General features: G+C 38.2%; 1 protein-coding gene across 2 annotated transcripts; it reads right to left on the reverse strand.

The window, feature by feature from the left end:
• Positions 1–3,778: 3,778 nt before the first annotated feature.
• On the reverse strand, positions 3,779–79,322 carry LZTS1 (leucine zipper tumor suppressor 1). Of its 2 annotated transcripts, none has more exons than XM_051975657.1 (4): positions 79,089–79,322; positions 15,793–16,244; positions 13,130–13,933; positions 3,779–8,378 (listed from the first exon to the last, which is right to left on the reverse strand). In XM_051975657.1, the coding sequence occupies exons 2-4, from the start codon at positions 16,129–16,131 to the stop codon at positions 7,698–7,700; spliced, it is 1,824 nt and encodes a 607-aa protein (XP_051831617.1). In that variant the 5' UTR covers positions 16,132–16,244; positions 79,089–79,322; the 3' UTR covers positions 3,779–7,697. The 2 variants fall into 2 exon arrangements, with proteins under 2 accessions (XP_051831617.1, XP_051831618.1); XM_051975658.1 differs by lacking the exon at positions 79,089–79,322 and adding an exon at positions 77,860–78,015.
• Between the last annotated feature and the right edge of the window lie 64,857 nt (positions 79,323–144,179).

Here is a 144,179-nt window from a genome sequence, read left to right on the forward strand (position 1 = left end):
CCAATAGTTTTCTATCTAGTATCAAATATAAAATTCCCTCTTTAGTGTTCAAAGTATTTCACAAACTGCCCCTCCTCCCATCTTTCTAATCTGGTTATCCACTATACTATACTATGTATTATGCATTCCAATGACATTGACTTCCTTGCTGTTTCTCAAACAAGACATTCCATATTCGGTCTTTGGATAATTTTGCTAACTATTCCCCATGCCTTGAATCTTCTTCTCATTTCTGCCTCCTGGCTTTTCTGGTTTCCTTCAAGTCACAACTAAGATCCCACCTTCTTCAGGAAGCCTTCCCAATCTTTTCTTAATTCTATCTTCTTCTGGTTGATTATCATTAAATTATCTTTTATGTAGCTTGTTTATACAACATTGTTTGCACATTGTCTTTTCCATTAGACTTTAAGTTCCTTAAGAGCAGGGACTAACTTTTGCCTTTCTTTGTATCCTCGGTGCTTAGCAGTATCTAGAATACAGTAAATGTTTAATAAATACTTATTGACTGACGCTATTCTCATTTCTTTTTCTTTTTTCTTGAAATCCATAATTTCTTCAATGTGGGAAATTTCACATATATATATATATATATGTATATATATATATATATTCCTTGCTGTTTCTCAAACAAGACATTCCATATTCGGTCTTTGGATAATTTTGCTAACTATTTTGACAAACACATGCACTGCATACATATGCACACACATACACGAGTGTGTGTGTGTGTGTGTGTGTATACTATCTGCCTGTGGGCAAGTCCAGTAGTAATATTTCCAAGATTATTGTTGACAAAGTACATCTTTATGCACACTGAGATCTTTCTACCACCAAGGTCAGTCCATCCAACATTGTCATGCTGCTTCTATACTCACTATTATCTCTAGGAAAGGTTTCCCATAATACGTCACCCAGGAGCAGCTTGCTCTTGGAGATCTGCGTGGGAGGGAGCAAAAGAAAGAAGCAAGGAATGAAGGAGAGGGGAAAGCTTCCTGTTCCTTAAAGAATAAATTCCACACTCCTCATCTAGATCTTCAAAGAACTTCAAGGAACTCCAGTCCAGTCCCAACCACCCCTGCATCGGTTAAGAGAATGAAGGTTCATGCAATGAACCTTCACAGACTTAGAGTTCTAAGGGGCATCAGGGGCCATCCAGGCCAACCTGTCACTGAACAAGAATCCTATTTACATCACACTTGACAAATGGTCAGACAACCTCTCCTAGAAACCCTCCCTAATCCACGTGAGGCAGTTTTTCCTTATATGGAGCTGAAATCTGTCTCTGGGCAGACTCGCCCCATTACTCCTAGGTTCTGCCTTCTGGGGCCAAAGGGAATAAATCTAATCCTTCTCTCACACAAGAGAACTCCTTTAATTCTTGAACACATCTATCATGTACTCAACTGTAAAGCAAAGGGGTTGGATCTAATTTTATGATCCTCCTGCAGACTAAACCATTGCCAGATCCTTGAAATGATGTTTTTATAGCATGGTTTTCAATCCCCTCAATATCTTGATCATTCTCTTCTCTAAACATGCTCCAGCCCACCAATGCCCTTTCTAAACAAGGTGCCAAGAAGGAAATATAGTTCTCCAGACCTAGTCAACCCTGGGCAGAAATAACAGGACTATGATAGTCTGGGGTCTAGCCATGTCTTCCCTTTGCTGTATTTGTGAAATGTGTTGTGAACCCAAGTACAGAACTTTTCTCTACAAAGATGAAAGAAAATAAGCATTTATTCAATATGTACTGAATCCCAAGAATTATGCTAAGGGCTTTATAATGGTATCTCATTGGATCCTCACAACAACCCCAAAAGTAGGTACTATTAGTATTATTTTTTGGAGGCAATGGGGTTGTTACTTACCCAGAGTACAGCTAGTAAATGTCTAAAGCTGACTTTGAACTCAGGTCTTCTTAACTCCCATTCCATTGCTCTATTCATTGCTCCATCTAGCAGCCTGCATCCAGGTAAACTAGTCTTTTCACTACCCTTAAAATCATCAAGGACAGCATGATAAAACAGAAAGAGAGCAGGACTTGGTCCAGGAGTTCTGGGTTCAACTGCTCACACTCCCACTTAACTCAATGCATGATATTGAACTGTCTGCCTCCATCTTGGAAGCTCACTTGTGGAAGTATACCACAAAGAAGTTGGAATTGTATCTTTCAGGTTCTATCCAGCACTGGCAATATATAATTCTTGCCATGAGTTGTTCTCAAAGCTTCTAATTTCCCTTTGCCTATGGAAATCTTTATTTTCTCAGGCCTAGGTCAAGTACCACTTTTTATATAGAAATAATAAAAATTGGTATTTATCCAACAATTCAAGTGTTGCAATCAGAGTGGGACAGTGGGAAGAATTTGGGGTTGAATGCTGGCTTTGCCAATTAACATTTCTGGGACCACGTCTAAGTCATAAGCTTTATTTTGTTGTTGCTGAGTTGTTTTAGTCATGTCTGGATCGCCAGGACCCCTTTTGGGGGTTTTCTTGGCAAAGACACTAGAGTGGTTTGCCATTTTTCTTCTCCAGCTCAATTTTACAGATGAGTGAATTAAGGCAAACAAGGTTACTTGCCCAGTGTCTGAAGCTGGATTTGAACTAAGATATTTCTGACTTCAGGGCTATCCTGGGCTTCGATTCCTCATCTGTTAAATAAGGAGACTGGACTAAGATGCCTTCTAGATCTAAATCAGTGATTTCATTTGATCCTCACTACTACTCTATGTAGTATGTTTATTACCATTGCCATCTTACAGGTGAAGAAACAGAGTCAGCATTAAATCAGGACTTCTTGCTTATTAGGCCTGTGCTCTATCTGCAAGGTCAAATTGCCTCTTGCTAGAGAATGGGACAATCCTTTCTCTAATATACTCTCAGCCTATGACTTGTTTATGGCACCTGCCACCTTGTCACTTAGTTCACTTTTTATGCCTATGCTCTTTTTTCCACTAGATTCTGAGCTCCTTAAAGTCGGGGCTTATATCCTGGATCCCTCTGTACCCCACACAGCTGAGCCTGGGTCCTGGTGCAGAAGCAGGTGCCCAGGAGATGCTGAAGAGTCGGCCAGGCAGCTCAGTTAGGCAGGCAGGACAGATGGCTGCTGCAGTTACCTCCTTCTCTCCCTCCCCCAGACACCTCCATTCCCTTCTAGGACAAAGGGGTTTTGGCCAAGAGGGGACCAGAAGCCCCCAACAAAGCCTCTGGCCAAAGGAGAGTGTGTGTGTTTTCTCATGCAAATAGCCTAACAAATTGGCCAAGAAGGTGACAAATCAGTTTGTTTGGAGTGTTGGGTTGGGTTTAGAGAGGAAGGAGGATGGGATCTTCTAAAATCACTTTGCACACCCCTTGTTTTATTTCCTCTTAGCTTCTGTTTAAAACAACACAAAACAAAAAAGGTTAACCCTTTGAGTGCTAATATCAAAGGAGTTATCCCAAGCTCTTTCCAAACCACTAGGAAAGAATGTCTCTCTTCCACAACCTATTTTTATTTCCCTCACTCAAAGATTGAAAATATCATATTATTTTCATAAGATGTAGATTCTAAAAACAGGTTTCCCCAGAGAAAAAGGAAAGGGAGAATTTTTATGCCCCAGTTATCACAGCAAGGCACTTAGGGTAGCCATGCCCTAACTGAAGGGGGATGGGGTGGAGAACAGGGTCTTTCTTCATATATACCAGAACTTTCCTTACTTCTCCAGGACAGGCAACTCAGGAACAACTTCACTAAGGCACATCAGGGATGGAACTAGGAAGGGTGAGAAAAAGAAACATCCTTGAGGGAGAAATGGCATTCTTTATTTATAAATTAAAACATAAAATTACAAGGAACCATTTACATGACTGGAAAACAACATGAAAAATTGAATAAAAGAGTTGCCAAAAATCAAAAATGACAAAGGGAACAAAGTCTATTTACACGTCCAACAAAACACGGGCCTCCAAAAGCTGGAGGTGGGGATGTGGGGAGAGGGAATGTCCTCCTGAGGCAGTTCCCTGCACAGTCTGCAGTGACAGCAGCAGGCATGAGCCAGTACTGCCAGGACAGACGCAAAGGCTTCAGGGTACCCCACAGCCACTGCCCATACAGCTCTGGGGCATTGGCTCAGATTACAGCTGTTGGGCAGGCAGGAGATTTTGCACCCAGGTGCCTCTTCTAGGGACAGTTCCAATTCTTCCTTCTTGTCTCACCAGGCTCCTGGAGAGAACTTTAAGGAGGGAATGATCCTGGCTTACTGGGCATTTATCTTAGACATTCACTTAGATACTTCCCCCTCTGCAGCTGGGGCCTTCTAGTCCCTAAACCCCTCAATCTCAGAGCAGAGGCAGCCTCCTGAAATAGCACATTTCCAGTTTAAGCTATATGATTGAGGCCTATTGGAGCCAAGTGCCCATCGCTGCAGGTCACAAGGGAGAGGGCAAGACATTCAGGAAAGACATCCAGTCATTGCAGTGAAGACAGAGGTCAGCTTCCAAAGCATACAGGCAGGATACCCTTCTTGGTGAGAGGATGGCTTTCTGGGCTATGGTTCTGCAGATAAGCATTTACTCTCTGACCACCCATCCTCATTCCTTCGGGTACATAGAGAAAATTTTGGCAAAAACAAGCAAGCAGTGGGGGAGTATTTAATGTTGCCAAAGGGAAGGACCATGGGGTGGACATTTCACACTGTAAAAGGAACCAGAACAGAACCAGAACCAGAACCCACCTATTCTCAACTTCCCAAAGGACAGGACGCTTGCCTACCTTTATCTGTTCTCCCTATTTTAGAGGTGTCCAGGTTGACACAGTTTAAGGACTACAAGGACTTCCCATCCAGTGTCAAGAAAAGGGAAACAAGTCCATCTGACCTAGCTATGTTATAGAAAGCAGCAGCACCCATGTCATGACAAAAGGTCCAGACCTAAGCACTGGGCTGTGCCCTCAGGGAAAGGCATCTTTGTACCTAGAAATGTTACAGCTAAAGGCTTCAAAGGCCCTCCAGTTAGGGACTCCTTCCAATCAAAGGCCCAAATCCCTGATATGGCCTGGAATATGGCTGTTGGGAGATTGGGAGAACTCCCTTATTTGTTGAGGGTTTGTTAACATCTTGGTCTTTGGGTTAGAGAAACATTTCCCAAAGCTGGAGCATCCCTCTCTTCTTAGTATTTGTACCCTCAGGACCTGGGATAGTGCCTGGTACACAGTAGTTGCTAATAAATACTCACTGATTGGATGCGGTCTTGCGCAAAGAACCCTTGTTTTGGGGGGCTATTTTTGGGTAGGCCTCGATCTGAGAAGGAAATAATTGGCTCTCTTTACCCAATTTTTTGTTTGTTTTTGCTATACGATTGAAGGGGGAAGATTTGGAATCATACAAGGCACAGTCTGGCTTGAAAGGGTTTGGGGTTGGGAAGGTGAGGTCTTTTACTTGCTGGTTAGGACTTGGCTACCCCTCAGGGTGCTGCCCTCATGGCAAAGGAAGGACATTTGGTCTAGGAATTTCAGGTACAAATTGAGTTTCAAACCAGCCATGACTGTAAAAGCTCAGCAAGAACTGAGCTCCTGAGCAAATTCTTCTATATCAAGGGACCATATTATGTATGGGCTTGGGGAAGTGATTCTTTCCTCTCCTAACAGATTACTCATTCATAGCCCTACTTTATGATATCCTACAATAGGGACTCAAAGGAATGTTGGGGACTCCATGGACAGACCATGTCCCCATGGAGTAGGATTCTAATCTTTCATCCTGAATCTTGGACTGAGGGAGTCCCTAAAAGCAAGGAGAAAATTTAAATATCACTAAGGAAAAGGGAAGTGGCATTTCTATGAAAGAAATGGGTCAATGCTGAAGAGACGAGGGGAGGGCTGCCTCACCTCAACATTCCCAGAACCTCAATTGCTACCTCCCTACTGCTTCCCTAGGAAACCGCTCCCTGGGAAGTGCTGGGTAGATAGTTCTGAGATTTGGAGAAAGAAGACTGTTACAAGTACAGCATCTGCAGCTAGAGGCAAAAATAGACTGGGGAACAGCCGGCTGCCTGCTAGGTCTGCTGTTTGCTTCTGAGAGGGGGAAAATATCCTTTAACAACTTCCAAACCAAGCAATTCAATGTCCTAGAAACTGAAGGGGTGGCAATGGGGGAGAACCAGCTCACAGATTTTTAAAGCTGGAAAGGAACTTCACAATCACCTATTCCACTCCTTTCATTTTATGGAAGAGGAAATTGAAGTTCATTTTGAGAAGGGGAATAATTTCTCCAGTCACTTTGTTAGTTTGTGGTGCTGGGACCAGAGCCTACTTCTGATTTCTAGGTCTCTTGGATTCTGGCTGCTGGCCTGGCTTTTTGGTCTTCATGTTTCTGTGAGGTGGATGGAGAAGGAAGGGAATGTTGGTGAGATTATCTGATGGATTCGGGGATGGTGGGTGTGAGCTTGTCTTCTGCCTTCAGCTCCAGCATCACTGGCCCAATGGCACTTTGGGCATAGTACTGAAACTTGTTAAGGAATTGGCACTGATGATATACTACCCAACAATTAGCCCCGATTGGGTGTGGGAAAATGAATAAGGCCAGGGGACAAGGAGCCAAGGAGAGAACCCTAGCAATTACGTTGTGTCCATTGATGATTCTGGACACTAAGGGAATACCTCCAATTTAGGCTAGAAGATTAGTCAAAGGCAGCAGATTTTCAGCTTGGAACCAGCAGGGGAATCCACTCCCCTGGTCTACCTGGAAAAAATAAAAATTGACAGCTCTCCTTGGGATGGTAGAAAAGAAGTATAAATTGCTGCTTCAGAATACCTGGGAATCGCTAAAACCTGGAATTTGTTTTTTCTCTCTGAAGTTCAGTCCTTGATTTTCATAGCTTTGGGGAGACTGGTCACTAAAGTCAAAATTTAGCAGCCATCTTAGGAGAGAGACCAACCATCTCTGGCCAGGTAGCATCCTGGGAATTTGAGCTAGAGTTGGCATAAGTGAGCCCCTAGCTTTAGTGTTGACATTTATTGGTCATTCCTATCACTGCAATCAATGCTTGATTCACCTTCCTCTTTTATTTCATCTTAGGTTTCCCTAAACTCTCAGACTTCTTTCCTAACTTTATCTCTGGTTTCCTTGGAGCCATTCTTTCTATTGAGTCTTCTTTTGGGGGGGAGTGGGAGGAAAGGGCAAAGGAGTGTCTGCTGGACTTTGATGACTTCTGGAACTACCGAGGAAACTTCTTATTCTTGATACATGAGAAATAATTTAGGATATCCTCAAGAACTTCTCCCTAGCAAGGGTCTGGTTCCAAAGCTCTTGGTCAGTAATGGCTTTTCTCCATCCCAAGGCAAATCAGTGTCTTCATGAGAAAGGAAAAAAATCTTCTCAGGGCAAGAGGAGAATCCTGGGTATCAGAAAAGATAGAGTTGAGAGGTTGAGATGACTGTAATACCCTGGGGAGGGCATTCGAGGGTAAGATGGCCGGCTGAAAGGCTACTCCCTTGATGCAGACACCTGAGTGAGGGTTGGCTGCAGCATCAAGTCACATGTCTCTTCCCTTTTGGAGGAGTGGGCAAATTACATTTGCCTCTGATGACTGGGGGAGAGGGATGGGGAGATGGCAGTTACTTGGCCAACAGTGAAGAAGAGAGGGCTTCTCCCAAGTATAGCACAGTTGAGCAATGGCAAGGGATGTGTTATGGGTCCAGCTCTTCTGCCTCTCCCAGGGCCCTCAGATCTCAGTGGCAATGATATCCTCATAAGGGACATCAGCCCCCTGGATATCAATCTCCAAGGGCTCGGCACCTCCCTCCCCCCTGGACAACTGCTGCAGGGCCTTCTCCAGCCTCTGGTTGCGTTGGTACATGGCCAGGTAGCTCTGCTGCAGCTGCTTCTGATAATGGATCACCTTCTCTTTCTCTTCCCGCCACACCAGCCGCTCGTGCTGGAAGCCGGAGGACATCTGGTCGTGGCCCTGTCGTTGCTCCTTCAGTTCAGCCCGAAGCCTCTCCAGCTCCCTCTGCAAGGCAGGGATGTCCTCGGAACCAGGGACCCCCGGCGAGGCGCCGTCCCACTCCGCGTCTGCCCTGCGGCCGCGCTCCTGGCGGAGGAGACCGGCCTCTGTCCGCAGCTCCAGGAGCTCCTGCTCCAGCAGGTTAACCTTCTCCCGCAGCAGTTCCGCCTCGTTCTTTTTGCGCTGCAGTTCATTCTCACACACCTCCAGCTCCAGGCTCTTGGTCCGTAAGGCGCTTTCCAGGTCTTGGGTCTTCAGCTCCATCCCTTCAAGCTTTCCCCGAGTGTCCTTCAGTTGAGCCTTAAGGCTGAGGATCTCACTGGCCTTGGCATTGACCTCTGTCTGGGACTCCTTCAGCTGCTGCTTCAGGAGGGAGATCTCACCCGACTTCTGGCACACCTGCCAAGAGAGAGGAAGACCAGGGAATCTCATGAGAGGAACTTCACCAGGGGAGAAAAGGAAGAGCCTTGAGTCGGCAAAGTTCCCGATTTCTGAAAAGTAGCACCCTTATCCAAAAGGAAACAGATAAACAATAAAGGACCTATTATGTACCAGACACTGTTCAATATTCTCTCACAGAAATTCTGGGAGGTAAGTGCAACTATTATTCCCCTTTTTACAATTAGGGAAACTGAGTCGAGGTCAAGTGACTTGCCCAAGATCACGCTAGTAAGTACCTGAGGCTGGATTTGAACTTGGGTCTATCCTGCCTTCTGGCTCAGGACTCTAGTATGACAGCTAACTAGGTAATTTCAGGGGATTGGGTTGATATTTCCTAGCTTTTTTGCAGTCTGTGAGACAAACTGGGTAGTTCCCCAGCTCTCAGACTCAGGCACTAGTGTATCCAGATGCCTATTTCATCCCTAATAACCAAGTGTATTTCTAAAAGTGAAAGATTTCTTGTTCTTTTGAGGCAATTAATGTTAAGTTTCTTGCTTATGATCAAGAAGATTCTAAGTGTCTGAGGATGGTTTTAAATTCAGTTCTTATTGACTCCAGGGCCTGGGCTCTATCCACTCTATCATCTAGCTGTCCTAAATGGTTTCTAAGGATATTTGTGTGGCATAATAGAGAGATTAGAAATTAGAATCAGAAAGACCAGAGAACAAATCCAATTTGTTACTTAAAAATTAAGTGTGCTCAGTGGCAAGTCAAGTAATCTCTTGTCATGTATTATTAGTTTCGTCATCTGTAAAATGGAGGTCATACTAACTATAGTGTCTACCTTGTAGGGTCATTGTGAGGATCAAATAAGATTTTAAAAAAGCATATAAAGTGCCTTCTGTGCAATTTCAGTTATCTTCGTTAAGATCATCACTTCTATCTATATGTATAGCTAGGAAAAATATGAGGATTTGGGACTAGTTAACTTGGTTTAAATCTCTGTACTAACACTTACTAGCTATTGAGCTATACTTCGAAGGTTGAACTTGCTAGTCTTGAAGTTTCCTTGCAGCTCTGACATATTTCTATATTTCATAATCTAATAATAATAGCTCATATAGTGCTTTAAGGTAAGGATGGTGATGTAGCCAGATCCAGTTGTTAAATTTTCAGTGTGAGTGTTTTATACCTTGAAAATTGGCATACTCTGCAAATTAAGACTTGATTTATTGTTTTGTTGATTGTCTAGAATTACAAAAGTCATGGGGGAAAGTGCTAATAATTAAGATTCAACTTAGAAGAGTGTCATGCAGCTGTTTCTTAAACATCGACTAGCAATACCCCAGCTTTAAGATTTACTAACTTCTATATGTATGTTATTGAATCACATCAATCATGTGAGTGCATGCTATTATCATCCCCATTTTAGAGATAAAGAAACTGAGGCTGAGAGATGAAGTGATTTACTCAGGGTTACATGTAGCTAGCAAGTATCTTGGGCAAGTATGAATAACAGTTTTCTTTATGAGAATTTCATTGTTCTAGCCATGGTCTTACTTGTCTCCTATGTGTCTTTAGATATGCTTAAATGTTTATCATCTATACCCAGATCTGTAGAATTATGCCAGTATCTAAATGCAGTTCTATGTCCATGTATTATCTATTATCTATCATTACTTATTTATTATATGTTAAAGATATCATTTAAGGTCATAGGATTTAGAGGTAAAAGGGAGCTTTGAGAATATCTGGACAAAAGAGTCCACAAACTGTTAGCAGATTTTTAAGAAGTCCATTTACTTAGATGGAAGTTTATTTCAATATAATTTTTCCTTTGAAATCCTACTTATTTTTTTTATGTTATTTTTATTTATTTATTTTTTCCCTGGGGCAATTGGGGTTAAGTGACTTGCCCAGGGTCACACAGCTAGGAGATATTAAGTGTCTGAGGGCACATTTGAACTCAGGTCCTCCTGACTTCAGGGCTGGTGCTCTATCCACTGCACCACATAGCTACTCTGAATTCCTACTTATTTTAAGCAATTACATTACTCTGAAAAGGAGGCTTAATTAATCAGATTTTGGCAGTCAGAGTCTGCCAAATAGGTTTATGACACACAAGAATGAGTGTAAGAACCCCTGACTTATTCCAACGTCATTTGTAAAATAAGAAAATTGAGGCCAAAGTAGGAGATAATATTATTATTTCATTTCACTTTAAGGATCTCTAATTTTTGTTACTATTGCAGCTGTGGTTGCTGCTATTACTGCCCCCCCCCTCTCTCGCTTCTCTTTCCCCATCATTCTGCAGCTAACCTGGTGATGAGCCTCTCAAAATTTAGCTAGTCTGGTCTTCAGGTCACAAGTGCAGAAGCCTTCTAAATACCAAAATACTCAAAATGCTTTTCAACCCAATAAGGACTGCCACAGTCAAGTCCAATGAGTCTTTAAGATGCCACTTACCAGAGTTCTTCCTACTTACTCTATAATGAAGCAGCTGGGTAAAATTTTGTGGATGCTTATCTATATTTTTTACTACAATATCACCTATACCTTATTCACATACCCACACCTATTGGCCATCTTCTCTCCTATCATTAAACTCTCTCTCTTGATCCTATCATGCCCTGTTCTAAAATTGGCATAGGGTTTCTATTTATCTCTTGACAGAGAGATAGTGGACCTAAGATGAAGAATGGACATAGCTAATGTGGGAATTTAACTATATTTTTTTTCCATTTTACCCAAAGAAGTGAGGAATGAGAAGGCAATGGAAGAGAAAGATAGGGTAGAGTGAAAAACAAAAACAAAAGAAAAACAAAATAAAAGGGTCATTCAGGCATCTTTCTTTAAAATAGAGACATAAGAAGAAAGGGGAGAAAGAAAACCTTTAACTTTAAAAGCTACAAGTTCAACTTATTTTATACTTCAAAAGAAAAGAAAACTGTACATACTACAGACCTGCAGTTGAAACTGCACATACAATCATTTTCTTCATCTCTTCTTTTGTCTCTCTCTTCCTCATATGTGTGTGTGTGCTACGTATGTGACCCTGATTCAGTTTCCTCATTGAAGGGGTTGGACTTGATGTTTTCAAGGATCCCTTGGAGTTCTAAGTTTATGATGTATGACACTATGATTGGATAATTTCTAGTAGGGCTTGGTAAAGTATAGAGAGTGCTAGGCCTGCAGTCAGGAAGATCTGTCCTCAGATACTTACTAGCTGTGTGACCCTATTTGCCTCAATTCCTTAGTCTGTAAATTGAACTGGAGAAGAAAATGGCAAACAATTCCAGTATCTTTGCTAAGAAAACTCCAAATTGAGCCATGAAGAATGAGATAAAACTGAAAAACAAGTGAGCACTAACAATAGTGGGGGAAGGGAACCAGCACTTTTCAAATGTTTATTTTATGTCTGGCATTACAATAAGGGCTTTTCAAATATCACGGGGCATCAATGTGTAAAAATGTTTGTAGCAGCTCTTTTAGTGGTAGCAAAGAATCGGAAAAGGAGTAGATGCCTGTCAATTGGAAAATGGCTGAATAAGTTGTATATGAAGGTAATGGAATATTATTGTTCTATAAAAATGATAAACAAGCTGCTTTTAGAAAAGCCTGGAAAGATTTACAGAACTGATGATGAGTGAAACAAGCAGAAACAGGAATATATTGTATACAATTACAGCAAGAATGTGTGATCACCTATGAAAGACTTGGTTCTTCTCAATGGTTCAGTGATCCAAAGCAATTCCAATAGACTTTGGACAGAAAATGCCATTGGCATCCAGAAAACAAAAAACAAAAAACAAAAAAAAAAAAACTAAGGAGACTGAATGTAAATCAACACATGCCATGTTCATTTTCTTTTCTGTTTTTTTTTTAAATCTCTTTTCCCTTTGCTCTGATTTCTCTCTCCCAACATGATTTATAAAGTAATGTGTTTTAAAAATAAATTAATTTAATAGAGAAAAATGTATCTTGGGGCATCTAGATGGTACAATGAATAGAGTGCTAGAATCAAGGAAGACTGAATTCAAATCTGGCTCAGAAACTTACTCACTGTGTGACCCTAGGTAATTAACTTAATTTCTGCTTGCCCCCTCAGCTGTAATATAAGCTTTAATGTAACATATTATATATAAAAACACATACATTTCAGGGGTTTTGTGAGGACCAAATGAGTTCATACTTAAGCACTTAGCATCATATCTAATATATAGTAAGTGCTATGTAAATATTAGTTATTAGTAGTAGTAGTAAAATGGGACAGCAATAGAACTTGCCTCCCAGGACTGTTGTGTGGACCAAACGAGAGTTATAAAGCACTTAGCATCGTGTCATAGTAAATGTTATATAAATATTAGCTATTATTAAAATGGGGGCAGTAATAGAACTTAACTCTCAGGACTGTTGTGGGGACCAAATGAGAATTATAAAGCATCATATCTGGCACAATTATTATTACTAAAATGGACATAAAAATAAAGAAGTGAGTCTCCCAGGGGAAGGTCAAATAAGATAATTGTAAAGCCCTGGCACAAAGAAAGTGCTAATATTATTATGACTAGTTACTGTTGTGATGAATCTCCAAGGATCTTCGCGGAAGGCCTCCTGGAGGCAGGGGGACCTGAGCTGGGTTGCATGGGCCCTCCGTGTCCTTCTGGCTCTAAACATAGCATCCTCTAATTTCCGGACAGGCGTCCCCTTCCTCTCCTCTCCCCTCCCCCCTCCCACTCAGCTCAAGCTGGCGCGGGGAGCCGGCTCACCTCCCACTGGGTCTCCTCCAGGGCAGGCGCGAAGTTGGTCTTCTCCTTCTCATAGGACCTCAGCTTGGTCTCCAGCAAGTCTTGCTCCTTCATGAGATTTTCCAGCTCTCCGCGCAGCTGCTTCTTCTCCTGCTGCAGCTGGAGCACTTGGAGCTGCAGAGCCTGCTGCGTGCGCTGGCTCTTCTGGGAGGCCTGCCTCAGCTTGCTGCTGCACTTCTGCTTCAGTCCGTCCAGCTCCTCCTGGCAGCGCCGCTGCTTCTCCTCGTAGGCCTGGCTGGAGGCCAGCTCCTTCTCCTCCAAGCTGCACTGCAGCTTCTGCAGCTCCCCCTCTCTCTCCAGCAGCTTCTGCTCCAGCTCCTGGATGGTACACTCATCCGTGGAGAGGGGCGAGCGGATGCAGGCCGCCTTGTCCGCCTTGCTCGGGTTGCCAATCTTGTTGCCCCCATCAGAAAAGGACAGAGCTTTCAGGCTCATCATGTTGCTGTCCTGAAGCGTGGCCCCCTGGGTGATGTTGTGGGCGGAGCCCCCGAAGCGATTGATGGGCCCCACGGGGGTCACCAAGGGATCCAGCTGGTAGCTGCTGCTGGTGCTGTGAGTGGGGAGGCTGGACATAGAGTTCCTGCCCGAGTCGGACAGAGCCCCTGAGCACAGGGCCGGTTTCAGCTCCTGCTCCTTGCCTTTGTCCACAGGAGTCGGGTGAAGTTGGCGGCTGGCGTTTTCTGGGGGAGAGGAGTGGAGAATGGCCCCTGACCGGGGCAACACGGGCTTGAACGCTGTTGGTCTTGCAATGTTCTTTTCCGAGCCCTAGGGAAGAGAAAGGACCAGATTCCTTAAGTATCCCACCTCAGTATTTATTTCTTTCCTCCCCCTCTGGCTAGAAATAATAAGGATGATGGAATCGAGGAGTTTGTGATGACAATGAGAAACATCATGGCACGGGGGTAGAGGGTTGTCCTTGGAGGATGAAAGTCATCCTGTCCGACCCTACGAGATCCCACGGACATCGTCCATGGGTTTTCTTGACAAAGGCACCGGAGTGGTTTGCCATTTCCTTCTCCAATGTGTCCCCGTCTTACGGATGAGGCCCTAAGGCAAATAAACCTTAAGTGACTTGCCCACGCAGCTAATAAGTATCTGAGGTAAAAGCCGATCTCAGATCCTTCCGACTCTAGGTCAGACGTTTTTCCCATTACCTCACCCGTTGCTGCTCCTCCTTCTTTCTCAGAGAGCATTAATGACATCGCAAGGGCGACGCTGACTAGTATGTGACATGGATTTAAGCGAGGAAGGACTGCTCAGAGAAATCTGCCTGGCTTACCGTCACCCAAATATCAGTCTGGGATGGGAAGAGCCTCAAACTTTCTGGGTTGGCTTCTTGGAGAAAAAGGGTGATCCCGGAGCTAGAAGGATAATGGGGCCATAGACGAGAGCTAGAACGGACCTCAGAGACCATTTAGTCTAACTCTCATTTTATAGATGGGGAAACTGAGGCTCATGGAGTTAAGGGACCAAGATTATGAGGGCACTGAGTGTCGCTGATGGCAGTTAAAGCCAGGTCTTTCAACTCCAGGGCAAGTTCTTTCTTTGGTTCCATAATAACTCTTAGGTGAAGGTTTTACAGCAAGCGCCGTCCCTTTCTATATTAAGATTATTTCTCTACAGATAATTTTGTAGATGAACTATGTTCTAATACTATCTCAAGAGGGAAAATGCCTTGTGAACAGAATGATTTGATGACATCCATCCTGTGAGATGTCCACCTATCATTTGCCTTCCAGATGGGGAGTCAAAGGATTAGAACATCTAAAACCCTGACCTTGTCTTCTTCTGTGACCTTAGGCAACTTCATCTTTTTGCACTTCAATTTCCTCATCTGTAAAGTGTGTGGGTAGGTGTAACTCATTAGTATCCTTTCCAGTTCTAAATCTTATAGTCCCACAGACTCTATCATTAAAATCTTGAAATGAAAGATGTTCCTTTCCTTTTCCTTAAAAATCTTTTAAGGCTACCATATTGTGGTTAATTTTTTTCTCTAAAATGTCTTCTCCATCTCTCACTGAGGATCACATAAGAAATTTTCAGGAGGTATTCTCTTATTGGTAGGATGGAGACCAGTTTTCTCAACACTTATTCCTTAGTAGCTAGAAGGTGAACATTCCCACTTATTACCCAGGAAATCCAGATTCAGATCTCAAGATCATTTTAAGAATATTATTTTTCTTTCCAATGGAAATGGAGTTTCCTACATTTCTAGATGGGATATGCCTCTAACTTGCCCTTCTATAGCCTATCAGAGACAGAAAAGTCTTGGGTTGGGTAGACTATGAATCTTATTCATGGGGCATTTCTGATATTCCAAGAAACAGACGCTCTATATGGGCTGGAGGTAATGACGTTTGTGGTTCTATCTACCAAGAATTATGGATCTGGAGAAAACCATACCATTTTGGGATGCTGGAGATCTAGAACAGTCATAGGTAACACAATTGTTCATGCTTGTGATAGATGATCAAGATTTTAGTTTATTCAAGTGAAAATTTGATCAGATTGTGATTTGTGGAGTGTGACATGATACCACCACTAAATACCTTCCTCAGTGCCCTAGAAGCAAGTCCTCCCAATCACTCATCCTCACCCTCTCACCCCTGCAGACCCCTACTCACCAGTTCCAGCTGATTGGAGAAAGGCATAAGCTTCGGGGGCGTGCCAAAGTCCATCCCAGCTTGGCCTCCCATCTCCCCGCTGTTCAACGAAGTGTAGTCTGTTCGGTGGGAGCCCCGGGCCTTCTGACTGACCTTGATGTAGAAGAAATCCTCACTCTTGCCTAACTTAGAACTTGATTTGCCATGCCCGGAGTCCTGGGAGAAGCCAAATCTCAGCAGTCCATCTGAATACCTGTTGAGTTTCTTCAGATGGGAGGACTTACGAAGCTTGTACTGAGAGGCCCGGCAGTGTTTGCCCTGGAAGCTGTGGCCCGAGATGAGGCTGCTGACGCTGCCCATGGTCGCTTGAGGCCAAAGGCCGAGAGGGCAGGAAGGGAGCCTGATGTTGATTTGGCAGCAGGGGCACGTCCTGGCTTTGTGGGAAGGCCTCGGTCATAGCAAAAGCCTCAGGCCTGCAGGGGAACATAGGGAGAGACAAGGATTTGAATTGGTGCAGTTGTAGGTGATGTTTTATCTTCTTTAAATGAGTTTTTTCATCTATAAAATGGGTGTAACTTTGTTTGCACTGCCCATCTCATAGATCTATTGCAAGGGTAGTACTTGATTAGTAGCAATGGAATAGAGATTGAGATTAGTGCCGAACCTATGCACTGATATCATGAGCTCGACATGGAATCAAGAAGATCTGAGCTTTAATTTTTCCCTCATCCCTTACTAGTTGTAAGCCTGAACAAGTTATTTAGGCTCCCCCCAGCTTCAGTTACCCCTCCATAAAATGGGAAAATAATAACATAGGGTAGTTATAAGAACAAACTGAGATAATGTGCGAAAATAATTTTGTAAACTTTGGCTTTCAACTAATTGTTATTAGTATAGGGAACTCCTGGATGAGATTATTTCCTTTACCAATGCAGGTTTTAACACCTTCCCCACAACATAACAAGATTAGAGTTATCTAAAATCCTCAGAGGTTATACCCCATATATGCTCAGAGGCATATCCCATTTAGAAATGTGGGAAACCCCATTTCCATTGAAAAGAAAAAAAATATCCTTAAAATGATCTTGAGATCTGAATTCTAAGTTCACACAGTCCATTTGTTTCAAGACTTGAATCAAAGTCTTTCTGGCTCTGAGACCCGGTCTCTTTTCATTACCCTGCACAGCCTTTTAATGCCATGCTGGCTCTCAGTTGCAAATAGCAAACTGTCACACAAATGTGAGCTATTCTAATGAGTATTTATTTCAAGTGATGGTCTGCCTAAAGGCAGAACAGTGACCTAAATGTACTTCCATCTGCGTTTGGTGGACATCTCTTCCCCCTTCAACACAGGACCTTCCCCTCCTTCTGCCTGCCCTTCCCCAACCCCCAAGCTCAGTTGCCTTTGGTTGTTCACAGCCTATATTCCAGACCTAGCTGTTAACCCTAAATCTTTGTTTTTCATCTTGGTCCACCTGTTGGCCTTATGCTCTATTCCAAAAGTGATCTCTAATGACTGAATGTACAATGCACTTTTCAGAAAATAAAGCATGATTCTACCTCAGGGCTTCAATGCTTTAACCAAAAGATGATTAAAAGTGAATCTGAGGATCAGTGGCAAGATGATGAGGGAGAGATCTCTGGCAGACTAGTCTACCAGGATCACCTCATTCACTAAGGGCCTACCCCGTATAAGATTTTGGGAAGAGGAAAAGGAGAGGCAGACGGTGTTTCCCTGCAGAGATCTCCTGAACCACAGAGCACTAATCTCCTGTGCCTATGGGGGTGGTCAAAATGCCATTAGAGCACAATTCAGCAATGTGGCAGCTCACAGGGGAGTGGTCAAGGAAGGCTTCTTGGAGGAGGTGAGATTGGAATGGGGTCTTGAAAAATATCCCCATACCAAGGAGGGACATTCTCAAAAGTTAGCCAGTACAAAGAAAAACAACAGAAAACCAATGGATACAACCTGATTCTTCCACTGTGCTTATTCATTCTGGAGGTTCAGACAATGTTTGTTGCTCCCCTCCCCCAACCTCCTCCAAGGATCACAGCCAGTGATAACAGCAAAATGCTCTATGGGCTGTGCACCAGGAAACTGGAACATCCAAGCTGGCTGACTTACTCCCACACTGGCAAACTGTTCCAAGAAAAGCTGAGAGGTGGCTGTGTTCGGAGCCTTCTCCCTCGGCCTCACAGTGTCAGGAGCAGGTGGAAAGAAAGGGAAGTCTCTTCCTTTCCTCAGCGACTTGCAGGAGGCCATGTGGTGAGTCAGAGGAGGGGTTTAGGTTAGAATCCAAGATCCAAGATCTAGTCTTTACTATCCACTTCATCTCCCAAAGCCTTGGGGATAGGGGCGGCTCCAATCACAGAACCATAATTCATTCTTATCATGCCGAACATGGATGACATCATTTAAACCTCATATTAATCCTGTGAGATATGTTCCATAAAGTCTCCATTTTACATATGAGGAAACTGAGGCACATAGATATTAAGTGACTTGCCCACAATTACACAGCTAGTGATTTTCAGAATTAAAATTTGGAATCAAATCATCCAGATTTCAAATCTAGCTTTCTATTCATTACTCTTGCTTAATCTTGAGAATAGGATTATAGATTCAGAGGTGAATGGGAATTTAGCGATCATCTGGTCCAATCCCTTCATTTTGTAGATAAGAAAACTGAGGGCCAAGGAAGTTTTATTTTATCACTCGGGTAGGAAGTGACAGAGCTAAGTTAGAAGTACAAACTTAATCAAAACCCAGTGAAAAAAAGTGCTGGAATTATGCCAAAATTTGCCTCTGATATTTGCTAACTTTGTGACCTTAAGAAAGTGACTTAACATCTTTGTTTCAGATTGCTCATCTTCATTAGACCTTGATGATCTCCAAGTTCCCTTTCATATCTAAATTTATTGTCTAATGATTCTGTATTTAATACCAAATCTACCATTCTTATACCACAGGGGGAAAATAATAGGAGAAAGGATATGAAATTTTTGAAAAATATTACCTCTGACTTCCAGAGAAAAGAGATGTTCCTAAACCCTGGGAAAATTCTTCCTTGTTCCCTGGAGCTCAGCTACCTCTGATGACACAGAGAAAAACTTTGAAGATAAGCCTTATTTTGCAATCCATTGGAAGCTGGCTGGCTCCAAGAGTCTCCAAACTAACTTCCTCCCCTATCTGCTGAGAGATATAGCTCACTGAACCAGATGTGTAATGTGATAGCAAATACTGATGTTTCATGACCCGTGTGTTCTCCCACTGACCCCAAAACCCCTTCTCTCTGGCAGTTAGAAAGGAGTTATGCAATATCTGAAGGCTAAGGATGAAATGAGGGGGAAAAAAACCAATGTAAGGGGAAGAAGAAAAAGGATTCATAAAATGGTAGAATTTAAGAATGCTATAGCTGGAGGGCATCTTAGAAGAGCTCTAATCCATATTGTTGTTGTTCTTGAGGCAATTGGGGTTAAGTGAGTTGTCCAGGGTCACACAGCTAGGTCTGATTTGAATTTAGATCCTCCTAATTCCAAGGGTGGTGCTCTATCCACTGAGCCATTTAGCTGCCTTCTAATCCACTTTCTGTGGAGTTATTGTGGTATAGCAGAAAAGGTGTGGGATTTGTCATCCGAAGGCCTTGATTCAAAACCTAGACTATCGATTTGTACCCATGTGACTTTGGACAAGTCGTTCTGGATCTCAGTTTCCTCATCTGTAAAATATGAAGATTAGACTAAATGACTTCTCTAATCTTATCTTAATCTAAATTTTATGATTTTTATAAAGCTTCATTTTAACAGATAGGAACATTGAGATTCAGAGAGGAGAAAGTGACTTAGAAACATAGATTGTTTAGAATGGACAAACAAGGGGAAGTCAATTGGGCTCTAAAGTTAATGGGCTTTCTTCCTTCTGCTGTGGGAAGGAATTGACGGAAAGAGTCTAGGGATCATTTGGTTCAACTCCCATTTTACAGCTGGGGAATCTAAAACCTAGAGAGATGCAATTGTTTGCCTAAGGTCACAGTAACTTACTGGTGGAGTCAGAACTAGAACTGAGGTTTCTCATTTCCCCTGAGCAGGAGCGGGGACGGAGGCGGGGACAGAAAGAGAAAGAGACAGAGATACCGAGACAGACAGACACACAGACACATAGAAATAGAGAAGAGACAGAGATACACACACAGACAGAGAACAGACAGATGGAGACACAGCTACAGAGGCAGAGGCAGAAATGAGACAGAGAGACAGAGACCGAGAAACAGAGGAGAAACAGAGAGACACAGAGGGAGAAAGAGAGAGAGAGACAGACAGACAGACTCATCTTCTTGGAGATTAAATCTAGCTTCAGATACTTATTAGCTATGTGACTCTGGGCAAATCGATTTATGCTATTTGCCTCGGTTTCCTCATCTGTAAAATGAGCTGGGTAAGGAAATGCAAACCACCCCATTATCTTTGCCAAGAAAACCCCAAATGGGCTCATGAAGAATGAAATACACTGAAAATGATTGCCACATAATAAAGGGTGGACACTTCAAAAAACACATCCATGGAGCCTCTTCTTGATCTCTCCATCCTCACTGTCTATTTTTCTGTGAAGGCAGTTGAGGAGCAGGGACAATGGCTGAGCCTAATTCCATTGAGTCCCAGGTCATGGAAGACAATAGAGCTCTTTCCTTCTCTCTGGGTTCTTTCTGGTCTCCTGTGCACCCGATTTACTGATCTAACTCATGGGAACTGATCTAAGACCATCAGATTCATCCCACACTTTCTCAATCCCCTCCAGATTACTTCTTTGCCTCTATTTCTTTCTGCTTCCTCTTCTCCCTTCTTCCTCTTCTTACTTCCTCCCTCTCTTCAGATCTGCAGAAGTGGGGAGATAGCACAGCTAGGCACAGATCATACCTAGGAGAGCACATAAGCTTTGTCTGCTTCCCATCCTGGCGCTAGCGTTTGCTTGGCACCTGTCACTACCTCTCTATTGCCTTTGTTATTCTTGCCAGCCCTGCTGTTGCTGCTGCCGCCACTGCCACATGGCAGAGCAGGAGCCAACAAAAATGCTGAATTACAACACTGACAACCAGAGATCTGAGAGAAGAAAATAGCATAAGGGATGCCAGTCTCCCCTCCCCACATACACTTGCATCAGTTTCATGCTGTTTGTCTTTGTGCTCTCTCTGTCTCTCTGTCTCTTTCTCTGTCTCTCTCTGTCTCTGTCTCTCTGATTCTGTCTGTCTCTCTGTCTCTCTGTCTCTGTCTCTCTCTGTTTCTCTCTCTCTCTCTCTTCTCTCTATCTCTCCATCTCTCTCTCTCTCCGTCTCTTTGTCTCTCTCTCTCTGTGTCTCTGTCTCTCCTCTTTCTCTCTCTGTTTCCCTGTCTCTGCTCTCTCTGTCTCTCTCTGTCTCTCCCTCTCTCTCTCCATCTCTCTCTCTCTGTCTCTCTCTGTTTCTCTCTCTCTCTCTCTCTCTCTCTTCTTTCTCTCTCTCCATCTCTCTCTCTCTCCGTCTCTTTGTTTCTTTCTCTCTCTGTGTCTCTGTCTCTCTCTCTGTCTCTGTCTCTCCGTCTCTCTCTCTCCCTGTCTCTGCTCTCTCTGTCTCTCTGTCTTTCTCTGTCTCTCTGTCTGTCTCTCTATCTCTATTTCTCTCTTCACTCTCTTTTTTCTCTCTGTGTCTCTGTCTCTCTTTCTCCATCTCCCTGTCTCTGTTAGTTTGTCTGTCTTTCTCTCTCATACAGACACTCTATCCATCAGACTTCTGCTTGATAATTGTCACGCAAAGTAGTCTGTAGGGAAATCCATACTTCCTGGACTTCCTTCCATTACTTTGTTTCTATGATGATATCTCCAAATCTGGTTAATTGGTAGAGGAACCGAGAGTCTTGGGAATTCAGGAACCGAGAGTCTTGGGAATTCTAATCCCATTTCTATCACTCACCTCTTGTACAGCAATGAGCAAATTGGTTAAATTCTGTGTTTCTCATCTGTTAAAAAGGGGATAATAGTATTTGACCTGCCTTTTCACAGAGTTCTATGAGGTTAAAAGAAATATTTATGTGAAAATACTTTGAAAAGTTTCAAGTATCATATAACAATAAATTATTATTAATGCTATTTTTTTCATGCTTTTAAAGTGGATTTATCCAAGAAGTTCAAATGGTATCAATAGAGTTGATTTCTTTTATATGCATCTGGGGCTACATTTGGGAAGGAAAAGTATTGGCTTGGCAATAAAAACTCCCTGGGGTTGATCACAATTACTTCTCTGAAATCATGATTCCTGGGATTTGATCCTAATGGTGGGGAGGGTTGACTTTGGACATGTTTTCTCCTGAACTCTAATTTTTCCATGTGTAAAATAGGAGGGGGTAAGGTAGGACTCAATTGAGATTTCTTAATCTGAGATTAAGCTTGGATGAGTTTAGATGGGGAAAAAAAACTAATTATATATATTTATTTTGACAAACATCTAACTGAAATTTAACATTTCTTCAATTATGAAGTTTAAATTCATTCTATAAATGCTTCTTCAGGTTTCAATAGGCAGCCATAGGGGTCCATGACATAAAAAAAAAAGGGCAAGAATCTCTGGATGAGATGACCTTTAAATCATCCATCTGGGATCTGGGAACTTTAAAGTTTCTTCTAGTTTTGAAAGTCTATCATTTGATGCTACCTCTTAACCTGTTTAATCAATCCATGAACTCTGTGGCTTCCTGGAAAGGTACAAATAATCTGGATTTAGGCTATTGATTTAACCATTGACTTAACCCTAATGACTCCCAGGTCCTTTCTAGAGATGAAGGGAGGAAGTTGAGGGAGGGGAGAAGAGTCATGGTCACAGGGGAGAGGTTCTTAAATGATACCTCTGATTTCACCTTATGGATACAGCTTCTCAAGATTATTTTATTTTACTGCCTCAACTGCCCCATCCTGCCATATTGGGGTCCTATGGACCTGAACCGATTTTCAGATCCCTAGGAAGTAGCAGAATGCTTCAGGCAATAGACTAAAGCAGAGGTGTCAAATCATGTGGCTTGAACAGGATTAAAATGGGATCGGGAAATACTTAATAAAGTAAATAAAAATACTATTGATATATGATTAATGATATTAATGTATGATTTTTCTAAGTCGAGGTGTATTGGCAGGGAGCTAACTCTAGCACTCTTTCCACTGCACTGAAATTGAGTCATAGGACCTAGATTTGAATCTAGTTTCTGTAATCTTCAACCTGTGTAATTTGAGAAAAGCCATTTAACTTCTCTACACCTGTTCCTTCATCTAAAAATGAGGGGACTCAACTAGACTATTATTATAGTCAAATGAAAATGGGGGCCACGGTACCATAATAAGGACCACAAAATTCATCCTTGCTTCTGACTAAGGTGAGATAGTAACATATAGGCCCTTCCCAGAAGCTTTATTGTGAGGAAAAAAAACAAAAACAGAAGACTATAATGTAGTTATGATAGTTATTTGTATAGTTATTATGAAGCATTAATTTAGACCTACAAGCAGTGGTATGCTGGAACTAGTTTAGGAGTTGATTATTACATTTTTAGTGTGAACTTTTTACACAGAAATTAGCAAAAGCTAGAGTTCCACTTGATTTTTTTGTTATTATTGTTTATCATTTATTTGATTATGTGTTGATTGATTTAAGAAAGTGATGGAAAAATTTTGATAACACAGATTAAACTTTAAAAGTCTGTCATGGGTACATTTCCCGCCCCCCCTCCCTTCTACTCCCCCCCTCCTCCTCCCACTCTCCCAGCAGAACTTGTTAAAGATTTACAAGTACATCTCTGGCTAGAAGAGACTGAATTTATCTAGATAAATTCATTTTACAAGTGAGGAAACTGAAGCCCCCTTACCCCCACCCCCGAGGAGAAATGATTGATCCATTGTCATTAGAGAGTCAACAGTAGGTTTAGAAGTAGAATACAGGTCTTTTGATGCCAGACTAGCTCTCTCTCTCTCTCTCTCTCTCTTTTTAGATCTAGGAAACAAAACAGCATTTCCCTAACATAGTAGAATAAATAAAAGATGATTGCACATGGAATTACAAATCTGTTATATACAATTTGCCATTCCTTTTAAATATATGATAAAATTATCATGTAAATTTCTTTTTTTCTTCCCTCCTTCTCCAGCTCCCACCCCTGTCTTAGAGATGGTTGCCAGTAGACACAAATACATATAAATATAAGTTCATATCGAAGTGTATGATACTTCTATTTATCAATTTTTTTTTTTTTGGTTGCAGAGAGCATTTTCCTTCATATGTCTTTTGTGGATAATCTGGGTAAACTAGTATTCTTTCTACTATACACATCCCTAATAATTTTATTAAGTCCCTTCCCTATTTAATATCCTTCGAAAAAGCATTAAATCTGTTTTAATATTGACTCTGTTCCTATTTGTAAGACCATAGACAGAATATTTTATCTCTCAGACCTCAATTTCCTCATCAGTAAGATACAGTTTAAGTAGGCAAACTGAAGAATCCTCTAGCCTCTAGCTAGGATCCATTATTAACTATTACCTTAGGAGTAATTTGCTTCTTTGGGGGGGATGGGGGTGGGTGGGGTGGAGGAATGTTATCTCAAGAGGAAAGATAGGAGAGGATCAAAGGGAAAGGAAGAGGAGGTTCTAAAGAAAATCCACCAAATTCACCATTTTATCTTTGATCATTCCTGGATGAGATAAAAAGGGAAAAAGAAGGGGAGCCTGATAGAACTGATAGATTTGGCCTATAGGCCCTTTGCAGGGTGAGATCCAGGAGCTTTGGAATAAGACATAGGGTCAGTTTAGAAAAGAGCAGACTCAGGAGAAATATGGCGGCAGTGAAGGTGTAAGATAGAGAAGAATGATAAGAAGTCTTCTTTTTGTCCCTAAAGTCAAAACATTTCCCAGAACCAGGAGCAATGATGAAAATTTATAAAGAAAAAAAAAGTTTGATAATCAGGAAAACCAAATAAAATTCCTTAATAATTCAAGTTGCCTAAAGAAGTAGATGTATTTGGGTGCAGTGAGGGCAGGGAGAGAAGTTGTGGTAGGATTCCTCTTATTGCAGGTTTAAAGTAAAGTCTGTAGAGCAACTCTGTAGTAATGTTGGATTGGATCTCTCATAGAGTTTTTATTTGAGATTATAAATTTGTGTGTGTGTGTGTGTGTGTGTGTGTGTGTGTGTGTGTATGAGAGGGGGGGAGAGGGAGAGAAAAAGGGAAGGAGGGAGGGAGAGAAAGAGGAAGAGAGGAAGGGAGACAGAGAGAGTCAGAGAGAAACAGACAAAAACAGATTGAGAGGCAGAGAGATATAGACAGAGGGGGGAGAGAGAGAGAGAGAGAAGAGAGAGAGAGAGAGAGAGAAGAGAGAGAGAGAGAGAGAGAATGAAGGAGAGATAAGAAAGGAGACAGAGACACACACACAGAGAAGGAAAGAGAGAGGGAGAGACAGAGACACAGAGAGAAAATAGAGACAGAGACAGAGACAAAGGCAGATTGAGACAGAGATACAGACAAAGAGAGGCAGAGATAGTCAGAGACACAGAGAGAGACAGACTGTGTGGGGTATTTGAAGAAAAAGCAAATTTGAGTCCCCAGTATAGAAATAAGGCCAGGAGAATTACAAGCAGTTCCACAAATACTACTAGCAAGGGGACAGATGACTTCCCTTCTCTGCAGAAACCATGATGGCACAGGGAATAGAGTGCTTGGGCTGAATCAGGAAGACCTGAGTTTAAATTATATAATTGTGTGTGTTTCAGACCTTTTCTAGCTGTGTGACCCTGGCAAAGTCACTTAAAAATTTGTTTTGCCTCAATTTCCTCACCTGTAAAATGAGGATAAGACCCCCACTTACCTTGCAGGGTGGTTATGGATCTAATGAGATAATATTTGTAAAGCATTTAGCACAATGCCTGGCACACAGTAAGCACTATGTAAAGGCTTATTCCCTTCCCCTCCTTCTTACTGAATTGCAGAAAACCACTCTCCTAAAAACAGCTAGCCGGGCAACACAGCAAATTGAGCCTTGGACTGAAAGTCCTGAACACAGGAGTTCAAAGCTTTCCTCAGACAGGCCCTGACCCTGGCAAGACTTCACTTCTAGCTCTTGTTTCCTCACCAAAGGAGGAGATAATTGCACTTATCTCATAGTTTTATTATTTGGATCAAATGAGATAATGTGTATAAGGTGTTTTGTATACTTGAAAGTGCTATTTAAATGCTAGAGTATGGGGGATCAGAATCGGGAGGGAGGGGATCCATGGTGTTAGAGTTCAGCTGCCTTATACGTGGGAAATGGGTGCCAGGGACAGTGTGCATGTGTGTGTGTGTATGTGTGTATGTGGGTGTGTGTGTGTGTGCAGGAGTGCCAGACACTTACCCTGCAAGACTCGCTGTACCTGAATTCTCGGTGTGCTTCTAGGCTGCTGTTCGGAGGTCCTACATGAATTCTTTGGCCCCAGCAGGAAAATGGCATCTGGCTTTGTGAAAATGGGAGGCAGTAGACAGGGGATCATCCACCCTCCGGACCTTCTCTAGAGAGATTAAGATGTCCCCAGAACAAGTTAGCTGGGACTCTTCCCCTGAGGCATGGAAATAGAATCCCCAGCCTGGAGTCAGGGAGACTCATCTTCCTGGATTCAAATATGGTCTCAGATACTTTCTAGCCATGTGACCTTGGCCAAGTTACTTAACTCTCTTTGCCTCAGTTTCCTCATCTGTAAAATCAGTTGGAGAAGGAAATGGCAAATCACTCCATTATCTTTGCCAAGAAAACTTCAAACGGGCTCAGGAAGAATTGTACACAACTGAGCAACAACAATCCTAACAAACTCCTAATATTATCAATAGCCTTCACAATTATTTCCATGGGACCTTAAGGTTTACAAAAGCATTGCTTTTATTTATTTATTTATTTATTTATCTATCTATCTATCTATCTATCTATCTATTCATTCATTCATTTATTTTTTTTTTTTTTACAGCAGCTCTGGGAAGTCATTGAGAGGTAGTTTGGCAAGCTGGAGAATGTGCTGGACTTGGAGTCGGAAGGTTGATGAGCTGTGTGATTATGGGCAAGTGAAATTAACTTTCAGAGACTCGGTTTCCCCAAAGGGAAAAGGCCTTAATAATATCTAAACCTTTTTTTGTGCTTTCTAAGCCATAAAGTACTATGGAAATGTGATTATTATTACTGTTGTTTGTGTTCACATCACACCTTTCTTCTGCAGTCCTTAGGGACATCAGGTACACATTTCATTACTTTTCCCCCTCAACCCCATTCATATCCTACCTATTCTTAAAGGGTTAGCTCCCAACTTCCCTTCCTCCAGAGAGCCTTCCCAGGCTTACCCGGGTTATAAAGATTTATCCCTTTTCTGAATTCTTTCTCACTGCCTGAATTACTCATTAATCAGTTAGATAACAATACCAGCCACATAATTAAGTCAACCATGATTTAACTTTTCAAATGTGTAATATGTTAATTCAGAATCAAGTTCTAAAGTTTTTTAAGGCTTGGAACTGTGCTTTCATCATACCCTCCCATAGCACCTAGCTCAGGATGGGGTCTGAGTAATTAATTACTTATTGAATGAATCCTCTCATAGGGATGGCACATATTCATTCATTCTTTCATTCTTAAGTACTCCATTTTGTGCAGAGATTTTGTAAAACATAAGGAGAGAATACAAAGTTAAAATAATAGATCCTTGCTCTCAAGGAATTTACATTCTAGTTGGAAATTACTATTTTATGGAAGGAGAAAAATTTGGTAGAAGATGCTAGATTTGTTCAAAATCATGCAGTAAGGATGGGCTCAGACTGCACTAGAATCCAAGCCTCCTAATTCTTAGTCCAAGACTCTAGCCTTTAGACTGGATTTGGACCAGTTGTGCCTATGGGTCTTCAGGCTGACTTTGTCCCCAACCTTGCCCTGGGGATATAGAGACAGATCCTGGCCTTGAAAGAGCTTGCAAGATTGCATCAATCAATCAGGATTTATAGAATTTATCATGTCACAAGCAGATGAGAAAAGGAAAAGACCCTGCCCTCAAGGATCTTATGTTCTAAGGGCATATAACAGTCAGCACATAAGGGTACATATGACACATGCAAAGTGAATGCAAAATAGTTATGGTAAAATAAGGAAAGCCTTATGGAATTTAGGGATTCCAAGGCAAAGAGGGGAAGAAGGAGCGCATTCCAGGGATGGGGGGTTTGCAATGGCTTTTTGTCATTCATCCATTTCAGTTCTGTCTGATTCTTTGTGACCCCATTTGGGTCTTTCTTGGCAGAGATATTAGAGTGGTTTGCCATTTCTTTCTCCAGCTTGTTTTACAGATCAGGAAACTGAGGCAAATGGGGTTAAATGACTTATCTAGTCACATAGTTAGCAAACATCTGAGGTTACATTTGAACTCAGGTCTTCCTGACTCCAGACTCCATCCACTGAGCCACTCAGCTGTGCCATCTCAATGGCATAAAGATAGAAAATGGCATAAAGTATCTCCATCAAAAGTAAATGGAAGGGTAGAGTGTATTAAAAGGCTATAAAGAGGACCAGATTGTGAAACTATTCAAACACAAAATAGATTTATATTTGATTTCAAGAAATTGTAAAGAAACAATGGAGTTAATTGGATGGGGAATAAAGGGTGTGAGTAGACATGATGAGACTTAAGCTACTTTGGTTGTTGTGTGGATAAATTGAGGGGAAGTATAACTTGATTCAAGGAGAACAATTAGTAAGCTATTGCCATAATCTTGATGATGAGGGCTTGAGCTATCATGATGTCTAAGGCGGGGGGTGGGGGGGGGGCTTAGAGAGAGAGAGAGAGAGAGAGAGAGAGAGAGAGAGAGATTATAGACAGAAAAATAAGATAAAGCAAAAGATGGTGATATCCTTGATAGTAATAGGAAACATTGAATGAAAGATGGGTTTGGGGAAAAGTTCTATTTTGGATATATTTTGAGATGTCTAAATATCTATGTATGGGTGTATATCTCTATATCTCTCTCTCTATAGCTATAGATACCTCTACATACAAATAGCTATCTACCTATGTGTGTACAAAGATACTAGTGACTCATAGTTAGAGGGAATTATATGGATGATGAATCAGCAAAGTAGACTGGAGAGTAGGTGAGAGATTGTGAGCAAGATTTTTACTTTTTATTTGTTTCAAGGCATCAGAATTGTTTTGACTGGTAGGTTTTTCTGGAGTTGTTTCTCCTTCATTTCCTCTATATCCCTAGGATATCATGCTGTAGCTGGAAGAGCCTTTACTGGGTGCTAGAAGTTCTGGGTTCTGGGCTTCGCTTGGCCACCCATTTTAAAAAATATATAATAGCTTTTTATTTTGTGTTCCAAATTTTTCTCCCTCCCTTTTCCCCTCTCCCCTCCCCTAGACATCAAGTAATCCAATATAGGTTAAACATGTGCAATTCTTATAAACATATTTCTACAATTATCATGCTGCACAGGTTAAATCAGATTTAAAAAATGGGGAAAATGAGGGGAAAAAAAAGCAAGCAAACAACAAAGGTGAAAATACTATGTTGTGATCTCCATATTCAGTCTCCATAGTTTTCTCTCTGGATGCAGATGTCTCTTTCCACCACAAGTCTATTGGAATTAGCCTGAATCATCTCATTATTAAAAAGAGGCAAGTCCATTACAATTGATCATCACATAATCTTGTTGTTGCCATGTATCTCCTGGTCTTGCTCATTTCACTCAGCATCAGTTCATGTAAGTCTCTCCAGGCTTTTCTGAAATCATCCTGCTGGTTGTTTCTTACAGAACAATAATACTTCATGCCATTCATATATCATAACTTATTCAGTCATTCCCTAATTGATGGGCATCCACTTGTTTCCAGTTCCTTACCACTACAAAAAGGGCTGCCCCAAACACTTTCGCTCATGGGCCCCCACTTTTGAAAAGGTGGGAAAGATACTCAGAAGTTATAGGACCTTAGATTGAAAACTAGATAGGATGAGAAAACTTGAGGTCCAGAGAGATTGAATAACATGCCTAAAATCACCAAAGCAATAAGTGTGAAACAATAAGATTTGCTACATCTCTTGCTTTGAAAATGATTGATATATTTGGGAATGATTTTTTTTAAAGCACAATTCAAATTTTGAGCTTGCTCATAATTGGTGAGGATGGAGAAAGCTATACCATTTAACAATAACTCACAAGTTTCCACCCTTCTGACTCCTATTTCCCAAAGCAAACTTTAGTCTTTTTTTCAGGGTAAATTTCCATATTTATTGTATATCTTTTGGTGTAATAGGAACTGTGGGTAGAAGAGAGCTGATCTGTATATTCCTATTCTCTTGCCCCTTTCTTTCTCTTGAAACTGACCAAGCATTCTGGCTTTTACTTTTCTAGTAATTCTCTCCCAGCACCTTCTGTTGTTTATATTTCTCATACTTGACTTTACTATTATCCCACTTAAGTTGAGATAGAATATTTTTAGAGAAAATTTTAGAGATTTTTTTTTAAAGGATGTGGCAAGGCTTGAGGAATAACTGGTTCAAGAGCCTAAAAGCTCCTTTGGGACATTGGGAAGTAGGCTCCCAATGTCTGGAGTGAGCCACCTGTGGAAAGCTCACTAACATGGGTGAGTCACACAGAATAAGCCGACACAACTGGATTGTGAGCTTCATCATGAGAAGAAATATCCAAACAAATGAGCTCCCAGCTCCCTATGAAGATTTACAAGAATCATATGACTTTAAAACTGAAATGTCCCATAGAAACCATCTAGTCCAATCTATTTATTTCAATAAGGGAAAAAGAAGATCTGAAAAGGCAAACTGATTTTCCCAAAGTTACACCATCAGGAAGGAGCATCCTAAGTCATTTGACTCCAAATTCAACTTTCTTTTCATCATACCACAGTGTAAACTTGGTGACAGTCTGAGTGCTAGTATGTATCTGTATATATGTATCACATATAATATATGTGTAATATTATCATATATACTATATACATATTATATACAATATATACATATATACATACATACATACATATATACAATATATATAATATAATACAAATGACACATTCCCCCCACACACAGATATACAGGCCTTCCTTTTCCCCCATCCCCTTGATGATTCTAGGACAAAAGCAAAATGACTGGCTGGAATCAGATGAAATGGTTTACTAGGTGGGGCCAGGGAGGAGGGGAGCAAGAAAAGATAAAATTAAAGGAGGAATAAAGCCAGGAATGAATACAGACTGAGAACTTAGAGAACTTAGTCACAGTCAAGGCAGAAAGGAAAGGGAAAAAGGTCCATAGCTGAATCACTCCATGTCCATTGGACAGTTTGAAGCCCCTTTGCTCCTACTATTTCAGAGAAAACCGAACTCAGATTTTGCTAGACCATTTCTGGGTGTGAGCCGGTATTTGTCAACTTGCATGCTGTGGCTGGCTCTGGACTCCAGGTACTTCATTTCCCATCCTTCCAGCATCTGTGGCCTCTTCCAGCTTTCTCTGTACTGACTGACACCGGCCCAGGAATATGTTTTATTAACCCACCTCAACCTTTCCCCCACTCTTTCCAAAAATAAAGTTGCAATTGCATATAAAGCTCATGCAGATTCAAACCTTGCTGCGCCTTCTCCCTGTACACTCCTCTGTACCCCCATCACCTGTCAAGAAGACCAGAAAGCAACTGCTTCTTTAGGCCCAAGGCAAGTGCTGGCCTAGCCCTTGCTGCACAGCATCAGGCAGCTTAATTAAAAGGCAGAGCACTCCTTTCTGTCCAACTAAGCAACTAATTATAGACCAAGGATTCAGACCATCAGATCCCTTCAGAATAGGGATCCCCCTATTCCAAACCCTTCATTTTAACAACGGAGAGAGGATGAGCATCTCAAACACAGCCTGACCAAGATGGAGCTCCTCATCTTTTCCGCCAAATCATCCTCTCTTGCCAACTTTTCTGTTTCTGTTGGAGGCATTCTCCCAATAGTTATGCAGGTACATAAGCTCAGTATTATCATCCACTCTCCCTTTACACTCACCCCACATACACCATCTGTTGCCAAATCCTTTTATTCTACCTTTGTTGTCCCTCACACAGATGCTACCCTAATGCAGGCCCTCATCACCTCCTACTTGGACTATTGCAGTAACCTATTATTTCCCCACTCACGTCACTACTCAATAAATTCCACTGGTGTTCTATGACCTCGAGGATCCAAGAGAAAGTTTTGGGCATTTAAAACCCCATAAACCTGGCTACTTCCTACCTGTCTAGTCTTTTTACTTTCATTCCCACCAGGACTTTATAATTCAGTTACACTGAAGAGCCTGCTGGCCTTTCTACTGTTCTGCTCCCATACCTGGGATGTTTTTTCCTCCTCACCTATGCCTGAGTTCCCCTGGCTTCCAGTAAGGCTCAGCCCCAAATCCATCTTTCTGTAGGAGACCTTAAGGTTACCCTCCAGTTAACTCTGCAAATACCTCTTAAAATACTTACTTTAAAAAATGTTGTATCTCCCATTGAGCCAACAAAAGTATGAGACCATACTTTTTGATCTCAGGATCCCTTTTGTTGTTGTTCAATCATTTTAGTCATGTCTGGCTCTTTGTGACCCCATTTGGGGTTTTCTTGACAAAGATACTGGAGTAGTTTGTCATTTCTTTGTCCAGATCATTTTCAGATGACTTGCCCAGAATTATACAGCTAGTAAGCATCTGGAGCTGGGTTTCAACCCAGGACTTCCTAACTCCAGGTCTCATGCTCTATCCATGGTACCATCTAGCTGTCCTCTAAGATAAAATAGTAACTTCTCAGTTTGGCAGTATCAGATTTGATTTTTTTCTATATGTTTTTTGACTCTGGGTTTTGTCCAAGGGAAATATCCCCCAGGCCTTCTGAATTAATATGTTTGGGGTTCTACCAATATATTACAAACCTCAAAATATTATATAACCTAATTAATTTTTTAAAAGGCCATACGAACCTACGAGGTTGGGGGCTGGGGAGTGTATTTATAAGTAGGAGGTGGAGTGTTATGTGTAAGGAATTATTAAAAGACCAGCTTGCCTGGACCAGAGAATTACTATATAACTATATCAGAATGAAAGATTGGAGCCAAATTGTAAAAGGCCTTAAGTGCCAGAGGAGTTGATATTCTATCTTAGAATTAATAGGGAGCCACTGAGGTTTAATGAACAGGGGAATAACATGGTCATATATATGCTTTAAGAATATTGCTTTTGAAGCTACATACAGGATTGAGAGAAGAGAAGGGAGAATTTAAGAAGAGAGAGGATTGTGATAACTAGAAAGCTGGTCATAGGGTACTGGGCCTGGAATTAGGAAGAGATGAGTTCAAATCCAGTTTCATACTTACTACTTGTGATCCTGAGCAAGTTAATTAATTTTGTCTATCTTAGTTCCTTATCTATAAAATGGGGGTAAGAATAGCATATACTGTATAGGATCAAATGAGATAATATTTGTAGAATATTTAGCATAGTGCATGGCACACAGTAGGCACCTAATAAATGCTAATTTCCTTCCTTCTTTATTGCAGTAGTTCAGACTTAAGGTTATATATGAGGTCTGAACTAGGGCGGTGAAAGTGTTAATTAAGAAAAGGAGGTGGCACATAAGAGATAGAATCTGCAAGACAATAATTAATGTTATGAATATCTTGGTATATTGGGGATCTTTCTTTATGTTTTTGACCTCATTGCGGGACATGTCCAGCAAAAACATTTGGACATTTAATTATACTTTTAACTTAATTCCAAATTGCTTTTTTAGAATAATTGGATCTTACATGAATTGATGCTAAGTGAAATGAGCAGAACCAGGAAATCATTGTATATGGCAACACCAATATTATAGAATGATCAATTCTAATGGACATGGCTCTTCTCAACAATGATAAGATTTAAACCAGTTCCAATGATCTTGTGATGAAGAGAGCCATCTACACCCAGAGAGAGGACTGTGGGGATTGAGTGTGGATCACAACATAGCATTCTCATTCTTTTTGTTGTTGTTTGCTTGCATTTTATCTTCCTTCTCAATTTTTTCCTTTTTGATTTGATTTTTCTTGTGCAGCAAGATAATTGTATAAACATGTATGCATATATTGGACTTAACATATATTTTTACCATGTTTGACAAATATTGGATTACTTGCTGTCTAGGGGAGGAGGTGAGGAGAAGGGAGGACAAACTGGAACACAGGGTCTTGCAAAGGTTAATGTTGAAAAATTATCAATGCATATCTTTTGAAAATTAAAAAGCTTTAATTAAAAAAAGACTTATTAAAAAAGATAACCAAACAATTAACCTGGGTATTTCTAAAATTTGGTCCATTTCTTCATTTTGTAGTTTGTATGATCTAGATTTTAAAATAGAAAGGTCTTTAGGAAATCATCTAATTCAACTCCTAATTTTAGAAATGAGGAAACAGAGGCCTGGAAAGGAGAAATGACTAATAGTAAGTCAGAGAATTTTTGTTCCACTTGGGAAAGCCAGTCTGGAGTCATGGGTTTTAGTCTTGGCTCTGACACAAAATCACTATATAAACTTGAGTAAGTCATTCAAATTTTTTTTAAACAATCATTTAAAAAAAAATTAAATTCCTGAATTCTCTTCCTCCCACCAATCCCTTCCCTATCCATTGAGAAGGCAAGCAATATGATACCCATTATATATATGAAGTTATGTAAAACATATCTCCATATTACAAAACAAGGAGGAGGAAGAGGAGGAGTGGAGGAGGAAGAGAAAGAGAAGGAGAAGAAGGAATAGCTGGTTTTATGGAACTACAACTTCGTCAATTTAAATTTTTCTTTAAGCATAAACAAACAACAAAGGATAGCTTCCTGGGAAGGAAAAGAGGAATTCCAATAGGAAATGAAGGTGATATGACCAGGATATCAGTTAAAAAAAAAAAGTAATTACAATATTCACATTAATAAGTCAAAGTATGGGAGAACAACAAACTGGGGAAAGGTGAAGTCTGGTCTCAAACTCCCAGAAGTCTCTTTTCTTCTCTTCCTGCCAGGTGTTTAGCCTGTTTTGGATTTAATAAGCACCAATGGCCAATAAAGTCTCTGCAGGGTGGTATTTTTCCATGAGATATTAATGGAAAATTAGGGCTTTGTAAAATGTGTGTGTGTGTGTGTGTGTGTGTGTGTGTGTGTGTACGACTAAGGAGCAGGTAGAGCAGACAGCCTCTCCCGCCTACACCACCCATTCTACCCCAGCAAAGGCAACAGCTTTGGGGGAGTGAAGGAAGGGAGAGAAAACAAGGAAACAGCCCAGAGAAACGACTCCTGGGAGGAAGGGAGAAAAGATGAGAGAGAGAGAGAGAGAGAGAGAGAAAAGCACTGAAGGCCCTTCATCTTATTCCCAAGTTATCAAGAGCTACTGACTCATACAATCCACCACAAAGTAGAGAGATTGGTAGAGTTCAGACGTAGAAGTTCTTTGCAAGACCTTTTGTCCCTTCCCTTTGTTTTGTGGGCATTTTAGAGACAGCTACGTAGTGAAGTCAGAAAGCCCTGAATTCAGGTCCAACTTTACCTTTGCTAGCTGTGTGACGCTGAGCAAATCATTTAATCTTAAATTAAATTAAATTAATTTTAGAGATTAAATGACTCCATCTGCCTCACTTTCCTCAGCTGTTAAATGGGGATAATAATAGACCCTACTTTCCAGGATTGTTGTGAGACTCAAATGAGATACTTGTAAAGAATCTGATATATATTAAACACTTAATAATTATTTATTTCCTTCCTTAAAGATGAGAAAACTGAGAAATCGAGAGGAGAAGTGATTTGTTTAAGATTTATTGTTGTTCAGTCAAATTTTTTTGGTAAAGATATGGGTGTGGTTTGCCATTTCCCTCTCCAGACCATTTTACAGATGGGGAAACTGATGCAAACAGGATTAAGTGACTTGTTCAGGGTTACATAGCTAGCAAATATCTGAGTCTGAATTTGAGCTCAGGTTTTCTTGACTCTGGATCTAGTGCACTAACCATTAACCACATCTGTCTCCTTGTTACAAAGTTAGTAAATAGCAAAGCTGAGGCATGAATTCTGGTTTTTATGACTCTAAAGGTAACCTTCTTTGCAATGTACCATGTTGTTATATTCCGTTTTCCACCTTCTTTTTGTATCTCTAGCACTTAATCAGTGCTAAGTCTAAAGTCTTAGATTTAGAACCCAATCACTTAATCAGTGATTTTTCACTTCAGGGGTGGATTTGAAAACAAGGTTTTTAGGAAGAGTTAGGGGTAAGAGTCAACTTGAATTTTCTATAACATGCAATTTATTTGAGACTATTTTCCTATGTGGATTTACCCTTTCCGATTGTATGGATGTGTGCATGCACAGGACTGCTTCTCTTTTTCTTGGGAATAGTGGGTGAGGTGGGGTTGGGTTCTGGTAGGAGGGGGTCTGTATATAGGACACCCATCTGTCTGCACTGGGAGCAGCTTTATAGTGTCTAGCTGTCTCTAAAGTATGTGTGTGCATGCCTGAGTTCATTGGACGTCTCTGACTGGTCCCTGCTTGCCCCAGTTAATCCATCCTTACCAAAAGATGCTTTCCTCTAGTCTCAAAGCTATTAAATGTGTCTGGCTGGGTGTTTTAAATGCCTCCATGACTTACTGTCCTGAATTCTCACCCTTCTGCCTTCATGCCGCAGTGTGAAGCTACTGGCCTTATCCCTGCCCTCCCCCTTGCTAAATAAAATAAAACCTTCAGCACTTAATGGAACTCCCTGTAGACATTAACTAATGCCTTTAACCTCCCTGCCTGTAGCCCCAGCCACCCCCTGGGGAAGACAAGAAGCAAAATAATTAGGTTATTTCCTGAAGCCAAGAATGGCCTACTGTCTTGTCTCTTTAAGACACCAGAAGTTGCCTATAGTTTCCCTCCCTGGAATCCTGCATTCATTTAGCCTATATTTTTCTTTCCATCTAGAACAAAAGTCCAAAAAAAGAGCCAGAAAAACGAAATTGGGGAAACTAGAACCTCAGAGGCAGCTAGATGGCATAATGGATTGAGCACGGGTCCTGAAGTCAGATGGACCTGAATTCAAACCCAGCATCAGACACTTATGTGTTCCTGGGCAAGTCATTTAATTTCTGTTTGCCCTGAAACACTGGAGAAGTAAATGACAAATCCCTCCAGTATCTTTGCCAAGAAATCTCCATGGACAGTGTTGGTGTATTGTGGTCCACAGGATTAGAACAGCAATAGACCTTTACCAATGTTAAGCAGGATTTATCAAAGAGCAGTTTCTGTTCAGCATCTCTGAAGGGGAAAAGGTCATCCTTAAAGCTCTGTGTGTCTCTTTCTCTCCCTTTTCCATCTCCCCTTTCTCTCTCCATTCTCCTCTGTCTCTCTTCTCCTCCTCTCTCCTTATCCTCTCTCCCCACCTTCTCCTTTTCTCCCTTATTCTCTCTTTCTGTTCTCTTTCCTCATCTCTCCTTTGGGGTTAGAGCTAAGACTCTGGCTTCCTCTCTTTGGTATGATGGAGACCTAGCACTGGGGAATTTGGTTGTTAGAAAAAAATATCTAAGAGTTCTCTGTGGTTGTGATAAAGAATGGGTTTGAGAAGGTGAAAAAAGTCTTAGATTTAGAACCCAACAACCTGATTTTGACTCTGGATTTAAGGCAGCCAGGTAGTACAGTGGCTGGGCTTGGAGTCAAGAAAACCCGAGTTCAAATCTGTCCTCAGACACTTATTAACTTTGTGATCTTGGGAAAGTCACTTAACTTAAGTCTGCCTTGGTTTCCTCATCTATAAAATGGGGATAATAACACCTATCTCCCAGGATTGTGAGGATCAAGTGAAATAATATTTGTAAAACAGCACACAGGAGGAACTTAATAAATGCTTGTTTCCTTCCTTCTGGATCTACTACTTACTACACATATGACTTTGAGCAAATCATTCACATTTAAGATTGGGGGTTGGAATAAAGGTCTCAAGTTCCATTCCATTATAAAGTCATGCTTCTAGTACAATAAGGAATGGGCCCAGAGTCAGAAAAGTCATGTTTTCAGATCCTGACTCTAATACTTACCAACAGGGTGGTCTTGGGTAAACCACTTAATTTTTCCTCATTGATAAAATGGAGGCAATAATACTTGTACTACATAACCCAGGATGGGAGTTGGGGGGGGAGTTATTGAAAGGAAAGTGCAGTGTTATTATTCCAAAGTTATACATAAATCCTAGGATTGAACAGAGAAATGGAAGATTATTGAGTTCAATTCTGTCATTTTATAAACAAATGAAGCTAATGCTCCAGCTGGGCCTCCTATCACTCTTTACATTGTACCTTGATGACTCCTGAAAAATGATTAGAATCAAGGATGCAGTGGATAGTAGATTCAGTGAAAAGCTGTGAAAGGTTTTCTCTGTGAAAATTTCACAAAACGTTTTACAGAAGAGAAGGTATCTAAGTTGGATTTTGGAAGAAGAATTTCAAAAGATGGCCATAGGACCATAGAACTATAATACTTCTCTTGACTAAAGACAGCTTAGGTGGCTCAGTGAATGGATCACTGGGTCTGTCTGGAGTTAGGAAAACTTTAATTCAGATTTGCCCTTAAACACCTTGTGATGGGGGTAAGTCACTTCATTGCTCAAATTCAGTTTCTTCATTTATTTAATAAAAGCACCTACTTCACAGGGTTATAAGAATCAAATGAGATAACTTTTGAAAGTGTTTTGAAACCTTTAAAGCATTATAAAAATGCTATTGTTATTATCTTTTATCTATATAGATAAAAGATAATAACAATAGCATTTTAATAATATATATCATAAATATTCACATATATAAAGATGTTATAGATAAATATATAAAATATCCAAGTCTATATATTTGTATATAATGTATGTTATATGAATGTCTTATTTTCCCAACAATAACATAAGCCAACTAGATGATACAAATGGTAGCTATTGTTATTTTAAAAACATGTATATGTCTTATCTCTCCAATTAGACTTTTAGTTATAGCCCTGGTTATAAAGGGTCAAGATTGTGGCTTGTTTTTCCTATGTCCTCTCCTCCCCCTCATCCTCCACCCCAGACTACAGTAGTTTGCACATAGGAAGTGTTCAATAACTATTTGATAGTGTACCCAGACAAGCTTATTTAAAAATCACATTCCATCTTATGGGAACCTGGCCTAAAACAAGTTATTTTCTTTCTGCCAGGCAATAACCCAGAGTAGTGAATTTTCCAATGTGAGATTTGCTATCTGAAAAGTGACTAAATAGTCTAGTTCTTGTCTGTAGGTGTGTATACCTCGGGTCTGAATGTGTTTAGCTCTGTGACTATACTGGATTGTGTTGAAGTATAGGGAGTAGACTGCCTGCCAAGAGATAAGATTACAAGTGAATGACAAAAAGGATTGGATGTAAACTGGGATACTGGATTAAATTTCCCTTCAGTCATTAACCTTTTCTAGCATCAGAGATATTAGTCATCACCACTAGCAGCCTATGTAGTGAAAGGCGTGGGGGGCAGGGAGGCTGTTGTTTGTATTAAATGAGTAGAATTAATATGCCATGATGCCCTGTCACTCTGCTACTGACAGCCCCCCTGGGGTTCTATTATTGGAAGCAAAGAAAAGGTGCCAGAGCTTATTCGTTCATCTTTGTGTCATCTGAGTTTGCTTGGAGACCAGGGATGAACTTTGGGAGTGGTCCTGAGGTGCATAAAGAGAGGGAAAGCTTGTGCTTATTCAACAGAACTGGTTGTCTGTTTCCTAAAGTCTAACTTCATATCAAAGTGGGGAAAGGAAAGAGGAAAAGTAGATAAAAGGGAGGAAGATGAGGGGGAGGAAGAAAGGAAAGGGGAGATGAGAAGGAGAATAGAAAGAGAGAAAAAGGGAGAAAGGGAGAAGATGGGGTAGAGAGGATAAGGGGAAAGGAGAAGAGAGGCAGGGAAGAATGGAAAGGAAAAGGGGAAATGGAAAAGGAAGAGAAAGGAGACAGATACAATGACAGAGAGACAGAGACACACACAGAGAGTTAAAGGCAGAGAGAGAGGGAAGGAGAAAAGGAGGAAGGAGGAAGAGAGGGAAAAAGAGAAAAAGAGAAACAGAGAGACACACAGAGAGAGACAGAGAGAGGGTGAGGGAGATGGAGACTGAGATAAGAGACAGAATCAGAGCAACAGAGACACAGAGAAAAAAGGAAAAGGAAAGATAGGACCAAAAGAGAGAATTAAGGAGGATAAGAGGGATACATTGAGAAGGCAAAGTGATCCTGAGGATGAGAAAAAGAAAAAAAGGGAGAGGTGAAAAAGAAATGGGGAGGGTAGAGAAGAGGAGGTTGGGGGTGGGGTTGGGGAAATGTGGGGGGCCAGAGACTGGAATGAGACCTAGGGGAAAAACACTCTCAATTATGATGCAAATGAAATGATTAGAGAGGTGGGGAGGGAGAGGAGTTCGGGAGGAAGGGGGTGAAGGGTAAGCTGTAAGAACAGTGGTGTGAGCTGAATGTAGAGAAGATTATATCATAGCTGGTGGTTATGGAGACCCGAGCTCTCCTTTTGTGTGTGTGCCACAAAGAAGGGTGAGCCCGTTATTAACTGGAAGAAGTCAGGATTTAGAAGCAAGTGTGTGACTGTATGTTTTTTAGTATAGTTTTAAGGAGCTGTTCATTCCTGCTGAAATGAAATCTCAGAGGAGGGGCTCATTGGAGCTGGGGTAATGTTTTAATGGCAAGATGGTTCTTTGTGCCTCCTGGGGAGGGGATGGGGAGAGCTTTGGGAATATTAGGTCACAGGGACTTTGGATCGATAGGACTATGACATGGCCACTTTAATTTATTTAAAATGAAAGCCTTATATATTTGAAGTTTCTAGGGAGGTTTCTAATATTCCAGTGTCCAACACAAGGTCTGACACACTGATTGACTTAACAATCAATCAACAAACAAGTATTTATTATTTCACATCAAGTGGGAGGATGAGTCTATGTTCCAACTGCCTTAGGATAAGGAAGAGAAGATAATTGACTAAACAATAGTATTTGAAAAGACTCAGTTCTTCTCCGTGTTTGGGGATGGTGGGGAAACTCTTAGGAATAGGCAACCTGTCCTAAAATCTCCTTATTTTATCTGTTACCAACCCAGAACCTAGAATCATGCATGTTTGTTAGCATCCTGGCAATATCCCAGCATGGCCCCATGAGGGTCGCTGTCTGGCATGGGGCTTGGAAATTCCATCATCTAAGTGGAAATTGGCAGGTGAGTGGAAGCATGCAGTTGCCTCACTGGACAGCTACAATTATAAGATCTTTGAAAATTTTTTCAGAGTTGGGAGGGACTAAAAATGGTCTAGTTTAGCCCCACTTCACAGAGAAGAAAATAGTCTCAGTAAGGGAAAGGGCTATCCTACTTGACAAATTACTAATATTAGGACCATGCTAGAGGTCAGTGCTAGGATTCTTGAATTAGACAGAGGCTTCTTACTGTGATAACAACTCCCAATAGAGACTATCTCATAGAAATGCTACCTGAACACTGGAAGAGAAACATGAAGGGGGGAAGTACACAGGGTAGTAGATTTAGAACTGAAGAGACCTCAGGTCAGATATGCAAGATTATAAATGGAGAACCAGAAGTTCAACAAACCCCTCTCCCCTCATTTTTCAAATGAGGAAACTGACCATGTAAGTTAAACAATTGACTCGAGGTCACTTAGGTAGTAATGATCCTTTTTTTAATTTTTTAATTTTTTTAAGTTTTAAATAACTTTTTTATTGACAGAACCCATGTAATGATCCTTTGAATCTAGAGCTAGTCTTCATTCCACTCCACCACTAACTCACTGTCATAATCTATTTTACTATCTCTGATGGAAGATTTGGATAGGGAAAGGGAGGAAGAGGAAAGGAGACAGAAAGAGGAGAGGGCAGAAGGGAAATGGGGGGAGAGGGAGGAATAGAGAGAGAAGAAAGAGGGAGGGAGAGACAGAGAGAGAAAGAGAGAGAGACAGAAACACACAAAGAGAGACAAACAAAGACGGGGGGGGGGGGAGGGAGGAAGGGAGAGGGAGAGAGAGAGAGAGAGGAGAGAGAGAGAGAGAGAGAGAGAGAGAGAGAGAGAGAGAGAGAGAGAAGAGGCAGAGAGAGAGAGAGAGAAAGAGGAGACAGACATAGAGAAAACAGAGACAGAGACTGAAAGATGAGGAAAAGAGAAAGGAAGAGAGAGACAATCAGAGACAGGATGAAAACTGAGCAGAGAGTATCCTTCAAAAAAGACCGCAAGAATGGGAATCGGAGTACTGTGTTCAAATTCTGATCCTGCTACTTATTACATGAATCAATGAATGTGTACGAAGTATGGGGGTATGTGTGAGTCCTTGTGATTGGTCCATCCTGGATGATCCCAGAATTCCCTTGTTCTGACTGGACTTTCTCCCGAGACTGATGGTTCAGGGCTGTTCGGGAGGGAGGCCGGTGGTGCTGACGGAAGGGATAGGTTTGGAAAGACCAAATTTGACTTTTCTCCTTGGGGCTTTTGATCCAGTCTGGGAGGGATGATAATCCCACTCTTTATTGTTACTTTCTCCCCTTCCCTGAACGTGAAAGGTTTTCTCAGTAGAGACGGGGTTTAGAGACCTGCTGTCCGACGCACTGAAAAATGCTGAGCTCTTAGGGGCTAATTTCGGTCCTTCATAAAAGTGCCGGCGATCATGCTTAGCGTGTCCCATAATACACTCAGATGCACAGACCTCTTCTCTCTCTCTCTCCTCCCCCCTCCCCTTCCACCCCCCCCCCCGGATCCGCACAAGTAATGGCTCTAATTGGAGGGGTTTCAGCTACTCCCACCGTGCGTGGTCTTTTCTCAGGCCAAAACCTAGCCTCATTTTCTGGTTGTAGACAATGTCGCTGCCTCTCTCTTCCAAGGGAGTTCAATCGTCATTCAGTCCCCGCAAAAGGCCCCATTACAGCACATTCATTCACTGTGATGTATTGTCCTTGTCCATTCATTGACATTCATTGGGATAATTCCCCGCCACGAGCGCATTGAGGCCCCATGCACCGGGCGCGTGCACATGTGTTTGGTTCTGATTTCCCATTAGCGGAGAGGACCCCGTCAGATAAAGGCCAGCCGGCGTGAATTGTGCGGGCGTTCACTTCCTTCGGAGGGAGGGGGCTCCATTGATGTTAATGGCATTTGGGGACGCGCCGGGAGAATTTGCTACAATTGTTTCTCTTTCCAGTCTGCTGGGATCGGGGAGGGGAGAAGGGGAAAGAAAATGGGAGGGGATCAGAGCCCCGCGGATACTAGTACGTGGCCAGCGGTAATTCCGTTCTTTAGTTCTAGGACCCGCAAAGCTCTTAAAAACATAGCATCCCCCCCATTATCTCCAAAGCCTAATCTCTACACAAAGGCAAAAGATAAGGGGGTTCAGCTCTCCTTCGCATCCTGCACATCCCTATGTCTTACAAGATATTGAACTTTTCATCTCAAACTCGCTTTCTTTCTTTTTTGTTGTCCTTAATAGCATTTTATTTTTTCCAATTACATGTAAAGATAATTTTCAATCTCTCTCCTCCTCCTCCTCCTCCTCCTCTCCTCCTCCTCCTCCTCCTCCTCCTCCTCCTCCTCCTCTTCTCCTCCTCCTCTTCCTCCTCTCCTTCTTTCTCTCTCTCTCTCTCTCTCTCTCTCTCTCTCTCTCTCTCTCTCTCTCTCTCTCTCTCTTTCTCTCTCTCTCTCTCTCTCCTCTCTCCTTCCCTCTCTCCTTCCCTTCAATTGGGGTTAAGTGACTTTCCCAGGGTCACACAGCTAGGACATAGTAAGCACAGTAAGATCTGAGGTCAGATTTGAACAAGGTTCTCTTGATTTCAGGGCTGGTACTTCATCCACTTCGACATCTAGCTGCCCTTCAATGTTTATTTTGTAAAATACTGAGCTCCACTTTTTTTCTCCCTTCTTCCCTTCCCCCTTCCCCAAGACAAGTAATCTGATGATATAGTTATATATGTATAATCATGCTAAACATATTTCCACATTAGTCATGTTGTAAAGGAAGAAATCAGAACAAAAGGGAAAAACCATGAGAAAGAAAAAACAAAACAAACCAAAAAGTAAATAAAGTAAGCTTCGATATGCATTCAAATTCCATAGTTCTTTCTATGGATGGAAAACATTTTCTATCACAAGTCTTTTGGAATTGTCTTAGATTACTGGAGCTAAGTCAATCATATTTGATCATCACATAATCTTGCTATTACTGTGTACGATGATCTTCTGGTTCTGCTCACTTCACTAACATCAGTTCATGTAAATCTCTGCAGGTTTTTCTGAAATTATTCTGCTCATCCTTTCTTACAGAACAATAGTATTCCACTATTCCACTACATTCATATGTTACAACTTGTTTATCCATTTCCACAACTGATAGGCATTCCCTTTATTTCCAATTCTTTGCCACCACAAAAAGAGTTGCTATAAACATCTTTGTATCCATTTTAATGATCTCTATAAGATATAGACCTACTAGTGATATTGCTTGATCAGAGTATATACAGTTTGGTTGCCCTTTGGGTATAATTCCAAATTGCTTTTCAGAATGTCAACTTACAACTAGGTGCAGCAGTGGATGGAGTGTTAAGCCTATAGTCACAAGGTTCGAATTAATCCTTAGAAACCTACTAGCTATGTGATGTTGGGCAAGTCACAATTTTGTTTGTCTCAGTTTTCTCATCTGTAAAATGGGGATAATAATCACATCTAACTCACAGGGTTGTTTTGAGGATCAAATCAGATAATATTTATAAAGCATTTAGCACAGTACCTAGCACATGAGTCACTATAGAAATGCAAGATTTAATTATTGTTAATTAATAATAATAAATATGCCTCACTGTTTCTCCCTCTTTTTAAGTCTTATGCATCCTTCATGATCCTACTCACTCCCTGCCCTTTTCAAAGGATTCCTTAACTACTCTACTATTTTCTCTCTCCCTTGCTTGTGGCTCTTAGATAGCCTTTGATATATAAAACCTTTTATTTTCACAGAATTGAAGAAACTTAGAGCTGGAAGGTTCTCAGAGAATATCTGTAGGCTTACAGTGGAGAAAATATTGGGCTTGAAGTTAGGAAGATTTAAGTTCAATTCTGCCTCAGACACTTTCTGTGTGCTCCTGGATGTTGCCTCAGTTTTCTCATCTGAAAAATGGGCCAAATAGCACCTATGCCCCAAGGTTATTAAAAAAGAATCTAAATGGTTTCACAAACAAAATTACTATGAATACCTATGAGCTATGATTATCTCTTATCTTTGTTCTTAATATTATTTGTATATTATTATTTGTGTCTATTCCTCCTGTAATCCGACAACAACCCCCTGTAAAACCTCAAGTTCTCATGTAAAAGATCTCCAGGGAAGGGAAACTCATTCCCTATCAATACCATTCATTCTACTTTTACATAGCTCTTATTATTAGGGAAATTCTTCCTTTTATTGAATCCTCCTGGGACCAAACAAATAAGACTAATCACTCTTCTATATGATAGTACTTTAGATTCTTGAAAATAATGATCAAATTCCACCTAAGTTCTTTTCTAAGGCAAAACCTCTAATAATAACAGCTAACCTTTCTATAATGCATGCTATGTGCCATGTACGGTGCTAAGTATACTTCAAATGATATGATTCTCACAAACAACCCTGGGAGATAAGTACTTTTATTATTCCCATTTTATAGATGAGAAAACAGAGGCTGAGAGAGGTTAAATGGCTTGCTCACAGTCACACAGCTAGGAATTATTTGAGACTCTGGTCTTTTTGACTTCAGGCTTGACTCTCTATCTACTGCATCCCAGAGAGATGGCCTGACCAAAACAAAGTATAACAGGACTATTTCCTCCTTTGTTCTGCACACTCTAACTCCTATTAACACAGAAAAAGATCACATTAATGCCTCTGACTGCTCTATAATTGGTGGCTTTTTAAAAATATTGTTGAACTGGAACACTGATGCATTGTTGGTGGAATGTAAATCGATTCAAACATTCTGGAGAGCAATTTGGAACTATGCTCAAAAAGTTATCAAACTGTGCAAACCCTTTGATCCAGCAGTGTTTCTACTGGGCTTATACCCCAAAGAGATAAAGAAGGGAAAGAGACCTGTATGTGCAAGAATGTTTGTGGCAGCCCTTTTTGTAGTGGCCAGAAACGGGAAACTCAGTGGATGCCCATCAGTTGGAGAATGGCTGGTAAATTATGGTGTATGAATGTTGTGGAATTTTATTGTGGAATATTGAAATGACCAGCAGGATGATTTCAGAAAGGCCTGGAGAGACTTACATGAACTGGTGCTGAGTGAAATGAGCAGAACCAGAAGATCATTGTACACTTCAAAACAATACGACATGAGGATCACTTCTGATGAACGTGGCTATCTTCAACAATGAGAGGATCCAAATCAGTTCCAATTAATTAGTGATGAACAGAACCAACTACACCCAGCAAAAAAACTCTGGAAATGAGTATGGACTGCTTGCATTTTTATTTTTCTTCCAGGTTATTTTTACTTTCTAAATCTAATTTTTCTTGTGCAACAAGAGAATTGTATAAATATGCACATATATATTATATTTAAGATATACTTTAACATGTTTAACATGTATGAGATTGCCTGCCATCTAGGGGAGGGAGTGGAGGGAAGGAAGGGAAAAGTTGGAACATAAGTGTTTGCAAGGGTCAATGTTGAAAAATTACCCATGCATATGTTCTGACAATAAAAAGCTATAATAAAAAAATTGATGTTCATATTGTGAGCTTGATACAATACCAAAAAAAGCATTAGCTGGCAACAGAGGACTGAGTTCAAGCCTTAGCTCAGCCTAATTTTGGCTGGGTTGTTGTTGGTTAGTCATTTAATTTTCTTCATGGCCCTATTTGAGTTTCCTTGGCAAAGATTACTAGAGTGGTTTGCCATTTTCTTCTCCTCATTTTACAGATGGGAAAACTGAGGCAAACAGGGTAAAGTGTTTCACACTAGGGTCCCACAACTGGTAAGTACCTGAGGCTGAATTTGAACCCCAGATCTTTCTGACGTTTAGCCTGGTACTCTATTCACTGCACCATCTAGTTACCCCTACTATGGCAGAGGTAAGTTGTTCAATCTTGTTCTAGGCTTCAGTTTCTTCATGAGAAAATGAGTGGAAAATAAAACTTATTTACAAACATAAAAACTATTCTTAGTTCTTGGACCACATAAAAACAGATATGTGTTGCCCACTTGTAGACCATCATTTGCCCACCCCTGGACTAGATGACTTTTAGGGCCTCTTACAGCCTTAAATCAAAGACCCTATTATAATTGGCAAAGGGAACTTCCAGTATGTAAAATTCTTACACCAATACAGAAAGACAGCTTGTCAGACTCACCAGTATCCCGATCACTAAGAAATTAAAAAAAAAAAAAAACTGCCCATTGTAACAGAGGGGCTATATGTCAGTAAAAAGACCTCAATACAGTGATTCCTGACTCCACACCTGGATGACTGCTTTGTGATTTTGCCTTTCTATTGTCTCATTTTTTACTAAAATCTATAGTTCTCCCTTCTTGAAAGCATTAAGTTCACTAGAGAAGCCCTAACTCCTATGAGTCTGTTTGTTCTGATTCTCTCCATCTTTTTGTTTGTTTGGTAAAATTCAAATCCAAGATCTCAGTTTATGTGTGATTTAGTTCAGACTCATACATCCTCAAAATGAGGTACTAATGAAAAGATATTAGTCTCTTTGAATACTCCATATAATCTAGGTGCTTAATAAATGTTTATTGACTGATTAAATCCAGTCATTCAATCAGGTCTGAATCTAATTGTACAATGATCAAACCCACATCTTTCCAACTAGTCCACAAAGATATCACAGAAGACTGTGTTAAAGGTCTTGCTATAATCTAGAAATGCTATACTTACAACATTCCTCTAAACTAATTTTTAAATAACCTAGAACAAAATAGGGAGTATGCAAACAACTATATACAAAACAAATTATGTACAAAATAAAATTATGTACAGAAGGAAGGCACTAGAATTAAGAGAGTTTGGAGAATATTTCTTATAGAAGGTGGATCTTAGTTGTGACTTAAAGGAAGGCAGTGGGGTTCATAATTGAAGCAGAAGAACAATATTCCAGACTTGGGGGACAGGTACTCAATAAATATTTGCTGATTGATCCTGGCATGTTCTAGATACTTGGAATTTGATTCATGTTAGGGTATCCTTATTTAGGGATGCTATTACTATTGTTCCACAAACTATAGAGAAGCATATAGAACTTGGTTTTATTCTGGAGTAGAGATCACTATGGGCAAATCTTGAGTCATCAGGCAAAATGATTTAACTAGAATGAAACAATTTTTCTCCATGATCTCCCTCTTACTTTTCCATCCTCACATATACTATAGAGTTTTCTTGAGACTCTTTTATTAATGAGTGGAAGGAATCAGTTTTAATGAAATAAATCTTTATCATCTTTGACAATTCTAGAGATGGCCTATGCAAACTACAGATAATCTTTCCAGTGAATTTCACTTGTACAAGGTTTGCATCTGGTAAGATTTCAGGGAGGCCAAACCCAGCATGAAGACAAAGGCCTGGAGGGGTAGTGAGTTTGGAAATTTACAGGCAAGAAGTTCTCCCTTTTCTTTTTTTGCTATTCCTGCAAGGAGATGTGGAGATGTATTTTGTTCTTTGTAAAAGAGCACTGAGCATAGGGAAACAATTTAGGGATTCATTAGTAAGAAAAGTCAGAGGTCCAGGGCTGAGGGTTACTGACAATGGGGAGTAGGACAGTTTAGTAGAGACTGGCGGTCTGGTTTTTGAAACTGAAATATAAGGTACTGCAGATAGGTTGTCTGCCCATCTCCTACTAGCAGCACTCCTGATTCTGAAGACTCTTCTGTTTGCCCCCTTCCTATTGCACAAATCTGTGTATGTCAATGCAGCTGCATGTGTATGCATTTGCATCTGTGGATGTGAGTGCCTGAAACATTTATGCACTCTATTTATCCCACTCTATTTAGAACCAGAAATTTGACTCACTCTATTTTCCACCATGGGCCAGTTTACCCCTTCTTAAAAGCAACCTGGTAGCCCCCAGATTTTTGAGGTTCACCTTTTAATGATGAACATAGTGTGAATAACCAATTGGCTTAGCCCACTGCAGCTCAGAATATTCAAACTCAAAAGATTAACCAGTGTTAGGCTCTAATTGCAGCATGGGCCACTGCATGTGACCAAGTGGTTCCTTTCCCAAGATTCTTTCACCTAACTACCACAGTATTTTTTTTAAAACATGACCTTTATCATATTACTCTCCAGTTTAAAAACTACAGTGGCTCAAATTGTTTATTCCATTAAATGCACCTTGAAATGAATGATCCTTTTTTGGAACCCTCCCCTTCCCCCACCTGCTAGGGTGCCTTCTCTTCCCAAATTGATATTTTTCATATATTTTGTACATTTTTATATATGTTCAAGGTTTTTCCAATAGAATGATAAGTTAATTTACACTTTTTTTTTGATCTTTCCATCCCCAGCACCTAGCACAGTGGCTGGCATACAGCAAGTACCTAATAAATGATTGTTGTCTGGTTGATTAATAAATGTGGTCTTATCCCTCAACACTGAATCTACTAAGCATAACCCCATCTTTGGGGAGGCTCATAAAGAGTTACAAAATAGGTCAGGAAAAAGAGAAGAAAGGAAAAAGAAAGAAAAGAAAAAAGAGAACATTGGAGGGAGGTGGGGTAATGAGACTGTACTATTCCTCTGCAAATGGCTGGGCTGAGCTCTTGACTTCCCGCTTACTGCCTCCCCCACACAGCTGAGCTGGGGAATTGTTCAATCACATCCTCACAAAGGAATCAGGACCTGATTGTTGTCAGCAGCCTTCTCTGAAAAGCCCTGATCACAGTCCCTCCTACCAAGCAGTCAGGGAGCCTAAGCCTTGGAGAAGGCCCACCCCCTCACTAACTCTTAGCAGCAGGTGCATGGATCTGCTAGGAAGACAGGACCCTCCCCCCCCCCAAAAAAAAAAAAAAGCTGGGCTAGCAGGTAAGCTCCTCTGTGGTACAGAATGTCCAAGGTGATAGGCAACCATTGTTACTCACTGCTTCCTTTGCTTAAAAGAGTTTTCCTCTTCTCATCTTCAGGGTCCACTTATCCAACAAGCCATTTCTGATTTACTTGTTTATTTATTATCAAGAAGCCTAAAAAATAATCTAAATCCTGATGACGGAATGTAAAGCTAGAAAGGACCTTAGCACTCAATTCCCTTATTTAAACTTAGATTCATAAAACAAGCCCAACTTGCATTAAATGCCTAACAACTACCAAGCAGTTTGGTAAGAGAATAGAGACAAAAATAAAGTAATCCTTGCCTTCAGTGACATTATTATATAAGAGAAGACCATGTACATATATGTCTAAATGTATAATATCTACACACACACACACACCAGCTTATGAAGTGGGGGATGAATAGCACCAACAGCTCAGGGCTTCAGGAAAGGATTCATGTGGGAGATGGTGTTAGAGTTGAATTTTGAGGGAAACCAGGGATTCTAAAACTTTGAGTTATGTTACCCTCGATAAGTCATTTAACTGCAGGTGGACTTCTTTCCAAGACTCCTTGTAAACAAGAAGAACTGCTATGAGACTCTTGTTCTGGGTGTTATGTTGCCTCCTTGGTTAAATAAGGTGTAGAACTCACCTTCGCAGTATTCCTCAGAGCCCCTTTAAGATTCTTTTTGTTTATTCATTTGTGGCTGATTGATTCATTTATTCATCCAGTTCATATAGTAAAAGCTCTTGTATTTGTTTTTAAAAGGAGAGCTAGGGAGTAGGAAATAGAAAGATAGAGAAAAACTAAAATTGAGACAAAATGAAGAAGCAGTTGGATCCATATGGACTCTGGTGACCTGTCCCATGGTCCCTCTAGGAAACAATGTACAAGGGAATTCATGTGATCCCCATAGAAGATGAACCACATGGGCTCAGAGATAGCATCAGGAGACAATGATGGAGGGTAAAGAATTTCTTGGTCAATCCAGTAGCTACAGTTAGAAAGCCAGTATGTGGAGTGAAGTATCCATGGCAGACAAGTGGAGGGATTCCTGGATTGGAGTTTGCCCATATGACTTTGAACTTTGGAGGGTCAGTCTGCTAGCTCTGGGAGAATATTGATGGCAAAGAGAAGAGAAGGATTTCATGGAAGATTTCTCAGACAATCCAAGTTTTTTGAACCAAAGGAGAGATAGAACTCTCAAGGAGGTAGGGGAAGGGATATGGAAATAGCAGCTCTACGGTTATATGGATTTGTAGGTCTAGAGGCAAAAAAAGGATTGTTTTACTTTTCCCTCTGAGGAAGTACCTCAACCTTTAGGGCAAATATACAATCCGCCAGCACCTTGCTCAGTTCAGCCAAATCAGATTAAAATATAGTTGGAAAATATTTAACAAAATAAATAAAAATACAACAGAACATAGGTAATGCTAATATTATATACTATTTAGTGGCCCCATTTCTATTTTAACTTGATACTATTACTCTAGGAAAGTATTGTAAGTCAAGATAGTTGTTTAGGTTTCTTAGGGAAATGGGTCATATCTCACTGAAGGGATATTTGCTTTACTCTTTAGCAAGATAGTTTGCTTTCCTTTCTGAGCATGAGAGTAGAAGACAGGAGGAAGGAAGTATTGTTCAATCCTGGCATTATAAGTCTAGAGGACTGTATAAACCTCCAAATTAAATGCAGGTATACCAGAAAAGGAAGAAAATTTATTTAGACTGTTTATGGACTTAGTTGTGAGTCTTTTCAGTTTTCCTTTTATTAAATTGGGTTAAAGATAATCTTTTACATAACAAAAAGTCAGAATGTTTGCAGGGGATTTGAAAAGTCTTTAGTTTTTAAGGAAAGACCACACTTAAATCAAATTCGGATATCCTTTGGAATAAATACTACCTTAGGTGAAGTATGAAACAGCCCAAAACATGAGGTCTCCAGGATAATCTCTTTGGGATAGTGACAAGCCAAAGATAGTACATATTTATGAATTGAACCCAGTTTGTGTAAACACCAAACCTTAATCTGAACTTTAAATTGAATTATTATTTTTTTAATTTTTAAAATTACTTTTCCAAAACACTGCACTTACACATATTCTCTTTGGGCCTCAGGTTTCTCATCTTCAGAATGGCAGGCAAAGGGAAAGGGTTTGTTTTAGGATGACCTCTAAGGTTGATTAAAATTACAAATGGCCAAGGTCAGATAGGTAGTTAAATAGAATAAACTCCTGCTCCTTCTGTTCTGGCTCTTGGTTCTAGTTGTGTAGTATTCATCCATCTCCTTTCTAGGATGCCATTCCACTAAGCCAAGGTTGGCTCAGTCTAGCTTCTTATCTCCTCTGCTCTGGTCCTGCAGGACTGTCCTAAAGGTCAGCAATGAAGCAAGATCATTTTTCAAATTTGGGAGTTGGTGCCACCTGGTGGCCCAAACTCAAGGCCAGCCAGATGGATTATACCCCTGGCTTGGCTGACCTTGACTACTCATGACCTTGGAAGATGCCTTCATCTTTCTTGTGCAGTGGTTTAAGTGAAGTTCTATTATATACCGAGCCCTAGTAAATAATACGTAATTTCTTTATAATAGGCTAACCAAACAGACTTCGGGGACTTGCTTTCGTGCTTTAGTGGTGCAGTATATAGAGCACTGGGCCTAAAGTCAGGAAGACTCATTTTCTTGAGTTCAAATCTAGCCCCAGACACTTATTAGCTATGTGACCCCGGGCAGATCACTCAGCCCTGCTTGCCTCAGTTCCTCCTCTATAAAATGAGCTGGAGAAGGAAATGGCGAACCATTCCAGTATCTTTGCCAAGAAAACCCCAAAGGGAGTCATGAAAGTCACACACCACTGAAAAAGGATTGACTGAATTAGTGAATAGATAAGAATAATTTGCAATAATCACATCTTACCATTGCCTCCAATTTTAAAAATGATTTTGTCTCTCTTAAGTGGATTGCAAGCTATCAAAAGACAATGATCAAGTCTAATCTATCTGTGTACAGATTCCTTGATTAAACTTTGCTTATTCTTCAAAATATGAACAATAGTATACTTGGGTCAGTCATCCAGAATTCCTCATGTTATAAATATACATAGTGAACTTAATGCAAGCAGTAGGAATTACATTGCACTGTTGTGCTTTTGGACTCAGGCTCCAATAGATTTAGCTAGTTGAATTTGAGTTAAAATAAGCATCAAAGGTAGCAAAGGAGGGAGAAGAGCAAAAGAAAGAAAAGGAGAGAGGAGAGGAAAAAGGAAAAAGGAAATCTAATATTTGGAAGCTAATTGTTTGTTTATACAGTTATAACTTTTTTAAAATAACTTTTTATTGACAGAACCCATGCCAGGATAATTTTTTTACAGCATTATCCCTTGCACTCACTTCTGTTCCGATTTTTCCCCTCCCTCCCTCCACCCCCTCCCCCAGATGGCAAGCAGTCCTTTACATGTTAAATAGGTTACAGTATATTCTAGATACAATATATGTGTGCAGAACTGAACAGTTCTCTTGTCATACATGGAGAATTGGATTCAGAAGGTATAAATAACCCTGGAAGAAAAACAAAAATGCAAGTAATTTATATTCATTTCCCAGTGTTCTTTCTTTGGGTGTAGCTGCTTCTTTCCATCCTTGATCAATTGAAACTGAATTAGCTCTCTTTATCGAAGAGATCCACTTCCATCAGAATACATCCTCATACAGTATCGTTGTTGAGGTATATAATGATCTCCTGGTTCTGCTCATTTCACTCAGCATCAGTTCATGTAAGTCTCGCCAGTCCTCTCTGTATTCATCCTTCTGGTCATTTCTTACAGAACAGTAATATTGCATAATGTTCATATACCACAATTTACTCAACCATTCTCCAATTGATGGGCATCCTTTTATTTTTCAGCTTCTAGGCACTACAAACAGGGCTGCCACAAACATTTTGGTACATACAGGTCCCTTTCCCTTCTTTAGTATCTCTTTAGGGTATAAGCCCAGTAGAAACACTGCTGGATCAAAGGGTATGCACAGTTTGATAACTTTTTGAGCATAGTTCCAAATTGCTCTCCAGAATGGCTGGATGTGTTCACGATTCCACCAACAATGTATCAGTGTCCCTGTTTTCCCACATCCCCTCCAACATTCCGCATTATCTTTCCCTGTCACTCTAGCCAATCTGACAGGTATGTAGTGGTATCTCAGAGTTGTCTTAATTTGCATTTCTCTGATTAATAATGATTTGGAGCATATTTTCATATGTCCATAAATAGTTTCAATTTCTTCATCTGAGAATTGTCTGTTCATATCCTTTGACCATTTATCAATTGGAGAATGGTTTGATTTCTCATAAATTAGAGTCAATTCTCTATATATTTTGGAAATGAGGCCTTTATCAGAACCTTTGACTATAAAAATGTTTTCCCAGTTTATTGTTTCCCTTCTAATCTTGTCTGCATTTGTTTTGTTTGTATAAAAACTTTTCAATTTGATATAATCAAAATTTTCTATTTTGTACTCAATGTGATCTCTAGTTCTTCTTTGGTCATAAATTCCTCCCTCTTCCACAGGTCTGAGAGGTAAACTATCCTATGCTCTTCCAATTTATTTATAATCTCATTCTTTATACCTAGTTCATGAACCCATTTTGACCTTATCTTGGTGTATGGTATTAAGTGTGGGTCAATGCCTAGTTTCTGCCATACTAATTTCCAATTTTCCCAACAATTTTTGTCAAATAATGCGTTCTTATCCCCAAAACTGGGGTCTTTGGGTTTGTCAAACACTATATTATTAAAGTTATTGGCTGTTTTATCCTTTGAACCTAACCTATTCCATTGATCAACTAGTCTATTTCTTAGCCAATACCAGATGGTTTTAGTAACTGCTACTTTATAATATAATTTTAGATCTGGTACAGCTAAGCCACCTTCATTTGATTTTTTTTCATTAATTCCCTTGAAATTCTTGACCTTTTGTTTTTCCATATGAACTTTGTTGTTATTTTTTCTAGGTCATCAAAGTAGTTTTTTGGAAGTCTGATTGGTATAGCGCTAAATAAATAGATTAGTTTAGGTAATATTGTCATCTTTATTATATTTGCTCGCCCAATCCAAGAGCATTTAATATTTTTCCAGTTGGTTAGATCAAACTTAATTTGTGTGGAAAGTGTTTTGTAGTTTTGCTCATAAAGTTTCTGATTTTCTCTTGGCAGATAGATTCCTAAATATTTTATACAATCAGTAATTACTTTAAATGGAATTTCTTTTTGTAACTGTAACTGTTGGGTTTTGTTAGTGATATATAAGAATGCTGATGACTTATGGGTTTATTTTGTATCCTGCAACTTTGCTGAAGGTGTGGATATACAGTTATAACTTAACAAATATACCTCTCTCTTCCTCTCTCTCACATATGCCTGTCTCCACCATTCCCTATCCATGTACCCAATGGGCTGTTACTAGATTTCTGTAAGTAAATTATTTCTAGCTTTTTGTTTTTGAAACTCCATTCTCTCTGCTTCTCAACTTCTTTGCTTTAACCACCATATCACTTCCTACCATCTTCCTGATCTGAATGAGTTGGCAGGGCAGTGGGCAGGTAGCAGTTACTTTTGGAAACAGTTTGACAGATGAACAGAAGAGAGGAGAATAGGCTAGAAGGAGGCCAGAATATCAAGTCATCTTCAAAGCTGAGGGGGAGCAAGCGTAGGGTAGGAGGGAGGCAGGATGGCATTATTAAAAGTGTTAGTCTTGGAGTCAGAAAACCTGAGTCCTGGTCCAGCTCTGCCATATAATAACTATGTAGTCTTAGGCAAGTCATTTAACTCCTATGTTCAGTTAAGAGACTCGGATTCTGGTGCCTTCCAAGACTCCATTTTCTCTTCTACAAAATGAAAGGGTTGAGCACTGTGGGCTCTGAGGTTGCTTTTGGCTCCAAAGGTCTGTGTCTTTAAGATCTGGGCTCTATTTGAGAACATTTCAGCTGGGTTTCAATTTCAGTAAGTTAAAAAAGCCTTCATCTGGGATCCTGGGTCAAGCTATTTGCTCTTTATGGGTCTCAGGTTACTCCTTTATAAAGTGGAGTATATTCTATTATGTTTCTTGAAAGAACTTAGGTAAAATTCCAATTTTCTAAAGAATAAATTTTTACTTTTTATATTAAAAGTGGAGTAGAACTGTTTATCATTTACTTTGAAGTTTTTAGCAAAACCACTTCCTAGTCCTTTCTCAGTCTCCTTTCCCAAAACATTTGGTTGTTGTCAAGAGTTACCCCACTTCCTCTCTTGATAGACAGGCTTCTTGGATGCTAAGTGTGAAGAAACAACTGCCCTTAACACCTAGTTATCAAGAATAGTTAGTTAAAATAGGAAGCTGCCAGATGGCTTACTTCCTCTCTCTCTGGATTGGTGTCCCAGCACAAGTTTAGGATGCTATAGAGTATACCATTCAGTCAATAAGCATTTATCCAGGGCTAACACTGAGTCCCAGGAACTGTATTAGGTGAAGGGAACATAAAGAAAAGCAAAAATCCCTGAAGTCAGGAGGACCTGAGTTCAAATTTATTCTCAGATACTTAACACTCCCTGGCTGTGTGACCCTGGGCAAGTCACTTAACTCCAATTGCCTCAGCAAAAAAAAAAAAAAAAAAAAAAAAAAAAAAGAAAGAAAGAAAGAAAGAAAGAAAGAAAGGCAAAAATACTGTCCTTATCTTAAGAGACTCACATTCTGATGGAGAAGAAAGCAAAAAAAATAATAATAATAGTGTTGTAGTTGGATTCACTAAGACCTGGATTCAAATTCTACCTCAGTTATTAGCTTTGTAACTGTGGTATTACTTAAACTCTCTGGACTTTAGTTTCCTCTACTGTAGAATGGGCAGGTTGGACTCAATGTCCTATTAACTGAGTATCTTAAGATCCTGTGAATCATGAGAGCCAGAAAACAATATTGCTTTTGGTGATTCCTGATACTGGGGGTAATTGAAATCTGAAATCTATAAAGAATTTCCCTTCTTGCCCAAGGAGTTTAAGCTTGCTTGTTTGCTTCTAAGGGTGAAGATCACTTAACAGAGACTGGTAAGAGTATATTTTCCCGATATGTTTTAAATATAATTTCAAAAGCTTCAAAGTGAAGAAGGAAAAGAAAGGTAAAGAGTAAAACATAGCAAGTTAGATACCACAGTGATAAGAAGAATAGCAGATGAAATACCTGGAGCTTCACAGGAGACAAAATTCAAGAAAGTAATAAATAATAAAACTCATGACTTCAAATATCTATATACAAACACACCAAGTATAGTAGAATAGATAAAAATGATACATGGGGCAGCTACTTGATGTAGTGGATAGAGTATCTGGCTCTATCCTAGGACTTTTAGAGGACCTAAGACCACATGGTCTCAAACACTTCCTAGCTATATGGCCCTAGGCAAGTCACTTTATCCGTTTGGCTCAATTTCCTTATTCATAAAATTAGCTAGAGAAGGAAATGACAATCTATTCTAGTACCTTCCCCAAGAAAATCTCAAATAAGGTCATAAAGAGTTGGATATGGCTAAAATGATTTAACAACAAGAAAAATGATATGGTGGTTTTGTAAAATTGCAAGATAAGAAGGTACATTTATGTGAGGAAATAGGAAGCAGAGTATCCTATGGGAAACATTTATTTAGTGAAGATCAATGAAGAAAGAAAGAGGAACAATTCTATTATCAGAGTATGCTCTACAACCTGGCAAGAGAGGAAATAGAAGAGTTATGAAATTGGAACCCAAATCTGGCACAGAAGAATGATAGAATAGTCCCTAGGAAACCAATTTAGCTAAACAGCTATTGAAGTTTTCTCACTGAAAAGCAGTTAATACCTTCTTGACTTACTTTAATGATATTTGACTATACATTTGTAGAATTTGGGATAGAGAAGAAGAGAAAAGCTGGACATTATCTAGTTTGGTAGAACAGATTTCTAAAGAGTTCAGGAAATGGATCAATAGGATCCCATGACCTATAATTATATAAGGAAAAGTCAGCCCAGGAGGGATGAAAAACTAATGAAAGAAATTCTAAAGAGAGAAAAATAATGTTAATGATGAGGAAAATAGAAAGTTATTTGAAAAGACTGATGTGGATGCATAAGGAACTCATCAACCAATTTAGGTTTTAGAAAGACATGTATACAAGATTGAAGTAAGGTAGGTAAAAGCAGACAATAATAGAAAAAACATAGTATGGTATTATAAGAATAGGAATGCTAAAGAAGCTCACAATGAGCTATGACTCAAGGAAAAGCTAGCTTCTTAGCCTCTCCCCTTTCTATATTGGAGAAGTAATGGGTATCAGAAAGGGGATAGCACCACTGCTTGAGGTGAATGAATGATAAAGGAAGAACTGCTTCATTTTTAATATGTTTGGAGATTTTTTTTTATTGTTGTTGGTTTTGCTTGTTTTTTATGCTAAAGAGAAAAATCTTTGCATTGCAAAGGGCAGAACGAAAATCAGCTAATAGGTAGTTATTGGTCCAAGTAAGGAGACATTAGGAGAACATTGAGTGGCTCTTAAGGGCACCTAGGTGGTACAATGTATAGAGTACCAGGGCCAGAATTAGGAAGACATCTTTCTGAATTCAAATCTGACATCAGATATCTACTAGCTGTGTGACCCTAGGCAAAACACTTAACCCTGTTTGCCTCAATTTCCTCATATGTAAAATGAACTGGAAGCAGAAATTGCAAACCACTCCAGTATCTTTGCCAAGAAAACCCCAAGTGGGATCATGAAGAATTGGACATGATCAAAATTACTAAACAACAATGAAATACTCTTGATGAATCCAAGTAACTAGCCCCAAATGAAAAACATTTTCAGGTAGTGAAAGAAATGGTAAATGCAATTGCTTTGATGCTCAGTAGCATTTGATAGACTATGATGAACAACAAAAATATCATAGGATTGGAGATAAATGTCCTCATTTTCAAGAAAGAGAAAGAGAATAGAAACTACAAACTATAGGTCAATTAATTTGACTTATTTTTGATAAAATATTATAATATGTATTTAATAAATAACTAATGAAATCTGGAAAAACAAACAATGGTCATCAAAAGCTTCATTAAGACTATTTAATTTATGAAGACCAATCTTATTTTCTTTTTTTAACAAGATTACTATAACTAATAGATGAGAGGAAGAGATGTAGCATATAACTATATAGAGAGTTTACTTAGATTGTAGCAAAGCAGTAAATCATGCTATTCTTGCAGAAAAGATGGAGAGATGGGATGAAATATTTATTAAAAATAAGTTATATGCTATTATGCTAAATACTTTACAAATATTATCTTATTTTATTTTCCTGGAATTTATGTACTATTCTTATCCCCATTTTATATTTCAGAAAACTGAGGTTGACAGAAGTTAAATTACTCTCTTATGCCACAGCAAGTTTCTGAGGCTGGATTTGATCTCAGGATATATTGACTCTTCACGGCACTTTGGCACTCAGGTATGGGCTGATTGGTAATACAACTAATTGGATTTGGCACTAATTGAATGGATGGCTTTAAAAAAATGTAGTCATTAATGATTCTACAACAAGTTGGAAGTCTCCAGTGGAGTGGCTCAGGTTCTGTGCCATGTAACATTTTATCAATGATGTAGACAAAAGCATAGATTAATTAACTGATCAACAAACATTTATCAAACACCTACTATGTATCAGGTACCACATTAGGCTCTAGGAAGTGAAACAATTGCTAATCCCAACAAGTTTACATTTTGATGGCATGTTAGTATGTCAAGTGGAATAATGAAATGGATAGTTCCAAAGGGAAATGGGAAGACCTCTGAGGAATTAATGCAGAGTGAAGTGAGCAAAACTGGGAGAACAATTTATACAATGACAACAATATTATATAGAAAAGCACTTTGAAAGACTTAAGAACTCTGACTGATGTAATGATATATACCAGGATTTCAGAGGACCAAAACTGAACATATTACCCACTCCTTTCCAGAGAGGTAATGGACTTAAAATGCAAAACGACATATGTTTTAGAACATGTTGATGTGGGGATTTGTTTTGTTTAAGTATGCATATTTTATGAGAGTTTTCTTTCTCTTTCTTAATTGTTCAATGGTGAAGGCGGGAGAATGTGGGAAGGAGATAAAATAAAACCTGGCTTAAAAAAATCAAGGAGCTTACATTCTAAAGGGAGAGGCAACAGTATTTACATATATACATTGATGGTATACTTATAAAGTTTGCAGATTAGATAAATCTGTGAGACATAATAACTAAATGACAAAGTCAAGATTGAAAAATATGTTGATGGGCTAAAATACTGGGCTGAATCCAATAAGATGAAATTTAAAAGAACAACATGTGAAATCTTACACTTGGATTACAAAAATGAACTTCACAAATTTAAGATGCATGAGGAATAGTTAGCCAGCCGTTTGACTGTCAATTCATGTGGCACTTTCTATATCTAGTCTTTTTTTATTCCCCCCAACTTCTAATGATTTCCCTAAATCAAATTTTAACTATTTTTTATGGACCTATATTCTTGTACAAATGGACCCTTTCCATCCTTTCTCTTTTCCTCAAATTTCCTCTCTCAATTGAACATTCTCAATGCTCCTTTCTGGGGAAGAAATAATCAAAAGTCCTTTGAACAGTAAGTTTCATGGTCTTAGCCCACAAAGGTCTCATAAACCTCTGTTATTCCTATAATAGAACAGTCTAGAGCTGAACTGCACCAAGCATCTTCAGAACGCATATACTTCAAGATAACTTCTGAAGCAATAATGAACATTTCCACTCTCAGAACTACTTGAGAAAAGCACGGAAAGAAGGCAATCTCTATAAATTGAGGTGAAGGAAAATAAGTTAACATTCAACTTTGGGAATTATTTTAAATTAATCACAAGTTCTTATCCCTTTGTGGCATGGTATTGTGTGTGTGTGTGTGTGTGTGTGTGTGTGTGTGAATGTAGTGAAGCACCATGTTTTCCTGGGTCTTCTATGGCTGCTACTCTCATCATAATTTAGCCAAATTAACAATTAGGAACTCTAAGAGTCTTTTCAGTTTTTGTATAAAATTGTTTTCTGCCTTGTGGCAAAGAGGCAGACCTGGCCCTTTTCACATCTGTGTAATCTTCCCTAAACTTGTTCCATATAGAATGGGGAAAGAGGGGGTTTCCTGTTATCCTTCTCCTTCCATTCCTGACAACATATAACAGTTTGGAAAAATGAACTAGGTTGGGGAAAGGTCAAATATAAAAATGCCTTAATAAATGTTTGAATTGAACTGCACTGACCTGGGCCTGTGGTTGGATAGAAGGAAGAAAGAGGAAATAGTGAATCATTCCTCCCACCATCCAGCAAGAACATTTCCTCTGTTACATTTGTCTCTGCTATGGTTTACAGTAGTTCTTCCTGGGGATAGAGGGATGGATCTCAGGAATTCTAGAGGTCCTTTCACCTTACAGTCCTATGGCACTTGGTGATTACTTCCATCTTTGTCCTGCTGGATTGAGAATTTCCAGTAGATACTCATTCTTGTTTCTGACAGATTAGAATATCAAATGGAATTAGAATTTGGAGTGATTTTAGGAGGTAGAAAAGAGAGAAAGATCAGATCCTATCTTTATTAGAAGAGAAGTTTATTCATCAACTCATTAATTTATAAGATTGTAAGATCAAAAGAAAATCTTTAGAGATCATCTATCTCATTCTTCTCATATTATAGATAAAGAAACCAAGGACTAGGAAGATTAATAGGTTGGTCAAAGATCAACATTGAATCCTCAGTTCTTCTAATTCTATACCCAAAAGTCATATCATGATGTTAAATTCATTAAGAAGTTTATAGAGTTCCCCCCTGCCAGACCCTTAGCTGAGCCCAGTTCATTCAGGAGAAGTATTAGTCTATCAGCTTATAACTACCCTTTGTGGCCAGGAGCATGTTTGGCCAGGGTCTATAGCTGAGAGGTCTTTGGGAACTGTCTGAAGATGGGATGACATCATAGTCTGGGCAAGACAGACTGTGACAGGAGCCAGAAGTAAGAAGTGGCTCCTTCAAGAACAAAAGGTCATCTCTATTGAAGTAATAACTAGGCAGAAGATGGAAAAGATGTTTTTGAGATCTGGACATTCAATATGGTAACATGGCAGGGTCAGAACCCAAAAGACAAAATAAGAAAATATGTATGAAAGAGGAGTGAGGACCTATGAAATTGAATTATGAGGAGTTTTGAACGCCAAAACTCAGGGATGGTGCTGACATTTTTGTGAACTAGGGTTTTTAACCTATTTTTATATCATTGACTCCTTTGCTAAGTTCATGAAGTTATATACCTTTTCAGAATTTTATGTTTAAATGAATAAAACAAAATACATAGGATTACAAAGAAAACAAATTATATTGAGTTATCATCATCATCATCATCATCATCATGAAAAGCAAGTTCATGGATCCCAAATTAAGAACTTTTGATTTAAACTCTAGTGTTTGGGATTAACCCTGCTCCCCTCTGGATCTTCTGAATGGGCTTCAACTGAGGGCAGCTCCACATTATTACAGGCATAAGAATAAACCGCGCTGTTTATGTGGTAATATTAATGACACCACTTTAATTTAATCAGACTTAGGCCAATTAAGTCCTATAGTGCCAAAGGTAGAAATACAACTTTGCCAAATTGTTCTGAGTTTCAAGTTTCATTTTGCCTAAGCACCAGGGGGAAAATGAGAAAATAAATTAATAGGGAAGTTAATAGGAAAAAGTGAGAAAAGAAATTAGTGAATATCCCTAAGATAATCTACGAAAATTCCTAAGCTGCTGAAGCACCGTTCCTCAGAAGGGTTGGGTAGACATGGCTACTTCTCCTTCTCTACTGTATCCCCTAAAAGATGCAAGACATCAATATAACCCCTTTGGTCACTGAGCCAATGCCTAGTTGCCTTCAGAGGTAGTCAGCCTTTATTAGTAGAGTTGACAAGCTTCAACAAGTCTTGTTTCTTCCTTTCTGCCTCTGTGATTTTATTTATTATAGCTATGAAGAGAACAAGAGAATGACTTCAAGGTGTAGCTTAGTTAGCTTTCCTGGAATTCTTAGGGAACTTAGTCTTGGAGTAAAACTTTGTCTCTATTTGAGAGGCTTCTCTTGAAAGAAATCTGTTATCTCCAAATGCTATGCTATCACCCTGCCCTTTGTCCATCTAAGGAAGAAACATGTCACCCTGTTCAAGTCAGGGAAACCATTGCAGCTATTGCCTCACTTGGCTTGGTTTGCTTCCCATCAAGTAGGGGACAGATTGGCTCCACTGCCAACTTCCTGGTAAAGGAACTGGCAGTGTCCTATGAGGGCTGTTTCAACAGGCTTCCTACTCAGATCTGTGGGCGGGAGCCCCTAGAAACTCTTCTTGTCTATAGTTGTGGGACCTCCCTGTGTGGTTGGTCCTCAGCTAATCATCTCCCCTGCTCCTTCTGTCCTGTGCCACCTGCTTAGCAGTTGGGCCAGGCATCTGCCTCCTGTCTGGGAACCTCTTTCTCACTGGCATCAATAGATCCTGGGTGGTGAGTGCCAACTGTCACATGGTAAAATTTCCCTTTTTTTGGCTTTTATTCTGTTTTTTCCCCCATGAGTTCACAAAGGAGAAGACTTTTCTCCCTCTTTTTCTTTTCCTTTAAAGTCTCTTTCAGAGAAAGGAACTGAAGGCAACCACAGAGTGACAAGGTAAATGTTACTTGTCACATTAATTAGGCAGCTGGTGACTTCAGGCTTCTTAGAACCCCTGGGAGGAAGTGAAAGGAAGAGAGGCAGAGGGATATAACATGACTAAAATGCTCAGGAAAGGAAGGAAAAAGGAAAGGAGGCAGGGTTCTCTAGCTGTTATCACTGAGAAGTACAATCTGAGGCTCCCCTTGGAGGGAAGAAAGCTCTATCAAGCTAATAAGTCTTCAAGAGCTTCTTACAGCTATGTGAGGCTATTCATAAAATCAGAATCAGAGAACTTTGGAGTTAGAAGGGACTTAAGAGCCGTCTAATGGGAAACATATCCTGAAAGGAAGCCTCACTGTGACAACCAATTTGCCACATACCAATCTCTGCTTTGAAAATTCCCTCCATTGCTTTTTGTTGTTGCCCCTGGGGCCAAATAGAACAAATTTAAACTCTTTTGCATGATACCTATCATGTCCCCAATAGGTCTTCTCTCTTCAGATTGAGTAGCATCCTCAATTCTTTCAACTAATCTTTATATGCTCTTCCACCATCTTGATTATCCTTCATTGGACACCATCAGACAGAGTGATGATTTCCAACAGCTAGGTAGGACAGTGGATAAAGTAGCTGGAGTCAAGAATTCAAATTTTATCTCAGATTCTTACTAGCTATATTACTCTGGGTAAATCTTTATCTACTTCAGTTTCCTAATTTATAAAATGGTAATAATAAGTGCACCTACTTCCCAGTTACTGTGAGGATAAGATGATATATTTGTAAAGTACTTGGTAAATGTTACTATATAAATAAGAACCATTGTTGTTATCATTATAAATATTATGATCATTATCATACCTAAACTGTGGCATCTAGTAGTGAACAAATACACTGCCGATATGGTCTAACCAGGGAAGAGCAGGTGCTTATAATCTCTTTATTTCTGGAATATAAGGTTTTCTATAACAACCCATGATGGCATTAGATTTTTTTGACTATATCATCACTCCATAGTCTTATGTTGAATTTTTAACCTATTGAAATTAACCAGACATTTTTGAACATATTATCTAGCAATATTTGTGAAATCTCTCTTATAATTGTGAAATTGATTTTCTGAGCCCAAGTGTAAGACTTTACATTTTTTTCTCTGCTAAATTCATCTTATTAGATTCATATAGCCCAGGGATCAGCAAATGATAGTACTACAGGCTCAACTTTCAGAACAGTAGGCCAGCTAAGAATATGGGCATTTAAAAAAATATTTTTAATTACAATATTTTATTGAAAAATATTAAAAAATTCAGATGACAGCTAGTTTGCTGACCCTTGCTCTAGCCAGTAAAGAAATTTTTTATTTCTGATTCTGTTAAGCAAGTTAGCCTTTCCTCCTAGCTTTGTATTATCTGTAAATTTAATAAGAATGCCTTCTATAAAATGACATGCTTGTAAAGGACTTTGTAAAGATTAAAGATTAAGATTACTATATAATCCATATTTACTATGGTTCAGTTGTTCTACAGCTCTCTCTACTATCATTGTGTTCAGGAATATATAGGTAAATGTTTAACAATTATCTCTCAAGGGTAAAAATATACCCACAACCTAGTTTTCAATTTATTTTGCATTATTAACATTATTATTTCCTCCATCATTTTTTCTCCATGCACTATTTTTTCCCTCATTTCCTTAGATTTAGATGATTAACCAAAGCCCTAATTTGTAGCATTTGCTTATTTCATTTTCAAATATTCACACACAAAATTTAACCAAAAGTTCTATAAACTGACTTCAGCATACCTGATTGTGTGGCTCTTCTAGATTTACTAAAGTATATCTAGGGTTCATTGGATACTTTATCCAATCTATAGCTTAGTAGATGTCCTTGGAGATTCCCTGGGCCACCAGTTTAGTAAATTTGTTCTAAAGGGCAATAAGGTTAGTCGGGTAGGATGTTCTTGAAAAAACCATGCTGGTCCTTTGTATTCCCTTTTCCTTTTCTAGTTGTTCAGGACCCATCTTTTTAAAGTGGCTCTTTCTAGAATTTCCCCAAGAATCCAAGTCAAACTCACAAGAACATGAACTCTTTGCTTTTTCAAAAATCAGCTCATTTGCCTTTTTTTCAGTTTTTGTCCTGTCCACCACAATCTTTCCAGGATTGTTGATGGTGATTCAGCAAGCACACTTGCTAATTCTTTCAGTACCTGAACTTGCTTTTCAACTGGGTCAAATGTTTAAGCCCTAGGTCAAAAGCTTAAAGTCCGAAAAATGTTGGTAATATTAAAGTCTTAGTTCTAGAGAGACAGCATGTAGTTATGAAGAATGTATAAGACTGGAAATAAGGGGAAACAGAAGACCTGGGTTCAAATCTTAGCTACTGGTGAGAAACTGGACATGTGCCTTCTTGCTGGGTCTGTTTTCTTTGGTGCAAAATGAGAAACTCTAGCATTATTGAATCACTGAACAAATCCTCCTTAACTTCCTCATAGAATAATTAAAGTAGTAATGGGTAGGCGATAAGTAAAGTAAGGAGAGAGTTCTTGGAAACTATAATGGGTTTAGAAAGTACATAACTTACATGGAATAGAGTAGAGTCAGCTTCCTCGAATAGACGAATGGACTATTTTAAGTGACATAGGTAGATGGCTACAACTCAAGAAACTGGAAATTTCAGGAAAGATAATGACTGTTGTTCCCATTATTGAGAGAAAAATTTTTACATTTTTCATCACCAACAAAGGTGGTTTAGAATATGTGCATATTTATCATTAGGCTATCAAAAGAAAGAATACTTTTCCTAATTAAATTTTCTGCTATGTTCTTCACTGACAATTTTAAAGAACTATGTCATGGAATTAGAATGATTTATAATGAACTTAGAAATTCTTGTTTTGTAATCAAGAATCAGCTCCTGAAATATTGTCAGTTTGAGAATTTTCCATTTTGGAAAATAAAAAATGGAATTATGCAAAAAGAGTAATTGATCTATTTATAAGTCTGATCTAGCAATCCCATGACTGTTTTAATATCCCTGGGAGGTCAAAGATATAAAGAAATGCTCTACGTCAAAATATTGATGGAAGCACTTTTTGTGTGTGTAAGCAAAGATGGCAAAGGAAGAGGTCATCATCTAAAGAATGACTCAACAAATTTGGTGCTATTTGTGTAATTAAAAATAATTGCATCACAAGAACAATAGATATGAGAAATTCTAAAAAAACATAAGGAACAAAAAAATAGGAAGACATATAGTGTCCTATAGAACAAAGCAAGACAATTCAGAAAAGTAACCACATAGACTACAATAATGCAAATGAAAGGAATGTGAAAGAGTGAAAAACTTATTAGTTTTAAGAATAAGCAGAAATCCCCCTCCTCCCCCAGGCTAATTACATTAATAAATTATAGCATCTGTTAACCTCTAAATAATATGGGCATTGGTCAGCCTGTTCCTTTTTCATGCTTTTCCTATTGCTTATTATTACATTAAAGAGAATGAACCAATAATAGCTGTTATTTTTCTCCCTTCACTGCTAAGCTTTCCTATCTTGCCTAGGCTGGAAGTCCAATGGCTACTCACAGGTCTGACCCCACTAATGATCACAACAAAAGCTTTGACCTGTTCCAATTCCATCTGGGGCCAGTTTGACCCTTGTCAGGCAGTCTGGTGGCCTTTTCCCCATCTCCCTCCCAGTATACTAGTGCTGGATTTAGCTTAGATACCTAATGGGCTTTTTCCCTCAGAAGTTCCAGACTTTAGTAATCCACCATAATTTTAGCTGACCCAGGAGCAGGAAGTACAGGTGTGTGCTGTGATGCATAGGTGAATTTCTAAACACTGTTAAGTTCACAAAATGTTTTACTCCAAATGACAGGCATTCTTCTCCTCATTTTCCAGATGATGAAATGAGTCCAGAAAGTTAAGATTATTTGTCCATGGGCTTACCCGAATCTCTGGTCTCCAAGTTCCATGCTTCTGCCTGTCACTAAAGCAGGCAACATCCTAAGTGCTGACTACAAAGAATATGTCTTGAGGGTAGAGACAGAGACAGGCAACACAGAGGAACTCGGGTAAAAAAACAGATCAAGACAAAATTATATTTTAAAAATCTAAAGTAGTGCATCAATTCATCATTGGTTAATAAAATCAAGTAGGAACTTTTAATAACATTTTTCATTAATGCTGTTGCAGTTACAACAAGGATCAGTCACAGCATCCCTGTCAACACACCAGAGCTACATACTCAAAAACCAAGGTTAAATACACAGAGCACTTGAGTTCCATATCAACTCAGTCAATCAACAAACATTTATTAAGCTTGTACTATGATCCAGATAAAATGCTAGGTTAAACCCTAAGGATACAAAGAAAACAAACAATCATTCCCTGCCTCAAGAAGTGTACAATTCAATGGAGGGAAGAGAGGCCATACTATCTAGGTAAATATCAGTTGATCAAAAAGGAAATGCCTCAAAAATTCTCTCATTTTTTCTCTGTATGTCTGTCTTTATGTCTCTTTATGTACCTCTCTTATACCCCAAACTCAAATTCTCTAAATGTTAAAAGAAACGGCCTAATATCCAACATTTGTTTGTACAGAATGTTTTTTTCTAATGTTTTCACAGAGGGTGGTCAAAGCTCTACTAAGATTAAGAGAAATTAAGTACACATTTGTAGGTAAAAAAACACTTGACTGGTTATTGTAAGATTGGTCCTAAATTCTGCACTAACTTCCTGGGAGTTCAGAAATCATTTTCCCCTTTCTGCACCTCTATTCCTTAGTGAAAAAACATGAAAGTTGGACTTGATGAATCTTAAGGAGGTTTCTAGTAATATTCTATGAATCCATAGATTTTTCTTCTCTCCTTCCTTCCTTCCTTCCTTCCTTCCTTCCTTCCTTCCTTCCTTCCTTCCTTCCTTCCTTCCTTCCTTCCTTCCTTCCTTCCTTCCTTCCTTCCTTCCTTCTTTCTTTCTTTCCTTCCTTCCCTCCCTTTCTCTCTCTCTCTCTCTCTCTCTCTCTCTCTCTCTCTCTCTCTCTCTCTCTCTCCTTCTCCCTCTCTCCCTCTCTCCCCTTTCAGGAAGACATATACACTGAGGGGAGACATGCTGAGACATGTAAAGCTGACACCATATGGAACTCCACATAGTCCCTTCTCAGGAGTTTTAAAGGGATAGGGCCAGAAAAATATGGAATGCTTCATAAATCTGTTTTATCTTTGCATAGAGGCTATGTTAATTTCCTGATCTTTCCAGTATCAGTATATTTGCTTCCCAAGCAAGTATGAATTCACAAATTTTCACAACATTCCTGTAAGGGAGGTAGGAAAAATCTTATCTCCATTTAATAGATGGGGAAACTAAAGTCCATAAAATTAAGTGACTTGCTCAAAGGAAATTAGCCAGTTTAAAACTAAAATCTTTCCCACTGTGGAGCAGCACAATTTATAATTTTGGTTTGAAGCTGATGGATCTTAAGGACTGATCTAGGCTTCTGGATTGAGCTATTGCATAAAACCCTTAGTTAGGAAAGTTCCATGTAAAGTCTGAAAGATAAGGATAGATCAAGAGGGTTTGAATAGCCTGGTAACCTAATAATGCTGGCTTGGCTCAAGAGAGAGCCTAATCTTCTGAAAAAGAGAAGATTTTTTCCCATATTCCTACTGTTTCCCCACCCCATCCCTAACTGGATCTTCACTAGGGTTTCTTGACCTGGTCATTGTCACACTATGGTTGTCAGAAGTTTTTGTTTTTTGTTTTTTCCCCCCAAGCAAAACAGCTGTAGGTAGGGGAAAATAGAAGGAGAAAATGGGTTCCAATGGGACTTTTCCAAGGCTTCTTTAAGGGGAAAGGTCATCTTACAGGCCAGGTGGATTGTGGAAGGGCTCTCCTTAATGGGATGGCTTTTCTCTTGTTTTCTTCACCTGCTTGTTAGGAATGGAGGAATCTGATCTGAGAAGGGAGACAGTCTCCTCAGTCTGGCAAACACTCCCATAGTTCTACCGCCCTTACCTCTTTAGCTCTCCAAAGTGCAGAGGTTGTATTTCTAATGTCTTCCCATCAGCTTGGAGTTGGGGGTGGAAAAGGAGATGGGATTGTCAGGTCCATTAGATCCTGAGCCAACACATATTAGGTTTTTCTTTTTTTTCTCCTATCCTCTTCTCTAGAGGCCATTTGACCCTTATCAGTAACTCAGAAAATCTCTTGTCAAGGTCACTCCACTCTGCCAGATGATACCAGGTCAACTCCCAGCACCAGATAACTCCCCCCTGCTGTCTGGAATAAGAAATTATCTCTGCTCTTATGCAGGGCCAGATGGCTGGACTAGGTGGCCATGAACCAAAGTGTAGAGATCTCCATACAGAAATGGAATAGCTTGGGAAAGTTTTCCAAATCTCTGTCTTGTTCAGAAAAGAGTCCCTGATTCATTCTTTCTTTCCAGTTATCATCTCATCTCTCTCCCAGCCTCAAACTGGATACCTCAACTTGGTGCAATTTCTGTTTTCCTAAAGTCGTAACAGAAAGATGGAATATAGAAGTTTCTTTTCTTTCTTTCTTTCTTTCTTTCTTTCTTTCTTTCTTTCTTTCTTTCTTTCTTTCTTTCTTTCTTTCTTTCTTTCTTTCTTTCTTTCTTTCTTTCTTTCTTTTCTCTCTGCTGCTTGAATCTTACAGTTTTAAGCAGGTTTCTGCTTTTGACTACTGGGCCAGGGTGGGGCTGCTTGGAACCAAAAGAGGAGAGTAGCCATTAAAAAACCCAAAATCCCTAGCCATTCCTCAAATATATATACTGCATAAAGTGCTGTGCAAGTCATTGGGGATAAAATAAGGGAATGAAGCCTTCTGCCTATAATGTTATATTCTACCTATAATACCACTAGGGAGATAGGATGTAATACCCCATAATCTTAATATTGCCTTAAGTATCAACTAATTGGGCATAGACAGTAAGTGCTAAGGGAATCCAAAGGAGGAAAAGATCATGAAGAGACAGGACCCTCAAGTAGAATCCTCCCTCTTCCTAAGAATTGACATTCTTAACTCAGGGAATGTCAAACAAATATGAGAAAGCATTGATCTGGGGTTGGGAAACCTGAGTGTACCTCTTAGTTCTGGCTCCTTCTGGTCATGTGACCCCAGATTCTTTAATCTCTGAGGCTCAGGTTGTTCACTGTTTGGTGGACAATATAAGATCATAAATTTAGAGCCAGAATGGATTTTAAAGATCATCTAATTCAACTCCCTAATTTTACAGATGAGGAAACTGAGGACCACCCTGGACTGCTAAATTGGTAGAATATGGACGAACAGGGATAATACTATTCTACCTATTTCACAAGATTTTTATGGGTATCAGTATTTTATAAACCTTAAAACATGGCACAAATGTGACTTGGTATAGAGAGATTTCCTTTGGTAGATTTCATTCATTTTCTTCTTAAACTGAGATCTGTCAGTCTGTAAAAGGTTCCATATCTTTCAACCTGCTGGTGAAAGGCAATACACACTTTTCCCTGTCTGCTGGGCCGATTCTCATGATTTTTGCCTTCTCTTTCTCCCTCCCTTTATGAATGTGCTCTCTCTCTCTCTCTCTCTCTCTCTCTCTCTCTCTCTCTCTCTCTCTCTCTCTCTCTTTCTCTCTCTCTCTCATTCTCTTTTTCAGCAGGAATATAATGTTCGGCTGCCTTACACCCACTCTCCTAACTCTGCCAGCGAATAATGACTAAGGTGGTGGGTGGAAATGCAGCAAGTTGAGACCAATTTAGCAGTCCAGGGTGCCAAGGGGAGGGTGATTTAGCAGCAAATGGGTTTGCAACAGCAGGGAGAATTGAAATGCTCCCAAAGCTAACAGGCTGACAATAGCCGAGGGCACAGGTCTTACCACGTACCCTTCTGGGCAGAGGATGTGAATTACAGGTTACCTGGGAATCTATGTGACTGGGATGGTGTGTGCATTTAGGTATAAAGCTGTTCATATGGATTTATGTGCTTATGAGAAGATCTCTGAAGCCAGAGTGTATACATTCAGCATTGCTGCTGGACAAAACTGAAGTTACACTGTGAAGTCTCTCTAGGAGCAACCCTAGAAATCATCTAGTTCAAATGACTATATAGGAAACAGATCTGGATTGGAAGGGTCTTTGAAGGCTGTCTTCAATTTCCACTCTTGGCAATAGGACCAAATCCAAAATTGGAGCAAATCATTTAGCTCCAAGCACCCAGATAGGAAGCAGTAGGGATGAGACTAGAACCCAAGTCTTGTGATTTCCAAAGTTAATGCTTTTTGTGAGGAAACTGAAGACTAGAAAAGGAGAAATGCCTTGTCCAGGCCCATGTAGGTATAGCAAGTGGCTAAGCCAAGGTCTTCTTATTCAAAATCCAGGTTTCTTTCCCTCTTTTCCATATTTCAGGCTGGTCAACCCTGTCTTTGATGATCACACATTTCTATTTTTTTTTTTTTTAACCCTCCCTAAACTCCCTTTGGAGCCAGCCAAGGCTCCAAAACCCAGTACTCTTCCTGTGGTGAAAGTAAGCAAAGTGATAAACTAATTCATGTCAAAGTGTTAATGATTTTGTTACCCTTCCCAGGGATATTTACATTTCAAAGGAAGAACAAAAGGGAGATAGGGAGTGGAGTGGGGGGAGAAAGCAAAAGTGGAATCTCAGGTATGGTGGTATCAGATATGGGAGATATTTAGGGGTGAGGGCTGGCATGGTGAGGCCGGCCTGTGTGAATATGTGTATTCTTAGTGGTTGTAATATCATGTCTCTTTGATTTTATAATGTGGTCTATGATCCTGAAGAAGTCCATGATCATTTAGTTGTAACTATCTCGATCACAGCAAAGAGAATGTGAGAGAATGTCTATGAGGTTATATGTGTGCTCCTGGCAGGCTTCCTTAAAATACTTATCTTCTACCACATTGGAGCTACTCAGTTGGTGATCCCTACAGAGAGGCTCTTTATTGCTTTTGTTCCAGGTACTAAACTCCACCCACATCACATCTGTTCAGAATCCAATTTACCCTTATTAAGAAAAAAATCACCTCTCTGGTCTAATTGGAATAATTAGCTGGGTTGACTATTAGCTCCCTTTTCTCTGTTTTTATCTCTTCTGTCCCTTCACACCTTTTCCAGCTTCTCTTCTCTTTCTCCTTTCCGATCCCTTCCTTTCTGTTTTTTTTTTTTTTTTTGGTGCATTTTCCTCATATAAAGGAGTAGAATCTATCCATGCTCTGTCATCTTTTTGAACGTGGTCTTAAATATTATTTAGCTTAAGAAGACCAAAACAACAGCAGCAGCAACAACAAAAATCCTTAAAACAAAACAAAATCCTAACAACAAAACCTTTCCAAAAACCCCCACAATCAACTAACAAACAAAAAAGCCCAAACCCAAACTCCAAACAAAAAAACAAAATAAAAATAAACAAACAAAAAACAACCAAGAAAACCCTAGCCAAATGAGTTTAGGAATTTATTGGGTACTAGAATTATTAGGTACTAGAAATTATGAATTCATTTTGGTATTAGGTGGAAAAAACTGAGAGCAAAATAAACTTTGCTATTTTTGTAAAACTTCAATTAGAAATCCATTGTTTTAATATTTGGTAAAATATGGATATGGACTATGCTTAAAAAAAAAAAAAAAGTTTGGCATTGAACTAGTTTGGGAGAAAGTGCTGAAGAAACCCAGAGGCCAAATGAGATTTCAAAGAGGAAATGCTTAACCTACTTAAAAAGATTGAGCCCATCTCTAACTCTACAGGAGCAATCCCCCATTACCACTTAGTATGCTAATTACAAGTCTTGCTTATCTCTTTACTTGGATAAATTTGGCTAGCCCATTTTCTTTATTCCAATTATCATCCATTGATCAACTAACTACCAACAAAGGAGGCAAGACATAGTCCTTGTCCTCCAGGAGTTTATAATCTAGTGAAGTCTGTGAAAGTATATAGGTTTCTTTTAATTGGTCCAACTTTTTCTCTAATGTCATACTGTTAGTTAATCAGCATGCATTTATTAAGTTTTAACTGCCTGGCAAGGTAGTAGGAACAAAAAAAGGTCAAAAATACTGTCCCTGCCCTTAAAAAGTTCATATTCTAATGGAGGAGTCAACAGGAAAATAAATCTGTAGATACAGGAGATATTAAGAGTATCCCAATCCATGGGCTTAATGGGAGAAGAAGAATGAGGCAGAAACCAGAATAGACTTCCTGAAGAAGGTTGGATTAAGTTGATGCTCAAAAGCAGCAAAGAAAGTCATGAAGTGAAGGTGAGGAAGGGGAACAACATAGATTTGGGAACCAGCCAATGCAAAGGCAAAAAATCCAGAAAAACCTCAAGAAGTCCAGAAAAGCTGGTGGGAGTCCATTAAAATGGAAGGGAGCCCAGAAAAATGGCAGGGAGTCTAGAAAAATGACAAGAGGTCCAGAAAAGCAGCAGTGAGTTCAAGAAAATGAGAAGGGGTCAAGAAGGATGGCAGAGGATCCAGAAAACCAGTAAGTCCAGTCCTGCTGTATCATATGCAGGGGAATAAGATGTATGAAGCTAGAAATGTAGGAAGATACCAGGTTAGGAAAGCCTTTAAATGCCAGAGGGCTTTTTATTTGATATTTAGATTATAGAGAGCTAGGAATGTTATTGAATGAGTGTCACTTTGGCAGCTGAATGGAAGATGGATTGGAGTGGGGCTCTCCCCATTCCAATTAGAGTTAGACAAAGCTATTGCAATACTCTATGCAAGAAGAAATAAGGGCCTGAATTCTAATGGAGAAATGACATATAGTAGAGATTTTGTGATGGTAGATATGGTAAAGATTTGACAACAAAATGGTTAGATGGCATGAGTATGTGTGAGCCTGGGTGACTGAGAACATAATGGTACCCTTAACAATAAGAGGATTGTTGGCAAAAAAAGTTTGAAGAGGAAAATAAACAAGTTTTCTTTTGGATATGCTGATTTTGAAATGTCTATAAGACACCCACTTCAAGGCATTTATTGGGTTCTACAAAGTTATGATAGTGACTAGAGTTCTGCTACATCCTAGCAAGTCTTTATGAATAAATTTGAGCATGGGATAGTAGAACATTGAAAGATTAATCATCAAAATAGTTATGGGGTGATAAAATTTTTGGGCAGAGCAACACATGAAGACCGCATAAGTTTCAGAAGTGTTGCAATCTGCATTATTAAAGGTAGTACTTACTCCCAGGACATCACAAATAAATGAAGTAGGTAAAGCTTTCTTTTGATAAGTATTCTTGCCAGATAGAATGGAAACCACAATGTGATTCAGAGGTATCCTGAAAGAACAAGGCATTCTAGACCATTTTTGTTTTCAACAGGCACTATATCTCTAAATACCATGAGCTTGAACACTTTGCTCTCATTGCAGACTCATCTCTTATGACATTCTAAGCAATTAATTGTTGCCCTCACCTCCAGTTAGCTACTTCAGAACCAAGAGTTGGAAAGAGAAGGCTTAAGGTCTGTCTCCATATGGCGTAAGAAAAAGAGACTTTTCTCTTGGGAGAAAAATTTTTATCTCCCTATTTCAAGCAGATGTCTTGTCAACACAATCAGCCTTGATTCTCTGCTTGGCTTATCAATATATATTGATAAATTACTATGATCCCTGCTGTCAAAGAATTTATAATTAAGTTGAGTCAACAGACTGACCTATTTGCTTGGAAAGTGAGAATTTTCCTACTGCATCTAGGACCATCTTTCCCATTCTTCAAAGTTCAGTTCCTCTATGAAGTCTTCTTCAGCTATTCATCCTTCAGGAAGTGGGGGAGGGGAGATAGCTATTTATGGTTTTAAAAAAGTGCCTTTCTCACAACTACCCGGCTAGTTATATAGTGCCATTTTTAGCACCCCCATTTTATGGACCAGGAAACCAAAGTTCAGAGAATGCTTTGCATAGGGTCAGACAAGCTAGTAAATGTCAGAGTCAAGACTTGATAGTAAATCCTGTTCTTGGAATCAGAAGCTGGAGTTCAAGTTCAACTAACTGTATGAACTTCAGTTTTTAAAAACCTTAAGTTGTGTTATACTTAAAATAGGGATGATAATACTTTCACTACCTTTCTCCCAGAGTTATTAGAAGGAGAAAATGAAATCACATATACAAAGCAGTTATAAGCACACAAGACTATGTAGATATTGGTACTATTATTTAAGCTCATACAGACCTCTCCCTTCAAGGAATTCCCAATTTCCTATCACGTTTGTTGTCCCAAATGAATTCTAAGTTTCTGGACAGGGACCATCTTAGGTGCTCAATATGCATTGATTAGCCAAGAGGAAGTCATAAATCTAATATCTCATCTTTACTTCTTTTTCACAATAAACCTTCCCATCAACAAACTAAGCAGTGAGGGTCTTACATTTTTATAAATGAGGAAATTGAAGAAGTTAAGTAGATCTTTTCTGGCACACACACACACACACACACACTCTCTCTCTCTCTCTCTCTCTCTCTCTCTCTCTCTCTCCCCTAGTTATAAAGGGTTAGATTTCCCTAACCTTGTCAAACCTCATTGAAAAGTCCATTGGGCTTTCCATTATATCATTTTGCAGCTCAAAACTTTGGGAGCACAAGACCAAAAAGATGGACATGAAACATAGTTTTTCCCCTGATATTTTTTCTGTTAGATAGAGGCAGGGATTTTGACACAGCTAAGTTGTTTTGAATAAGGGCTACTGTCTTTAGCCAGATAGCAGGAGAAAATCAGCACATTCTTATGTCTGTGGACTGAAGGAAACTCACAGCTGTTCACCTTTTGATCAATATATCAATATACATTCTCTGATCCCCACAAATACACAATTCTCCCATGCCTTTTTCTTATATATTTACAACATCTACCTTCCTCTCCAGAAGTATGGCAATAGTGCCTGGCATATAGTAGGTGCTTAATAGATGTTTGATGATTGACACTCTGGCATCTCTAGCATCCCAAGAAACAGGGAATCCCAAGAACGGTACCTGTGATTTCAGTAGTATAGGAAACGCTCTACCAATGCAATTTTGCACTTTCTCTATAATTTAGTCTTAGAGAATGGCCTAGGGCACTGAGAAGTTAAATGAACTTGTCCAAAATCATGTGGTCAATATTCCTAAAAGATACCTTGAACCCAAGCCTATATTCGTTCCTTCTCAGTTGCTAATACATATTTTATTAAACATCATCTCCTTATCACATACAACCTAAATCCTTTCCCCTTGCTCCTCTTCCTCATATAATCATATCTTCTAAGGAGACTAATGTTACTCCTCCTACCAAAAATATTTCCCAATTCCACTCATATCTATATTTAGAAAGACAACATATTCTTCTTGATGGAGAGACCTGAGAGAGAAGGCAAGGTTGGGGGTGGTGGTGGTGCTATACCTAATTTTGTCCCTTAGTTGCTAGGTGACCCTGAACAAGTAATTTTCCCTTCCAGTGCCTGCAGTTCCTTCATCTATGGAATGGGGGTGCTCTCAAATCTACTTTTTCTGGAACATTGTGAAGATGGAGTTAGCAAATGAAATAGCAACTGAGAAGTGCACCGACCTGCCCATCAACAAGGTGTTCTTACTTATTATTACAAGTGGCATCATCCACAGACTCCCAACCATAGAATCTGTTGCCCTCTTCCTCAGAGGCAAACCACTTCTTTCCAAACCCCAGTACTAGCAATGGATGTTACTGTCAATTTCTGTTTTTGTATCTCTCCATAGCTTACTCTCTCTTTTTCTTTCCTCTTTCTGACTCTTTCTCTCTGTCCCTCTCAGCTGTGTTTATGTGACTCTCTCCCACACCCTCCTCTATTTCTCTCTGGAACACACTAAAGAATATTTGCATATTCATCCCCTTTTTTCCTTCAAGCACATCTGTACCTCCAAAAACCAATAACAACTCCAGTTAAAAAAACACTTCTTTCTTCTCTCCCCAAACCCCTTTTCAAGAAACCAGGTGAGAAGTTACCAAACAGAAAGGTTCATCTTACTTTGGCTGTACATCCCACAATTTGACTACACCTTGGGCTGAGCAGAACACCCTTATCTGACAGTGTTGCTTGCCAAAGGCTCTTGAGAACTCTTCCAAGAAAGTTTCCTCAGACTCCAGAACAAAGACATTTTGAGGAGTGGGAGGAAATGGATAGGGATGGGGATGGGAATGGAGAGGATGGGGAAGTAGTCCACTCAGACATTCAGATGACAGGAGAAGTAAGCCCACTTACCTGGGAGGTTGAGGGCTCTGAAGCAAAACAGCCCACTGGCAGTTTCTTCAAGTATTTGAGACAATCGTGGGTGGAGGAAAGTGTGGGCGAGTTTTACAGCAAATGGGTGTGCGCCAGCCAGCCCCCACTTTTCAACCTTTGCATTTGGAGCAAGAAACTGGAATATCTCCACCTGTCTTGGTCTTTTCTCCCTCCTCTCCGCTCCCCCCAGCTCCCCTACCCCCTTCCGTGGAGGGTTATTGTATTGTCTGTCTGATGTGTGAGAGGGAAGCATGTGGTAGGGAGTGTGCGCCTCAGGGCTGTGTGTGTGAGAGAAAGGAAGGAACGTTGCTTTGAGCTTATTTCGGGTCTTCTGCACACCGCCGCCCCCCACCCCCAGATCCGTCTCTCTCTGTGTATCTTTTTCTCTCTACCTCGTTCTCTTTCCATTTCTCTCTCCGTGTGTCTATTTCTCTGTGTCTCTGTCTCTGTCACTCTGTCTCTGTCTCTTTCTGTCAAAGTCTCTCTCCCTCTTTTCTCCCTACCCTCTTTTCTCTTTCCCCCTTCCTCCGACTCTATTGCTTTGCTCTCTTGTAGCCTTGATCGACCTATCCATTGACATGAAGCTCTGGGAAAGTCATCCTGAAACCTCAGATTCCTTGCCCTTTCTCTTAGCTTATTCTCCCAGAATTCAGTTTCAGTGAAGAGCCAAGTTCATGTACAGACCTTGCGCTTGCTCATCAAACAATCCTGGTCCCTCTCTCGCACCGGTTCCCAGATGACAACTACTATGGCCAGCCGATAAAGTTCAAGGCTCTTTAGCCTTTCAGCTGTCCTGGGTACCCTCCTGCAGCTGGCTCGCACCGCGCGCACCCGGTGCCTGAGTTCTAGCTGCGCCAATGTCACCCGAGTACTTTTATAGAACAAGGTTGGTCTTGGGGCTGGAAAGAGATTGAGTATATACAGGCAGGCACAGAGATTGGCACTGACAGATCAACAGACAGACAGACGCACAAACACACAGACAGGGAGAAACAGACTGAGATGAGCGTCCCTGCCCCCAGAGCCGGAGAGATCACTACTACTAGCAACAGCCAAAGACTTAACAGAAGGTAACTAGATCCCACATTGCCCAGACCTTAACTCCCTCCCCCCACTCCTTTTGCCTTGGGGCTGATGAGGATTTTTGTTTAGGCTTTTCTTTTCTTTTTCTCGTTCCCCGAGAATAGCAGTCTGCGCTCGTGTCTTACCTGCTAGTATCTGTCCGCTAGTCCCCCTCTGACCCCTGGAGTAAGAAGCAGACAAACTTTCAGTGTCTTCTCCAGCTCAGCCTCTCTCTACTCGGGCACAGCCAGCCAGCCAGCTCTGAGGGAAGCTTTCCCAGGCACCGAGCTCCTACAGGCAACTTGGCTCTCAGCCCAGCCTCTGTTCCTCAATCCATCCCCAGCTAGAGGAACCCCAGCCAGGCAGGCAGAGGTGGGGCTACCTCGCCGTTCTCCCAGCTCATTGGCTAGGCCGCCAGCAGCAGCAGAGGTCCGGGAGCTCTTCCAGAAAGCCTTTGTTTCCTGCATGACAGCTGTACATTTGTCAGGATTCCCCCCCTTCCCCCTCCCCCCGCCAGTCTCTTTCCCTCCTCCCCCCCATTTCAAATATTCACCAACTTGATTTCCTTACTGCTGGCTGCTCTTCCTTTTCTTACCCCCAAAGTCCCACTGCCACTCTCAGTTGAACCTCTCTTCATTCACTTTTTCTCCCTTTCACTTTCATTGCGGTTGTTTCTTTCTTGCCCCTTACCCTCATTCGCCAGCCCACCTTCTTTCCTTTTCTTTTTATGACTCTTTTTTCTTTCTCTCTTCCCCACCCCGTTTTCTACTTATCTCTTTTGCAATTCTCTCTTTTCTCTTTGCCTCATATCCCTGCAGGAAAAAAGTGTCGAATTCTTCTGTTTATTGGCAAGACATCTTTCGCTCTTTACCTTTTTGGAACTGGATGGGGGACACCGTGGGTGTCAGCTGAGTCGCTCCCCAAACTCATTCTTTTCAGAGGCTAAGTTCTGGGTGAAAGGTCAAGGTACAAATAAGGTACCCATTTAGTTACCTTCTCTTCAACAAATATTTATTAAGTCCCCGTGTTGAAGTGTAATTGTTAATAGTCTAGATTCTCAAGGAGCTCTTAATCAAATGGGAGGGAAACACTTGCATGAAAACCCCTGTGATGTAAAAGTGAAGGAAAGAAATATAAAAGACAGGCCCAGGCAAAGTGCAAGAAGAAATTTATGAAAGGAGAGACCACTTTTCCCTGGGAAAGTCACCAAGGGTTTCATGGTAGAATTAGTCCTTGAAGGCAGGGAAAGACTTCGAATAGATGAATCTGGGACAGGAAAGAGGGAGAAGAACCTATTTCAAACAATGAGATAGGCTGGAAACAAAGATAGGCTGAAAAGAGAGGGCAAAGAAACCAGTTTGAAAAGTGGGTCCAGACACAGTATTATAAGTCATTTGAGAAGGGAGAGACCATCAGAGATAAAACTATAATGGTAGCTGAGAACCAAATTGCAGAGGGGCTTGAATAACATGATAAAGATTTTATATATTATTTGGTGGGTTATGGGGAGTCAGTAAAGGTTTTTAAAGAAGAGGAGTGAATGATTATAGCAAAGGAAATTAGGAAGATTACTTGAATAAGTGGTATGAAGAAATTGATTGATTGCAAGAAGAATGGTCAGGAAGGCAGGAAGAGCAGTTAGGAGGTAATTACACTAGTTTAAGTAAGAAGAAATAAGGGCTAAAAGTAGAGTGATTGTGATTGTAATGGTATTTTTAAGGTAAAAAAATGACATTATTTAATTGGATCCAATTACTTGGAATGTATGTGTGTTAAAGAGAAAGGAAAGACCTTAGTGGTTATAAGCCTGGGTTACTGAGAAAAATCAAAGACAAAAAAACATTTGTTAAGCCCCTACTATGTGATGTAGGCAATATGCTAAGCAGTGGAAATATAAAGACAGAAGTGAATCAATTCTGATCTCAAGGAGCTGATAGTATCAACAGAAATAGAGTTGATGAGTTTGGTTTGGGGAATGTTAAGTTCAAAATGCTAATAGAAAATCTATTATGTTTAACAAAGAATTTTGTAATTTTATATAATTTGATCCTAATAACATATCTATAAAGTAGGTTCTATTATTATTATTCCCATTTTGCTGATAGAGAATTAAGGTCTAGAGAGGGTATTTGACTAATTCATGGTCACATGTCTAGAAAATGTCAGCAAGTACATTTGAACTTGGGGTATCCTTCCTACAAGCCTATCACTCTTTCTACTATACCAAATTGCTTTTTCTAGCAGGCATTCATAAACAGGCCTGAAGTTTCTGGGGAGATGTTGAAAATGAAGACATAGATTTGTGAGTCATCTGCAAAGAAATGATCATTGAAACTATGAGGGTGGGTGAGATCATCAGAGGGAGAGTGTAAAGGGAGAAAAGGGCTAAGGACAGAGTTTGGGGTGGGGGAGGGAGGCAGACATACACTGCAGAAGCAGCAAAAGACAAAGGTAAAATAAGGGGATGAACCACAAGAGAATAATGCATTATCACAGAAGCCAGGGAGAGGACATTAAAGAGGACATAGTATTAAATATTATAGAAAACATAATCTTATGGAGATAGAAAGCATCCTTAGTCTAACTTTCTCAATTTAAAGTGAATAAGAATGGAAAAGGAAGAGAAAGAGACAGAGAGAGACAGAGGGAATTTATTAAATATTTTCTATATGCTTACACTATGCTAAGCAAATACAAATAAACAAAACAGTTCTGACTTTGAAGAGTTTACATTCTATTGAGGAGGACAACAATATCTAAAGGGGAAAGGAAAAGGGAAGGGGGGGAGGGACCTTCAGGCTATGGCATAATGTGTAAATAATCTGGAAATTTGGTAGAAGCTAGAATCTAGCAAGATAAAGCCAAATTGGGCTTTGAAGCCAGGGTGTTTCGGGGAAGGGGGGGGGGATTCAAAAGTTCTCAAGGAAGGAGGTAGAAATGATAAACTAAGTGGAGATCTCAAGCCATGGAGCAGGATAATAAAATTGAATTCATCATATCTTGGCAGACTAAAATAAAGGACTAAATTTATAAAAGATAAAATTTACTAGTGAAAAATATAAAGTCCTACTCTTGGATTAAAAAATTCATGGCACAAGTATAGTATGGGGGAGATTATAACTAGCACTTCACATGGAAAAGAACTACAGAATTCAGTAGAATGCAAATTCAATCATTATGAAACAGCTGCCTCCAAAAAATATGATCCTAGGCTGCATTAATAATAATTGGCATTTATATACGATTTTGAAGTTGGCAAGTTGTTTTATATACCTTATGTCATTTAATTAATATTAAATGGAGGTGGAAGAGGAGACTCAAGCTTGGAGAGATAATCATCTGCCAGGATCAAATTGCTAGCAAGGATTGGAGGTGGGATTCAAAACTAGGTCTCTCCTATCTGTATTTCCTGTTCCTTTTCTACTGTACCCTATGGGTCTTGGGCATAGCATCCAGAATATGAGAACTGCTATTCCCTGCCACTAGGTGGCTCAGTTGAGAGAGTTGGTCCTGGAGTAGCAAGATCTGAATTTAAATCCAGTCTTAGAGATTTCCTAGCTGTGCAACCCAAAACAAGACTCTTAACCTCCATTTGCCTCAGTTTCTTCATTTTTTTTTTTTTTTTTTTTTGCTGAGGCAATTGGGGTTAAGTGACTTGCCCAGGGTCACACAGCCAGTATGTGCTAAGTGTCTGAGGCCAGATTTGAATCCTCCTGATTTCAGGGCAGGTGCTCAATTTCCTCAATTGTAAAATAGAGAGAATAATAGCATCTAGCCCGTAGGCTTGTCATGAGGCTAGAATGAGATCATGTTTGTAAAAATCACTTAATCCAGTGCCTGACATGTAGCAGATAGTAACCCCTATTGGTTGGATCTATAGGGTCTTAGAACTGCATTCAGTTCCTAATATTAGAAAGCATGTTAACAAGCTGGAACAGTTGCAGAGAAGAATGATCAGAGTAAGGATGGGCTGCAAAACCGTCCTTATATATTTTGATTGAAAGAAGCAGGAATGTTTAAACTAGAGAATCGAAGACTTGTGTTCAAGTATTTGAAGGCCTGCCATCTGGAAAAAGGATTAGACTTGTTTTCCTTGGTCCCAGATGGCAAAACAAGGAGCACTGGTGGGAGTTGTGAAGAGGCAGATTGTGGTTCAATATAAGGAAGAAAAAAAAAACTTCCTAACAATTAGAGCTGTCCAAAAGTAGATGTTGTTGCTACATGAGGTAGTGAATTCCCCATTCTTGGAGGTCTTAGAATGGAGTCTGAATGAACATTTGTCAGTATTCATTATATTATATTATTATGTATTATATATCACATGACATATCATTTTAGTCTAATCATGATTCCTGCCTAGGGTGGGGATAGGGTGTAAAGAACCTCTAAGGTTCCTTTCAATTTTGAGAGTACATGGTAAGTTTGCTGCTGTTCTTCTGATTTGTTTCCTTTATACTTTATCATTTCTGTCCCATTCAGCTTCCACTGGTAGAGATTCATAGATTTTTAGGATTTGGATTTGGGAAGAGAATACTGAAACCATCCAGTCCAGGGATTCCTATCCTTTTTGAGTCCTAGATCCCTTTGTCAGTCAGTCTGGTGAAGCCTACAGACTCCTTCTCAGAATCATGTTCTTAAATGCATAAAATAAAAGACATAAAGAAAACCAGTTATATTGAAATAAAGATGTAATTCTTTTTTCCTTATACAACTTTGCAGACCTCCTAAAATCTATCCATGAACCTTATGTTAACAACCTCTACTTTAGTCTAAATGTATCATTTTATGGATGAGAAAATTGAGACCCCCAAAGATGAAATGGCTTATTTAAGGTGCCACAGGTAGCAAATAATGAAGCAGATTTGCCCCCCACATTCTTTGACTTAAGCATCGGTGCCTTTGCCACAAGAGCTCTAGACCTGGAGTCAGGAGATTTGACTTGATTCACAGCCAGGTAGGAAATCACTAAATAATGGAGGCTGGAGCTGAGTCTGGAGGCTACAAATGCTGAAGAAGTTTATAATAATGTATCATACTACAGAGATAATACCCAGGTATCTGTAAGTCTGACTGGGACCGATCTGGAGGATAAGGAGGTGGATTAGTGTTTGAGTTTTATAGGTTTGGTGTGGCATTTGAGAGAGGTAGATTTCTTCAGGGAATATAATCATTGGGTCCTGGTCTGGATCTGGCCCTTATCTAGAAATGGAGAGAAGATAACATTACTTTCAAACCATCTCCCCAACTCAAAAACCTTTGTAGTCCAAAGGAAGGAGTTCACACTCCTTAACCTGACAATCAAGGGTCTTCACAATCTGAACCCGACTTACCTTACCAGTCTTACTTCCTATTACTTCATGACAGATACTGAATTGACTCACTATTGCTAGTGCTTTCATACCCCCACACATGAGTAAAACTCATACCTTTCCCTTTGTGGAGCATGACTTTCCCTTGCCTTCTTCAGTTATCATAATGTGGCAGGTCCTTCAAGGTCTATTTCAAATATCATCCCAGCTAGAAAACTGATCTCTAAAGTACCCATATTTGTATTGCACACATGCCTTTTATTACTTATTATTACTTAGTGTATCGATGCCCTAGTCATTGAATTTTTTTAATTAGTCATTTCTTCTCCACTTGATGAACAAAATCTTTGAGAAGGGGGACCTGTACTTTGCATAAACATTTTTTGAATGGATTTTAGAAGATGAATTGAATTTTGTACCACCTCGAGAAAAGAATAGGTGTCAAGTATACTTTTATTGTTCTTGGAAGATGGAGAATAGCTTCAGGGTTTTTGTTTACTAAAAATCCAGCATGTCTTAATGATGGATCTTCCTTATATAAAAGATTCTATGGAAGAGAAGAGTAGAAAGAATGGACTGGAAACTTGGGGATTTAGATTCTACTCTCTGCTATAACATTAACTCACTATATGACTTTAGGCAATTATTTCCCATCTCTGAATTTCACTCACTTTTCCTATTTTTAAAATAAAAGGGTTGAAGTAGATGACATCCTATGATCCAATCCATTGGCCCATGATTCTGTGTCAGAAATACGCCAAATAGGGCTACAGGGAGGGGCTTATGGCTTTCTGATAATATCTATTTTAGGCGATAGATTTGGACAGTGTTTGTGATTGGTGGTCCATTGAAACAAAATGGAACCGCCGTATATGATACTAGATGTTAATGATGTTTAAGACAGGGAATGGGGTGGGGGATAGAGGGGATGGCATATAAACAGAAGGGCACATGATGGTACATGCATATAGTGGTGGTGTTTGTAAAAGCCTCAGGAATGTGTGTTCCAGCAGGTGGGAGGCAAAGCCATAATTAGCTCCCTGATTCAGTGGCTAGATGTGCTAACGTAATGGCTTGGGTGTGTCTACTCCATCACCCTGGTGGCTCCAAGGCAGCCCTTCCTTCCCTTTGTTTGGGAAAGGAGAGATGCCTTTTCTCCTGCTTTCTTGGTTCTGCTTGCAGACAGAAATCTCCACATTGATCATGTACTCTGCCTCAGGATCTACCCAATCTGACCAAGACTGGAATTCCTGATAGCCACATAGTACTTTTGTAGAATCTCTTTCTCAGGTCTCTTCCTTTGTTACTGAGATTTTTGGAGAGATGGAAGAAATTTATGATGAAGATCATAGAAGGAAGAACAATAAGAACAAAAGTAACATTGTAGCAGATCATTCCCACAGACCAACCTTTTTGCACCAAATACCCAAGAATTGTGCTGTGTAGACTGAAATCTGGTGTAGCATGATAGAATAAGGTTCCTATTTGCAAAGAGTTTGCATCTTAATGGGAGGAGACAAAAATATGAAAAGAAAGTAGAAAAAATAGGAGGAGGGAGAAAAGGAGGCAGAAGGAAAAGGAAGCAATGTGGGAAGCATGGATGTTCAGAAGATGGAGCAATCTATAAAATAAGTTGAGTAAGGAATGAAGTAAGTGCATCTAGAGCCCCTGTGAAATATTATTGGGGCCAGGGAGTCACCAAGCAGGAGAACAGGATCAGATATGTCACTAGACAGCTGTGTGATCTTAGAAAAGTCACTTAAGTCTTCTGTTTCTATACTTTTCTCACCTATAAATGTGATAATGATCTCAATCCTATCTACCTCCCTGGATTGTTCTGAGAATTAAATAAAATCATGGATGAAAAACTCATATAAATATAAGGTACTGGGCAAAAGCAAGGTATTATTATTATTCCAAGCCTAATAGCCCTAGGGTCTAGCTTGTAAAATAAGAGAGGACCTTTTATATTTGTCCATTGTCCAGTATTGAACATTAGAGATGAAACATGTAGGAGAAAAGGTCCAGGAGACAGTAAATAGCTTTCTTTGTCCATATACCCTAGGAAAAGGTCTAAGAGTGGGGGTACAGCCCTTGGACAATTGTGTTATTACCATAGGGTTATGGCCATTCTGTCTATCCTCTCTCTAGAATGTATAAAGTTCCAGGTTGCCAGAGTTGGCTTATTGAATCATCATATGACCCCAGTCTTATGATACTCCATTTTCTCTAGGTTTTAATTTACCTGCCTATAAAATAGAAAAAAATTTCCCACCATCTTCTTTGAATCCCAAAGGTATCTTAAGGATAAATGAGATTAAAAACAAGAAACATTTCTACTTCTTAAGAAGAAAGACACTTTATAACCTCAAGGGGTTATTAATTATTATCATTACTAGGGTTATTAGTAGTCATATCATATTCGTTGTATGCTGAACCTGTGGTTAAAGTAAGGTTGTTGGAATGGAAACACCCTTAAATTCAGCAGGGAGGATGTGCAGACAGTGGGGCTTCCACCCAATGATTCACCTCGTGGCATCCCTTTTCTATCTTCCTGGTCAGCACCACCTTGACTTGAAAGAAAAACTGCCCTAAGGATTAAAGTCAGTATAGATAAAGACCACTCTTTCATTCACTTTCCCACAAAAAAACCATAGCATGGAGTAAAGAAGAAAAGGATTTATTTGATGGTTTATAGAAAACAAAAGGACTCTATAACATGTCCTGGAAGGACATGTAAATGACATGATGTCTATGCATTGGATGCGATGGCAATGTCATGAAAACCATTCACTGAGCTCAGAGGTCAGGCAGCAACATCGATTGGTGAAGAGCCAGGGATGGGAGGGAACTATCCCATCTGGATTGTTAGCAGTCCTTGCCAACTGCTAGCAGGGCCCATAATCTAAATGGTCCTTTTCAGAGAAGAGCAACACTGAGATAGGTTAGATAGAAACACGAAGAACTTTTGGCATCTGATTTTATTTTCTAGCTAGCTCCTCAAAAACTTACCTATCTAGCTTTTTATATATTCATCCCTTCACATATTCTATGGAATAGTCAAATTGGAAGTCTTGATGTTTCTTATATGTTATATTTCATATCCAGTTTTTGTGTCTTTTTAATGACAATCTTTCATGCCAAGGAAGGAAGGAAGGAAGGAAGCAAACAAATATTAAGTACCAACTATGTTCCAAACAATATGCTAAATACTTTACAAATATCTCTTATTCAATTTGACATTTTACAAATTTCCATCTATTATTCTTAGTTCCATCTTCTTGGACTAAGTAGAAAAAGTCCAATCCTTCCATTTTCAAATACTTAAAGACAGCTATTGTGGCTTCCTATTAAATGCTCTCTTCTCCACAATAAATACCTACAGTTTTCTTTTTCAAGTTAGAGAGATAATGCTTGTATCATAAAGTGATAACTAGTTTGTAATTCAACACTGCTTCTTTTTATGGAATTTTGGGTATGAAAGGAACTTTAGAGGTTAGAGGTCCAACTCATAGCTATGGCATAGAAGTCCATCTTTAACATCTCTAACAAGTAGTCCTCAACTTCCAATTGAAGACCTCCAATGAAAGAGCATTCATAAACTATTAGAGTTGCAATATAAAAGAAGTCAAGTGGGTTAGCTAGATGGTACAGTGGATAGAGCACCATCCCTGAAGTCAGGAAGATCTGAGTTCAAATCTGGTCTCAGACACTTAGCATGTCCTAGTTGTGTGACCCTGGGCAAGTCACTAGGCCCCAGTGGTCTCAGCAAAAAACAAAACAAAACAAATAAAAGAAGTAAAGGACAAGTGGCCATTGATCTGAAAAGACTTTTTTTTAAAGTAACATTTCCAATATGAGTTATGCTTGGAAAGAAAAATCAGAACAAAAGGCAAAACCACGAAAAAAACAAGATAAAACAAAAAGGTAAAAATAATATACTTCAATCTGCATTCAAACTTCATAATTCTTTTCCTGGATGCAGATGGAATTTTCCATACAAAATCTACTGTAATTGTCTTGGATCACTGCATTGCTGAGATTAGATAAGTTATTCATAGTTGATCATCACACAATCTTGCTGTTACTGTGTGCAGTGTTTTCCTGATTCTTACTTCACACAGCATCAGTTATATTTTTCTGAAATCAGCCTGTTCACCATTTCCTATACAGCAATAGTATTCCATTATTACATTCATATATCATAACTTATTCAGCCATTCTCCAACTGATGGGCATCCACTTAGCTTCCACTTCCTTGCCACTACAAATAGGGCTGCCACAGACATTTTTGCAGATGAGCGTCCTTTTCCTTCTTTTATGATCTTTTTTTTTTTGGGATACAGACCCAATAATGACACTGCTGGATCAAAGAGTATGTAAAGTTATAACCCTTTGGCATAGTTCTAAATTTCCTGCCAGAGTCACTGAATCAGTTCACAACTCCACCAACAATGCATTAGTGTCCCAGTTTTCCCACGTGCCTCCAGCATTTATTATCTGTTCCTGTCATTTTAGCTAATCTGATAGGGGTGAAGTGGTACCTCAGAGTTCTTTTAATTTTCATACCGAGAAGATGTTTTTTAAAGAGCATTATATTGAAAATTTTGAGATAATTAGTTTTTGGCTTATTCTGGTATTCAGGGTGATAATAAAAGACAATCAAGGCTTGTGTTTTATCATCCTGTTCACCTGTCACTGGCTATCTGTGGAAAAGACTGCCATTGTCCCTCCAATAGGTTTGGGAAAGTTGGAAGTAGGTATTTCTTTTTCCTATGCAATCTGGGCTTTAACATTCAAACTGAGGCTGGGAGGTGGCAGTGGGACCACGGTAGAAATGATGAGTGAACAAAATCTTTAAACCTTTAGAATAGAAGTCAAATTAGGTACCTGGCTATAGGGGTCAGTGAAGGCATATGGGGTTTCCCAGTTTCCATGTGGTATTACCATGACCTTAGTGCCTGGCTACACTGTATGATCCCTTCCCCCAGGCAGATACGGACTGTGTAAGGTGATAAGACTGGAAGATCCCTGAAGCAGTGGAACCAAAGTAGTCTCTCAAGGTAGGGCAGGAGATAATATTCTATTGACAGGGGGAACAGCCACCAGGAACTCCCACCCCCCATGCCCTCAGGAGAAGTATAACATTAGATTTACCCACTGGGTGGGCAGAACTACCCGTGGCCCAGCAACCATACATTCCCTTTTGTTATTCTCCTGTTCTAAAATATGAAGAGTTGTGAATTTATTTGGGCATATGTCTGCTTGGCCTGGGTTAAATGGGCAGACAAGTTCTCATTACTAATGCCTTGGGATTCAATCTTACTTACCATTAATATGTTCACAAGGTTTGCTTGGGGACCTGACTGCATTTAAAAAGGTATTAGACCTACTCCCTACCTGGTTTGAACCAAGCACAAACAGCATAGCAAGCATCTTGGTTTTTTTGTTTTTTAACAAGAATAATTGATTAAAATAGGAAGCTATCATCTGTGACTGTTCTCCCTGTTAGAGCCAAATTCTCAGAAACAGCCTTCTACATTCCTCATCTCTACTTCCTTTCCTCCCACTTACTTATCAACCCCTTGCAATATTGTTTTCCACTTTGATGCTCAACTCAAGCAGCTTTCTCCAAGGTTACCAATAACCTCTTATTTACTTATTTCTAAGGCTTTTTCTCATTCTTCAACCTTCTGATACTCTGCAATTTTTGACTCTGTTGACTCCCAACTCCTCCTGACCCTTTCCCCTTTGGTTTTCATGATATTGTTCTCTCTTGGTTCTCTTATTGTCTGTCTGATTACTCCTCCTTTGTCTTCTTTATCCATTATTTGTCTTCCTAGCATGAATATATATACCAAATTTCTATTCCATGCCTCCTTTCCTCCCGTTTCTAGAGTTATGATCCTATAATTTCTCTCTCTAAATCTCAATTCCTAGAAATTCTTTGAAATATATCTATTTGCAGGTTAATCTATGATCTATATTTTATTTTATTTTATTTTTAAAATAACTTTTTATTGAATGAACCCATGCCTGGGTAATTTTTTACATTGTCCCTTGCACTCACTTCTGTTCCAATTTTTCCCCTCCCTCCCTCTACCCTCTCTCCCAGATGGAAAGCAGTCCTTTACATGTTGAATAGATTACAGTATATCCTAGATACAATATATGTGTGCAGAATGGAACAGTTTTCTTGTTGCACAGGGAGAATTGGATTCAGAAGGTATAAATAATCCGGGAAGAAAAACAAAAATGCAAGTAGTTTATATTCATTTCCCAGTGTTCTTTCTTTGGGTGTAGCGCTTCTGTCCATCCTTGTATGATCTATATTTTAGTCCCATGTTACTAAGTATCCCTACGTGGATTCTTGGTATCTAGGCTCTGTCTTTCCTAATCCATTCTATGTTAGAACAAACGTCACAAAGCACAATCTGCTCATGTTACTCTCCTGCTCAAGATCTATCAGTGGCTTTCCATTGCTTTTAATTTAAAATGCAAACTCCTTAGGTTAGTACTTAAAAATAAATAATAATCTGGCTCCAGATTACCTTCCCAGGATTATTGAACAATCTTTTTCGTTATATACTCTAACTTCTAGTCAAACAGGTCTGCTTGTTACTTAAATATTTAAATACTCAATATTATGTTTTCTAACTCCATATCTTTTCAGAAGCAGTCCGTCACCTAACCTTTTACAATTCCTAGTTTCCCTCATGCCTTCATGGATTAATTTATATACCACCTTCTGTGGTAAGTTTTTTCCCCTACTTGTAAAGCTCTTCATTTCCCCTTCAAATATCTATTTCTGTATCTGCCCATCTCTTTATCTGCCTGTCTGCCTGCCCATCCATCCATCCCTTCCTCTCTCCCTCTTTCCCTCCCTCCCTCCTTCTTCTCTTCTCTTCTCTTCTCTTCTCTTCTCTTCTCTTCTCTTCTCTTCTCTTCTCTTCTCTTCTCTTCTCTTCTCTTCTCTTCTCTTCTCTTCTCTCTCTCTCTCTCTCTCTCTCTCTCTCTCTCACACACACACACATGCACACGCACACACATTTATCCATCTCTCTATCTATGAATAAATAAATGTATTGATGTATATTTGTGCAGACTCTTTCTCTCTCTTTTTATCTTTTAATCTCCCTAATAGAATATAAATTCCTTTAGGAGAGGTTAATACTGTTTTGTTTATTTTCTTTTGTTTTTTCCATTTTATTACAGAATCATAATATTTTAATTTTTAAGGGGTCAATTTCAATAGCCATCCAGTTCATCCCATACATGAAAAAGAGGCTTCATTATACTATACTTGGTGAGTGATCGTCTACATTAAGCTTGACAAAGTCCATTGTGGGGTAACCTATTATGTAATGAAGTGGCTGATTCCACTTTTGAATTGCTGTAATTCTTAAGACATTATCTTGTTTAGTTTACCTCTCAAATCTGTGGAGAAGAAGGAATTTGTGTCCAAAAAACTGGAGCGCATTATTGAATACAAAATGGATAATTTTGATTATATCAAGTTAAAAAGTTTTTGTACAAACAAAACTAATGCAGACAAGATTAGAGGGAAGCAATAAACTGAGGAAATTTTTTTTAAACATTCAAGGGTTCTAATAAAGGTCTCATTTCTAAATATATAGAGAATTGACTCAAATTTATAAAAATTCAAGCCATTTTCCAATTGATAAATTTTCAGATAAAGAAATTAAAACCATTTCTAGTCATACGAAAAGATGCTCTAACTCACTATTGATCAGAGAACTACAAATTAAGACAACTCTGAGATACCACTACACATTTCTCAGATTGGCTAAGATGACAGAAAAAGATAATGACGAATGTTGGAGGGGATGTGGGAAAACTAGGACACTAATACCTTGTTGGTGGAGTTATGAACTGATTCAACCATTCTGGAGAGCAATTTGCCCAAAGGGCTATCAAACCTTTGATCCAGCAGTGTCTCTATTGGGCCTGTATTCTAAAGAGATCTTTAAGGAAGGAAAAAGACCCACATGTGCAAAAATGTTTGTGGCAGCCCTTTTCTTACTGGCAAGAAACTGGAAACTAAGTGGATGCCCATCAGTTAGAAATACTTATGGTATATGAATGTTATGGAATACTATTGTTCTATAAGAAATGATCAGCAGGATGATTTCAGAGAGGCCTGGAGAGACTTACATGAACTGTTGCTAAGTGAAATGAGAACCAAGAGATCATTATACATAGCAACAGCAAGATTATACAATGCTCTTGTGATGAGGAGAGCCATTTGCACCTAGAGAGAGGACTGTGGGAACTGAGTGTGGATCACATCATAGCATTTTCACTCTTTTGGTTATAGTTTGCTTGCATTTTTTTTCTCATTTTTCCCTTTATGATCTGATTTTTCTTGTACAGCATATTTGTGGAAATATGTATAGAAGAATTGCACATGTTTAACATATATTGGATTATTTGCCATCTGGGGAGGAGGTACGAGGAATACAAAGTTTTGTAAGAGTGAATATTGAAAATTATCCATGTTTATATTTTGAAAAAAAAAACTTTAATTAAAAGAAAGAAGTTATCTTGCTATCAAATCTAAGATTTCTTCTTTGCAACTCAGCCCATTTTTCTTGATTCTGTCTTTGGAAACAAGCCTAATCTTCTCTTTTACATGAATAATCTTCACCTACTGGAAGAAAGCTAACATGCTGACCAAGACCCTCTAGTCCCACTCTTTTCTTCTTTACTCTAAATATTCCTATTTTCTTTGGTTAGTCTTCATAAGTTCTACACTAACCTGGTTGTCCTTCTCTGTGAACTCTACAACCAATTATTAATATTCTTCTTAAACTCTGATAGCTAAAACTGCCCATAGTACTTCAGATATGGCCTAGTAAGGGCAGGATACAGAAAAATTAATACCTTCTTATTTCTGTACACTAGACTTGTTTTATGGAGGCCAAGATCTCATTGGCTTATTTGATGGTCACATTACACTGCTCACTCCTTGTATCTACATCCCTGAGCATGGAGCCTTGAACTTGTATATATTTAACAAATGCTTGTGAAATTAACAAATGAATAAAAACATTTATTAAGCACTTATTAAGTGCCTAATACTGTGCAAAACATTGGGGATATAAATACAAACACACATTAGTGAATAGTGGCTGGCAAGAATGTTTTGATTTGAAAAGTCAGAGGAATGATGAATGGAAACAAAAAGGAATTGATTTACATGTGCTTTCCATAAGCAACGATAATATGAATTTGATTATTGTTTTTAGAGAAAGAGGTAGAAAGGGACCAAAGTTGGATGATGAGGAAACCACCGGGGTGGATGGTTAAATAGTATGGTCTGGGAATTGGACCTGGTTACATATGTGGTTTTCTGCCTGCTGATTCATCAAGAATCACACAAGGCTCCATTCAGACCAGTTGTTCCAATGCTTAATAGATTAAGTTACTCAGTGCCTCTTATCCTGTATAAAACCATTTTTAACAAAATCTTTGCTGGTCTTCCAACTCTTCTCCACATCATTTTACTTTTTAGATAGATTTAGAAGGAAGTTTTCCTTTACAATAACAGATTCAAGCTGGAAAAAACCCACAAAGTTCTTCTAGTTCAACCATGTCATTTTTCAGATGAGGAAAATTTGTATAATGGAGGTTAAGTGATTTTACCTAAGCAATATAGGTAAGTAAATGACAGATCTCTGATTTGAATCTAGGTCCTCTAACTAGAGAACAAAGTAGGTACACCTTGACTGGGGGGGGGTAAATTAACAAACACAATATATAAATTTAAAAGAAGAGTATAGACTGTAAGGAATGATGGATTTGAGAAATTCAGAGAATCAGCAGTTCTGTATGGATGGATGGAGAATGAAGAGAGACAAATGATGAACATAATATATTCAATGACTACAATAACATAAATAAATAAAAATACACTAAAGGTAACTGAGCTCAGACTATTGATTTCAGAAGACAGATAATGAAAAGGAAATTGGGGCTGGGCATTAATGGTCTGTATTGGTTGGTTGTGGTTAACTTTTTTCTTCTCACAAAGTACTGTTATATTTATGGTAGTTGGTTTGGGGGGCTTAAATGAGGATAGGATAAAAGCTAAAGGCATCAAATAAAAGAGAGTAAGAACCAATCCTTTATCAACTACCTAATCTTTCTTGGAACTCTAAATTCATTTAAACAAATAAAAGACATGCAATGTAAGCACTGGGAAATGATTGATTTCTCCTGTGGGAAAATTTGCAGAGTTTCTTTTTTTTACCTGCTCCCACTTCCTCCCTGGGGGGAGGGCAGGGGAAATCAGGAACAAATGGAGGTGGTTGTGTCCCAGGATGCTAAAATTTAATTTACAAGTTCTCTTTATTCAGGTAATTCTCTCTTTCCTTCCTGCACTTCCCTGCCCCCCCCCCCCCCAACCTCCCATTTACTCTGGGAATTACATATAAGAAAGACTTACTAGGAACAAGGGGATTCTGACTTCAGCTCTTGGCTCAGTCATTTATAAGCTTTTTAATCCTGGACAAATCATTTCACCTACCAGGAGTCAATATTATCATCTGGAAAACGTGAGTGATAATGTATACATTAACTACCTTATGAGATTTTTGAGGAAAAACTGTTCTCTAAATTTTAATAAAGTTTCTCCTATAGAAATGTAGACTTTATGGGCTTATAAGGTTCTTTTCCCCAGCTATAAAATCTCAGGGTTAGGAGGCATCTCAAGGATCCACTCTTTTAATGTTTTCACTAAACTTTAGATCCATATCTGACAACCAGAGTTGTTCAACCTTTCACACTCCCTCACTTCTCATATTCATTCACTTATCTAGTTTGCAATCTCTCTTTCAGGCTACTCATCTTATTTCCATTACCACTATGTAAGCACTGGTCCTCATTGCCATCCCTCTTGAACCAATGTAATACCCTCCTAACAGATCTTTCTTCTCTAGTCCAGCCTTCATAACACAGGCAGATCCTTTCTTTATAGAAAGGATCCTATTTCCCTTCTGCTCAAAAAAATTTTCATTGTTTTATCTTAATTGTCCCCGAGAAGAATTCAAATTTTTTGGTTTATTCTTCAAGTTTCTCCACAATTGGGCTGCTATCCTACCTTTCCAAACTTAACTTTTACCTCACTCTCCCGTATCCTTTGTGTTCCAACCAAAGTGGATTAAGTCTGGCATCTTGATCACATTCTGTGCTAGTCAAATTCTGTGCTTTTCCCTTTCTTTTCTCTTTTAGCCATTTGAATTCCTGACCATCTTTTTAAAGTTTAGTTCATATCAACCATTTCAAGAAACTCTCCTTTTTCCTGAGTCTATTGGCCTTCACCTCAGATCTTGCACTTTATTTTTTATTCCTTTAATGTATTCAGGTAATATTATTTATTGAAATTATCTGCATTTTGACTTATTCCCTTACAAGTAAGTTCCATCAGTCAAGACAAATTCTTATCTTAACTTTATATTCATACTTCCTCAGTTCATAGCATAGTGCTCTGAGCACTAGCTACTTAATAGTTGTTTGTTGAAATTTGAATGAATGTACCTGGAATTCAGTATAGGTAAGAGACAGAGAGGGGTCATTAGGTCTGAAGATTGCCTCTGATGTAGAGTTTTCTTCTCTCTGATTTTGATATTCTCTCTGATTAATGTGACAGGTTTGCCAAGAAACATCTCTTTCAATAGTATAAATGATATGTGAAGATTTCTAATATTCTAATATTAACAGTAATACTGATGCTCTTCCCTCCTCTTCAATGGAGATTCACTTGGTAATTTGGGACATTATACTTTACACAGGTCTCTTGCTATTTCCAAACTTTCTTATGCTGTACTTTCCCAACTCCTACTTGTCAACCTTTGTTAAGTCAAAGTAGAGCTGGAAGATCAAAGTAAGGAGTCATTTACCATAAGCAGATAGGGTGAGGGAGCCAATGCAAGATAATACCCGAGACAAAATGGCCCAAAGTCTTAGTGGACTGCAAACTTAATGAGTCAGTAATGTGGTGCAGTAACCCTGAAATCTACTGTGATTTTGAATTGCATATTAACAAGGCTGTAGGGAGGTTTACTATGCTTTATCCTGGTCATACCTCATCTAGAGCAGTTGTTCTCAAATTTTTGTTCTCAGTATCCCTTTATACTATTAAAAATTATTTGCGGATCTGTCCAAAGAGTTTTTATATAAGTTAAGTAATTTCAGATATTTACCACATTAGAAATAAAAACTATTTTTGAATTTATAGACCTTCTGAAGAGTTTCAGAGTTCCCCCACATTCTCTGGACCACACTTTGAGAAACACTGAGTACAGTCTATCTTTCTAGGCACCACATTTAAGAAGGAAATTGTCTAGATCAGGAGTCAATAAATAAATATTGGTTAAGTTCCTACGGTGTGCCAGACACTGTGTTAGAAATAGAAAGGCAGAGGATGATCGTTGTTCTTAAGGGAATCAGAGTCTAAAGGAGTAAGTAAACAAAATGGAAAGAACTGAGTATGAAAAAGAGATGGGATAAATCAGTAGTAATCAACAAGGAAGGCACAGGAATTGAGGGGAATTGGGAAAAACTTGCTGGAATATGAAGGAAGCCAGGGAAGACAGGAGGTAGAGATGAAGACATTCCAGGCATGAGGGACAGTCACTGAAAATATGTGGAGTTGGAGATCAAGTATCTATTATGAAGAATATCTATTCTGGAGTATATTTTACATAAGGATTGGATAAAGGAGCTGGGGATATTTAACCTGAAGTAGAGAAGCCTGGGTGGGTGGGAATGTGATATTAGAGTTATCTTCGACTATTTAAAGAACTGTCAATAAAGAGGATTAAACTTGCCGGTTTTGTTCTGAGAGCAGATCCTGAAGCAATGGATGGAAGTTAGACAGCCAGCAGTTTTTGGATTTGATGTCCAGAAAATCTTCTTAACAGTTAAAGCTGTCCTAAAGTAGGGATGGACTGCCTTAAAAAGAAGTGGATTTTCCCTCCTTGGAGATTTAAGCAGATGCTGGATGACCACTTGGGTAAAAATTAGGGCAGCTAATACAATGCTGGACTTGGAGTTCTTCCTCCTTTTCCCCCTCTTCTCCCCCCTTCCTCTTCCTCCTCGTCTTCCTCTTTTCCAGCTCCTCTTCCTCCTCTTCTCCAGCTCCTCTTCCTCCTCTTCCTCAGTTCATATCCAACTTCAGATACTTATTAGCTATGTGACCCTGTTCATCTCAACTTCCTTATCAGTAAAATGGGCTGGAGAAGGAAATGGTAAACTACTGTAGTATCTCTGCAAAAACCCCAAATAGGGTCATGAAGAGTCAGACATAACTGAACAACAATAACAAGGCATGCAGAACCCTAGGTTCCTGTATGAGTTGAGCCAGATTAAGATCTCGTCCAATTCTCAATTTTTGTGCTTCTTGTATCTCTAAGGGGTTCAGAGAAATGTTTAGAATATCCTCTCTCATTAATCCTATTTAAAATCCAGGTTGGCTGATGAAGAGGGGGAGGCTAAAAGAGCCCTGTTGTAACTTGCAGCCTGAAGTTCTCTGCTAAGGATGAGAGGCTTTCTCTGGATTGTAATAGCCTTTGGGGAAGATAGGAGGGACTGCCGGTCTGGGTTCACTTACCCCAAAGTTTGGGTAAGACAAAATCATAGCCCAATCCAGATAGTCCACAGAATTTACTGGGTCTGTCTGTCTTTCTCCTTTTTTCTTCCTTCTGCCATTCCCTTCCCCATTTTTATTGCCTAAAGCCAGTAAACAGGAGGAGGAGAGAGGTATGGACTGCCTCATTGACTTGTGGGATAATGAAGGGTCAGAACTAGTTCTCACCATGTACAGAGGTGACTATTGTGGGCAATTTCAAGTTTGAGGGTTTGAGGGAAAAAGTAGATATAGAAGAGAAGGGGGATGTCCCACTATGGCATACAAATTTTCATACAGAGATTTCCATCTGGTTTGAAAAGCTGGAACCAGAACATTTCTGGCAATAGAATCACCAACAAATGAATGAATGAATATATGGTCAGAAAGTTCCAGGTAAGCTTTGAAAGCCAACAAGAAGGCATCAGTATGGTATGTTATTCAGTCATTGTCAGTTGTGTCCAACTGTCTGTGATCCCACTTGGGATTTTCTTGGCAAGGACACTGTGCAGTGGTTTGCTATTTCCTTCTCCACCTCATTTTTACAGATGAAGACTGCCCCCATCTCAAAGCAAAAAGATGCTAGTGAAACTTCTGAAAAAACCCGCTAGCATAAGCCTTTCGTGTAGGTTAAGTAGGGAACAGCCTTGATAGTGTCATTTTATGGGCCCCAGGAAGTGTTTGTTGCTGCCCAAATATGTATTCTCCTTCTGATTCTTGAAATTCCACTGTTTGAGGTTAATTCCTTTAGTTTAAGACTTGATGAAATATAAATGTGTCTTGCAAGCTGTTGGGTTATTCCTATACCTGGACAAATCTTCCTGTCTTCCCTGATATTAAAATAATAATCTCACTTTTTTTAGTGCTTTGTGGTTAATAAATGCTTTATGATAAGTATCCTTCTCTTATTGTATAGGAAAGCCATATACTCAGAAAATGCTAGAACCAAACCCCAGGCCTGGATCCTAGTCCAATCTATCAAAACTGCCTCTCTGAGTAAGTTCTAAGATCCATACTAAGGTGGTTCAAAGCTTGGACATCACTTATCTCATCCCCTTCCTCTCTCACCCAAGGGCACATCACCTTAGAACTTGACAGTACTGATAATGATCATTCATTGGCTGGTCAGTTGTAGCTTTCCTCTTTTGGGGCTTGTCAGTGACTGAAAGGCTACTGTTTTGATTGAAAAGGTAAAAGAGCACTGGACTGGGGAGACCCGAGTCCTGCGCCCACTTCCCTCACTGCCAGGAAGACAGCCAATATGGTGCTAGGGAAAGAACATTAAATTTTCTTACTGAGCTTGGTGTTATAGGATCTGAGTCCCATAATCCCTACTTTAGCCATTTTTTTGCTAGATAGCACAGTGAATAGAGTGTTGGATGTCTGTTTACCTCAGTTTCCTCATCTGTAAAATGAACTGGAGAAGGAAATGGTAAGTCACTCCAGTGTCTCCATCAAGAAACCCCAAATGGGTTCACTGAGAGTCGAATGGACTGAAACTAATAAACAACAAAAACGTTCATCTGTATGACCTTTACCTCCCTTACACCAGTTTCTTGGTATATCAAATTAGTGGCTGAGGAGGATGAGCTTAAACTAAATGCTCTTTGAGGTCTTTTCTAGTTCCAGATCTAGGCTAGTCATTCAACTTAGTTCCTTCCCTCCCCCAGTTTGGAAAAGAGAATTCAAATATCAGTTCTATATACCTCATAGAGTTTGTGGTTAAAAAATATTAAAGAATTTAGGAAAATGAAAAGTACTATATCAAAGTAATTCAGATACTTGCAATGATCAGGCTGGTCTTTTAAAAATTCACAGGGGGATGATGGGGAGGGGGAGATCTCTTACTGAAGTGCAGCCAACTTCTCCAGCAATTGGCAGAAAAAGCTCCCATAATGCCAAGTTTTATGCTTGTTGTCTTTAAAGTGGCAAAGCAATTGGGTGGAATATGCTATTTTTAGGCCTTAAAGCTGAAAAGCAAAATAAATAAATAAATAAAATAATGTGAGCATAAAAGAATAATTTAACAGAATTGCACTCATGGGGAAAGAGAAGAAGCATTATGTATTAGCTTCCACTTAAGTGGAACTTGACATTTCTGCAGTAGGTAAAGTCACCACAACCTCCTCCTTCCCCCCCTCCCATATACACATACACCCCAATTCCAATTGTTAATAGTGCAATTATCACCAAGCAGAGAAGCATAGAAATGTGCTAGTTTCTTTTAGAATGTTTCCAGGGACTTGAGGAAAATACTACATTTTTTTTTCCCTTTTTGAATGATAAAATTTTCATCTGGGAAACAGGAGCTCTCATCCTTGTAGATTTCTGTTGTTCTTCAGGAGCACTTTCAGAAATTCTTCCCTTTAGTCTTGGCCCAAAACCATGTCTTCTCCTTCCTGGGATTAATATCCTGCCTGGGCTTCCAGACTACAATCTATAACTTAGATATTGGGTGTAAGTTATTATCATTCTCCCATCCTCCTCAGCTTCTTGCCTGGTTCTGATTTTGTCACAAAATGAAGTTTCTAGTACTCCTAGCTTTGTGTACTTCAAAAAAAACAAAAAAACAAAAACAAAAACAAAAAAACCAATATTATTTATTCCAGTTGTTGATAAATAATGGTGAACAGAACAAAGAGATACTTTGGAATCATAGGACCTTAGAGACATCTTTAGAGAGAGTTGTCAAATTCAGACTTCTTTTCAGTGAAGCAATCCCTTCTGAAATCACTGACAGTGATCTATTCTATGTTTGAATTATGAATTTGCAGAGGTGGAGATTTACCTGCTTTTCAGAGATTATTCCCTACATGGTTCTATTTCTCTAACTTTTAGAAACTCTTATATGAATGTAATGAGACCTTTATTATGCCATGGGAAATGAGGACAGTTTCAGAGAAATCTGAGAAGACTTTTATGAACCAACATAGAGTGAAATAAATAGAACCAGGAGAACAATTTATACAGCAGCATTTTAAAGATAAACAACTTTGATGGACTTAAAAACTCTGATCAATGCAATGACCAATCACAATTCCAGAGGACCAATGATTAAACAAGCTGTCTGCCTTCATATAGAAATGGATTCAGAATGGAGAGACAGATTTTTTTTTTAAACATGATTAGTGTGAGATTTTGTTTTGCTTAATTATATATATTTGTCATAATAGCTTTTAAAGTCTTTTTTTTTTCCCAATAAAATGTTGGGAAGGAGACAAAATACATTTTTGTTAGCTGAAAAAAAAAGGAAATAAAAATTATATAAATACAAAAAATATAAATTTTAAAATTTTAAATGGAAAAAAAGCAAGTACTTATATTAAGTCTACAGCTTCCTTATTACTTTTACTTATTGGTCTTGGTCAACCTTGTGGAAAAATATACACTGACTATATCCTCTCTCATATGACAGTTTGCAAAAATTTAAAGATAGCTATTATACCCTTCTTAAATTCCTCCTTTTTAAAGACCAACATTTTAGTTCTTTCATGTTTGTCATATAACATGGCTTCTAGACTTTCCACCATTATTATGATCATAATTTTTTGGATGAACTTAATCTTGTCAATATCTCTACATATATTGTATGTAGAAGTGGCTATAATACGCTAAATATATCCTGACAAACAAGGACATAGATACTGTTTTGGATAGTATGGTTTTAATAATAAGATAATATTAACCTTTTTTTTTAAAGCAAATAAGTCACACTATTAACTTATGTTAAACTTGTGATTGAGACTATAAACCTCAGACGTTTTTCTTTATTATTGCTTAAATTTATTTCATTATAAATTACAAAATAATCAATGATCAGGAATATTTCTGTATAAAAAGACCAAAAATATGAGTAATTTACATGTAACTTGCATTTTAATATTTATTTAATTTATTATTTAGAATAATTAATAATGTATTATTATTAATAATAATTAATAATGAATTTATTAAATTTAACATGGTACTACTAAAATTGCCCTGCTTTTTTCTGTCCCCTTCTAAACTTCTTTCTCTTATCTTTTGTGGCTTTGAAAATGTTTTGTTATTACTTTATTTTTTTCTTTTTGTGTCAGTCCTACTGCCCTGCTCTCACTAATCCTGCCATTTCCCTAAAATATAAGTCTTCTTTTGTAATATAGTTAAAGAAAAACAATTACAGCATGTTGTTTATGTCTGAACATGTGTGAATCATTCAGCACCTATAATCCTTTCTCATGAAGTGAATATCATGTTTTTCAATAGTCTTTTTCCAGGTCTTTTCCACATAAAATCATCTATTTTCTCTGTATGTGGGTATTTGATTTTTAAAATTTTATTTTTCCCCCCCAATTTGGCCCTAAACCCAACCATTAAAATCTTATGGTTTTATAAGACTGTCATAAAAGGAATTTCCTATCACTCCTTGTTTTTGTGTTCTCAAAAAATTTTGTAACAAGTATGCTGTCTATGTATGCCTTCCAGTTGTTGATAGAAATGTTGAACAGAACTAAGACTAAAACCTTGTAAGACATCACTTAAGACTTCTTACCAGGTTGACCAACCCATGAATCAATACACATTATCAACATTCATTCAACTAGTTACAATTCTGCCTAATGGTACTATTATCCAGTCCACAAAGATATTAGGAAAGACTTTATTACAATCCCTTTTAACATAAAAATATAACTGGCTTTATAGCATTATAAAGTTATGTTAGCCATTTAAAAAGGAAATAAAATTAGTTTAGCATGACTTATACTTGGTGAACCCATGGGAACATCCATTGACCGCTGCTTCTTTTTCTAAGTGTTCATAACCAAATAATTTACCATCTATAATTTATCTAGAATTTTGCCTGGGACATCATCACACTTAATAATGTATCATTTCTGAAGTCTATCTTTCTTCCCCTTAGCTCCTTGTGCTAAAGCAGTACTACATTTACCTATTTCTAGCTTGTGGCACTACTCCTGTTCTCTATGATTTTTTAAAGAACACTAAAAGTGGTTCCACAATTGTGTCAGAAAGTTTTATATAATTCCCTAAGAGGAAATGAAATGTTATAGTGAAAAGATCCACATGGAGTTAAAGAATAGGAGCTTTAATGATGAAAGCCTGTTTGATTTTGGGTGTCTCTGGTTCTCAATTTCCTCAATTGTTAAATGGGGAGAGAGGTTACTAGATTAGCTTTAAGGTCCTTTCCTATTTACATTCGATGACTTAAACTTCTTTAAAATACTAATTACTTTCTTATTATTTTCTCTTTTATGCTGAGTTTTAATTCCTTTTCAACTATGTAATGTTCTTTCTGGTATAAAGATCATTTTCCTTTTTGGAAAGGAGAGTGAAAAAAATTGGGTTGGGTTGTATCTCCTAGGATACAGATTCCTTGGCATGTTTCAATGCTTATTAATCATCTTCAAAACTATAAATTTTTCTTCTTCAAATTTAATGTTTATGATGCAGTGTAGCATAAGGGAAAAAGGACTAGATTGGGAGCTCAGAAACTTGGGCTCTAGTTTTGGCTCTCCAAAGCTTAATTATATAGTCTTCGCCAAATCCTTGAAGCTCAGTTTCCTTATGTAAAAACAAAATCAAAGAACTGGACTAAATGTTCTCAAAATTCCTTTCCATTTCTCATATTTTATGATCTTATGATTGAGGTAGAAATTCTCTTCTAGTTACCACCTCCTTAAGGGGTACTATTATCTATTGTTATATAATGCAAGGAGAGGGAATTTCATAGCACTCAGGATAGAGCATTTATTAAGCACTTACTGTATACATACTTGGCACTCTGCTAAGTATTGAATACACAAATAAAATTAAACAGTCTGCCTTCAAAGAGCTTACATTCTTTTTTTTTCCCCTGAAGAATTGGGGTTAAGTGACTTGTTCAGGGTCACACAGCTAGGAGCTTACATTCTTTAAAACAAGCAAAGAACACAGCTCAATGGAGCCAATTGAAAGCTCAAGAAACAGAATTTTAAGCAGAAATATATATCAAGTGTTTTCAATGTGTAAGGCAATCTGCATTATGTCTCTGAAAATGTCCACCTAAGTGGCTCAGTAGATAGAGTGACAAGCCTGGAGTTAGCAAGACAGTTCAAATCTAACATCAGATACTTACTGTATGAACTTGAGCACTTTACCTCTATCTGCTTCAGTTTCCATATCTGTAACATGAGGATAATAAGAGCACTATTGTGTTTAGCATTGTAGTAAGTGCTATATAAATGTTGATTATTATGATTAATGTTATTCTAACCAAAGTGGGGAAATTGGGACTTAGGGAGATGGAATGTTTGTCCAAAGTCACATATCTATTAATTGGAAAAGTTGGAATAAGAACTTGGTCCTGCAGGTTTTTTATACTCTATCCTGTTCCTTCCTTCCATCCCATGGGTCTATTTTACCCATGGTAATAATAAACCTACCTTTTGTCAAAGAGAATGGCTTTTGTGAATTCTTCTCATGAGCAAACATAAACTTTTGGCCCTTCTCCTAAAGCACATTATCTGGTGCTTTACATTAGCAGCATAAGTGAAATCTCTTTAGTCATATAGGTCTTTTCTGGCCCTACATAAGGTGGAGAGAAAGAAGTGATAGAAATCTAAAACTTACATCTGACTCATTCATTCATTTATCAAGAATACTTAATTAATAGCCACCATTTTTAGAACATAGTCATTAGGTATTGGGGAATGGAGTAGCCACAGGAGAAATACAGATCCAATCTTTTTATATCAAACACCATGACCAAAACACATTTCATAAGGGACAATTTTTATATTTTAGAGGATAGTCCCAAGAAATTGTACTTTTCTGATATGGTTACAATTGATACTTTGTTACAAACAATTCCATGCAACAGATGATTTTTTTCTGGTTGCATTTCTCTTACCCCATAATCATAGCAACAACTTACATTGGGGTAGCCCTCTAAATTTAACAATGGATTTCTCTCTCAACAATTCTGCATTTAAAAAATTTAAAAATAAAAGTCTTATTATTTATATTTTGGAAATGAGAAACCTGAAGAGGACACTTGAAAAGGACGTATTTATCTAACTTCATAAGACAGGAAGTTTCAGAATCTGGGTTTAAAAAAGAATGGAGTCTTTTGACTCCAAGTTTCAGTTCTACAAATACAACAATTCACCAAATATTGATTGAGAAATGTTAGAGGGAATGTGGGAAAACTGGGACACTAATGCATTGTTAGTAGAGTTGCAAAATGATCCAACCATTCTGGAGAGCAAACCGGAACTATGCCCAAAGGGCTATAAAATTGTTCATACCCTTTGCCCCAGAAGTGCCATTATTGGGTTAGTATCCCACATAATTCATAAAGGAGGGAAAAAGATCCGCATGTGCAAAAATGTTTGTAGTATTTCTTTTTGTGGTAGCAAAGAATTGGAAAATGAGTAGATGCCCATCAATTGAAGAATAGCTAAATAAGTTGTGGCATATGAAGATAATGGAATATTATTGTTCTATTAAAAATGATGAACAAACTGATTTTAGAAAGGCCTGGAAAGATTTACATGAACTGATGTTGAGTGAAACAAGCAGAATCAGGAATACATTATACACAATAACAGCAAGAATGTGCAATGATTAACTATGAAAGACTTGGTTCTTCTCAGTGGTTCAGTGATTCAAAGCAATCCTAATAGACTTTGGACAGAAAATGCCACCTGCATCCAGAAAAAGAACTGAGACTGAATGTAAATCAACACATATTATATTCACTTCTTTTTTTTTTTCCTTTTTTTAAATCTCTCCCATGGTTTTTCCCTTTTTCTCTGATTTTTCTCTCCAACATAATTCATAAAGCAGTGCATTAAAAAATAAGATACAGAAACATCAATGTTACAAAAGTAAACTACATTTTCAGTCTGCTTTATTAAAAAAATCACAGTGGATATTAAAAAACCAAATGAAAAAGCAAACAAATATTTATTGAGTTTTTGTACTGATGAATGAGACACTGTTTCTGACCTTAAGAAACTTACATCATCTATAGATATTATACAAATTTGAATATAAAAAATGTAAAAAGGAATAACCATCAAAGGATATGAACAATTTTCAGATGAAGAAATTGAAACCATTTCTAGTCATATGAAAAGGTTCTATAAATCAATATTGATCAGAGAAATGCAAATTAAGATAATTGCAATACTACTACATACCTCTCAGATTGGCTAAGATGACAGGAAAAGATAATGATGAATGTTGAAGGGGATGTGGGAAACCTGGGACACTAGTACATTGTTGGTGGAATTGTGAACTGATACAACCATTTTGGAGAGCAATATGGAACTATGCCCAAAGGGCTATCAAACCTTTGATCCAGCAGTGACTCTACTAGACCTGTATCTCAAAGAGATCATAGAGAAGGAAAAGAGATCTACATGTGCAAAAATGTTTGTGGCAACCCTTTTTGTAGAGGCAAGAAACTGGAAACTGAGTGGATGTCTATCAGTTAGAGAATGGCTGAGTAAGTTATGGTATATGATTGTTATGGAATATTATTATTCTATAAGAAATGATCAGCAGGATGATTTCGGAGAGGCCTGAAATGACTTACATGAACTGATGCTCAGTGAAATGAGCAGAACCAGGATATCATTGCACAAGACAACAAGATTATAGAATGATCAATTCTGATGGATGTGGCTCTTTTCAACAATGAGATGATTCAGGCTAGTTCCAATGATCTTGTGATAAAAATAGTCATTTACACCCATAGAGAGAACTGTGGGAACTGAGTATGAGTCACAACATACCATTTTTACTCTTTTTGTTGTTGTTTGCTTGCATTTTATTTTCTTTCTCATTTTTTCCTTTTTAAGCTGATTTTTGTTGTGCAGCAAGGTAATTGTATACACATGTATACATATATTAGATTTAACATACATTTTTTAACATGTTTAACATATATTGGATTATTTGGCATCTAGGGATGGGAGTGGGAAGGAGAGGGGAAAATTTGGAAGGGTCAGTGTTGAAAAATTATCCATGCATATGTTTTGAAAATAAAAAGCTTTAATAAAAAAAGGAATGACCATGAAAATTCAAAGAAAGGAAGGATCACTTCTGTTTGAAAAACCAGGGAAAAATAGAACAAATGGCAACCAAATCAGGATTTTGAATACTAATAGTTGACATTTATATTATGAAATATGCTTTATGTGCATGGTTTTATCTGTTTCTCAGGGCTTATTAGTGTTCAGAAGTACCTTTGAAAATTAGGTAATTCTGACTCAACCTTGTCCATCAATCTTTCCCCTCCATACTATGATGCTCCTCTTAAAGTGTTGGTGGAGCTTTAGCTGGGGAGGGGTGGGAAAGGAAAAAGAATAAGCATCTATATAGTGTTTACTATGTGCCAGGCAATGATCTCATTTGAACCTTATAACAAACCTATGGGTTAAGGTACTCTTATGCTCATTTGACAATCTAGAAACTGAAGAAGTAAAGGTTAAGTGAACTTGCTAGATCACACCACTAATAAGTGTATGAGGCAGGATTTGAATTAATTTTTTTTTCTGATGCCAGGCTCAGTGTTCTATTCACTGGGGCATCTAGCTGCCTCCAAAAAAGAGAACTATGAGTGGAGGATTTTAAGGTTATGAAAAAATGCACAGAGATAAGATGGGATTACTTCCACAATTTATGTTCAGGTACTGGTGAGCAGCCCAGTCTGACTAGAATATATAAATATATATATGATAGATAATAGTATGAATTAGGGCTAGAAAGTTAGTCATTTAGGAGTTATTCAGACTTGCAACCTAAATGTTATTCTCAACTCTTCATTCTTTTTCAACCCCTCTATGCAATCAATTGTAAAATTCTCTCATTTTTTTCTTTCATGACATTTCTCAGTATGAACCCCTTTATCTCTTCTGGCCCTACTATTGCTCTAGGGCAGACCTACCCATCATCTCATCCCTGGACTATTGCAATAATAATCTGTTGGTTGGTCTTCCTGACTGACATTTCTCCCCATTCTGGTCCATTCTCTACCTAGCTGTTATAATGTTCTTATTAAAGTCCTGATTTAATCATAACTCCCCCATGACTCATTTAATAAATTACAGTGACTCCCTATTGCCTCCAGGATCAATTATAAAATCCTCTATTTAGATTTTAAAAGCCTACAACTTCCTATCTTTCCTGTCTTCTATGACAACTGGACCTAGAACTTTCTTCATTTCTGTCTTTGGAAGTCTCTAACTTTTTTCATCAAGTCTCAACTAATTCCACCTTAATTAAGCAGCCATTTAGGGCCTTTTTCTAAAATGACGTCCTATCTTTATCTTGTTTGTGTGTATTTGTTTACCTGTTGTTTCTTCTTTTCCCCACCTCCCCGCAACTTAGACTTTGGATTCCTCCAGAAAAAGAACTTTTTGCCTTTCTTTGTATTCCTAGCATAGTACCTGGCTCAGAGTAGATGCTTAATAAATGCTTGTTGACTGATTCTTTAAGGAATGCTTCGTGAAGTAGAAGTGACTTAAGTTAAGTTTTGAAAGATATGAACAATTAGAACAGGTGGAAAGGAGTTGGGATTGCATTGTAAGTGAGAGGTAATTATGAAGGCAAAAACTTGAAGTAGGAAAGAGTGCATGTTTATGTGACATAGTTCAATTGGAGTGAAGGGTGTGGCCAGGAGATCAAGGCTATATGCATGAACTCAAAGTTTTAAAATAAATCAAACACACACACACACACACACACACACACACACACACACACACACACACATATATGCATATTATAAATATTTTATATGTATTTATGGTTTTATATTTATAGTTATGACTAAAAATATACTGGAATCAGTTCAAACTAGTTCACAAGAGCTAATTGTTAAATTTTCAGTGTGAATATTTATATCCCAGGACTTGACTTGTTGTTTTGTTGATTCTCTAGGCTTAAAGTTATAATGGAAAAAAAAAATACACATTTCACTTAAAAGTGGGTTGTGCTTTTTTTTTTTTTCAGAGAGCTGTTAAACATTTACCAGCAGATAGGCAAGTTGGAAAGAAAGAAGGGAGGGATAGAAGGAAGGAGGAAAGAAGCAAGCAAGGAAAGAAAAATGAATTCATTAAGAATCTATTAATGTGAAATGGGGAGGGGTGAGAAGGCAGGAGGCTAGAGCCAAAATGGAAGAGAGAAACCAGGAAATTATCTGAGCTCTCTCCAGTTTCCTTCAGAAACAATATTAAATCAAGCCTCTAAAAGAACTCTGGAGTAGCAGAATTCACAAAAAGACAGAGTGAAATAATTTTCCACCCCAAGATAACTTAGACTACTTCAAGAAAGGACTATCTCACTTGGGTAAAAGGGAAGTCGAGCTCAATGCAGGCAGAGTCCAGAGAAGTCAGCAGGAGGCTCTTAGTCAGTAAGAACAGATCAGGAAGCAATGCCCCAAGGTCTTGGTTCAGCAGGCCAGTAGCACAGCACACCAGCTGGGAGGCCTCCAGCCCCAGTACAGCAGGTGAAATGACATCCTTAGATCCCAAGGCATAGCTGGTATTACTATTACCCTAGCACCATCAGCAAACTGCCACCCTCAGAGACCTTAGGGCAGAAAGTCATGGACTAGATCCTTGCCCCTCAGTGGAAAAAAAACTTGGGATAGTACTGCTAATATCCCAGGAGCAAAGCGCGAATTTTAAAAATGATCAAAAAAAAAAAAAAAAAAGAACTCTGACTATAGAAATCTACTATGGTGACAGGGAAGATCCAAACATAAACTTCACAATATGAAAATGTCTACATGTGGAACCTCAAAGGGGAATATGAATTGTTTTCAAACCTAAAAAATCCTCTTGGAAAAATTAAAAAATGGATTTTAAAAATCAACTAAGAGAGATTGAAAAAACTTTGAGAAAAAGAAATGAGAGTTATGCAAGAGAATTACGAAACAAAGAGTCCACAGCTTGGAAAGGAAGCACAAAAATTGACTGAAGAAAACAACTCCTTAAAAAATAGAATTGACCAAATGAGGGAAGAAATCCACCGAAGAAAACAAATCTTTTAAAAGTAGAATTTGTCAACTAAAAAAGGAGATTAAAAAGCTAACTGAAGAAAATAATTCCTTAAAAATTAGAATTGGGCACATGGAAGCTAATGATTCTATGAGATATCAAGACTCAGTCAAATAAAATCAAAAGAATGAAAAATTGGAAGAAAATTTAAAACATCTCAAAAACAATTGACCTGGAAAATAGATCCAGTAAAGATAAATTAAGAATTGCTAGAGTATCTGAAATTATGATTGAAAAAAGAGCCTGACTAGCATCTTTCAAGAAATTATCAAGGAAACCTGCCCTAGTATCCTCATAAAATAATTTTTGAAGGAATCTACCAATCACCTCCTGAAAGAGATCCCCAAATGAAAACTTTAAGGATTATTTTAGTCAAATTCTAGAACTAACAGGTCAAGGAGAAAATACTGCAAGCTGTCAGAAACAATTCAAATATCAAGGAATCACAGTCAATATTACACAGGATTTAGCAGCTTCTACATTAAAGGATCAGAGGGCTAGGAGTATAATATTTTGGAAGGCAAAGTAGCTTGGATTATAACCAAGACAGCCAATCAGAAAATTAGATAATCTTTCAGGGAAAAAGATAGATATTCAATGAAAGGAGGCTCTCAAAATTTCTTGATGAAAAGACTAGAGCTGAACAGAAAGACTGACATACAAGACTTTAAAAAAAGCATAAAAAGGAAAGGGAAAAAAATAACAACATAGCATTCAATAAAGTTAAACTGTTTATATCCCTACATGGAAAGATGATACTTGTAATTCTTAAGAACTGTATCTCTACTAGGGTAGTCAGAAAGAATATATTTAGACATAGGGTGTGGGTATACATTGACTTTGATGTGATGATAAAATAAATTAATTAAGCATTGGAAAAAAGTATTGGATTGGGGGAAAAGAAAAGATGAGGCAAAATAGAGTAAATAATATCACATGAAGAGCTACAAAAAAACTATTACAATAGAGGGGACAAAAGGGAGGAGTGAACATTGCTTGAACCTAATTCTCATTGGATTTAGTTCAAAGAGAATAACATACAGACTCAGTAGAAGAAATCTAACTTACCCTATAGTAAAGTAGGAAGGGGAGCGGGAAAAAAAAAGGGGGAAGGATTAATAAAATAGAAGGGATATTGAGGGAGATAGTGAATCAAAAACAAAACACTGGTAAAGAGGAACAGGGTGAAAGAGAGAGAGAAAACATTTGAAGCAGAGAAACACACATAGAGTGAAGTTACAGTTACAGCCAAAGCAGTATTTAGGGGAAATTTTATATCTCCAAGTGCTTACATGAATAAAATAGAGAAAGAGCAGATCAATAAATTGGGCATGCAATTAAAAAAGCAGAAAAAGAATAAATTAAAAATCTCCAAATAAACTCAATTAGAATTAGAAATTAGAAATTCTGAAGCTCAAAGAAGAGATGAATAAAATTGAAAGTAATAAAACAATTGAACTAACAAATAAAACTAAGAGCTAGTTTTATGGGGAAAAATTCGATAAACCTTTGATTAATTTGATTTAAAAAGAAAGAAAACCCCCAGAAATTACCAGTATCAAAAGTGAAAAGAACCGAATCACCACTAATGAAGAGGAAATTAATGCAATTATCATGAACTATTTTGCCTAGCTGTGTGCCAATAAATCTGACAATGTAAGTGAAATGGATGAATATTTACAAAAAAAATTAAATTGCTCAGATTACCATAAGAAGAAATGAAATACTTAAATAACTGCATTTTAGAAACAATCCATCAATGATCTCTCTAAGAAAAAACCTTCAGGGGGAGCTAGGTGGCACAGTGGATAGAGCACCAACTCTTAAGTCAGGAAGAACTGAGTTCAAATTTGACCTTAGACACTTGACACTTCCTGTGTGACTCTGGGCAAGTCACTTGACCCCAATTGCCTCAGCAAAAAAAAAAAAAAAAAAAAAAAAAAAAAAAAAAAGAAAAAGAAAAAAGAAAAAAAGAAAAAAAATCTCCAGGGCCAGATGGTTTTACAAATGAATTCCACCAAATATTTAGAGAACAATTAGTTCCAATATTATACAAACTATTTTAAAAATAGATAAAGGAATCCTGCTAAATTCCTTTTATGATATATAAATATGGTGCTGATATCTAAATCAGGAAGAGGCAAAACAGAGAAAAAGAATTAGAGACCAATTTCCTAATGAATATTAATGTAAAATTTTAAAATAAAATATTAGCAAAGAGATTACAGCAATTTATCCTAGGATCATATACTATTATCAGGTGGGATTTATATCAGAAATGCAGATCTGTTTCAATATTAGTAAAGCTATTAGCATAATTGGCCATATCAATAACAAAACCAATGGGATCATATGATTATCTCAATAGTTGCAGAAAAAGCTTTTGGCAAAATCTAGTATTCAATCCTATTAAAAGCTCAAGAGGTCATAGGAATAGATGGAGTTTTCCCTAAAATGATAAGTAGTATCTATATATATATGTATATGTATATAGTATATGTATGTGTATATGTATAATGGGGACAAGCTAGAAACCTTGCCAATAAAATTGGGATGAAACATAGATGTTCTTTGTCACCACTACTATTCAATATTTTAGAAATTTTAGATTTTGCAATAACAGAAGAAAAGTAAATTGAAGGAATTGGGATAAAACTACCACTGCAGATGATATAATGGTATATTTAAATCATTAGCATTTCTGTATATCACCAAAGTCCAACAGCAAGAAAAGAGAAATTCCAGTTAAAATGACTTTTGACAATATAAAATATTTGTGAGTCCACTTGCCAAGACAAAACCAGTAATTATATGAACACAATTACTAAACACTTTTCATGCAAATAAAGTCAGATCTAAACAACTGAAAAAATATTAATTGCTCATAGGTAGGCTGAGCTAATATATAAAATTATAATTCTACCTAAATTAATTTATTTATTCAGTACTATATCAATCAAATTGCCAAAGATTATTTTCTTTCTTTCTTTTTCCTTCCTTCCTTCTTTCTCTTCTTCCTTCCTTCCTTCCTTCCTTTCTTTTGGTTAAGTGATTTGCCCAGAGTCACACAGCTAGGCAGTGTTAAGTGTCTGAGGCCAGATTTGAAGTCAAGTCCTCCTGACTTCAGGGTTAGTGCTCTACCCACTGTGCAACTTAGCTGCCCCCCCAAAAAAAGATTATTTTTAAAAATATTAACAAATATTTTAGAAAAAAATAATAACAAAATTCTTCTGGAAGAACAAAAGCTCAAGGATATCAAGGGAATTAACAAAAAAATGCAAAGAAAGGTAGTCTAATCATTATCAGATCTAAAATTATACTATATTATAAAGCAACAATGATCAAAACTATTTGGTACTAGATAAGAAATAGAGTGGTAGATCAATGGAACAGATTAGGTACATAAGACACAGTAATAAATGGCTATAATAATCTAATATTTGATAAATCCCAAGACTCCAACTTCTGGGATAAGACCTCATTATTTGACAAAAAACTGCTAGGAAAACTAGAACATACTATGACAGAAATTAGGTATAAATGGACATCTCATACTCTATATCAAGATAAGGTCAAAATCGGTACATGATGTAGACAGAGAGGGCGATACCATAAGTGAATTAGGGGAGCAAGGAATAGTTTACTTAACAGATATACAGAGAAAGTAAGAATTTATGACCAAATAAGGGATAATGAGCATTACGGTATCCAAAATGGATAATTCTGATTATATTTAAAAGTTTTTTCACAAACAAAACTAATGTAACCAAGATTAGAAGGAAAGTTGAAGTCAATGTTTCTAATAAAGATTTCATTTCTCAAATGTATAGAGAGAATCAAATCAAATTTATAAGAATTCAATTCATTTCCCAACTGATAAATCGTCAAAGGATATGAGTAGGTACTTTTCAGATAAAGAAATTAAAGCTACATATAGTCTAAGAAAAAATGCTGTAAATCACTATTGATTAGAAAAATGGAAATAAAACAACTGAGGGACTACCTCATACCCATCAAATTGACTAATATGATAGAAAAGGAAAATGATAAATGTTAGAGAAGATGTGGGGAAATTTGGACATTTTATGCAATCCTGGTGGCATTGTGAACTGATCCAACCATTCTAGAAAGCATTTTGGAACTATGCTCAAAAGGCAATTAAATGTGCTTACCCTTTGATCCAGAAATTTCAATTTTGTGTCTGCATCCCAAAAAGATCCTAACAAAGGGAAAAGACCTACATGTACAAAAATATTTATAATAGCTCGTTATGGTGACAATGATTGAACGAGTTGTATATGATTTTGATGGAACACTCTTGTGCTATAAGAAATGATGAGCAGGCAGATTTCAGAAAGACCTGGAAAAATTTACACGGACTGATACTGAGTAAAGTGAGCAGATCCAGGAGAACATTGTACATAGTAACAGCAAGATTGTATGATAATCAACTATGATTGATTTATCTCTTCTCAGCAACATAATGATTCAAGACAATTACAAAAGACTCATGATGTAAAAACCTACCTGTATTCAGAGGAAAAAAAAAAAAAACTATAGAATCTGAATACAGATAGAATCATACTATTTTCACTTTTTGGTTTGTTTTTTGCAGCTTTTCTCTTTTGTTCTGTTTATTCTTTCACAACATGTCTAATGTGGAAATATATTTACATGATTGCAAATGTATAACATATCAGATGGCTGGCCGTCTTGGGAAGGTGTCAGGAAAGAGAGGGAGAAAAATTTCAACTCAAAAATCACAATCATAAAAATTAATATTGAAAATTATATGTGTAATTGAAAAAATAAAATATTATTTGCAAAAAAAAGAAGTTATTATATCCCTTGCATTAAGAAACACACTAGTTATAGTTAAGTTATAATAGCATGTCTCAAAAGTCTTAGTGCAGTTTTAAGCTTTAATAGTTTTAACAGCTTATAACTGCACTCTGATTTTTGGAATACTCTGGATTATATATGCTTTAATAAAGTGGTTTTGTCTCAACAGAAGAAAAGGTAAAAGTAAGGTAAAGCAACACTCATGCTTGCCTGGCACTGGGAAGCCACTGGTTCAGTGTAACTTTGGGCTGGTTGCCATAGTGCCTAGGGACTCAAGCTTTAGTGTCCAAAACAGGGTGCTTACTATCTTCTAGGACTCTCTTGTCCGACAGGTGTTGGCCCAGCTCAGTACTTCCTCTCCTAGTGACACACACCTGCTCAAACTTCCTTTGTTATTTGTTCTCTGCCAAGATCAGAAGAGTGACCTTGGTGGTGACTCAGGCTATCATGATTACTAGTACATGACAGTTTTTGAATCCTGAGAAATGCCTTTGTGATCTTTTCCCAAGGCACCAGAGAAAGAACTGATTTGAGAATGGGGACGTGCTTTTGTATATGATTATTTCTGTAAAGATGCATATATGGAGAAGTTATAACATTGATGTAATAGGAATAATATAAAGTGAATAAGATAAAGTGAAGAAGAGCACTGTGTATGTAACAGATATTCAGCAGGAGAGTTTAGAGGCATGTATCTGCTAGGAGTAACTCTATGGACTGAGAGGCAACAGTCAATCAACAAACATGTTTAAGTGCCTATATGCTAGACTCTGCACTAAGCTCTAGAGATACAAAAAGAATCAAAAGTCAGTCCCTGCTCTCAAGAAGTTCACAGCCTAATGGGGGAGATAAGTTACAAAGAACTACATACAAATACACAATATGGTATATTGGAAAGTTTGGACTAATTAGAAACACAAATGTTTGATGTTGATTTTATGTGACATATGTTATACACCTTGCTGTGGAAATTCTGGGAAATTTTCTTCCATAAAATAGGAATGATACTATGTCTCCAGAACCTCCTTCACTTTTCTTTTTGTTATGTGAACCAAAAGAGAGAAGATGAAAATGTTTTTAGAAGTATAAAATAAAGAACTTATTGCTATCTTCCTTACCACTTATGAACTAGTTGTTGCGCATGAAGAAATAGATGATGGTACAGAGAGCAGATCTATTCAACATTAATAGGGCATAAAGCTGGGGAGTTGAAGTGATATGTGAGATGATAGAACTGGGGTTTAAAAAGACCTTGCAAAGCTGAATGTTTGAAAGAATCTAATAAGATTAAATGTTATTGGAATAAATGTAAAGCATGATACTTATGATAAAAATTAATCTGTATATGCACTTATAAAGATATGAAAAAGGATCTATTTGATTTAGTGGACCCAAGGTTGTGATGAAACAACAATGAGATGCAAGTACCTGGGTATCATGGGACAGAGCCCAAAATTTTGTTGAGTCAGTGGCATCTTAGCACCAAGTGTGTGTTGTCTTACATTAACTTATGAGTTGGAAAGAAGGAAGAAAGGAAGAAAAGAAGAAAGGAAGAGAGGAAGGAAAAAAGAAAGGGAGGAAGGAAAAAAGAAAGAAGGAAGGGAGGAAGGAAGGGAGGGAGAGAAGAGGGGAAGGAAAGAGGAAGGGAAGGACAGAAAAAGGAAGGAATTAAGGAAGGAAAGAAGAAGGAAGGAAGAAAAGGCGAGAGAGGAAGGAAGGGAGGGAGGAAGGAGAAAAAAGAAGGGAAAGAGGGAGAAAGGAAAGAAGGGAGGGAGGGAGGAAAGAAAGAGGGAAAGAAGAAAAAGGAAAGGAAGTAGGAAGGGAGTGAAGAAGAAAACATTCTTTAAGTGTTTATTACGCACCAATGCTAATTTTATCTTTCTTTGCACTAATAGAGGCACAATATTCAAAGCATGATATGGTTTAGCTTTGCAATACTCTGTTCTGTCCAGACCAGTTCTGATTCATTACCTTTAGTTTGGGGATGCCATATTTTACAAAGAACATCAACAAGCTGGAGAGCTGCCAGTCAAATGCAATCAATTTAGTGAGAGGATTGGAAACTAAGTCATAAAAGTACTGGTTAAAAGAAGTGGAGATGCTAATCCTAGAGAAGAAAAGATTTAGGGGTACAATAAAAAACTAGTTATGTGGAAGGAGGATGATTGTTTTGTTTGACCTCAGGGAAAAGACTAAGAATAAGTTATAAGACTTCAGTGAGCTTTTGAATGATCCTAGGATTTAGAAAGTTGAAGTGCATATTGGTTTATATGTGGCCATCATAGCAAAGACATATGAAGTGGGAACATTGGTATCATCCTGAACAGAAAGGAGTAAATGGGTAGGTGAGGAGTAGACACATTTTGGAGGATCTTAAAAGTCAAGCAGAAAAGTTTAGATTCTACTCAAAATGTTGTTTTCGCTGTATATGATCAGACACATATCTTGAGGGCTTAATTGAAAGTTCATTTTTTAAAAAATCACATATTTATCTTCTGCCCAAAGCTACAACCATTTTGGCATTAAGTTTGGCAGAATCCTGCCTTTTTCACTTTTTTTGTCTCTTCTTGTCTCCTCTCTCTTCTTCATACAAGGACAGCTTGGTACATTTCCCTGGCCCTCCTTGGTTGAATAAGAAAATGAAAGAAAAAAAAAAAAACCCAAAATAGCTAACTCCTTCAGGGTTCACTCAAATTGTGTTTCACTCTCTGCTTCACTGGCTAGATGCCTCTGGGCCCTCCTCCCACTGAATTATGCAGCATGTTTCCCTTTTTTCAGGTTTTAATAATTTATCTGTAACACTAGGTTGAGGAATAGAGGGGCAATAGGCTATACAAAAGGAGGACAGAGGGCCTGAGGAGTTCTAGAGAAAGGGGTCATGTGGTCAGAATTATTGAGTTACTATAAGGACATAGGACAAGGAAGAAGGACAGAGAAACTGAGGAGCTGATAGGGTTGGAGGCTGGTAGGTCAGAGAGGTAAAGGAGCAGAGTGAAAGAACAGTAAGTGTTAAAAGTAGTGGAACAGAGGAGTCGGAGGCATGAGGATAGAACAAAAGAAAAGGAGGATAGGCTGAGGGGCTGAGAGGACTGAGTGACAAATGGGACCAGAGAAACAAAAAGGTGGAGAGGGACAGAATATGAGTCCAACTGACCAGTGTTGTTGGAAGGGACTCTACTTTGTATTCCACAAAGTTAAAACATGGAGAGCTAGAGCTCTATCCCTTAAACCTCCTTAATAGTATGGCCTCACTAGCTCTATTGTAGTACTTAGTCTGCCTGATCTGAAATTGAATAAAAAGCTTAATTGAAATTAAATTGAATAAATCTTAATTGAAATCTTAACATTATCTGTTAGTCTTTCCTCTACCATATCTCTCATCTCCTGTATATCACCAAGCTCTTTCTTTTCCCATATCCTTCCCTTTCCCCATTTTGATTGCCACTGGGAGCTTTCATTAGCCCCCTAAACAAACCATCCCAAAATCCTCTCAATATGTCTTCAAATCTCCCTTTTCTTCTCCTTCCCCTCCATCTTTCACATAATTGTCAGATAAGTCTTCCCATATGTATAGATCTAGTCATCTCACTTCTCTTCAGCACTTGAGTTCACTCTTGCTTGGTATTTGGTGTATCCCACAATCTAGCACTACCCTCCCTTTCCAGTTTTAGATCCTATTAATCTTTTTACTATACTTGAGGCTTCATTTAAAATATATTGTGATATTTCCATCAAACATACTCCCTACACAGTTTGTTTTGATTGACAAAATGTCCTTTTCATGCTGTTTTGTTGAATTCTCTCCTAACTTTCAGTGTAAATGTCTTCTCTAAGAAACTTTTCCTTCAATTTCCTTTCTTCCTCAAATGTTATATGGTACTTTATTTGTACTCCATTAAATTATTTATCATTTATTACTTTGAATGATAGTTTATCTGTGTAGGGTATTAAACTTTATCTCTTCTCCAGCACCTAAAGACAGAGTTCTGCACAGAGTTGAGGCTTAACAAATATTTGTGGAATTAATATAAATTTACTTTATGAAGGGGGTCAAAGGTTGGTTTTAGCTATCATAGGAAAAATAAGATATATAAATCAAAGGACCAAACTTGACCCCAAAGAAGATATGAGAAAATCCCTCATTCCACTTCTCTGGGGAGGAAGAGGATTATAAATAAATCTAAATATATAATGCAGTACTTTTTTGATGTGTTGCCAGATTAAGATGTAGAGTGAATAAAATCCTTGGCCTGGAGTCAGGAAGAACTGTATTCAAATCCAGCCTCAGATATTTACTAGCTATATGACTTAAAGCAAGTCATTTACCTTCTGTTACAGTTTCCTTAATTATAAGATGGATATATGATAGCACAATAACAGCAATAAGTTCAGAAGTCTTCATCAAGATCCTAATGTCTTTCTAAGTGTACCCTGGAACAGCTTCATAGTCAAAGAGGTTATTCTCAAACATGTGACTAATAGACCAGGACCAGTCATAGAATATTAGTACACAATCTAAATCTCTTCGAGGCACATCCATTATATGCCATCACACCTCAATGGAAATAGGTTTACCAGTCTCCTTCCATATCATTTGAGGCTGCTAATTACCAGGTCTATCTACTCCAACTCTATCTTATATAAAAATTATCAATAAGTATTTATTTTTTCAAAAGAAAAAAATTAAGAGGGGGAACGTTTCAAGCTTTTAGCAAGTCCTTGTTGTTGAAACACTTACTATCTTCTTGTAAAAAAATCAATCAGCATAGTGACTTGAGCAAATCTTTGTGAAAACAAGAAAATGCAAGAAGACTTAGATGAAGTCCTACATTAAACTCTTCCTTCTCTCCACCCAATGGAGACATGTACCCTTGGTCACTTAAGGGACCCCTTGCTATTTATAATGCTGTTGGCCCTACCCTCTTTCTCACTAGATTTTTTTCCTCTAGACTCCAGCTGATTCTCTTTTAATGATGGCCAACACTGGATAGTATCCTATTTCTGATCCTGAGACTCAGCACTCATTGGAAGTTGCTTCAACAAGCCTCTGGCCCTCCAGCTCATCACTCCTTCAAGTGGGATCCTTAGGCAGGCTAAGTTCTATGCCCACTCCCAGCAGGAAGTAGCTTCAGGAGATGAGAACATTGCTTCACACCTCAAAAGACTTTGGGCCCCATTTGCTTGATGGGGGAATGATGGGGTTAATGTATTCTAGCAAAAGACCATGTCCTTGGCAGCAGCCCAAGTATCTAAGTGAGCCCCAGTGAGGAACTAATTGACTTTGTAGAATTATTTTGTACCGATATTATGTAGAGACAGGTATCCTGTACTGTGGCCCACCATTACCTTATATGATCTAGAAGTTAAGCTATAGATGTTAACTCCTGAGACTATCTTGTATAAACAGGACAGCCACGAACATCAGTTGATTAGTTAGCATACTTTGCTCTGCATCCTTTCCCAATAAAAGAACCAACCTTATGCCTTGTTAATTTTGAGTTAATTACAAGTTTTGCTGCCTTACATAATTACAATAAAATTTTGCCCCTTGACTTGGAAATAACCTGAATCTGTGGATTCATTCCAAATGACTATCTTGATGAATTCTTGTACTTTCATGACCTCTTGGACATCATCATCATTACCTACAACATTAACCCAAAGTGCTCCAATGAAGTGTGGTACGGAATTGGAATATTTTGGGTTAATTTGCCTGCAAGTGGATTGAGCTGGGACCTCCCTATAGTCCTTGGTAAAGCAAGCAGAAACACAGTTTTTAGAACTTAGATCAGTCTTTCTCTGTAGCTGTCTTTGTCTCTCTGTCTCTCTGTTTTTGTGTGTCTCTGTTTCTCTGTCTGTCTGTCTGTCTGTCTCTGTCTCTCCCTCCCTCATATAGTCTTCTCTCCATTTTGCTACCATGCCTTATCTCTTTCCTCCTCTGGAAGTTAGGAATTTCTCTCAGGAACTCAGGCCTCCTTACCTGGTATATCCCTTTGATAAATTGACCTTCTTTCTCCAATTGCTTAATTCCTCTTGGATCCTCCAAACACAATGGTTGAGATTTTTCTTATAATAATTGAGTCAAAATTTGTTTTTCTGCAACTTCCACCCATTTTTCCTAGCATTTCCATCTGGGTTCAAATAAATCAAATATAATCTTTCTTTTACATAAAATCCTTTAAAATGTTTGATGATATCTATCATATCTCCCAAAAGTCCCTTCCAACTCTATATATTTTTTCTATATTAATTCCATTAATGTATGTTTTCATTCAAGTCTTTCCCTAGGTTCCTGATCTTTGTTCTCCTCTACTTACACCTTTTTTGGGTAGCTTGGGAGTAGATCAGAGGCTGGGCCTATAGGGTAGTAGTACATTATTTACATCCCTGGTCCTGTGGTTTGCTAAGAGCTTGAGGAAGGCTTCTCCATGAGAAGGCACAGCAGGTCCAAACCCATTGCAAACTGCCAATGCTATCTCTGGTTCTTGAAGGGGGAAGAGGGCTTTGGAGACCCCCTTTGTTCTTGCTAGTGGCAGGGAGATATATTGTGGGTGAGAAGTTGTCATTTAGGCTTTTCTGCTAAGTATAATTCAATTCAATTCAATTTCACTGTAGTTGGTTAAATGAATATTTGTGAAACTTTTGTGCATTCTCATTTCTGAAGCTAATTCAATTAAAATCAAGCCAGTTCAATGAACTTTTATTAAGGACATGTGATTTTAACATCTAAGAATCCCCATTCTCTTCCCTCTACAAAAAAAAGCGGCACTCCTTTCATCAATACATTGGTAATTCTGTGTAGCTATTGGTTTTCAGGGTTGCTTGGGTAAGAAGTTAAGTGACTTTCTTACTGATGATTTCACCTAACTAATATCAGAGGAAGAACTTGAACCCAAGCTTTCTTATGTCCAAGACTGGTCCTTTATCTACTGGGCCATGCTGATAAAGTGAGGTCATGTGATAAAAAGAAAAAAAAGTAATCCAAGAGTCTGGTTTTCCTGAATTGGTGTGCACAGTAACTGATTGAATTTGGAATTGTACCCAAAGCTTTATTCTCTCTCATGATAAGCACTCCCTGATCCCTCACCCAGCTTCCTCCCTCTTCCACATTCTTAAGAACTAGCAACCAGAAATACATGAATAACTATCAGGAGCCTGGGAATCAAAGAGATGGGTTTATCAGCTTCCCTTCAACGTACTCTGGATTTCCCCAGGGTGAATTCCTGGAAATTAGATTGGCTTGGAACTTGCTTTCTGGCATCAGGAGGGTGGGGGAGGGCAGAGTAAGTTGCTGGTTGTACTCCATGGGGGAGTAGGTGGGGGTCTGGGCTTTGGCATAATCTTTTCACAGTCTGTAGGCCCCTAGAGGCCCAGGGTACAGCCTTCCCAATTCCTGAAGCATAGCCACAGATGGCCCTCATCATCCCCAGAATAGAGGCAGCTTCTCACTTCTGCCCACTAGCTAAACTCTGCCTGCCTTATTTTCAGTCTGTGACCGAGACTCACAGATGGAGGAAGGATTGGGGCCCAGGTGGGCCACGCCTATTCCATACCCTGAGGCCCAATCCTAGGTGTGAATGAGGTAACAGGATCGCTGTAGAGGGTAGGGAGACAGTTCTACTCTATCCATCTGTCTGCTAGACAGCTGACAAAGGGTGGGTGAAGGGGCTGCTTTGGCTTGGGGGTAGGGAGAGAGGCTCCATGTAAGTGTTGGACTCAGACACCTGGCTTTGTTTCTGAAAGGGGGGAAAGTTTCATCAAGAAATAACTTTCAGCACAATAGTAAGAAAGGGTTTGTGGCAGCCCTTTTTGTAGTGACAAGAAACTGGAACTGAGGGGATGCCCATCAGTTGGGGAATGGCTGAATAAGTTATGGTATATGAATGTTATAGAATATTATTGTTCTGTTAGAAATAATGGATAGGCTGATTTCAGAGACCTGGAGAGACCTACGTGAACTGATGCTGAGTGAAGTGAGCAGAACTAGGAGATCACTATATACTGCAAAAGAATTACATGCTGATCAATTCTGATGGATGTGACTCTTTCCAACAATGAGATGACTGATGCCAGTTCCAATGATCTTGTAATGAAGAGAGCCATCTGCACCCAGAGAGAGGACTGTGGGAACTGAGTGTAGATCACAACATAATATTCTCACTCTTTTTGTTGTTTGCTTGCATTTTGTTTTTTTCTTTTTGATCTGATCTTTTTTGTGTAGCAAGATTATTGTATAAATATGTATACATATATTGGATTTGACATATATTTTAATATATTTAACATATATTGGATTACTTGCCTTCTAGGGGAGGAAGTGGGGGGAGGAGGGGAAAGTTTGGAACACAAGGTTTTGTAAGGATCAATGCTGAAAAATTATCTATGCGTATGTTTTGAAAACAAAAGGTTTTAATAAAAATATTTTAAAAATTAAGAAAGGAACAGTTTTTAAGAAATATGAGAAGACTTATTAACTGATATAGTAAAGCCAGCAGAACAATATTTTCAATAACCACAATATAAAGGTAAATATCTTTGAAAGCCTTAAGAACTCTGATTCAATCACCAATAAAAAATCCAGAGGACTGAAGATGAAGACCATTATTTTTTTTTTTTTTTTTTTTTTATTATTATTAAATTTTTTTATTTAATAATTACATTATATTTACACTCATTTCTGTTCCGATTTTTTTTCCCCTCCCTCCCTCCACCCCCTCCCCTAGATGGCAAGCAGTCCTTTATATGTTGGATATGTTGCAGTATATCCTAGATACAATATATGTTTGCAGAACCGAACAGTTCTCTTGTTGCATAGGGAGAATTGGATTCAGAAGGTATAAATAATCCGGGAAGAGAAACAAAAATGCAGATAGTTCACATTCGTTTCCCAGTGTTCTTTCTTTGGGTGTAGCTGCTTTTGTCCGTCATTTATCAATTGAAACTCAGGTCTCTTTGTCAAAGAAATCCACTTCCATCAAAATATGTCCTCATACAATATCGTTGTCGAAGTGTATAATGATCTCCTGGTTCTGCTCATTTCACTTAGCATCAGTTCATGTAGGTCTCTCCAAGCCTCTCTGTATTCATCCTGCTGGTCATTTCTTACAGAACAATAATATTCCATAACATTCATATACCACAATTTACCCAGCCATTCTCCAATTGATGGGCATCCATTCATTTTCCAGTTTCTAGCCACTACAAACAGGGCTGCTACAAACATTTTGGCACATACAGGTCCCTTTCCCTTCTTTAGTATTTCTTTGGGATATAAGCCCAATAGAAACACTGCTGGATCAAAGGATATGCACATTTTGATAATTTTTTGGGCATAATTCCAGATTGCTCTCCAGAATGGTTGGATTCGTTCACAACTCCACCAACAATGCATTAGTGTCCCAGTTTTCCCGCATCCCCTCCAACATTCATCATTATTTTTTCCTGTCATCTTAGCCAATCTGACAGGTGTGTAGTGGTATCTCAGAGTTGTCTTAATTTGCATTTCTCTGATCAATAATGATTTGGAACACTCTTTCATATGAGTGGTAATAGTTTCAATCTCATCCTCTGAAAATTGTCTGTTCATATCCTTTGACCATTTATCAATTGGAGAATGGCTTGATTTCTTATAAATTTGAGTCAGTTCTCTATATATTTTGGAAATGAGGCCTTTATCAGAACCTTTAACTGTGAAAATGTTTTCCCAGTTTGTCGCTTCCCTTCTAATCTTGTTTGCATTAGTTTTATTTGTACAAAGGCTTTTTAATTTGATGTAATCGAAATTTTCTATTCTGTGATCAGTAATGGTCTCTAGTTCATCTTTGGTCACAAATTTCTTTCTCCTCCACAAGTCTGAGAGATAAACTATTCTATGTTCCTCTAATTTATTTATAGTCTCGTTCTTTATGCCTAGGTCATAGACCCATTTTGATCTTATCTTGGTATATGGTGTTAAGTGTGGGTCCATGCCTAATTTCTGCCATACTAATTTCCAATTATCCCAGCAGTTTTTATCAAATAATGAATTCTTTTCCCAGAAGTTAGGGGCTTTGGGTTTGTCAAACACTAGATTGCTATAGTTGACTATTCTGTCTTGTGAGCCTAGCCTTTTCCACTGATCCACTAATCTATTTCTTAGCCAATACCAAATGGTTTTGGTGACTGCTGCTTTATAATATAATTTTAGATCAGGTACAGCTAGGCCACCTTCATTTGATTTTTTTTTCATTAATTCCCTTGAGATTCTCGACTTTTTATTGTTCCATATGAATTTTGTTGTTATTTTTTCTAGATCAATAAAATATTTTCTTGGAAGTCTGATTGGTATAGCACTAAATAAATAGATTAGTTTAGGGAGTATTGTCATCTTTATTATGTTCGCTCGGCCGATCCAAGAGCACTTAATATTTTTCCAATTATTTAAGTCTGACTTTATTTGTGTGGAGACTTTTTTATAATTTTGCTCATATAATTCCTGACTTTCCTTTGGTAGATAGATTCCCAAATATTTTATGGTATCAACAGTTATTCTGAATGGAATTTCTCTTTGTATCTCTTGCTGTTGGGTTTTGTTGGTGATGTATAAAAATGCTGAGGATTTATGGGGATTTATTTTGTAGCCAGCTACTTTGCTAAAATTATGAATTATTTCCAATAGCTTTTTGGTAGAATCTCTGGGGTTCTCTAGGTATACCATCATATCATCTGCAAAGAGTGATAGTTTGGTTTCCTCATTGCCTACTCTAATTCCTTTTATATCTTTCTCGACTCTTATTGCCGAGGCTAGTGTTTCTAATACGATATTAAATAATAATGGTGATAGTGGGCAACCTTGCTTCACTCCAGATCTTACTGGGAAAGGTTCCAGTTTTTCCCCATTGCATATGATGCTTACTGATGGTTTTAAATATATGCTCCTGACTATTTTAAGGAAAAGTCCATTTATTCCTATGCTCTCAAGTGTTTTTATTAGGAATGGATGTTGGATTTTATCAAATGCTTTTTCTGCATCTATTGAGATGATCATGTGGTTTTTGTTTGTTTGGTTATTGATATAGTCAATTATGTTAATAGTTTTCCTAATATTGAACCAGCCCTGCATTCCTGGTATAAATCCTACTTGGTCATAGTGTATTATCCTGGTGACAATTTTCTGTAATCTTTTTGCTAATATTTTATTTAAGATTTTAGCATCAATATTCATTAGGGAGATTGGTCTATAATTTTCTTTCTCTGTTTTCAGCCTACCTGGTTTAGGTATCAGTACCATATCTGTGTCATAAAAGGAGTTTGGTAGGACTCCTTCAATCCCTATTTTTTCAAATAGTTTATATAACATTGGAGTTAATTGTTCTTTAAATGTTTGGTAGAATTCACATGTAAATCCATCTGGTCCTGGGGATTTTTTCTTAGGGAGTTGATTGATAGTTTGTTCTATTTCTTTTTCTGAGATGGGACTGTTTAGGATATTTACTTCTTCCTCTGTTAGTTTGGGCAAGCTGTATTTTTGGAGGTATTTTTCTATTTCATTTAAGTTGTCGAATTTATTGGCATAAAGTTGGGCAAAGTAACTCCTAATTATTGCTCTAATTTCCTCTTCATTAGTGGTGAGTTCTCCCTTTTCATTTTTAAGACTAACAATTTGATTTTCCTCTTTCCTTTTTTTAATCAGATTTACTAAGGGTTTGTCTATTTTGTTGGTTTTTTCATAGAACCAACTCTTAGTTTTATTAATCAATTCAATAGTTTTTTTACTTTCAATTTTATTGATCTCACCTTTTACTTTTAGAATTTCAAGTTTAGTGTTTGACTGGGGGTTTTTAATTTGTTCCTTTTCTAGCATTTTTAATTGCAAACCCAATTCATTGACCTTCTCTTTCTCTATTTTATACAAATAGGCCTCTAGAGATATGAAATTTCCCCTTATTACCGCTTTGGCTGCATCCCATACATTTTGGTATGATGTCTCATTATTATCGTTTTCTTGGGTGAAGTTATTAATTATGTCTATGATTTGCTGTTTTACCCAATCATTCTTTAGTATGAGATTATTTAGTTTCCAATTATTTTTTGGTCTACTTCCCCCTGCTTTTTTGTTGAATGTAATTTTCATTGCATCGTGGTCTGAAAAGGATGCATTTACTATTTCTGCCTTACTACATTTGAGTTTGAGGTTTTTATGTCCTAATATATGGTCAATTTTTGTATAGGTTCCATGAACTGCTGAAAAGAAAGTGTATTCCTTTCTGTCTCCATTACATTTTCTCCAGAGATCTATCATATCTAGCTTTTCTAGTATTCTGTTTACCTCTTTGACTTCTTTCTTATTTATTTTCTGGTTTGATTTATCTAATTCTGAGAGTGCAAGGTTAAGATCTCCCACTATTATAGTTTTACTGTCTATTTCTTCTTGCAGCTCTCTTAGTTTCTCTTTTAAGAATTTAGATGCTACCCCACTTGGTGCATATATGTTTAATATAGATAGTGCTTCATTATCCATGCTACCCTTTAGCAAGATATAGTGTCCTTCCTTATCTCTTTTAATTAGGTCAATTTTTGCTTTAGCTTGATCTGAGATCAGGATGGCTACCCCTGCTTTTTTGACTTCACCTGAAGCATAGTAGATTTTGCTCCAACCTTTTACCTTTAACCTGCATGTATCTCCCCGCTTCAGGTGTGTTTCCTGTAAACAACATATTGTAGGATTCTGGCTTTTAATCCATTCTGCTAACCGCTTTCTCTTTATGGGGGAGTTTACCCCGTTCACGTTTATGGTTAGAATGACCAATTCTGTATTACTTGCCATCTTGTTAACCCCGGTTTATGCTTTCCTCCCTTCTTTCCCCTTTCCCCCCCTTCCAAGTATTAAGCTTGTGAGCACCCCTTGCTTCTCACAGCCCTCCCTTTTTAGTATCCCTCCCCCCCCCTTAGAGTTCCTCCCCCTATCTTACCCCTTTCCCTCCCAGTTCCCGTATTCCCTTCCCCTTAGCTTATTCCTTCCCTTTCCACTTTTCCCTTCTCACTTTTCAATGAGATGGGAGAAGTTTCACCATAGATTGAATATGTCTTAAGATTTTTCACTTAAAGCCAATTCTGAAGGCAGTAAGATACCCACTATATTCATCCCCCTCCATTCTTTCTCTCAGATATAATAGGTTTCCTATGCCTCTTCATGAGATGTACTACCCCCACTTTACCCTTTTTCTGGTACAATGTCCTTTCCACATCAATTTCTAGAACAAGGTATACATGTATTCTTTATACATCTATATAGTCAAAATATAGTTCCCAAGATTAATCTTTACCTTTTTAGATTTCTCTTGAGTTCTATATTTGTAGATCAAACTTTTTGTTAAGTTCTGGTTTTTTCATCAGAAATAGATGAAATTCGCTTACTTCGTTGAATGTCCATCTTCTTCCCTGGAAAAAGATGCTCATTCTCGCTGGGTAAGTTATTTTTGGTTGCATACCAAGTTCCTTAGCTTTTCGGAATATCATATTCCAGGCCCTTCGATCTTTTAATGTGGATGCTGCCAGATCCTGGGTGATCCTTATTGTGGCTCCTTGATACTTGAATTGGGTTTTTCTAGCCGCTTGCAATATTTTTTCTTTCACCTGAGGGTTCTGGCATTTGGCCACTATATTCCTTGGTGTTTTGATTTTAGGATCCCTTTCAGTGGGTGATCGATGAATCCTTTCAATGTTTATTTTTTCCTCTGTTCCTATGACTTCTGGGCAGTTCTCTTTGATAATTTCCTGGAAGACAGTGTCCAGGCTTTTTTTTTCATCATGTTTTTCTGGGAGTCCAATGATTCTCAGATTGTCTCTCCTGGATCTGTTTTCCAGGTCTGTTGTCTTCCCCAGAAGGTATTTCACATTTTTCTCCATTGTTTGATTTTTTTGGATTTGCTTGACTGATTCTTCTTGTCTCCTCGAGTCATTCAATTCCACTTGTTCAATTCTGATTTTCAGTGAAGTATTCTCTTCACTCACTTTTTTAAAATCTTTCTCTAATTGTCCAATTGAGTTCTTTTGTTCTGTGGAATTTTTTTCCATTTCGCCAATTTTGTTTTTTAGAGAGCTGTTTTCTGTTTCCAGTTCACTAATCCTATTTTTCAAGGATTTTACTTCTTTATCCACTCTCTCTTTAACTTTCTCCAGACTCTTTTCCCATTTTTCTTCTAGCTCCCTTGTGAGAGCCTTTTTAATCACTTCTATGAGGTTCATCTGTGCTGAGGAACAGCCGATCTCCTCCTTTGGGGAATCACCTGGGGACTGCCTGTTTTTAGTCTCCTCAGGATTTAGAGTCTGCTCTCTATCTGTATAGAAGCTGTCAAGGGTTAAAGTCCTCTTCAGCTTCTTGCTCATTCTGTCTATTAATCAGAGATAAACTACCAAAGAAAAACAGAAAAAAACTGGAGTCTTTCTTTGGGGGAGGGGCTGGGTGTGTTATCGAGCTTCCTCTACAGACTGCAGGTGGCAGCAGTGAGGCACTAGCAGGACTGTGCTGCGCCTGCGCTCTGAGATCCCAGAGCGTGCTGAGTCACTGAGGGGGGGGAAGGGGGGGGGGCCAGGTCCTGAGAGACTTCAGCTGTTTGCGGTTGTATTCTTCAGCCCCGGTGTTTTTAGCTTTTCTGCTGGGCTGTTGACTTGCTGCCGGAGGAAATTATCCAAACCTGTAGCGAAGCTCTCCCCGCAGAAACGGCTACGATCACTCTCCACCCCCTCTCCAGTCTGCTCCCGTGCTCTCACTGCCGTTGCCCTCAGCCTGTGCCCGATCTAAAACCGCCCCAGCCCTCCAGTAAAGACAGACCTTTCTTGGCGGATCTCAAGGATGGCTTCTCTTGGTAACTATTTGTGGGTTTTTTTCAGTCAAGCATTGATTCAGAGGCTTGTAATGAAGTGGATAGTGAGAGAAAGCGCGGAGCTTATGCAACTGTGAGCCTCCTCTCCGCCATCTTCGATGAAGACCATTATTCACAAGATGACAGAGATGATAGATTAAGATCCAGTGCTACATAGGTTTTTGGACAGTGCTAATGTGGGAATTTATTTTTGTTATAAGGGTTTTCTTTTTCTTTCTTTTTTTATGGGTGGGGGTGTTAGGAAAATAAATGTTTGTTAATTGAAAGGTTAAAAGACAAAAAAAAAAAATGTTCCCATACATCCAGCTTGGGAAGACAATACATAGCCAAGCTGGTTATTAGCAGCTCCTTCCAGCTGTTCTCCAACTGTTCAAGCTTTTTGTGCTCAGAGACAGTCGTCTAGACACAAAAACCAAGACTGTTCTTTCTACAAAAACAGCTGTAAGTAAAGGTTATTGATCACAGAACAATGGATGAATCCTCCCTTTTCTGTTTCCCAATCATCATTAGAATTATTATTCATATTTGGCTGAAGCATTAGAAATACAAGCATACCTTAGAGATTTGACAGGTTGGGTTTCAGACCACTGAATAGTGAATCACATAAATTTTTTGTTTTCCCAATGCATACAAAAGTTATGTTTACATTATACTGTAGTTTTTCAAGTACACAACAATATTATGTCTTAAAAATGCATATACCTTGATATAAAAATATTTTATTGCTAGAAATACAAATGGTCATCTGAGTCTTCAGTAAGTCATAATCTTTTTGGTGGTGGTTGCTGAAGGTTGAGGTGGTTGTAGCAATTTCTTAACAATGAAATTTGCCTCATCCATTGACTCTTCAGTTGAACACTTACCTGACATTGTAGGGTTATTAATTTGCCTAATTTCCATATTATTGTATCTTAGGGAATAAGGGTTTTGTAGGGGTGAATGTCAAAAATTATCCATGTATATATTTTGAAAATAAAAAGGTATAATTTTAAAAAAAGAAAAAGAAAAATGGAACCTATAGATTTGCTTGATGCAGGGTTGTCAAAAAATTTCAATTTGTGAAAAACAATTATCTATGAAAAGTGATAAAGTGAAGCACGATAAAATGAGATAAACCTATAATAAGAAAGAAGAAATGAGAAATGTGAGATGTGAAAACAGCTGTGTTAGGGATGGGGGTAAAAAGGTGAAAGGAAATTGGACATTAATTCTGTTTGGTTGCCAGTCTGATCTAATACTAATACATCTGGAATAGAAAGAAGTCCCTTTCAAAGAAGTTAATAGAAATATGAGGTCTCATCACTCCAGTACAATCTTTATGATTTTAAGAAGATAGAAAGGAGATCCAGAAAGTTACTGAAAATGAGGAAAAAGCATAGGGAAGTTTTATTCAGAAGTCTTCTATAAAGAAGAGATTGTTGTTATTGCTGCTGGAAGGAGGATTAATATAAATTCCCCTATCCAGTGAAATGCTTCAGACATTAAAGGGGTAATATGGAAAGAAGACAGAGGTAATATGGTATATTTTACACACATGCATGTATGTGTGTATATGTATATACATACACACACATATATGTAATAAAACTTGTAATACTTGCCTCACAAAGATATTGTCAGGACCAAATAAACTTAAACATTGTTATTACATACATGTATTAATGTATAAAGAACAGAAAAAGGGATTGCATATGAAACAATTTCTATGTAGATTTTAAAAATGCATATTGAATTTACAATATAATACAATAAAATAAACTTTTATTAAGTGTCTACTATATATAAAAAGAGGCAAAAGACAGTCCCTGCCCTCAAGAACTTATAATCTAATTGGAGAGACAACATGAAAAAAAAATATACAAAGCAAGTTATCTACAAGATAAATAGAAAATTCACTGAAGGAAGGCAGTAGAATTAAGAAGGATTGGAGGAAGGCTTCCTGTAGGAGGTAGTATCTTACATGAACTTTATATGATTTCTAAATTGGGGGAAGACTTCTTATAGGAGGTGGGATCTTACATGAACTTTACATAGTTTTAAAATTTTTGTTCTAAGTATGGGGTTGGCATTGGTGTTGGGGAAATAAGGGGAGTTAAGAAAGAAATGTAGTCTTTGCAGTCGTTGCTTTCAATTCAACAAATATTATATCTTTGTATCCTTAGCACCCACCACAATGTCTTACTCTTAATATTGCTTAATAAAGCAGTCTAGTTCTTTCTCTCAAGGACTTTGTAATCTGAAAATAGGATTGAGGCCTGCTGGACCCAGCTTCCAGAACCCTATTAAATTTTCATTGTGAATATATTTCAAATAAGCAAAGCTTCAAATCAAAGCTTGACTTATTGTTTTCTTGATTCTCTGGACTTAATATAGTGATGGAAAAATGTTAATAAATATAGATTAAACTGAAAAGTGTGTTGTAACTACATTTCTTTCCCCTCTTCCCTCTCCCTTAGGAAGCAGTTGTTAAACATTTACCAGCACACTTCTGGCATAAGATATCTAAATATTTGTGTATAGGAATAGATGTAAATGTATGGATATGAGTATAGTCAGTGTATACATACATACATACATACACACATACAAATGACTACAATTTGAGGAAGACTATGGTCAAGTCAAAAGATTAGTTCAGATAATATGGTAAAAACAAATTTGATTAAGGGGAAATCACTTCAGTCTGGAGGATAGGGCTCATTAAGGAAGGCCCCTTCTGGTTAGTGGCACCTCAGGTTCTTTAAAGAAAGGGGAAAGATTTTAATGACAGAATTAGAAATGGGAAAGGGGAGCCCATTCTGAGTATGGAGAACACATGAGCAAAACAAAAATGGGTAGGATGGGACAAGAACGGGGAATTGTGGTAGTAAGTGATACAGTTTTACCGAAACCTAGAGAATGTGAAGGTGAATGATATGAGACAAGACTGGGAAGGTCGAATGACAATAGATTTTGGAAGACTGAATGTCAGATTCAAAGTTTTAATTTTACTTAGTAGATAATGGAGAGCCGTGGGAAGCTTTTGAATGGAGGAAAAAAATGCATTCAGAGTTCTAAGATTTTGGGGGATTTGATATGAGGTTAAATTGGAAAAATCCTGGAGTGAAGTAGAGTATGTAGAAGGTTATGTTAACAGATTAAGCAAGGACAAATGAGGACCAGAACCAGAGGATTATTAGAGTGAAAGTGGAAAGGAGAAAGCTCATAGGAGAGATGCTGCAGAGCACATAGACATATAGGTATTGCTTAGCATAGTGTCTGGCATGTAGTAAGTAAATAAATATTAGCTGTTTATTAGATGAGAGGGAGAAGAGAGAGGAAAGATTAAAAGATACTCCTAATTTTTCAAGGGACCAGGAGGAAAAGTTATTCTCTACTTTGGGTACCCAATCCTTGGTTAAAAAGCATCCTGTCTTTGCTGACAATCAGCTCTCTACTGGGGATTATCAGCTTCTAGTAATAGGAGCCAGCTGCTCCCCAGATAAGGCACTCAGACAAGTGGGGCTGCACTTAGCATGTTTAATTAAAAAGAAAAACAAGCAGCTATTAATTGGCTTCTCTCTCTTTTTGAAAGGAATAGGGGAAATCAATTGTTCAGATTCAGCATTGCCTTACTTTCCTTGAACGGAGGTGCAGTTGTAAATTGTGACCTGCTATTAATCATATGAAATAGCAGAGTGTGTATTTATGCATTTATCTTGGTCCTCTGGCTTAGAAAATGCCAGCATTGATGGGCTCAATTCTGAGGCCAAATGGCTGGCCAGCAGCCAGAGGTAAGCTTGAATGGTTGCTGTCAATGACCTGGTACATTGCAGCATCTCTGCCCCTCTGTAGTTGTCTGGGGATTATAAATTTCTCCCTTACTTCCTTATTCTTTCCTAATGCTAAATTTAGTCTATTAGAACAAGACACCTATGAATAGAATGTCATACAGAAGAAGTATTAAAAATTTGATGTTATAATATAGGAAAAAAGTGGATGTACTTATTTTGCTTTTTAAATAAAAAAATATTTTTGCCCAATTACATGAAAAGACAATTTTCAACATTCATTTTTAAAAATTTTTGAATCCCAAATTTTCTTCTTCCCTCCTTTATCTCTCTTTTTTCTAAAGCGGTAAAAAATTTGATATAGATTATGAAGTATTTGTTTAAAATTTTTTAAAATTAACAACAAAAATTTGTCTTCTCTTTTCCTACCTTCTCCCCAATTTTGGGAGGAAGAAAAACAAAACCCTTGTAAGAATATAAGAAGTCAAACAAAATAAATGCCTACATCGGCAATGTCCAGAAAATCTCTTTCACTCTGCATGATTAATCAGGTTCCTTTCTTTCAGGAGTTGGGTCACATGCTTCATCTTCATTTTTATGGAATCATATTTGGTCATTGTGTTGATTAAGAGTTTTTAAGCTATTCAAAATTGTTCTCACAGTGCTATTGCTATTGTATAAAACTATTCTCCTGGTTCTGTTCTCTTCACTCTGCATGGGTTCATTCCAATCTCCTCAGAAAAAATAGAAGTGAATTTAGAATATGTAGGTTTTAATGCCATCACTGCATGGAGCCACTGATATCTTGCTACTGAATTGAGATGATTTTAAAGAATAAAATGAGATTGGTGATTTTGCATACTCTTCCCTCCCTTAAATCTAATGCACTTGTATGTCATGGCATCACCTCCCTGATATCCTGGTCCTCTTTGAGAACAAATGACAATAGCAAACTCTGGGTAAACTCTTCAAAGAGTCATTTATTTTTAAAAATCTGAGTTCCTGATGCACGTTCTCTTTCCATCTGTTTTTAGAAGACAAGGAATGTTGTTTTTTTCCTTGTGCTGGTATACAATGGGTATTTTGCACAGAGCCTTGTGATAAGTAACAAGGTTGTGGTTTCCATCCTCCAGGACCTTGGACAGATCTCTTGACCTTGCTTTACTGTAGTATCCTTTGGATAGGATGTGCTAGGTGGACCACAGCTGATTGATCCAAGTTTTAATCAAGATACAGACACCAGCTAGCTTTAAGATTAGCTTCACTCAAAAGGGAAGTATAGAAAACATAGACTCAAAAGAGATTATTGAGAACACTATCATAGTATCTTTTCTGCCTTATCTAAAATGAGGGAGGGGAAGCTAATGAGAGGTTGTGCTAGAAGATCTTTAAGGTCCTTTGCAACTTTCACAGGAATAGGTGTATTCATCAACTGGTAGACTTTCAGGAGTAAACAATAGGTCAGTAAGAGTTCTACTTTTTTTTTTTCTATTCCTAATGAAGAAGAGGAAATTATTACTGAAGAGGAATAATTTTTATCTAGGGTATGGCTTTGGGGAAGTTGAAGGTAGTAGCTGACATTTTTGTATGGTAGTTTTATATATAGTGGTTTCCTATTTTTAACTAATTCCTGCCAATGAAGTATTTCCCTAGTTTGTTTCTATCTACACTTTAAATTTAAGCTTCCAAAAGAGCAAGTTTTGATCACCACATCCTAGTTAAGATTCTGCCTAAGGCAAGTTTAACCACAGTTTTCCTTTGAGTAGGCTTGTGGTCTGAGTTTGCTTTAGGAACAGTTATAATCAAGGCAAAGGCTATTTTTCTTTTTTGTCTTTGCTTCTTCATCCTTTAGTTTCTTGCTTTTGCATTTACTTCCTAAGGATTAGGGATATTTCATTTGGACATTGTAATAGAGTTGTTTGTGATCTTTTTGAGGCATCAAGTTAGTCTCTTGAATGGACCAATTCCCATTTTAATAGGCAATGAAAGGAGGTGTTTCAGAAAACAAACAAATGAAAAACCCTTCCTCCAATAACATACTCAGAGCTAAAAGGATTCATTAGAATCCTTTCATAACATATATGAATTAAAAATAAACTATTCTGTTTTAGATGGAAGTAATTAAGTCTATCTAATTAAATGTGATAATATTTGTAAAGTACTTAGCCTAGTTCCTGGCACATAGTAGGTGCTTGATAAAGCTTATTTTTTCCTTCTATTTCTATTTTTTCTTCCTTCCATTCATCCATTCTCTCTCTCTCCTCCCCCCTTTCTTTCTTCAAAAATTATAACAAATGATAAGTAATAATCACAAGCAAAACACTTAATAAGAATAAGATAATTGTATAATAAATATAAATAAAATATTAAATATTAAAGTAAAAATTAAATATTAAATATAAAAATAAAGATACTTGTATAATAAAACTTGCAATGTGTTTTAAATACATATTTCATTTGATCCTCAAAACAACCCTATGAGGTAGGTATTATAGATATTCTTAACATCTTTATTTTATATATTAGGGAGACTGAGGCTATTGAATCAATAGTGAATGGCACAGATTGCTCATGCCAAAAAAGGAGACATTATTGTACATTGGCCAATATCCATATCCCCCTTTTGTGTTCCTGAAGAATTCAATTCAACCAATGAATCTAAAAGCCAACAGGATAAATGAGGACTTGTGGTTTTTGGCTATATAACCCAGCTTCTGCCTCTGCATTGGGCCACACCCAACTTGACTGTGTGCTGGTCTGCTTCTTGCAAGAACTCAATAAAGGCTTTCTGTTTGTATCTGGAGATACCTCCAAATAGTCAATTTGGGTAAAGGGGGTTTAGCATCCCATTCCACACAACAAATGATAACGGTAGAATTTAAACTCAGGCTAAAATGGAGTACCAGGAAAGAATGCTGTCCCAGGAACCTAAAGAAAAGAGAAAGTCAAGGAAGAGAGAGTTATCAATGGTATCAAGAGTTATAGAGAAGTCAAGGAAAATGATTGAAAAAATATCATTGGAGTCAAAGGATATGAAGAAACAATTTTCAGATGAAGAAATTAAAGCAATCTATGATCATATAAAATGCTTTAAATATTGATTAGAGAAATGTAAATTAAAACAACTCTAGGGTACCATCTCATATCTCTCAGATTAGATAAGATGACAGGAAAAGATGATAAATGTTGGAAGGGATGTGGGAAAACTGGGACAGTAATATATTGTTGCTGGAGTTTTGAAATGATACAACCATTCTAGCAGGAAATTTGGAACTATGCCAGACAGGGCTATAAAACTCTACCCTTTGATTCAGCAATGTTATTATTGGGTCTATAACCCAAAGAGATCATAAAAAGAGGGAAAGGGACCCATAAATGCAAAAATGTTGGTAGTAGCCCTTTTTGTAATGTTAAAGCATTTGAAAATGAGTAGATGCTCACGAATTGGGGAATGGCTGAATAAGTTATGGTTTATAAAAAAAATTGAATATTAAATAATTAAGAAGCTGATTTTAGAAAGGTCTGGAAAAATTTACACAAACTGATGTGGAGAGGAAAAAGCAGAACCAGGAATACATTGTACCAGTAATAGCAAGACTGTGCAATGATTAACTATAAAAGATTTGGCTCTTCTCAGTGGTTCAGTGATCCAAGATAATCCCAATAAACTTTGTCTGGAAAACATCATTAGAAAGACAACTATGGAGATTAAATACAAATCAGCAATGCTACATTCACTTTTTTTCTGTTTTTTTTTCCTCTTAAGATTTTTCCCTTTTGTTGTGATTTTTCTCTCCCAACATGATTCATAAGGACATGGATTGAAAGAAAAGAATGTATATGTATAACCAGGAAAAAAAATAGTAATAAAAAAAGAAAGAAAGAAAAAAGACCATTGGGTTTGACAACTAAGAGATCATTGGTAACTCTGAAGAGAAAAGTTTAATTGGAATGATAAAATTGAAAGCCAGATTGTAAGGGATTAAAAAGAGGATGAGAGAGAAAGTGGAGGTAGGTATAGAGATGAACTTTTTGAGTTTAGCTATAGTGGGCAGATGAGATATGGGATGATAATTAGCAGGGATAGAAGGATCATTCTATCAAGTCAGAGTTGTTGTTATTTTTGAAAATGAGTAGATGTGGGATATTAATAGGCACTAGAAATGAGCAAATAGGAGGAGATTGAAAATAGGGGAAAAAATGGAGATGACAGAGGGGACACAATTTTTTGGAAGAGATAGGATGGAATGGATTCTCTTAAATAAGTAGAAAGATTAGCTTTAGTAGGAATAAGGCTACTTCATTATCTGAGATGGGTGAAAAATGAGATAGAAAGCACCGGAGTAATGACATGAGGAAGAGAGAAGAAGAGGGAGTTCATGGTGAGTGACCTCAAAGTTTTCTGTAAAATATGAGGTGAGGAAAAGTCACAGTAGATTTGGGGATGATGAAAAAATTTAATTTTTTATGTGTAAACATATTTATACAATTCTTTTGCTGAACAAGAAAAAAAAGGAAAGTAAATGAGTAAGAAAACAAAATGTAAGTGAACATCAACAAAAAGAGTGTTGTTGTTCATGTTCAGTGCAAACAGAAAGTAAAGGACCCTTGGGACCCTTAGAAGTGATTTGCTGTGAGCATTCAAGGTCTACATCATGAGCAGGAACTCTGGCTATATTGAGATTGCTTCATTAACAGGATGTGTCTCCTCTAATTGGTCGTGTGTATGGCCTCATATTCCTTATTTAAGCTGTAAGGAGGAAGAAGTCACTCTCTTTAACCTAGTGTTCACCTGGGAGTCAACAGGAGGTCAGAGCAGGGTGTGAACATGTGAATAAAAAACTTGGAGCTTGCACACGGCTGTTCTTGAGCACACTACAGGTATTTTAACTAGTATTCCAATGAAACAGTAGCCAGAGAGCTCTGAAGACCTCAGAAGGAGGTAAGCTTGGTAAAATTGGTTTATACACTGCAAAAAACAGTGACCAGAGGTTTCTCTGAAGGCCTGGGAATTAGGAGAGACTGACAATGTAAATGCAGAGTAGTACTAGGGTATTCACAAATGAAGTGAATGCCCAGAGTTGAGCATTTACACATAACTTATTCATCCATTCTTAACTGATGGGCATCCACTCAGTTTCCAGTTTCTTGCCAGTATGAAAAGGGCCGTCACAAACATTTTTGCACATGTGGGTCCCTTTCCTTTCTTTAAGATCTCTTTGGGAGATAGGCCCAATAGAAGCACTGCTGGATCAAAGGATGTGCACAGTGTGATAAAAAGTTTAAAAGAGCTGCTGTAAAGAGTGAAATAATGATTGAATAAGGAAGGTATAGTAGAACTGAAGGAGCAGTGAGGGCTCAGCAGAGTGAGTGTTTTAAAACAAATATAAATTTATTTTAATCACAATTAGCATCATTATATGATTTCCTCCATTTTTTTTGTATATATGACTAAAGATGATTAATGATAAGTGATCTAAAGTTGAGGCTTGGTGGAACATAACTGGTAATATTATAAGGGAGATAAAGATTCAAGAGAAGACAGTGTAGACTTGAATTAGTTTACCTTGGTGGGGGGTAGTCAAGATGGGGAAAAGAGAGAGTGGCTAGTTGAAAAAAGATGGCTTGGAAGAGAAATGATGAGTTATGGTTCAGACAGATTTCAGAAGGATTTTGTAAGGTACAGCAGAAGGAGAAGTAAATAACTAATAAAATATGGTCACATACATTTCAAAGGAGTAGTGACTCAGACAAAGATATGATGGACTCAATATGTAAAACGAGATAAAATTTTAGACATGGTCAATGTAGAAATGACTTTTTGTTTACATATATGTATGCATACACATACATACATACACACACACGTATTCCAATCAGCATTTTGTTCTTCTTTCTAGAGGCCAAGGAGACAACATCTGTTTATCTAGATAAAAACTAGATACATTATCTTGGGCTCAAGGTCTTCACAGAACAGAGTCAATAATATCATATATGGAAGTCCATTCTATGTGGAAAGTAACTCAGTAAAAAAGGGATGGATTCTCTAGAATCATTATGTTTCTTATTTCCCTAGAGAATAAAGAAGGGCAGGTCTATTGTGACTCCATGCATTGGTCCTGTCAAAATGGTTAAATAGTTTCTGGATATAACTAAGTGGAAAAAATGTCATTTAATTAATACATTTTGCTGCTTGCCTGACATGTTTCTTAAGTCTGGGGCTCCATTCACTCATCAGGCTGAACCAAAGGTTTTGATTTAGAGCATGGAATCACAAAGGTTGGAGTCAGAAAAGACTTTAGAGATTATCTGGTTGTTCTTAGTGCTTAAAGAGGATAAAAATGACATCTCTCTGTTGAAGTCAAGGCATAATGTATCTGACTATGGTTGATCGGACCAATTTGAGCTTGGAAAACTCTACCACAGATTGGGCACAAATAGTTCATATGAATATTTGGAATGGAGATGATGTATTTATGGTTTATGAGGTGGGGCTTAGCCCAAATAATGGAGTTCAAGGACCAACAAGATATAAGTGATGTAAATGCTAAATGATGGTAGGAACAAAAGTTGGGATGGTCATGTGAAGAATTCCCAATGGCCATTTTCTTTGGCAAAAGGTAGATTTATTTAGGGAAGAAGTTACAGACAAAATGAAGGGGTGCAATAGACACTGGGAATGCTGAATATGAAATGGGAGAGCATATAAAAGACAAGTTTCTCAGTAGACTCACAATTATCCAATGGAAAGGAAACATCCCTTAGCTGGCAGGTTAAATCCTAAAAAGACTTAGCACCCTAAAAGAGTTAACTGTAAGGAGAAGTGGGATTGAGAAGCATAGTGGAGTTAGGAGATACAAGATGCATGGGGGAAAGGGAAGGGGAAGGACACCATGATGCAGTGTGCCATGGCCAACTGACCCAAAGGAAAGCAGTAGCTATGGGATGGCCCATAAGTAGATTTTATAGAGAATATTTAACTTCAGGGACAGGACTGGCATTTCTCACAGGGCATGGCAAGGTGAGATTGCTCAAGACCTCTGCAGAGGGTAGGTCTTAGGAGTTTGACATAACTTGGATTTCAGACTGGACCACCTCCCCAGAGGGTGGGACCATGTTGCTAAACTAACCTCTATCAGTGCCTTCTCCTTGAAGGGATTAATTTTTATCAATTCCTCTGCTAACCACAGCTAACTTTGAAGATCTCAGTAGATTCCTCTAAATTTGTGTATCTCATATTTCTTTTGAACTACTTCAAATCTGCTTTGCTCATAGAAGACGGAGGCCTTCTTTGATGTGGGCACACCATGGTAGGCAGTCTAATGCCTGTGTCTTTCATGTCTTACAATTGCTTCCAGAGTTCTTTCAGAGAGACCATGAAAGTGTCCTTGTATCGCTTCTTCTGAATCTCCATGTGAGTTGGTTGCCTTGTATTAATTCTCTGTAAAAGTCTTTTAAGCAAGTGTGCATTTGGTATTCCAACAAGGTGTCCAGCCCATCTAAGTTTTGCTCTCTACAAGAGAGTCTGAATGCATGACAGTTCAGTTTGAAAAAGAACCTCAATATCCAGAACCTTATTTAGCAAGGTAATCTCTAAATCTTCCCAGGAGAATTTGAATGGAAGCGATTCAGTTTCCTGGACTGTTGCTGATATTCTGTCCAGGTTTCACAAGCATATAACAATGAGGTTGGCACAAAAGCTTTGTAGATCGTCAGTCTGATAGGCAGCTTATACTTTTTCTCTTCCACATCTTCTTTTGGAGCCTCCTAAACACTGAACTAGACCTGGCAATGTGTACAGCAACCTCTTCATCTATCTGTATATCACTAGAAAGAATACTGCCAAGATAAGTCAATTTATCCCCAGTATTCAAAATTCCTCCATTTGCTGTAACCAACGGTTCCACATATGGCTGATGAAGAATGTCAGCAACGTTCCAGGAAACTGAATCACACAGGCCATAGGTAGCTGAGCCAAGATTCAAATTCAGATCCTCTGACTAGAACTAGAGCTTTCTCATATATATATATACACACACACATATATACATATTCATATTATAATACTATACTGACTAATATGTGCCTGATACTACGTGACAAGTGTTAGAGACATAAAGGCAAAAAACAATATAGTAACTGTTCTCAAGGAGTTTACATTTTAATAGGAATAAAACATGCACACATACAGGTAAGATAGAAGGTTAGAAACACTGTAGAAAATCTCTGTCTTTCTTTCCATCATATTGCTTAAGACTGTCAACTTTCTCTAGGACTTCTTGCATGAAAGTGAAAACAGGTAGTTAAGTGAGCTTGAGAAATAAATAACTGTCCAATAGCTTCTTTTTATATTGTCATTTTCTCAAAGTGATCCTCTTAATTACTTTTAGGGAAGATCTTAGAAATGAACCACCATAATTTTTGATTTAGAGATTTCTCTTAGAATTTGACATCTCATTTCCCAGGATGGAACCTAGTCTGCATGGAAAGGGGCACCTTTTCTACTCTGATAAATCAATATCTGTGCTAAGTATAAGGACACATATTATATGCATGTATATATATATATGTATATATGTATGTATTATACATTATTGGATAATATAATAATATTTGAGTACTCACATATATAGGCATTTATATGTATATATCTTTCTCTAGTTATAATCTTTCTCTTTGTAGATCCATTGAGACTACATATGTATAGCACTTTGTAAATCTTAAAGTGCTATATAAATGTCAACTACTACTAGTGCTACTTCTATTTATTATATGTACAAAATATACAATATAATTTCCAGGGCAAGGTGCTTGCCACAGTCAGTAAATAAACTGTTATGTCTACTTGTTAAATGCGTAATCGGCTATAAAATGGTAAATAGATATATGTGAATAAGTACATTCATGAATTGCTAATGGCGGTCTTTCAGCCATTGGTGATAGTCTAGTGAAGAAGAGAAAAAATACAATATGTATATATGTATTTATATTATGTGTATGCAAAGGTATTTGCATAGTATATATGTATATATGTTGAGGTGTGAGAAGTGAGGATTGAGACATCCCCTGACAGCAACAGGATCTCCTGGCTGGTCCACAGGGTCTGCAAACCCCTATGAATACAGGTTCAAAATTTGTGGCAATAATGGGTTTATTACACTAAGAAAACAGCTTTCTTAGCTGACAAACTCCTCCTGTTAGGACTTTTGCAAAGGTCTGGGCACACAACGTTTGATTACATTGGATCTTCTTGGCCCAGAGCTGTGGACCTTCCAATAAAGGGTGGTGACCATGCCCCAGGCCACGTTCTCCAATTGAATGGTAGTAGGAGATTACTTATCTGGGAATTTCTTCTATAAACAGGAGGGTGGGAGGGTTTGAGACCCAGGACCACCCTTCCCCAAAGATTAAAGAGGACACAGTTTACATCAGGGCTTTTCCAAACCTTTCCTCCTTCCCCCAAAAAGATCAGGGGGGGCAGTTTACATCATATACAAATGTGAACATACATGCATATAAAAAAAAAAAAAAAACTAAGAAGTTTTTCAAAATCTTCTTTACATTCTAATGCTTTTTGTTTTGGAGGATAATTTTTATAACCAAAACACCCCAGGAGTGTTTTTAGATTCATATTGTATAATGGAAAACGAGGCAAGTGATAACTGCTAAATTCAATGACTTTATTGTCCTTATTCTCTCTACAGCATGAGATACTATTGATCATCTCTTCCTCCTAGACAAACTTTCTTCCCTTTGTTTTTTTCATAAACCTTTCTCCCAGTCTCTACTTATCAATTTTATCTCAGTCTCCTTTGTTGTGTCCCTATTGTGAGAAATGAATGGGCATTTACTTAGTTTCCATAATTGTAAAGATTAAGTTGGAGAAATGAAAATTAAATTAGAAAATTGAAACCCACAGGGACATCAGAGGGCAAATGTAAGAATGTAAAGTTCTTAGGGCAGGGACTGGGTTTTGTAATCCAGGTTGGTGACCTGAGATTTGAAAAGAATCTTTTGTTCTTTGCCCTAGTTTTCCACTATTATTTTTCCCTTCTAGAATGGATGCTTCTTGAAAGTAGGGATTGGATTGAGTGGGAAATACTCTACCGTGCTAAGCATTTGATAGCCTCTGGCTTTCTTACCTCACATTTTTAGAAACTGCACTTTTGAAACCCCAGCCAATGGGAAAAGGAGCCAGGTGAATGGGAAAGGGAGGGCCCAATAAGGAATCAAAAAAGGCATTGACCTTTGTCTATGTGTCTCTTTCAAACCAGTCTTTGTATGTCTGAGACTACACACCCTTTCTCATGAGAAAGAAATAAACTTTTTCCTGCATTTATACTTGGGCTTCTGGTTGTTTTAGTGGTCCCTACCATCCCACAGATTATCTACCCTGTTATAATTTGGCATACTGCAGGACTAGGTTCGAAGTCCTTCTCTTTTTTTTCCTTACTACTTTCTTTATGATTTAATCAAGTCTAATGAGTTTAACTATAATTTTTGTGGATGGCTCTAAGACTAGTAGCAATTTGTGAAACTGAATCTTACATTACTAATTGGCTATTGAATGTCACCAACTGAATGTCTCTTAGACATCTCAACTTCAAAATATTAAAAAAAAACAAAAACAAAAACCAGAATTTGTTTTCTTTCTCCCCAACTCTCATATCTTGGCAACTTCTCTATTGCCATTAAGAACTCCATTTTTCTAGTAACTAGATAAGTTAGAAGTTATGTTGGACTCTTTCTTTGTA

Source organism: Antechinus flavipes, chromosome 2 (assembly GCF_016432865.1).
Source record: "Antechinus flavipes isolate AdamAnt ecotype Samford, QLD, Australia chromosome 2, AdamAnt_v2, whole genome shotgun sequence".
NCBI lineage: Eukaryota > Metazoa > Chordata > Mammalia > Dasyuromorphia > Dasyuridae > Antechinus > Antechinus flavipes.

Bases quoted from the DNA above. Each gene is read 5' to 3' on its own strand.
- LZTS1 (XM_051975657.1), bottom strand. From the start codon at position 16,131: ATGGGCAGCGTCAGCAGCCTCATCTCGGGCCACAGCTTCCAGGGCAAA. The intron at 13,934-15,792 runs GTGAGTAGGGGT...TCTCTTCCCTAG, and splicing joins TCTCCAATCAGCTGGAACTG to GGCTCGGAAAAGAACATTGC. The intron at 8,379-13,129 runs GTGAGCCGGCTC...CTCTCTTGGCAG, and splicing joins TGGAGGAGACCCAGTGGGAG to GTGTGCCAGAAGTCGGGTGA.